This window comes from Lepidochelys kempii, chromosome 9, assembly GCF_965140285.1.
Source record: "Lepidochelys kempii isolate rLepKem1 chromosome 9, rLepKem1.hap1, whole genome shotgun sequence".
Classification (NCBI taxonomy): Eukaryota; Metazoa; Chordata; order Testudines; family Cheloniidae; genus Lepidochelys; species Lepidochelys kempii.
This window is the reverse complement of record NC_136388.1, coordinates 64,115,178-64,256,567: the sequence shown is the minus strand read 5'-3', so window position 1 is coordinate 64,256,567 and position 141,390 is coordinate 64,115,178. Positions and strand designations below refer to the sequence as shown.

The window sequence follows — 141,390 nt, the reverse complement described above, 5'->3', positions numbered from 1 at the left end:
TGTCACGCCAAATGGCTCATTCATCATCCCAAATTAGCCATTATTAAAGCCATCCATTTGCAGGACTGTGGCTAAAATGAATTGTGTTATTATTCCAGTTACGACAATGAATGACCCAACATCAAAAACCATTTTGAATTCGCAGCGAGAAGGCAATCAATTATTTTGTTCCACTGCCTGCCTGGCTGGGAGCATCACGCTCTGTGCTGGAAACAGGCTCTGCTCCATTAATGGTATTTCAAAGCCCCAGTCAGGAGACGGGAGTATTCCATTTTAAGCCATGGCAATTTACCAAGGTGGCTGTTGTTGTTTACCCCCTGCAGCCTCTGTTATGCTAAGGCTGCTCTCTGTTTGATATGGGGTTGGTATGCACCGTGCATGTGTGAGGATCTAACCTATCTGGGGCTGCTTGTTTAATCAAGGCTTTCTCAAGCTGGGGCTTCCTTTGACTGGCAACACTCACATGTTGGCACCGTGGGACACTAGCCATGGCACCCACAGTCCTTAGGAACTTGCGTGGGCCTGTCCCTCTCTCCTGTTGCAACCTGTCCGTTTTCCATTTCCACCATGCCTGCTTCCTCCTCCCGCTCTGCTCTCAGCCCTGTTGGGAGCCTGTCCAGACGGTCTGTCTCAGGCTGGCAGAAGAAAGCTGGACCCATACTAATTAGCTTCAATTAAGTTTTTGTTGTCTGACTGACCTGTCACACAATTCATGTGCCAAAGGCTGTTGTTCCTGGGCTCCGCTCTGTGGCTCTCATTCACTTCTCTTTGTTTCAAGCACAATAATAGTAACAATAATTGGACGACTGCTCTGCCTTCCATCCGCCTTGGCACCTGTCCCTGAGAAGAGAGTGCCTGGGCAGAGTGCTGCATGCAGCCTCCTCCATGTACCAGTCTGGAAGGGTTGGGAATGGGAGCGGCGGGTAGTCTCCCCTATGTGGCTGTGTTGGCGTGCAGGCAAACACTCCTCCTGCATGTAAAGCAGTCTGAAATGGTGCCAGCCACTTGTCCACTCTGACATGACCGGGACAGGCTGAGCCACTGAGCCACTGAGAATAAAGTAACAGTACTTTCCACTTTATGTGCCTTGCCCAGGGTCACAGAGACAGATGGGAGTTCTATTTCTGACTCTGCTACTGACTAACTCTCAGTCTGATATTCATCACATTGTGTCCTCTGGACAGGGCGAGTCTTCCTGCCCCTATCTGAATCCAAGGGCTCTTCACACTTCTGCGTCAAATTCACTCATGACGAATGGTCCAGTGGGTACCGCTGTTGACCAAAAGTTGGACTTGAGGCAGAACTGGCCAAAATGACGTGTCTGGTGGCCCCATCAGTTGCTGCAACGTTTAAGCTTTCATTAATGAAAACCAGTCGCTAGCCTTTGGTGGCAGAGATACCTCTTACTGAGTGTGACCTGTTGCTGTGCTCTCTTCACGAGTCTGTGGATAAACAGAAACCACTCTGGGAAGGGTAAGATACTCCCTTCATTTCAGGGGAGTGTTCAATCTGAAGACTAATGATTACAGATTGAACTGTTTACTGTTTCACTGCTGCTGGTTGTAGTAGAAGCATCCAGCTATTCTTGGAGCATAGTCGGAGACAGGGTGGGATTTTTCCCCCTAGTCTGAGCCCTGCTGTCAACCTGCCAGTCACTGATGCAAATGTTTCTTATGCTCATGCTATAAACATAGCACTGATGTTTCTCTCACCTTCTTCTCTGGGTATTTTATGCCCATATTTAATGACAGTAATACTGTGTATTTCTCCTTCAACTTCCATCCATGCCTGCTTTATAAGCACTGACTTGACCTCACAAGCCTCCTATGGAAGGTGTCCTCCCCATTTTACAGATGGGGGCACTGAGGCACAAGGGAGAAAGTGACTTTTACCCAGGGTTAGGCAGTGAATCCGTAACTGAGCTAGGAATGGAATGTGGAACTCTTGACTCCTAGCTGCCTTTTCCAGCAAATCTGCACATCACCTACCAAGCTCAACCTATAGATAGTCCTTCAGCTGTTGTTTCTAGCTGCTTCTTCCCTGCTTCATCTTGTTTGGTTTCTGGGGGATCTGTGGCACTAATCTAGGTCCCAGTTCCCTGGCTGCCCTCCTGGCTGTCTGGGCATGAGCTGGCCTTCTGTTAGGACTGTGTACACTAGGATGAAACTTGCCCTCTGTAACCTCGCACATTACCTTAGCATAGGAAGTGAAAATATTGTATACAAGTGGATCTTCAAGACCAATGTAATTGGATGCACTATTCTTTTTGACATCCTGTTCTAACTGCTGTGAGTGTTATTGATGGAGAATCGCTTTTATAGGCCTCCCCCAGAGTTGTCTAGATTTCAGCAATGAGTGAGTGAAACGAGACACATACAGTTGGTGAGGAGCAATGACATCTTTCAGAACAGAAGGCACTTTACAAATACAAGCTCTCATCCAAAAGACAGGGTGCGGATAAGTTGTCTCATTGTCTGGGTGAGAGGATCTCAAAGCTATGCACTAAATGAATCACAACAGGCCCCAAAGGATACACTAATTAACACTAAGTGTTTAAATCACAGCACGAAGTGTTCACTGCGTTAAGGAAATAATGAATGGAGATTAAACTCCCCCTGCCGTGCAGAGAAAAATGGAACATTTTTGGATGAATTGAGAAGGGCTAGGTGGTTAAGGAATACTAGGATGTGAGAATAAGATGTGGTTTATTTTTAAAAAATTGAAGAGGAAGGTTTCTTCCCAGAGTCACTATCTCTTCATCTTGTGACTCTGTGTACCTCAGAACAGCAAGGGGAAAGGAACAAATGTAATTACTCCAGCTGGAACTTGGCCAGGACCATAGGGTTAGCAATCTCCACATTGGGAAAAGAAACAAAAGTGGCACATGGCATCCTCTAAAAGACTCTGTCAGTGTCACAGCATCCCCTAGCACCAGGCTAGACCAGTGGAAAGAATGCAACATCTGGGCAGTCGTTGGCAGTCTTACATGCAAGGCCTGGCTTGGCACAACCTCTTTTAGATGGTGATATCAGAGTCAAAGGTCATGTGATACATGGCTCAAGCCCCCAGAAGAATGTATAGTGGGCTCAAAGTGGTGTAAATCAGTGTAGTATCACCGCTAAAGTGATTTTTCCCTTTAACAATCCTGCCTCCATATTTAAAATAATTTCAGCACCTCCGGGGGGAGAATGAAATCTTTTCTTCTGAACACTTATTTAAAACCTAATCTTCATCTCACTTGGCCTTATCGGGTTTTGGAATGGGCTGCAAGATTTAAATGAGGTGAAATGAAAAGACTTAAGAGACGAGAGGAGGCTCTTGAAGAGACTGGAAAGAATAATCTACAGCGATGAAGAAACGTGATAGTGACTGAAGCCGGGAAGGAAAGAAAGAAGCTGAAGAATAACCAGAAGTAGCATCTGTGAGACAATCACAAATACAGAGGGACGCTGGACACTCGTTTTAGTGTGCAGGCTCCTGTGGCTGGGACAGGAGCAGAGCAGATTTGTTTGCAATTCTAGTGCCTTTCAAAGACTTGGGCCCCGATCCTGCAATCCGTACTCCTGTGAATAAAAGCCTTTCTCTGTGAGTTGATGTCAGTGGGAGCAGTTGTTGCAAGACTGGGTCCTCTAGCTGGGGGGCAGGAGAAAGACACTTGACACCCAGAATGTAAACAAAAAATCAATTAAAAAAATGAATAAAAATTGATTTCAGGTGAGAAACAGGCTATAACTGTTGGTGAGAAACACAATCTATTGATCTCGATGCTTATCACCATGGGCTCTGAGCATCTCACTCTCATGAATGGATTCATTCGCCCAGAACCCCTGTGAGAGAGGCTAGTACTATTAGCCCATTCCACAGATGGGGAACTGAGGCACAGAGAGATTTAAGTGTTACCCTTAGTGACCGAGAGCCTAAATGCCATTTTCAAAAGTGACTTAGGAGCCTGTTTCACTCAGTGGGATTTAGACTCCTAAAGGCCAGATCTTTAAAGGCCTTTAGGAACCTAAAGATGCAGCTGGGTGCCTGCTGGGATTTTCAAACACCTAGGCCCTTAACTCCCTTTGAAATTAATGGGAGTAGGGTGCCTAGGTGCTGGGTCTCTAGGCACCTAAACACCTTTTAAAAATTCTGGCCTCTAGGAGTCTAAATCCTATTGACTTTCAGTGAAACAGGCTCCTAAGTCACATACACTTTTGAAATGTTCCCCTCATTAACTTGTCCAAGGTCCAGCAGGAAGTTTGTGGCTGTACCAGGACTTGAACCCACAGACTCTGTGTCTTAGACCAGCGCCCTAGCCCTAAGCCTCCCTGCCAGGTTTTGGAGTGTTACGCTCCTACTCTCCTATATTTTAACAGTTGATTTCTCTCCTGTGTGTGTGTGTGTGAAAGACCCACACCAACAAGGGAAACTGACTGACCACAGCAAGCGTGAGGTGGATTGTGCACAAAGTGCTGCCAGAGGCCCAAAATGAAACACACTAGAAAACAATGCAAAAAGAACAGGAGGACTTGTGGCACCTTAGAGACTAACCAATTTATTTGAGCATAAGCTTTCGTGAGCTACAGCTCACTTCATCAATTCAACGAAAGCTTATGCTCAAATAAATTGGTTAGTCTCTAACGTGCCACAAGTCCTCCTTTTCTTTTTGCAGATACAAACTAACACGGCTGCTACTCTGAAATGTAAAAACAAACTTTCTCTAATCTCTTTGTCATGGTGACCTTAGGCATTACCTGCAACAAGAGGAGATTGAATATTTCCAGACAGAAGAGTGATTTTTAAATTGACGTCTCTGTAGACTGTGGAAGCTCTTCATGGCAGGAGGCACCACCTTTCTTGTTTTGAGTCAAGGCCCTGTGTAGTCGACAGCCACTGACTTTGTGGCAGAATCCAACCTTTGCCACAGAACTGGGTCCCAGAAGCAAGGCTCTGATTTAAAATAAATAAATAAATAAAAATTAAAAATGTGTGGAATTTTCAAAAGCACTCAGTATTGTCCTGTCTTGTCCATGAACTCAGTAGGCTTCAGTAGGAGAATTAAGCCAATGTATTAATTGTCCCACTTAGCTCAATAATTGTTAACTCTGAAGCCTATTGATGTCAATTACAAAAACTTCCAACTTGCCTTGTTGGTTTCTACAGTGCAGTAATACATTGCCCAATATGGTGAAAAACTAAAATGCAGGACAGAGTCAAAGGAATTGAATTTCACTTCAAAGTGCTACATTCTGATATCACACTGAATATGGTACCTTACGCCATGAATAGTTCTACTGAAGTTGGTGGGGAATATCTGTGCAGCAAGATGCTACTCAGCATGAGTAACAACGAGCAGCATCTGGCTCATCATTAATCACATAAGGAAATCTCTCCTGCTTGTATTATTCATCTTTCTATTAAATTAAACATTCCATTTGCTAATTTCTCTGGAGCTGCCACAGAATTTCCATTTTTAGGTGCCCCCCATTGCTGTAGTATGGGGTGCCCCCCCTTTTTAATGTAGTGCTTCTCTGAGGGAGGGCAGTACTACCCCCATTTTACAGTTGGGGAAGTGATTTGCCCAAGGTCACACAGTGCATCTGTGGCACATCAGAGAATCAAAGCCTGATCTGCAAGCACCAGACTAGTACCCTAACCACTGGCCTTACTGTGGGAGAGTGCTGTAGAAAACAGCCGCCTTTGCAAAGAATTCAGGGCTGGGTTGCTGCAGAGTACGTGGGTTATGATATGCTGCTTTAAATTGACTCTGAAGGCACCTTTCTTACATGACAATTATGTCTATGCACTTGCAGGTGTCATTGGCTTCTGTTGGTTGCCTAAGGGAGATGTATCAAAAACAACAGGTCTGAACCAAAGCCCATCCTGTTCAACTGGAATCTTTCCATAGAGTCCAGTGGGTGATGGATCAGGCCCATAAAATAGGTGAAAGAAGACTGAAATTATTATTCCTTCGGATGGAGTGCAGAATTGTCTGCCAGAGCTTAAGATCCAATGGGGCCCATGGAAGAGGCCACTAGTTAGTAAAGTCAAAGGCATGGAGGAGATGGTAGGGCAGAGAAAAGGAAAGGAAGAGATTGAGAAACAAAGTGCACAGAAGGGAAAGGATGGAGAGAGGAAAGGAGGAAGGGAGAGAGATGAGGGTAAGAGAAGAGGCACTGAGCGGTGAATCCTCCACCACAGCAACCTGTACATTTCCTTTTCTAGTCCCCCAGAGCCAGATTTTCAAAGGTATTTAGGCACCAAAAGATCTTTAAAAGCAGCTTTTTTAACTGCATCTTTTGGTGCCTAAATATCTTTGAAAATCTGGCCCCAAGAACCTAACTCATGTGCAGGGCAATGACAAGGCTCCTCCAAAGCAGCAGAGCCATCATATATAGCAGTGGTTCTCAAACTGTAATCAGGACCCCAAAGTGAGTTGGGGCCCCATTTTAATGGGGTCACCGGGGCTGGCGTTAGACTTGCCAGGGCCAAAGCCTAAGTCCGAACCCCACCACCCAGGGAAGAAGCCCAAGGGCCCCCCACTCAGGGCTAAAGCCCTTGGGCTTGGGCTTTGGCTCCCCCACCTCCACCTGGGGCAGTGGGTCTCGGGCAGACTGTGGCTTCGTCCCCCTGTGACGGGATCCCTGGGATGCAGCCTGGAACTGTGGGACCGCTGTGCCTCCTGAACTCTGTCCAGCCAGGGCTGTCTCTCACAATGCCTTGCTAATGACCAGCAGCAAACCCCTCCAGGTGCTATCACTCAGCACAACCGCATGTGGAGCCCCACAGCCAGCTACATTGCATAAATGCTCCCAGAGCTACTCATGAATCACAGAGGGAAAGGAATGAGCCAGATCCCCCAACTCCCAGTACTGTACCCCAGGAATATACCGTCTTGCACTGCTCAAGACAAGCAATGCAGATTTATTAATTGGCTCACCACTTCATCAATGGAAAGTGGACATACATCAGCCTTTGCAAAACCTGAGCAGATTAGCCACATACTTCATACAGACTCACTGGTAAAGATAAACAGTAAAACAAATGTATTGATGACAAAAGGTAGATGTTAAGTGATATTAAATGATAGGCAAAAAGTCAGAGTTAGTTACCAAAAGAAAAGAAAATATAAGTACGCAGTCTAAACTCTCAACCCTATTAGACTGGGCAACATCTCTAGATTAAGCAGTTTTTCTCAGCCCACTGGATATTGCAGTTCATAGTACACAGATTTTACCCTTGAAATCTGGGCCAGTCCCCGCAGTTGGAGTCTTCAGAGTGTCTTTGTTGCTTGCAGCGTAGGTGTGTAAAGGAGAAAAGCTCAGCATGGGCCCCCTGTGTTCGGTTTTATACCCTCAGTCCATGTGATTGGGGAGCACACGTCTAGGCATGTCTGGGGGGCATTGCTGAGTCCTCAGGCACGGTTGAGCAGTTCCCCTGATGTGGCCTCATGCAGGTGAGTCATTGCATTGTAGCTCCCTTGCTGGACAATGGCTGTTGATGGGTTGTTTAACACCCCGACTGGGCGTTGATTAGTTTCTTTGCTGTTGCCTCTGGGGAGCTAATATCTGGCTGATTCCCCAATTTACAGCATGTTTTAGTGACCACCATACAACACAATTCTCATAACTTCATATGCACTAATGACACACATATATAGATAGAGAAGTAACTTTCAGCAGATCATAACCTTTCCCATGTTACCTTACAAAGCGTGCTTTGTATGTAATATCATAATTATACACAGATGAGGAATATGGGGGGGTTACAGGGTACTCCCCAAGATACAGAATGTCACACCCCCGTCATAGGGTCACACAGTAATTTTTGTTGTCAGAAGGGGTCGCAGTGCAATGAAGTTTGAGAATCCCTGATATATAGTGAATATAAAAATAAAGTGTGCTTTTGCGGGGGGAGAGGAGGAGTGGGGAAAGGAGAGATGCTGAGATACCATAGGCTAAGGAAATCCAATTCCCTGTTAAATTGGAAAAGGCAGTGCTTTGAAGATAATGCTGATAGGATAAAGGCTCTAGAACAGTGACAAGGCTGCAGGTCATAGATGCAGGAGAGCGGATGGGAGGTGTGTGACTGAGGGAGCCCATAAGGAACTGTAATATAGAGGAATATGGAAATTAATATAAAATCAGACAGCTTGTAGATTAAAATACACGGCCTGGCCCCAGGAGCTAAATGCATCCCTGATGCCATGCCACTGGAGTTACAGCAAGGGGGGATTTGGCCCCATTTGTTTGGAACGTACTGCAGTCTGCCCTGCTTTGAAGTATTTTGAATGGTACTTTGCAATTCTACGCCATGCATTTTGCATGATGAGTGGAGATGTTAGCTCTTTTCATCCAGTGTATTCCCTCCTTGCAGATGCGATGTAAAACAGGGGCCCTGATCGCACATGGTCATGAGAGACCTTGTGGGGAAAGGAGCTTGCTGGAGTCAGTCCAGTAATGCAGTGCTGTAGTGGCAGTCTCAGCAGAGAGGCCCAGGAGACAATGGGCCATGGCGATACCCCACAGGATGAGACTGAGGCGCAAGGGGGGCAGTGTTCTCATCACTACTCGTTCTGGGTGTAAGTGCAGGATTTGTCTCTCCAGGGCTATCAGGCCAGTCCCTTTCAGCAACACCTCAATGCACAGGCACTTTTAAAACAATAATCCCATGTCATTCATTTGGAAGTGTTGAGCGATTGTCCATCAGCTCACTGGCAGAATTCCAGCTGCTGTACTTGCTCCTCCCTCCCCCCCTCGTGGTTTTAGTTGGTTATGACATTCATCACTTCCTGTCCTAACTTCTTGTGCAGGGTTGACACTGTGTCCCTTTTAACCACTGCTGCTTTCCACTCTCCAGGGGGCTCTAGTTCAGTAGCACCTAAGGCACATAGGTACACGTCCATAATAAAGGCCGTGGGAGCTACCCCTCATCCCCTGCCCCCGCAGGAACTATGGGAGGCATGTACCTCAGGCACCACACCTCCCAAGGCTGAGTGGGAGCACTGCTGCTGTCAGCTCCTCCCCTTGGGAGGGCATAGAGCGTGCTCTCCTCCCTAGACAGCCAGCACAGCTATCTGGTGCGATGCTCCCCCACATCCCTTTCAGGGTAGCTAGTGCAGTGGGGGGAGCTGTCAGGGAGCAGTTCCTGTGTCTAGGCGTGCCGAGGCACTGCAACGTGCTTGGCCCCTGCATGAGGGTCAATGCTTCTTCCACGCCGCCTCCTGAATCCCACAGACAGACAGCCACAAGCTGGTCCATAGCCTGTAGGTGGCTTTGGGATCCCTTGCGGGTGGAAGGCACTGGAGAAACATACGGCAATATAATATTGCTGGAGAGTGCAGCCAGGTGCGAAGGAGCTCACCCTGGGTGGGAGGCCCAAGCAGGTTGGTGTGAGCAGTCTAACAATAAGGCAATCTCACCTCTTCAATACCCCTCTGACTCTATTTGGCTTGCTCTAGAAACTCCAGAAATTATTCCATCTGCTGCCTTGGTTTGGACTGGGAAGTTTGTGGAGAGAACTGTTTACTGCTTAACAAACGGGAGCTGAGGAGCATGGCTGAGGGGCAGGAGGAAGACATGGGGGATCATGCTCAAGCCTGCCCTTTATCTCAGGTTCTTACACAGCCCCCATTACTCTAGTATCTGAGCACCTCGCAATCCGTAATGTATTTATCCTCATAGCACCCCTCTGAGGTAGGGCGGTGCTGCTATTCCCATTGTACAGGTGGGGCACTGAGGCCCAGAGGACTAAGGGCAGGTTTTTAAAGGTACTTAGGCATATAAAGAAGCAGCTAGGCACTTCTGAAAATCCTGCTAGGCCCCTATCTGCTTCTTTAGGTGCCTAAATACTTCTAGAAATCAGGGGCACACTGAAGTGTGTGACATAGCAAGGAATTGAACCCAGGTCTCCAATTAGCACCTTGTAACCACTGGGTCACCTTTTCTCCCCTGCTCAATCTACTTTCCAGGCTCCTGCCACCAAGCACTCAACCCAGGATGAAGCAAGCAGCCGTTGAGGCATCATATGGTGGGATGCCTCCCACAGCTTAAAGACTGCACAGAAGACAAACCTGGGGAGGTGCAGTGGGGTGTGGGGATGTACAGGGGCTACAGGGAACCCTATCATTGAGCAGATCTTAACCCAAGTTTAAGGGAATTCCCAGGCAATTAATGAATTAATTAATGAATTAGACACAAGCATAAGGGAGGTGAGTGGGTGCAGGCAAACACAGCAGCCCATTTGTGTTCAACCTGGCCTCACACAAAGGGCCAGTATCACTGGGAGGGAACCTTGGTCAGGATACTTGGTAACTCCTCCTCTTCCTCACTCCCACAAGGAACAAGCCAAAGAGACCTCAGTGTATCCCTTGGAAGAATGGTGTAATACCAACCCTCTCCGTTCAGCATAAGCCCAGGGCTGTCCATGGACCTGGAACCCCTGAGCTGTTGAGCCAAGACTGCACCAAGGACTAACAAAAGTAAGAGCCAGGGCCAATGCTATGAGAGTCAAAATGTTCAACACTCTGGAATTTAAAAAGCTCACAATGGTCAGAAGAAAGAGAAAGGACGTTTGCTTTGAAGTACCCGTTAATTAGAGTGTACCACAAGAGCAACAAACAAGGGCTCAGGAGAAAGTTGGGAATGAAGGGGAAATTTGGGGAGCTAATCTGTTGGGATATTTATGGCAGTGCTTTGGGGGGTGGGGAAGGGGGCTAGGACAGTCCCATCCTCAGAAATGTCTTGAGGAGAGCTGGGAAAACTAATCCCAGCAGACAATTCATTCAACACACTTAGGCTGGGATCTTCAAAAGGGGCCTAAGGGAATTAGATGCCCAACTCCTATTGCCTTTCTAATCCCAGCCATAGTTCCTTCTTCTGCTTGTAAACTATCTACAGAGAAACTTCTATTTGCACAGATGGGTTCATTATTTGGAATTAGTCAGCTGCTGTCTTGAGCGATACTTTCGTCATGAACAAATCCCAGCGACCATTGCTTTGAGCGTTCACTAGTCCTGGTTTGACAGTTGCATTGTGTGATTGGTCATCTAGAAGAGATTACATTGTGTCTGATGTTTTATTGGATGACATCCACGCCCAGAAGATGGCTGCCAAACATATCTGGCACCGATTCCCATGCAAATACACAGTCGCATGAGTATTCCCCATTCTTTCTCTTCCCACAAATGTTCTTGCATGTCAAAATGCTCTTGCTGAAGGAGAACAAAGGAAAGGCGCCTCCAATACTATCACAGTGCATTCACCTCAGCTGGGACGTGAGCAAATCAGTCCTGTCTCAGTAGTGTCAGAATTCTCTGAACCTAATTAGTGCCCCTTCAGCATCTGAATGAGACCAGTTCTCCTCTCAAGGCCAGATGCTGCATTGTGCAGCCATCCCACTGGGAGAGACAGAGACTTGAGACAGAGAGAGAGAGAGAGACAATTCCTAATGGAGTAATTAAACTGAAATAATTCAATTACAATGTTAATTGAATAATTACATTTGGAACATTACAGTTTAATTGAGGACTATTTGTACTGTCCCAGCAATGTAGAGAGGTTAGCAGCCCTCTATCAAACGGACAGAGACAGGTGTTGCTAATGAAAGGCAGAGGATAAAACCGAGGTCACAAAATGAGGTGCTGCCTCATTTTTGCCAGAGGAAGGATGACAGTGGTTTGACCCTTATTGCCTTTAGACCAGAAGCCTGGCTGAATTACATAAACAGATAAAGGAAGAAGAACCTCCGCTGGATCCCAAAAACCCGCTCTGCTATTAGTTATTTTTCACTGAAAGCCAATACTGTGCTTGGCCTCACACCTGCAAGGATGGTCCCTGCCCCAAGTAGCTTGAAATCTTAATCATTCACAGACCTTAGGCTCTGAACATTCCAGCAACTGATGCAAGGCAAAGTGACTTACCCAAGGCCAGCCAGCAGCCCAATGGCAGAGCCAGGTCTAGAACTCAGGTTTCCCCATATCTAGCGGTCTATCCACTAGGCAACTCTGCCTACTTCGGGATGAGATAAAGCTGCTGGTTACAAGCCCAGTGGGTCTGGTCTTCTCCATGACTCATGAGAGTGCAAAGATGGGGGCTGCACAACATTCCAGTTGTCATGCTGCCACTTAATTCTGTAACAAAATAATCCATCTGTTATCAACATTACCAGCTTTGCCTGCCTTGGGGACAATACTGTAACCTTTGCCATGCTGCATGCTAATAAGTGGGAGGGCACTGAACTGGACAGAAATTAAGGGGGGCAGAAAAGAGAGAGAAAAGGAATTAAGGATGTTGGGAGGGGCTGTATCTCATCTTCCACACAGCATTTTTTAATCTCTTGTTTAATATGCCTTCTCCCCTTTTTCTGTTTTGGACAGCTTCACTGATAATTATTTGATTTGTCTTCAGCTCTTCACACACAGATTGACTTGGCCATGAGTCCAGGATTTTTTCACTGTCCTGCTGCAGCTGCAGTCGTTCTTTTGACACCATCTGATCTGCAGTCCCTCCACAGAGCCAACAACCCCCATTGTCTTTGGTGCGCCTGGAGGAGCGCTGGTGCAGCATAGCTGCAGAGACAGACTCTCACTCATGGTCACACAGATCCATACTCCTGTGCCAGCCCTGCAGTAAACCTTCTCACACGTTCTGTGTGTGAGAAACCACAACCTCCACAGTAGCACCTACAAAAGCCAGCTGAGGGTGGCCCCATGGCGCCAGGCACTGTGCAAACATCTAGTAAGATGCATTCCCTGTTCTAAAGAGCCCACGGTCTAACAGACAAGACAAACAAAGGCCGGTGGGGAAATACAGGCACAGACCAAGGTCAGTGTCAGACCTGGGAACACAACTGAGACTCCTGAATCCCAGTCCAGTGCCCTGTCTAATAAACCAGGCTATTTACATGGAGCTTCATGTGCACAGGATTATCCTACAAACATGTATGTGAGGCACACACATGTACATGACTGCCTTGCTTGTTTTCACAGGTGGCAACCCAAATATGACACAAAATTCATCCTGGGGACCTGCTGGTGCAACTCTTGATTTTGATGGAATTGCAGCTGATTGTACCAGGTATATATTTGGCTCTTACAACCTATACATTACCCACCTCCATGCAACCCTACATGTATCTGATGTGTCCACGTGTGTACATGACACACCCTGACAGACCCTCACATGGCTACGATTCTTTCTCTCTGGAAAGAACGGTTACTTATCTGTAAACTGTTGTTCTTTGAGATGTGGTTCACACGTGTATTCCTTTCAGGTGTGTGCACACCCAGCGCGCCCGAAGCTGGAGAATTTTGTGTAGCAGCATCCGTTGAGGCAGTGCATGTGCCCTATCCCTCCTTGTGGCCCTTCTCAAGACTATTTAAGGGCATCCTCTCACCCAAATCCCCTCAGTTCCTTTGCACTGAAATACGAGGCTAGAAACTCTGGTGCAGAGGGGACAGAGGGTGGACTCTCGAATAAACAAAGAACGACAGTTACCAGTAAGTAACCATTCTTTCTTCTTTGAGTGGTTTACAGGTGTATTCCACTCAGGTGACTCCCAAGATGTTTGGATAGGTGGTAGGGCTCAGAGTCTACCTGAATAGCAACTCAAAACTATTTTCTCAAAACTTGCATCAGATCTGAAAGCAGTCCTCATGACACAGTACTGAGGAAGGGACATACAGGAGACCACATAACAGCCCTACACAGGACTAGAATAGAAACATCCCGTAAGTAGGCCCTTGGTTTGGCCCCCAGGGCTCTTCCAGACCTGTGGTTGCAACACCATGGTCAGATATGGCACCTGAACTTGAGCAACCCGAGCCTCACAGCAGGGCTATTTAATGGCTAGTCCAGGCACAGGTCCACTGCCATTCGACAGGTCCTGCTAAGCAGTAGAAAACCACCTGCTAAGTCCACCTACCTGCCTACATGGAAGCACTTTTCCATCTGGTCAGCTGCTCAAGGTACCCAGCTCTGGTTCAGGATACCCGTGAGTACTTATTACACCTCAAGTCTTCAGGTCTCTCTCAGTTCCCTGTGGGTCCACATAGCTGCAATCTCAGTGATCCATCCTCCACTCGAGGGAAAGTTGTTGTTCTCTGATCCAATGCTGGGTCGGTTCCTCACAGGTATTATTGATCTCTAATCCCGTTCCCATGTGGGACTTAAACAGAGCTTTTATGGGCCCTCCGTTTGAGACTTTAGCTAATTGCTCTCTGGCTGACCTTTCTTAAAAGATTGGCTGTGGGGTACGACTTACTGTTAGGGACCGTACCCTAAAATGTGTTGATGATCATGACCCTGAAGCCTTGGGAACCCCCAAGGTGTCCACTAAGACCATCAAGGCAAGGCCTATGGAATTGGGGGCCAGTATGGACTCAGACAAGATGGCCTGTCGCTATACCAAAAGCAGTCTTTGTTCTCAGTACCAACACTGCCTTTTAGAAGGTAAACTGGAGGCTCTTGTTGACATACGCTGAGGGAGAGGGGAGGGAAGATTCTGACCCAGACTTTGAGGAACTCTCTGAGTTTGCCAAAGTCAGCAGACGAGCTGAGCCCGGGGGAGCTATAAGACGTCCCAATGAGTCCATAGGCCAGTGGGAATGTGGCAATGTCGGTAACGATGACAGTACAGGGGTCAGTACCAGAAACGTACCCCGAGATATTGAAGGGGCTATGTAAATGGTCGCTGCCAGGCAGGGCCTTTCTACTGGTGCTGGCATCATGGAAGTTGGAGGTGACGTTACCTAAGTCAGAACTGAGGAAGCACCCTTACTGTCCTGCCTAGTCGATGATGATATCGGTACCATCAGTGGATTCCATACCAAGGCTACAAATGCCGACAGACCTGACATGGCTGGAAGTAGGTCCTCATGTGCCATTGGAGAATTTGGGACCAAGAGACTAAGCAGATTGGAAGCTGCTTGAAACGCCTGTAGGGTAGACGCTACAGAAAGGACTGGCACCACAGACTGGTGCCAAGGTTGAGTCTGTTGGTACCGGACCCGCTGGCCATCTGGAATCAACAGCACGGCAGTACAGTCCCTTCTCAGTACTGGGGAGAGACAGGATGAGGGCCCAGCTCTAGTCTGTGCACCTGAGGAATCCCTCTTTGACAAAGAGGGGGAAACTTTCTTCGACCTGGAACTCCCGCTTGTCTCATGGGCCCTCTCACATGGAGGGCCCGGAGAAGAAAATTGACCTCTCTTCCTGTGTGGAGAGGAGTCTGAGTCCAGGGGGCTGTCCAAGCCTTGGATGGTGCTTAACGGGCTAGATGAAGAATCAAAGGCTCCAGTGCCAAGGCATGCAGGCATCATTGCCTGTTCCAAGAGGTACTTCTTAAGGTGTAAGTCTCTACATAATCTGTGTCCTCTTTGTGAAGGAATGACAGTGCTGCAGCTCTCTTTAATATGCCCTCTCCGAGGCATTAGAGGCAGCGCAAGTGGGGATCACTGTCAAAAATAGCTACCCCATGTGATAGCCAATGTTTGAAGCCTGGTGATGGCATGCCACCAGCCTTTGATCTAACCTAACTAACTACCTAAACTACCACTAGCTACTGGATAGTACTGCTAACAAACTAACAAACACTAGCAGGTAAGAGAAAAAATCGCTAATTGCATATTAATCATGAGGTAAACCACACAGGGAGCTCCGAATCAGGCTGGGGTGGTGAGAGGGAACTGAGAGGGGGTCAGGGTGGTGGTGCCCTTAAATAGCCTTGGGAGGGGCCAGCAGGAGGCGCGGAGTGCGTGTACTTCCCTGACCAGTAGTGGTACAGAAAATTCTCTGTCTCTGGGCACGCTGGGCATGTGTACACCTGCGTGCAATATGCATGTGAACCACTTGCAGAAGAATATGTATATGATTAACCCTCACATGTGCATGGTCCGTTGGCATACCTATGCACTTAAGCAGTCCAAACATACACACACAGTGTACACAGCCCATCCAAATGTACATACACAGTTCCATGTACACAGTCCACCCGAACACTTGATCTAAAACCACACTTGTATCTATGATAACCCCCACATATGTGTACAGAATCATACCCCATGGCACTTCATATAAAGAACAAATAGTCCACAGTTAGCTCCCCTACACAAATAAACATGGCCAATGCATATATATATTGAAAAACTCAGGCATATCTATGATTAAATCACACACACATTCTGTCATAAAGATGAACTTTGCAGCCCCTCTTTTGTCCTTGCCATCTGAATGAACAGTCATCTCCCCAAATCAGACACAGCGAAAGAAGGAAAATCTCCATCTCAGAAGGGCAAATTGATTCTGTTAGTCCCTATCATGCCAAAACAAGTTGACTGGGTCAGAACTGGCTCACACTGCTACTCCCACTATGTGTAATGTTATTTATCTGCAGCGGTGCCAATCAGATCTTATAACAGACAGCCCTACACAGCAATTGAGGTGAAGGGAAAGCTTATTAGCCCACATGGAAACTGGCTTTTGGAAAGTAAGATGTGATCTAACCAGCCAAATGATCACTATGAGCATCCGTCAGTAAAATCACATGGAACCTGCACACCTCCTAGCTGCCCTGCATGCTAAGCCAAGAGCCTGTGTTCCCTACCCATCTAGTAGAGCCCCAAGACAGTAAATGGAAGCCTCATTAAAACCCTACAGAGGCAGAAAAGGGGGTGGCAGTGCGTATAATATTCACATTCTTTGTGCATGGTGCCTCTCCCACGCCCCACCCTCCCTTCTTGTCAACCAATCTACATTTGACTTCACTGCAAGATGTAAGACTGCATCTGGGGGAATAGATGGTTCAGGGACTGAGTAGTGGGAAAAAGAGACTTTCACCATGTGCTGTGTAGCACCCAGCCAGGCTGCTAACAACTGCAAGTGGTTGCCACCTGATGGCTGTTTAGTGACCATTGTGAAATGAGCCCACCTCCATAGGATATCAGGGTTGGAAGGAACCTCAGGAGGTCATCTAGTCCAACCCCCCCTGCTCAAAACAGGACCAATCCCCAATTTTTGCTCCAGACCCCTAAATGGCCCCCTCAAGCATTGAGCTCACAATGCTGGGTTTAGCAGGCTGATGCTCAAACCACTGAGCTATCCCTCCCCTCCAGTTGGAAAGGTATTCACGTCCCAGAAACCATTCCCACATTGTGATTAGTTGTTAGACTCTGAAGAGGTACCAAGCACTGAATGGGTCCTGAAGAGTGAACCACCTTTTGCTGTTTGAGATGGTCTCTCCAGGTCAGTCCGAGGCTGGTATGGCACTGGAATGGGAGTCAGAAGAGTGGCTCTGCCACTGCCCAGCTGTATGACCCTGTGCAAGTCACGTCATCTCTCCGTGTCTCTGTCTGTCAGATGATGGGGTTCCAATCTCCAACAGTGAAGGCTGAGGCACATCCATAAAGAGGGTGGTTTGTTGGGGAAAGTTTACATGACTGCCCTGTGGTCTAAGAAAGACTCCAGGGTTGTCTATCCAGGAAACAAAAGGAAATGAAGTCTGCATCTCGTTCATAGGAAGAGTTCAGCCTGTGCGTGAATGGGCCAGATGCTCAGCCAGCGTACGTCACCACAGCGCCATTGACTTCAGCAGGACGGCTCCGATTTACAAGAGCTGAGGCTCTGGGCAAGGTTCTTTCTTTCTTGCCTGGAGAATGCGAAGTTGTTACTAAGCAGTACTTGAATCCTCTGCTGCCCCTTAATCAGAGAACTGCATGAAGAGGATCAGTTGAGTGTGACATATCCCCTTTCTCTCCCTCACTCAGTAGCAATCTCTCTAGTGTCTCCGCTGCCAGTAAACTGCAGTTAATAATAGATTTTCCCTCCCCAACCTGTCCGTTCTCTCTCCCTCAACGCCCAGTGCCTGGTTACATGGACTGCACTGAAGCTCATTTGCGGGGGTAATGCCTTCCAGGCAGCTATTATTTCCCCTGTTATTAAAGCCACTGTTGCACCCTATCACTGCCGCTTTTGTCTCTGCAGGCTCACGTGGCCGATAATGACCACCTAGGTGGTGCTAAGCACTACTGCAGAGGTATTTGTCCCTCTAGTCTGAAGGGCCATGTGTGCACTGGGGCTATGGGTTAATGTTATTGATGGATATTTATTCTCTCTCTGTCGACAGCACACGAGTCCCATCAGCTCAGATGTCCAAATAAAAGCAGGCCACATGTACACACCTTAGCAAATCTCTGATTATACAGCGTCTCTTAAGCTAGCACTCATTCTTCCTGAATTGGCAGGGAGGGGTGGGTGAGGGAAATGCAGTATTTACTATGTCTGTGCCGTGAAGTATTGTACAGGTATGAACTAATCCGCACAGCAGCCAGACAAGAGCTGGTGGTATTATTATCCCCATTTCACAGACAGGGAACCTGAGGGCTAGAGCAGGTAAATGACTGTCTAAGTCCAAGCAGCAAGGCCATGGCAGAACTGGGAGTCGAACCCAAGAGTTTACGGCACCCAGGCACTTATTCTACTGCCTCTAAAAGACCAACTAGCTTTTGGACACCTAATCTCGGCCCCCTTCAGCAGCCTGCACAAACTGCAGTAATGGAACAAGGTCGGAGCCCACAGTGACGTCATCTGAACCAAACACCACCTGGAAAAAAGACTCCATGAGACATTCCCCCCCATCCGGAGTATGAGCTGCTGCTTCCTTCCTCCCCTCCGTTCTGCTGGCCCTTCCCTCTTGCTTGGAGGCCAGCAGCGTAATCCCAGGGGCATGTTTACTTCCACCCCATTCAGGTGTTTTGTGTTCCATACAATGGATTGCACACACAATGCACGGTGCAGACCAAACTTCTCCCCTGTGCACCACCATCAGCTTCACTGGGCTTCACTGAGGGATGAATCTACTTCAATGCGACAAACGGCAAACTATATGAAAAATATCACACAGATGGCTGATTTTTATGATATGGCACAAAACTAGGGAATGGGTTTTTTCCCCCTCTTCATTTCCCCCCATCCCTTCTTCCCTGTAGTGCTGGATTTCCCCCCTGAGACACAGCGGATGTCGTCGTGTAAAGAAATGTTTCATTATCATCTGCCCCTCAGTTACACAAGTGGTATTTAAACCGTCCAGCCGTATCTCCATGGGGAATGCAGTGCCAACAGAAGGAGGCTTAGCTTGGCAAACACTGCCCAGAAACAGTCCCTATCCTCGTCCCGCCTCCTCTGCATAATCTTCATTAACTTACAAATGAATTGCTCCTGTGGCTCCTGGCTTTCTTTGGTTGTTATTCTCCCAGCCTCCAAAAACACATATAATTTTCTCTTGATTTAAAGGTGCAGGCCGAGATGCCTCTTCTCTGTGGCTCAGGCAGGGGGACAGCACTGGGGGAGATGTTTTATTCAAAAGAACAAACTTGCTTGCCAATAATGGCAAAGGTCTGATTTAACTAAACTCACAGAGCGGGAGCCAGAGATCTCAGTGTTAAAGAGAGAATGGAGGCGATTGTGCTCTGTTGCCTTCCAACGGTCCTCACTCAGGGCGAGAAAGGAATTCACTCTCCAGTCAGGGCCTGAACCAAGGCAAATGGTCAATGGGAATCTTTCTATTGACTTCAGTGGGCTTATGGATCAAGGCATCAATCCAGAGTTTCACTTTCACACTGCCACAGCAGTGGCCCACCCCCAGCCTGGAAGATCCTCCCTAATTGTGAGAGAGAAATTCAGTGGCTATGTCCATCCTGTACTGGACTTCAAGCACCGACTCTTCTCCCAATGGACTCCCCCAATCTTGATTTGCAGGGAGCTCCTTTCTGTAGAATCAGAGGGGAATGTTGTCTTCACATACTTTCAGAATTGAGCTGCCCCCACAGTGCGCAACCATTGGACTCAAACCTGCCTCACAAGGTCCTTTTTCAATGGGGAAAGGAGAACGGAGTATAGGATGCACCTGGCTATGGTTCTAGGACCCAAGAACTATCCATTGGCCCTAGTGTGGTGGGGAGTCCCTTCCACAAGGCTTGTGCAATTCACACATGAATTTGACCAGGACAGAAAAATATACAAAGAGTGAGGACATCACAGAAAATCAAGCTGCTTTAAGCAGGGCTTTTGTTGGGGGAGTGCATGAATTCTGGCCCGCTCCCTCCAAGCCCCCATCTTCTCAGAACACACAAGTTCTATTCTCCAGGCTGTTTCCAGAATTCCCCTTTTCTTCCAGTGTTGGCTGGGGTAGTTGCTGAGTGTTATCTTGGATGGGCTCCTAGGGAAGGGAAGATTCCTGACTGGATAGATCTGTGCAGCCTTTGCATTAGCTTGTTCTCAGAGACCAATTGTCTACACAATGAAATTAGGTTGAATTTATAGAAGTCGATTTTTTAGAAAGTGATTTTATTCAGTTGATTGTGTGTGTCCCCACACTGAGGGTATGTCTACACTACGAAATTAGGTCGAATTTATAGAAGTCGGTTTTTTAGAAATCGTTTTTATATATTCGAGTGTGTGTGTCCCCACAGAAAATGCTCTAAGTGGATTAAGTGCATTAACTCGGCGGAGTGCTTCCACAGTACTGAGGCAGGTGTCGACTTCCGGAGTGTTGCACTGTGGGTAGCTATCCCACAGTTCCCGCAGACTCTGCTGCCCATTGGAATTCTGGATTGAGATCCCAATGCCTGATGGGGCTAAAACATTGTCGTAGGTGGTTCTGGGTACATATCGTCAGGCCCCCGTTCCCTCCTTCCCTCCATGAAAGCAGCAGCAGACAATCGTTTCGCGCCTTTTTTCTTGAGTTACCTGTGCAGACGCCATACCATGGCAAGCATGGAGCCCGCTCAGGTAACCGTCACCCTATGTCTCCTGGGTGCTGGCAGACGTGGTACTGCATTGCTACACAGCAGCAGCAACCCCTTGCCTTGTGGCAGCCGACGGTACAATAGGACTGGTAGCAGTCATCGTCATGTCTGAGGTGCTCCTGGCCACATCGGCCAAGAGCGCCTGGGCAGACATGGGTGCAGGGACTACATTAGAAGTGATTTGACCAGGTCATTCTCTTTAGTCCTGCAGTCAGTCCTATTGAACCGTCTTATGGTGAGCAGGCAGGTGATACGGGTTGCTAGCAGTCCTATTGTACTATCTTCTGCCAAGCAGCCATGAGACGTGGATGGCTTGCAGTCCTTCTGCACTGTCTGCTGCCAGCCAAAGATGTAAAAGATAGATGGAGTGGATCAAAACAAGAAATAGACCAGATTTGTTTTGTACTCATTGGCTTCCCCGCCCCCCGCCACCCGTCTAGGGGACTCATTCCTCTAGTCACTCACAGAGAAGGTGCAGCGAGGTAAATCTAGCCATGTATCAATCAGAGGCCAGTCCAAGCTGCTTGTTCCAATAAGAACAATTACTTAGGTGCACCATTTCTTATTGGAACCCTCCGTGAAGTCCTGCCTGAAATACTCCTTGATGTAAAGCCACCCCCTTTGTGGATTTTAATTCCCTGTAAGCCAACCCTGTAAGCCATGTCGTCAGTCACCCCTCCCTCCGTCAGAGCAACGGCAGACAATCGTTCCGCGCCTTTTTTCTGTGCGGACACCATACCAAGGCAAGCATGGAGGCCGCTCAGCTCACTTTGGCAATTAGGAGCACATTACACACCACACGCATTATCCAGCAGTATATGCAGCACCAGAACCTGGCAGAGCAATACCGGGCGAGGAGGTGACGTCAAGCGCGGTCACGTGAGTGATCACGACATGGACACAGATTTCTCTCAAAGCGTGGGCCCTGCCAATGCATGCATCATGGTGCTAATGGGGCAGGTTCATACGGTGGAACACCGATTCTGGGCAACCGATTCTCGGGAAACAAGCACAGACTGGTGGGACCGCATAGTGTTGCAGGTCTGGGACGATTCCCAGGGGCTGCGAAACTTTCGCATGCGTAAGGGCACTTTCGTGGAACTTTGTGACTTGCTTTCACCTGCCCTGAGGCACATGAATACCAAGATGAGAGCAGCCCTCACAGTTGAGAAGCGAGTGGCAATAGCCCTGTGGAAGCTTGCAATGCCAGACAGCTACCGGTCAGTCGGGAATCAATTTGGAGTGGGCAAATCTACTGTGGGGGCTGCTGTGATGCAAGTAGCCCACGCAATCAAAGATCTGCTGATATCAAGGGTAGTGACCCTGGGAAATGTGCAGGTCATAGTGGATGGCTTTGCTGCAATGGGATTCCCGAACTGTGGTGGGGCCATAGACGGAACCCATATCCCTATCTTGGCACCGGAGCACCAAGCTGGTGAGTACATAAACCGCAAGGGGTACTTTTCAATAGTGCTGCAAGCTCTGGTGGATCACAAGGGACGTTTCACCAACATCAACGTGGGATGGCCCGGAAAGGTACATGACGCTCGCATCTTCAGGAGCTCTGGTCTGTTTCAAAAGCTGCAGGAAGGGGCTTCATTCCGAGACCAGAAAATAACTGTTGGGGATGTTGAAACGCCTATAGTTATCCTTGGGGACCCAGCCTACCCCTTAATGCCATGGCTCATGAAGCCGTACACAGGCAGCTTGGACAGTAGTCAGGAGCTGTTCAACTACAGGCTGAGCAAGTGCAGAATGGTGGTAGAATGTGCATTTGGACGTTTAAAGGCGCGCTGGCGCAGTTTACTGACTTGCTTAGACCTCAGCGAAACCAATATTCCCACTGTTATTACTGCTTGCTGTGCACTCCACAATATCTGTGAGAGTAAGGGGGAGACATTTATGGCAGGGTGGGAGGTTGAGGCAAATCGCCTGGCTGCTGGTTATGTGCAGCCAGACACCAGGGCAGTTAGAAGAGCACAGGAGGGTGCGGTGCGCATCAGAGAAGCTTTGAAGACCAGTTTCACGACTGGACAGGCTACGGTGTGAAAGTTCTGTTTGTTTCTCCTTGATGAAGCCCCCCGCCCCTTGGTTCACTCTGCTTCCCTGTAAGCTAACCACCCTCTCCTCCTCCCTTCGATCACCGCTTGCAGAGGCAATAAAGTCATTGTTGCTTCACATTCATGCATTCTTTATTCATTCATCACACGAATAGGGGGATGACTACCAAGGTAGCCCAGGAGGGGTGGTGGAGGAGGGAAGGAAAATGCCACAAAGCACTTTAAAGGTTTACAACTTTAAAATTTATTGAATGCCAGCCTTCTGTTTTTTGGGCAATCCTCTGGTGGAGTGGCTGGTTGGCCGGAGGCCCCCCCACCGCGTTCTTGGGCGTCTGCATGAGGACGCTATGGAACTTGGGGAGGAGGGTGGTTGGTTACACAGGGACTGTAGTGGCAGTCTGTGCTCCAGCTGCCTTTGCTGCAGCTCAACCATATGCTGGAGTATATTGGTTTGATCCTCCAGCAGCCTCAGCATTGAATCCTGCCTCCTCTCATCACGCTGCTGCCACATTTGAGCTTCAGCCCTCTCTTCAGCCCGCCACCTCTCCTCCCAGTCATTTTGTGCTTTCCTGCACTCTGACATTATTTGCTTCCACGCATTCGTCTGTGCTCTGTCAGTGTGGGAGGACAGCATGAGCTCAGAGAACATTTCATCATGAGTGCGTTTTTTTTTCTTTCTAATCTTCACTAGCCTCTGGGAAGGAGAAGATTCTGTGATCATTGAAACACATGCAGCTGGTGGAGAAAAGAAAAAAATGTGACAGCGGTATTTAAAAAGACACATTTTATAAAACAATGGGTACACTCTTTCAGGGTAAATGTTGCTGTTAACATTACATACATAGCACACGTGCTTTCATTACAAGGTCGCATTTTGCCTCCCCACATCGCGTGGCTACCCCCTCAACCCTTCCCCCTCCCCGTGGCTAACAGCGGGGAACATTTCTGTTCAGCCACAGTCAAACAGCCCAGCAGGAATGGGCACCTCTGAGTGTCCCCTTAAGAAAAGCACCCTATTTCAACCAGGTGACCATGAATGATATCTCACTCTCCTGAGGATAACACAGAGAGATAAAGAATGGATGTTGTTTGAACGCCAGCAAATATACACTGAAATGCTTTGTTGTACAATGATTCCCAAGTACGTGCTACTGGCCTGGAGTGGTAAAGTGTCCTACCATGGAGGACGCAATAAGGCTGCCCTCCCCAGAAACCTTTTGCAAAGTCTTTGGGAGTACATCCAGGAGAGCCGCGAATGCCAGGGCAAATTAATCCTTTCACATGCTTGCTTTTAAACCATGTATAGTATTTTAAAAGGTACACTAACCAGAGGTCCCTTCTCCGCCTGCCGGGTCCAGAAGGCAGCCTTGGGTGGGTTCGGGGGGTACTGGCTCCAGGTCCAGGGTGAGAAACAGTTCCTGGCTGTCGGGAATACCGGTTTCTCTGCTTGCTTGCTGTGAGCTATCTACAACCTCATCATCAATCATCATCATCATCTTCTTGGTCCCCAAAACCTGCTTCCGTGTTGCCTCCATCTCCATTGAAGGAGTCAAACAACACGGCTGGGGTAGTGGTGGCTGAACCCCCTAAAATGGCATGTAGCTCATCATAGAAGCGGCATGTTTGGGGCTCTGACCCGGAGCGGCCGTTCGCCTCTCTGGTTTTCTGGTAGGCTTGCCTCAGCTCCTTAAGTTTCATGCGGCACTGCTTCGGGTCCCTGTTATGGCCTCTGTTCTTCATGCCCTGGGAGATTTTGACAAAGGTTTTGGCATTTCAAAAACTGGAATGGAGTTCTGATAGCACGGATTCCTCTCCCCATACAGCGATCAGATCCCGTACCTCCCGTTCGGTCCATGCTGGAGCTCTTTTGCGATTCTGGGACTCCATCATGGTCACCTCTGCTGATGAGCTCTGCATGGTCACCTGCAGCTTGCCGTGCTGGCCAAACAGGAAATGAGATTCAAAAGTTCGCGGTTCTTTTCCTGTCTACCTGCCCAGTGCATCTGAGTTGAGAGTGCTGTCCGGAGCGGTCACAATGGAGCACTCTGGGATAGCTCCCAGAGGCCAATACCATCGAATTGTGTCCACAGTACCCCAAATTCGACCTGGCAAGGCCGATTTAAGTGCTAATCCACTTGTCAGGGGTGGAGTAAGGAAATCGATTTTAAGAGCCCTTTAAGTAAAAAAAAAAGGGCTTCATTGTGTGGACGGGTGCAGGTTTACATCGATTTAACGCTGCTAAATTCGACCTAAAGTCCTAGTGTAGACTAGGGCAAATGCACTAAGTGCATTAAGTCGGCGGAGTGCGTCCACAGTACTGAGGCTAGCGTCGACTTTCGGAGCGTTGCACTGTGGGTAGTTATCCCACAGTTCCTGCAGTCTCTGCTGCCCACTGGAATTCTGGGTTAAGCTCCCAATGCCTGATGGGGCAAAAACATTGTCGCAGGTGGTTTTGGGTACATATTGTCAATCGCCCCTCCCTCTGTGAAAGCAACGGCAGACAATCGTTTCGTGCCTTTTTTCCGTGTGGGCACCGTACTGCTTTCAGCAGACGGTGCAGTAGGACTGCTAACCGTCGTCATTGAACCACCGCTTCCGCTGCCACTCTGCTCTCCTGGTGGTCTCGCGGGGCCGCTTCCGCTGCAACTCTACTCGGCTGCTCTTGTCTCGCCATACCACGGCAAGCGTGCAGCCCGCTCAGCTGTTGTGTCCTGGCAGCAGACAGTGCAGTATGTCTGCAAAACTGGTCATCCAACCACTGCTTCCCCTGCAACCCTGCTCTCCTGCAGACGCCATACCACGGCAAGCATGGAGCCTGCTCAGATCACCGCGGCAGTTATGAGCACTGTAAACACCGCGGCAATTATCATGTAGTATATGCAGAACCAGAACCTGCAAAAGCAGGTGAGGCGGCGATGGCAGCTCAGTGACAAGAGCGATGAGGACATGAACACAGACTTCTCTCAAAGCACGAGCCCCGGCACTTTGGCCATCCTGGTGGCAACGGGGCAGGCTCACGAGGTGGAACACCGATTCTGGGCCTGGGAAACAAGCACAGACTGGTGGGACCGTATAGTGTTGCAGGTCTGGGACGATTCCCAGTGGTTGTGAAACTTTCGCATGCGTAAAGGCATTTTCATGGAACTTTGTGACTTGCTTTCCCCTGCCCTGAGGCGCAAGAATACCAAGATGAGAGCAGCCCTCACAGTTCATGAGTGGTGATAGTCCTCTGGAAGCTTGCAACGCCAGACAGCCACTTGTCAGTCAGGAATCAATTTGCCTGCAAAGCTGTTGTCAAACTTGGGCCCAGGAACACAAACCAAAGGAGAGTGCACATGACCAGGAGAGGGCCACAACAGGGCAAAAGGTCCAAGCACTTACAAAGAAATTCCACATTAAATAAGAGAGGCAGCCCAGGAAGAAGAGGATGGAATGAGCTTTCTATCACTGAGCGTGATCTAAAACAACTCAAATAGAGAGTTATTACACCAATGCCACTGAACTCAGAATTAGATCCACTTTTTCTGTGGCTGAGAGGGGCTCAGGGCAGTGTTGAACTGGCAGAAAAAAGAGTCTCATAGAGAGACACGGTAGGAATCATTCAAGCTGGGAGGTGTAGTTTAAAACAGTGATTCAGTGAGCATACATAATAATACACATTCAGGAAGTGATGTGTAGTCAAGGCAGCAGGGCAACCTGTCAATGCTTGTGAATTAGGAGTAGCAGAATGTAATCGCAAACTGCCTCCCTTCTATTTTTGCAATCACAGATCAATCTTTACTTAGTTGGGGAAAGGAGAAGACAAAATATATCAATGTCTCAAAAGGAACCATCAGAGATGGAGAAACTCTAGAAGATGTGTTTCAGAGTAGCAGCCGTGTTAGTCTGTATCCACAAAAAGAAAGGGAGGACTTGTGGCACCTTAGAGACTAACAAATTTATTTGAGCATAAGCTTTCATGAGCTACAGCTCACTTCATCGGATGCATTCGATGAAGTGAGCTGTAGCTCACAAAAGCTTATGCTCAAATACATTTGTTAGTCTCTAAGGTGCCACAAGTCCTCCCTTTCTTTTTTCTAGAAGATGTAAGTCCTTTCACCTATTTATAGAGTGAGATGTCAAGCAACAAATATCAAAAGCAGCAAATAACTTTCATAAGATTTGGAAAAGATTTGGAAAAATAGCATGACTGGCATTGATACAAAACCACAAATTTTTAAAACCAACATTATGTCTGTCCTCCTTTACAGAGCAGAGTCATGTACATGTACAACAGAAATTTATAAGATCAACTCATTCCAAAGCAAATGCCTGTGGAAGATTTTCAGAGTCCACTGGAGAGAGTTTCTTGTAACATCAGAGCAAACCAATCTAGAGCATCAACTGTAGTAAGACGACAATTATAGACATATTTAGGACACGTTTTAAGATATCACCAACATGACTTCCATGTCATACAATAATATGGACACCACCTGGGAAGAGAAACAGAGGGCAACCTAGAGAAATATTGTGCAGAACAACAGAGGAAAAAAAGCAAATCCATCAGAATGACACTCAGAAGCCTGAACAGACCAGCGCAAGATGAAATAAATGGCAGAAACTGGCAGCTGCCCTATGCACCTGAGAGTGTGGGAGGAGAAAAAGAAAGAAGAGGCATCTGCCATCCCTGCATGCCCCCTTGCAGTCAGGTGTGGCACTATGGGTGTGCCCCATCTTAATTTCCCTAATTGGGGCACCAATAAATTCACTTAAAAGGATCCGGGCAAAGGGAAACAGAATACAAACTAAGAACATAAGTCTATCCTCGTTAATAAGGTTTCAGGGAGGGAACAGTTTAACCACAGTTCATAAAGCCCTCACCTTAGGACCCTGGTTCAGCACTCCTAAACTTAAAGTCCACAAAACAAAATCTTCAATCCTGTTCAGTCTAGTCTCCAGGAGCCTTAGACAGCAACCATTACAGCCTGCATGGCTTCTAGTCCCGTCTTCTCACTTAGCTTCCTATTCCTGTTTAAATAGCAAAGCCCCAGGGTGGGCAAGAGCCTCCAGGATTATACCCAGGCTGTCTTGGTTGTAGGCTCCAGCCTGTCCCTTAATGGGGTACTACACACTTTCACAGACACACTTAATCCTGAGCTCTGGTATGGACTGCTGATGAAGACAGGATGCTGGGCAAGATAGACCATGATTTGACCCAGTATAGCAGCTCTTACATTCTTAACTTTCTCAAGCAGCCAAATAAAGCTTGATGATATAGGGCTGCTGTTTGACGGGCTGGTAATTTTGGTTAATGAGGATGCCTACAGGTACTGAAGTGGTAAGTGGCTGTGATGTTCAGAGGCAAATAATGCTTTGTGTCCTTTCTGAAAAATCTCTGCAGGTGCTGGTTCAGTAGAGCAAAACTTCAATAATGCCCTTGCTTAAAGTTAACCTCTTTAGGTGGACAGCAGCCCAAGAGTTCTCAGAGACTTGGCAGCACCTTTGTCCCTCCAGTCCAACTGCATTTCAGCTCAGTTTTTGGAAAAATCCCTTCTATCAGTGGCAGGCCTCTGTCACCCTTGATGGGAGGGATGTGAGAATTTGAGAGCCACTTCAAGTAGTTTCTGTTCAGAATTAAGGAAATGCATTTGATTGGGATGATAAACTGTACACAGAGGCCTCCAGACAAAGAGGGATCTACTCTGTTATCAATAAAGCAAATTAAAACACAATGGGCCAGATTCACCTCATGGATTTGAAAGCAGTCTTGAGCTTCCAAGAGGTTATTAATAACAAATGTACCAGTAAATCAATGATTTAAGTAGAACTTGATGCTTTAGGACACCACTAGTTCAAATCTGCCCTATGGTGGCAGTGGCCAAATATCCTTTATTGTCTGGTGGATCTTCAGTGCATCTCTGAAATGAATTGGTGGTTCTCAGCCCTGATCCTCCTGAGCAAGTGTTGATATCACAAAAGGGACGATCAAAACTGCCCCCGCCACCTTGCTGTCAGTCCTAGCAGAGTGGCTATGGATTTTTATGGGCCAGTTAGAGCTGGTTCCTCCAGGTCAGCACTAAATCACAGTGGTAGGGCAAACTGACAAAGCTGCTGCTCATACCATACTCATCCTGGTGGCTAGAGAGCTTCAGTCTTCCGGACTGTCAATATGCTATAATGTATGGAAAAGACCTGGAAAAGGGTAAAGCCTTCAATAGTGGAGCTTTCTGTAATTAAGACCATGGAGAGTGAAGCAGGGTGACTGCTTCCAAATGGGTATATATTCGGGGCTACATTCCATTCTTATAAACTAGGGCTGCCGATTAACCGCAGTTAACTCACAATTCAAAAAAATTAATCGCAATTAAAAAATGTAATGGCGATTAATTGCAGTTTTAATCGCACTGTTAAACAATAGAACACCAATTGAATTTTATTAAATATTTTGGATGTTTTTCTACATTTTCACATATATTATATTTTGTGTTGTAATTGAAATCAAAGTGTATATTATTTTTGATTGCAACTATTTGCACTGTAAAAATGATAAATAAAAAATAGTATTTTTCAATTCACCTTATATAAGTACTGTAGTACAATCTTTGTTGTGAAAGTGCAACTTACAAATGTAGATTTTGTTTTGTTTTGTTACATAACTGCACTCAAGAACAAAACAATGTGAAACTTCAGAGCCTACAAGTCCACTCAGTCCTACATCTTGTTCAGCCAATCGCTGAGACAAACAAGTTTGTTTACATTTACAGGAGATAATGCTGCTCTCTTCTTATTTACAATATTACCAGAAAGAGAGAACATGCATTTGCATGGCACTTTTGTAGCTGGCATTGCAAGGTATTTACGTGTTAAATATGCTAAACATTCCTATACTCCTTCATACTTCAGCCACTATTCCAGAGGACATGCTTCCATGCTGATGACACTCGTTTAAAAACAAATGTGTTAATTAAATTTGTGACTGAACTCCTTGGGGGGCAGGGAATTGCATGTCCCCTGCTCTGTTTTGCCCACATTCTGCCATATATTTCATGTTATAGCAGTGTCAGATGATGACCTAGCACATGTTCATTTTAAGAACACTTTCACTGCAGATTTCACAAAATTCAAAGAAGGTACCAATGTGAGATTTCTAAAGATAGCTACAGCACTCGACCCAAGGTTTAAGAATCAGAAGTGCCTTCCAAAATCTGAGAAGGATGAGGTATGGAGAATGCTTTCAGAAGTCTTAAAAGAGCAACACTCCGATGTGGAAACTACAGAACCCGAACCACCAAAAAAGAAAATCAACCTTCTGCTGGTGGCACCTGACTCAGATAATGAAAATGAACATGCGTTGGTCCGCACTGCTTTGGATTGTTATTGAGCAGAGCCTGTCATCAGCATGGATGCATGTCCCCTGGAATGGTGGTTGAAGCATGAAGGGACATATGAATCTTTAGTGCATCTGGCAGGTAAATATCTTGAGACACTGGCTACAACAGTGCCATGCAAACACCTGTTCTCACTTTCAGGTGACATTGTAAACAAGAAGTGGGCAGCATTATCTCCTGCAAATGTAAACAAACTTGTTTGTCTGAGTGATTGGCTGAACAAGAAGTAGGACTGAGTGGACTTTGTTTTATTTATGAATGCAGGGGTTTTTTGTTTGTTTTTTTTTACATAATTGTACACTTGTAAGTTCAACTTTAATGATAAAGAGATTGCACTACAGTACTTGTATTAGGTGAATTGAAAAATACTATTTTTTTGTTTTTTTACAGTACATATACTTATAATCAAAAATACATATAAAGTGAGCACTCTACACTTTGTATTCTGTGTTGTAATTGAAATCAATATATTTGAAAATGTAGAAAACATCCAAAAATATTTAAATACACATCATTCTATTGTTTAACAGTGCAATTAATCACACGATTAATCGCGATTGTTTTAATTGCTTGACAGCCCTATTACAAACCCAATTCCTATTATGTAACAGGATCACAAAGCTAGTCTTTTTCCAAGAAGGGCTGGTGCTGTAACTTCTGGCAGCAGCAGCCTGTATATACTCAGCCAGAAATAATGATTTCAGCTTTCTCATACACCAGCACAATCTCCTTCCGCATTGAATCTCAGAGTTGGAGCCAGTGCGTGGTATGATTTATTGAAGTCCTCTGGCAAATAAAAATTCAGGAGGCCTTTAGGCCTTGCCAGAAGTTAAGATGCTCTAAACGGCAATTTTCCTTTGTTTTCCAGACAGAATATTAACACTATAGCAGTGTGTACTGTTACCTGGGTTTCAGCAAAGGGACCAATTGAAATGCCTTGACACACCTCAGTTTCTCCTAGGATGTGACGCAGCCTAATAGAGACATACACCGAAGGCTGCAAATTGTCATTGATCCAACAGAAAATGTTTCTCGTGGGAGATCATTGGCAGTCTGTCATCTCCATCATGAGGGATCCATCTCCCCTTTACAACCTGTCATGAAATTAGCTGCATGGGCACTGGTCACAGTGGAGCAAGTCAATCTCCTTCCTCCACTTTCATGCAGACCCAAGACATTGTATTGTTAAACTGATTACAAGATCTTGCTTGTTAAACATATCCAATCCATCAAAGCCCAGGTCCAGTTTGTCCTCTCTCCACTCTAATCATGGAGCAGATACCTGTTTGCTTCTTGGATGATTAACACCAGTGCATGTCTGCAGAGTGTTATGAGGATTTATTGGTCTGGCTGCTAGTGAAGGAGGAGTGTTTCTTGGGTACATACTGCTGTGTCTCTGGAAGGTACTCCAGGGTTACACAGAGGAACCTCTGCAATGCCTCAGCCCCTCTGGAAAGTGACGCTTTTTTACAGAAGCTTTCCCCTAGTACTACTTTTTACAGGAAGTCTCTCAGGATCCACTTTGGAGAGGGGTAGAGGTAGGAGGAGATTGGCACAATTAATACAGCATGTACTTCCCGTTTAATAAGACAGATCAGGGTAGAGGTGGAGGCACGGCAGGGTGGGTAGCTAACACTGCACCACGCAATTCAGTAAACTGTTCTTGAAAGCCAAGAGGTTCAGCAGTCAGAATAAAGTGCATGCTACATTATCCTGCAGCTCCCAGGGGCCTTGAAGTTGGTGGAAATGGCCTCCTACAGCACAGAAGGCCTACGCGGCAAGAGGAGAGCTGAAATAAGCGTTCCGTGCTAGCCCACTCCCAGCCCCTCAGGGAGAGGGCATTTGGAGGGTAGTTGGAAGTGTGGTCAGAGGGCACTACACTATTATTACTCATCTGTATTGCACTGTTGCCTAGGAGCCTCTCTCATGAACCAGGGTTCTACTGTGCTAGGCACTGAACAAACACAGGAGAAAAAGATACCCCATCCCAAAGAATTTATAATCTACTCTTCTCTGATTCTCAGGGACCATGGTAAGAAGACTGTCAATTAGAGGAACCCCGAGGCTGCTCTAGCTTGCTTGGGCATCAGGCAGGCCCCTTGCAAAGCCCCAGAACACAGGAAGCACAGATGGTTTAACACCACCATTGCATCTTCCTCTCCATTCTTGGCCTAAGCAGAGGAATGGAATAACTGAGGGTTGATTATGTGGCATCAGCCATAAAGACACCATATATTTTCCGTGTGTTCATTTTATAAATAATGACATTTGTTGCACATATAGTATACATGAAAATATATATTTAAATACTGCAGATTGGCCTGTTTTCCTATTTGGAACAGATGCTATGAAGAGGCCTTCTAAATCTGGGACATAGAAAGTATACTGTATCTTACCCGGTGGAGTATTTTAAGTCCCTCTCTCATCAAAATACTCCCAATTTAAATGCATTAATGCCAACTGCATGACTCTCCTAAATATTTTTTATATCTTTATGCATGTTTCAAATCTGTTTATTGAAATTACTTATGTGGAAGAAAACAAACTCCACTCTCAGCTTAGAAGCAACAAAATCAGAGACAGCTTTATTTGAGCAATTGCAAGGGAAGAATACAGCTGACAGAGGCATCTCTGCCTCAGTTTCTTCAAAGTACAAGCAATATCACACAAGAATTTATACGTTTTAGTGGCATGCATTAATTAAATCATTACACTGCCTAACTGCACAACCAGGAGCTGCAGTGGAAGGATCTATCCTTCCTGAACCATTCCCAAGGGGAATAGGCCAGTGTTTGGCTATCAAACAGGTAGCCATATAGATCACTGTTTGAAAACGTTCCCCATTTTCCCTTAGGCAAAGTTGATGAAGTCAAACTCTCTTTCCATCCTCAAGGTGACTTCCAGGGTCTCCTTTTCTGAGATGAAACAAGCTTTGCCATTCTTGCTGTCCACAGGGTGGGGGAGATGCAGTAGCAGCTTCCTAGAAAACAGGAAATGGGATTTTTCAGCCTCAGCCCTAAGTAGGCACTAGAGAAGGGAATGCAAATTACTAGTGCCAGGCTAGTGTTTGCTATTTAGAAACCAGAATGTGATGGGCCATGTTAATTTAGTGTGAGGTGGTGGGACAGTGTGAGGTGGTGGGACACACTGAACTACTGGGGCTCTGCCCCACTGGGCCCTCGAATTATTCCAAATCTGGTTCTTTCTAAACACGCTCTTGGCTTTGTGCTCTGACAAAGATTTCCAGTAATAGATTGTCGGGCCTCTCACAGCTCTTGCTGCTGCATAGTGGTGCATTTTAGTTGCAGAGTGAGAATGACTCACATCCACAGGCTGTCACAGTGGTAAAAATCTGAATAATGCATACAGTCTGAACATGTGTTTGAAGAAAATGTAGCTCAGGGAGCAGTAACCTAGCTTCCCCAATGAAGAAAAAATAATAGGAGCATCCTGATTAAAAGTTTGGCCACCCCAATGACACAAGAGGCCGTGATCCCAAGGGATCTGGCTAGCCAAGGATTACTTCAAGCATGGGGGAATCCTTGACTACATAGAGTCAGCGAAGTCTCATGGCTACTCTAAACAAGGCTCTAAGCTATGTGGTTCTACATCATGCCCCTCCAGGCCCTCTGCTGTAGTAGGGGTTGCTGGGAGAGGGGTGTAGTCCCAATTCCCTGTGCCCTGGCTGCTGGAATGCGCCACTGGGAGCTGGCATAGTTCAGAGCAGCCTAAAGCAGCTTTACAGTGGACTGACACAGAACCAGCCCCAGGACCAGAAAGCTGCACACAGTTCCTTTGTGCTCCCCAGCTTCAGCTGTGTCCAGCATTTACTGGATGCATTTGAAAATATAAGACTGAAAATCTTACTTTCTTTCATAGTGCAAGGAATTGCATCTGTACTTGGGAAATCAACACTAGCTCAGATAGTGCCCTATACAGCCTTTAGATTTACTGAGAATCTCTTCATTTGCTGGATTCAGGACTTGCAATGTCTCGAAGCAAAGAAGATATGGCAAATCCCTGACTCACTAATGAAACTGGATCACAAGAGAAACAGCATGTTGAGGTTTCCCTACAGCTGCAGTGTTATTCTTAGATGTCTGATTTTGCCAACTAGGGGTTTTTGCCTAGCCAGTGGCTGCTGGCTTAATATGCATTTCTCCTGCTTTTTGACTGGCATCACTTCCAAAGACTAGTGTTGCATTTCAGAAGGGAAAATTTGGTGGCCACATTTAGTGTGACCTTCCAGTATTCACAGGTCTTTTGGTCAAATTCATGCCTGGTATAACTGTATTGGCTTCAGTGGGTCTGAACAGTGCTCAGAAGGCCCTATGGACTTTTGTTTCCCATGTGGCAATTCCTATTTTTTTTAATATTTAAAATAAAATTTTTCTTTAGTATTTATCAAAATATGTGCTTTGAAGCTCTGTGTATTTGTGCATCAACTTAAAAATAAACATTGGGGCTGTTTGGATCTTTTCAATATGGGAAGAATATGAGCTGTGCGTGTATGTTCAACCTGCTAATCATGGAGACCCAAAACACTTTTGTGTTGGTGGAAGATAGGGAAAACATCTGATCTCTGTATATAAAAGGTTATGCGGAGCTTAAAATGGTTTTGGAAGGATATGAAGCTGGCCCTTCATGTGGTATTATATAGTTAGCCTATTAGGGACAACTTTCCTCTGGCCTTAATCCAGATCACACCTCTTGGATCAACTTGCAGATGGTCCTCCATCTTTGTGTGTGAACAGCTGTATGCATGTACACTTGGTATTTGTGGCCAAATAACCAAGTAGGCATTCAGAACTGTAGGCCCAATTTTGTAGACTACAATTTTGGCCCATAGGGTTTGCTGTTTTAAGGCTATCCTTGTCAGAGAAGGATTATAGAGGTTTCCAGAGATGTTAGTCTTAGGGGCCCCAAACCCAGCCCACTATTAATCTAACAAATTAATAATGGCTGGGTTTCCATCTATCTGTATTTTTCCTTGCAATTAAATAATCACATCTGCATCATCACCTTTGCATGCTGCTGAGCATTCCCCTAAAGCCTTTGTTAAATTCCATTACAGAGAAAACTTATAACAATTCTGCTTCACTTACTTTTTTGGGGTTCGAAGGTCAAGAATCTTGTCCTGGATGTCAAGTGTAATGTCCGAGGACCTTGTATCTGGCAGTTTGATTTTAATCTGAAAGGACAGGTACAAGTAAGACAGAAGTGTGGGAGAGGTAATGGCAGGGGGAATCTAGAGATGCACTGGAAGCTGGGATGAGCTTTGCAGTACTATGGTCTACAGATGATCAGGGCCAGCATTTAGCAGAGGTGATTTCTATCGGAAGAAAGATGAAGTAGTAATAATTTCTTTCAGTGGTTTCATGAAGTCTGCAGATACCACTACCCTCTACACAAATCCGGAGTTGAAAGCCTACGTGAAAGATATTTTGCAGTCACTGAAAGCCCCTGCTCTGGTAAAGGCCTGGAGCACCTTATACCAACTAGAATAAAATACACATGAATGTTGCTGATGAAGGAGGTCACTGATCATATATAGTAAGGTGAGAGGTTCAGATACCTGTGACTTTGAGGGCTGTCACAATGTTGTAATGTTCCACTACTTCACACAGTGTCATGACCCACAGTTCTCAAACCCAGGCCCATAGGGTTCATTGGAGCAGCCACACTCAACCCTCCCACTGGTAGCCTGCTAACAGCAGCTTACCTGGGCCACATGAAGTCCAGCCCTAGTATGAGGCTCTGCCCCTGAGCACTGACTGGTGGAGTCCCAGAGCAGCTGATTGGCCCACTGGTCCTATTTAAGCAAGCAGCAGGAACGGGAAGTTGTTTGAACAAATGGGTTCCATCCTGCTCCTGCTCCTCTAACACCCTAACCTGGCTTGAGACTCTTGGCATCTGACTTGTGGTTGCTGATCTCCAGTTTGTATCCTGCTTCTGACCTCCTGGTATCCTGATGCAGCTGATTCCTGTCTCATGACTGTGGACTCTGGTTCTAATAGGTCTGGCCACCCACGACTTGGCTGTGACACAGTCTATTCTTTAACTGCACTATCACTTCAATGAGTTTATGCAAGTGTAAAAAAAACCCCAACCACACAGGGTTATAGGTAAGTGGGTGTAACATCCAGTTGGACCTGCATCCACTTACACCAGGTCTGAACCTGGCCCATAGAACTGGGCAGGTTGTGTATTTTCGGAATATATCTAGCTCTCAAGGAGCTGCATGATACTCAGGGCAGTGGCAATGGCAGATTCACTGAAAGCTACTTAGCAGATCCTGCATAGGTCCAAAGACAGTAATAGAGCTGCTGTGTAGGTATGTGCTACATTGAAGGAGACAGTGAGGAAAGGGGAAGGAGAAGGGACTGGAGCTGTGGTTCATGCTCACCAGCATGTCCTCGCAACAGGCTGTGGAAGGGTCCTTTCTGCTCATCCCCAGGAAGATGTCCTCCGCTCCCACCTGTTGCTTGAATAAAATCTCATACCTAGCAGAGACAAAACTGGTCATCAAACCCTGTATGAATCTCCATGTTAAGGGAGGGCATGAGAAGAAGAGTATAATATTGTTTCTTCTGGGAATATAGGTCCTTTTATCTCTGCTGGCACTCTTGAGATTCTCCATTTTACATGCCCTTCAAAGGGACACCTGGCTTGGGACTCTATTCATAACTATCACTGTCTCTCATAGTTGGCTGGAGGGCTCATGATGAACAATGAGTCACCCTTCACTTGTCACCAGATGCTGGGCATGCTGCCTCCACAGCACAATCAACCTTTGCAGGACCAGGGAATAAGACACTGGGGGTGGAAACTGAACCATGTGGATGTGATATTTATCTCCTAGATCTCCTAGATAGCCCCCTGTGGAAAAATTTTAAAAGGATGCAGTCAAGTAATTAAGTTGCAAACAATTTTCTGTCCATCATTTGGCTCTTGGAGCCCAAAAATAATATAGCTTTCTCTGCTAATTTTAATGATATTCCATTTTACATACATTGATTTTTTTCTCTCCAAATCAGTCTGTCTAATTCAGAATGCAGCAAAATCTGGAATTCTATGTTCTCTTTCTGTTGGTCTTTAATGAATGAGGAAACACAACTGAAGATTGTATTTAGAACATGTAACACTCTTAGTAAATTGAGCAAAATAAATAGAGCAATTTCTCCAGACTGTTGAAAGGTTGTATGGAAAGAAGCTGTTTTTTCATCTCCAGTGGTCATGCATGCATGTAACACAATTCTAGTCTCTCAGTCAGTGTAAAATCTATCTAATAACAGCTCTAGATTTATCTTTCAAGGCTTTTTCCATGCATTAATTTGATGAACTATTACGAAGATTTATACTCTCATTTTATTTGTGCTACACAGTACATAATTGCTCAGGGCCAAAGAAAAGATATACCTCCTTCAGTAGAGACTGAATGAGTCCAGAGAGTTTGGTTCATATCAGCATTGGACAAATTTACCTTACCTCGACAGGACAATAGAAGTCATAGTTTTAAATAAAAATGTGTGCACAAATGTATGTGGGTGCATAAGCGGAGGCTAAACAGGGGACTGTCAAAAATGTTCATTTTTAAGGTCTAATTTTAAAGGGGAAAAATCAGCCTAGTTTTTAGATCAGGCAACTGAGTGGCTAATTGTATTTATGCACAGAGAAAAGTGGAAATTCTGGGCCAGATCTTCAATCAGGTATACACTGTGTAGCTCTGTTGACTTCAATGAAACTACTCCAATTTACACCAACGGAGAATCTGGCCCTCAGGGGTGCAATATTTTGTGATAATAAATGTAAAGGCTGCCTTTTGGATTAGTTGACCCCTTGGAGCCGGAGAATCTTCCAGAGCACTTCAGAGCACTTTCCAACCTAAACTACATGACAGCATCTACTTAAGAATGCTTTATTTGAGGTGGGGAAGGAAGAAGTCTATTAGTATTTTTAGGCTGTCCTCTTACAATCCATCTCTGACTGAATGCCATCCATTAGAAAAGTAACATTGCCTGTAAAATACTGCTCCAACAGCAGGTATTTGCCTCTAAAGCACTTAATTCCCTGCAATATAAATATAAATCCAAAGCCCCCCATACAGTACAGCATTATCAAAAGAATGGAACTCTCACTTACTGTCATAAAAGCAGCAGGTAAATTCAGTAATGTTGTATACAAACTTGGCATGTATGAAGGCTAATAAATTTTGGCACTGGCCTCCTTTCCCTCCTAATCCTACTTTACACAAGCATCTGACACTGGGAATAATCTTATAACAGGGATAACAGACTCCAAATTTCAGTAATGAGATTAGAAGGTCTCCTCCACAGAAGAGATTAAAGTCACTTTTTAATTGTTGCTGCTTTGGAGGCAAAGCCCATCAGGATATATCTACCGTGCATCTACACTGCAATTGTGCTAATCTAGGGCTCAGACCCAGGGTCCCAGGACCCTGCAGGGTTGAAGGGTCCAAGCTTGAGTTAAGCCAAGACCCAAGGTCCGAGCCCTATTGGTTTGCAGTGTTGACACAACCCTACTTGACTCGGGTCATGGGAGTCAGTATCCCACAACTCCATGGGACAATTTCCAACAGTTTACAATCCACTCTACTGAAAACAGAAGCCACCCCCATTTTGCAAATAGCAGCAGCTCAGGTTAGCATTAACCCATTCTGTTCTGATCACCGATCTGCAAGCATACTATCAGAGAGTCTCCTGGGTTTGCAATGGAGAGCAAACCGATCCAGCCTTTTGCAAAGCAAGCTGCTTCCTAGTAATGTGCAGGGTGGGCAGTAAAGTTTTCCCACACCGCACCACAGTTCTAGAGCTGCGGGAGTTGGGGGCATTAGGGACCCTGGGATATGGTTACTTTGACTTGGGTCTGTGCACTGCAATGTGGATGCCAGAGCCCAAGGTTCACGCGTCACTTGGAAAAGACTTAACGTAGGGGTAAAACACAGTGTAGATCCTCAAAGCCCAAGGTTCCCTGACATGACTCAAGTCCCACTAACCCTGGGCTTACATTGCAGTGAAACGTACCCCTAGTGTACATCCCTTCTGCCCTTCCATGACACAAGCTTTTCAGTAGTGTGTGTTTTGTTGTAAACACAATATATATGCTATGCAGAACATGCTTGTATTTCAGCTACACAAAACCCATGCACACAGTTTTAGCTCTGTTACACTTACTCTGGCTGTTCCCTTGGATCCCAGATATCATCAAACTCTGATCCTTCTGGCACCTCCTCTGTATTCCAGATATCTTTACTATTTCCAGACTTCACATCAGGGGTGACTAGGAGAGGGGATGAAAGCGAGAATTTGATACTGTCAGTTTCTAGGATAGGTCTGTCTTTCTAGGGTTGCTGTGTTTAACCATGGTGTGGTTGTCTGATAAAAGATATTTCACGGTATTCCTAGTCTCCCTAGGATCTACCTAGCCACAATCTAAGTGGAGATTTAGAAAAAGAGGCGATTTTTTATTTCCATAAATTTTACTCTCTTTTGCCCACCCTGTGTGTGGAACAAGTCAGGGAACATTCTGCTCCATGTCACAAAACATCAGGCATTCCTCAAATTGGGATGGGTGAAATCTAAAGGGATTACAGGATACTGAGACTTCTCCAAATAGGATTTTAAGTGAACAGAAATGATTTGTAAAGGGATCCCCTTTCTCCTCTCATTTATAAACAGCACAATATATCACAGTCCTTTTCATAAATCCTTGGGGATATGCAAAACAAAGGTGATGATGTACACTGGGAAAAAGCAAATAGGGAATATGGCAGGGATGGTATCTACCCCTATTATTGAGGGGACGTGTCTTCCCTTCATCCAGTATATAGATTGGGGTTCTTTTGGCTCCCTGATTGTTTCTGGATTCCTAAGCAGAAACAGTGTTTAAAAGCATCTTTGTTATATTTGAGACTGTTTCTTTTAGACACAGCTCTCACTGCAGTTCTCCATGTCATTGTGACGTCTGGAATGACTCACTGCTATTGGCAAAAACAACGAGGAGTACTTGCGGCACGTTAGAGTCTAACAAATGTATTTGGGCATAAGCTTTCCTGGGCTAAAACCCACTTCATCTGATGCATGGAGTGGAAAATGCAGTAGGCAGAGATATATACACACTACATGAAAAAAACCTAAAAACTTATTTCCCCATGCTAATTTCCCCCTACTGTTACTTACACCTTCTTGTCAACTGTTTGAAATGGCCCACCTTGATTACCACTACAAAAGTGATTTTTCCTCCTGTTGATAATAGCCCACTTCCACTTTAATTGAATTATCTTGTTAGAACTGACCCACTCTTAGTAAGGCAACTCCCATTTTTTCATATACTGTGTATATATATAATTGCCTACTGTATTTTCCACTCCATGCATCAGATGAAGTGGGTTTTAGCCCACAAAAGCTTATGCCCAAACACATTTGTTAGTCTCTAAGGTACCACAAGTACTCCTCATTGTTTTTGCTGATACAGACTAACACGGCTACCACTCTGAAACCTGTCACTACTATTGGGCCACTCTTGAAGACTATGCAAATGGTACAGCTGGTGGATAATGCAGCTGCCCAACTATCTGATAGTTTTAGCAGCAGGAAGGATACTACACCCATTCTGCAAAGACTACACTGACTTTCTTTTTTTTTTTTTTTTCTGGATGTAATTCAAGGTGTTGACATTAATGCATAAGACCCTAGAGGACTTAGGTTCCAGTTGTCTGAGAGCCTGCCTCTCTCTTTACATGTGACCAGTGGAGTTGTCACCACTTGTGCTGCAATTTCCAACTTCCCAACTGAGGACTGGAGGCAGCATGTTCTATGAGGGGTACCTTGAATGAGGAATTTCCTTTCCCCTTGCTCTGGCACAGTTTGAGTTTGTTGATCTTCAGGGCACAGAGTTAAGGCTCAGTTCTTCTCTCAAGCTTTTTCCTAAATAGGTTTGTGTGACTTTTGCTGGGGGGGGGGGGTGGGTGGGTTGAGGAAGATGTCTATGGTTTCATGGTGGGTAGTAACTTCTCCTCCTTATTGGGTGGATAAACTGAGTTCCATGCAGTTTATGTGAAGATGAGCTCTAAAAACCAAGCTCTTGTCTGCTTTGTGTGAGCATTGAAGATTCCACAGCATTTTTTGTAAGAATAGATGTTTGCCAATATTTCCCCCTTGTCCCATAACAGGGCAGTGTGCTGTCTTCTGTGGCGGATACGCTCCATCTCAGATATGCTACATTTCAGTGGCACTCTATGTACAGAGTTTATAAAGTGTTTCAACCCTTCAGGTTAAAAAGTGCCATATAATGTACATGTAAAATATTATTGTTCCCCTCTCAACAAAGAGGAAAGCAACCAGGGCTGGGCTTACCAGGAGGTGAACTGAGGCGACCGCCTCAGGTGCCAGACTGTGAGAGGGCACCACTAGGACCCAGAGTGTAGAAAATTGTGTCTGCTGCTGGTGCATATGTATTCTCTCTGCTCTAGATGTACAGAGATGGTGGAGTGCTATGCTGGAGGAAAGAGGGCACGAGACACAACAGACAGGCAGGAGAAAAGGTGGGAGGGAATAACAGAAAGCAGCAGGAGCTGCAGGAAGAGAGAGGAGGAGGAGCTTCTTATGTACCTCCCTAGCACCCCCAGGAGTCTGGACTGATTAACACCAACTTCTCAGGGAGCTTCCTGTTTCCTCCTGCTTCCCTGAACCCACTTGAGGAGAACAGGCAGTCAACTGAAGTAGTAGGAGCCAGTTAGGCTCTTAAGACACTGATATCGTCCCTCACTCAGGCTCTGCTACCAGCCTGCTCATTTGTCCCCTTCAACTGAGTGTTGAGAGCCACTATAGCTGGCACAGAACAGCAGTCATGAGTGAAAGAAGAAAATGCCCCTCTGGGGCAGCATTCAGAAAAAGAAACAAAGCAAAGGAAGCTTTTCTATTTAAGCAGGAAGGAGCTCTCCTAAGATACATAAACACAAATGTTCATGGTGAGCCTTCCGGCCCCAGTGAGGATGTGAGTGGTGAGGAGATGCCTGATCTTCCAGTTAATCAGAGTGCAGGTGACCTGGCAGCTACAGCAGCATCCATATCTCCATCTCAAATGGATGTAACCATGCACATTCCTGAAAAAAAGTGTAGATCAGAGAAGAGTGTGGTGGAGGCACAAGAAACAGCTGCTGCTGAGTTTAGTTCCTTAAGTCTAGGTGATCCAGGACTGTGGACCCACTTGAGCAGTAGCCTAAGGGACTTCCTTGTACTGCATAGGCCACAGCAAGTGAAAAACTTCATGTTCCTCAAAGACAATGAAAACAGAAGTTTCCACCCAACACATTACTGGCGTGAAATTCCCAATGGTGACAAAGTGGAAAGCCCATGGCTTATGTACGCAAAAAACCAGAGTGCTGCGTCCTGTTTTTGTTGCAAACTCTTCCAGTCTAATGTTCCAGCCGCATTGAGTTCTACAGGAACAAAGGACTGGAAAAATCTGGCTAGAAATCTGGCATGCCATGAGAAGGCAGCAAATCACCAGAGAGCATTCCATAGGTGGAAAGAGCTTGAGATGAAACTAAAGTTAAAGGCCACCATAGATGATCAGCATCATGAGAAGATTGCATTGGAGTCTCTTTACTGGCAAAATATTCTGAAAAGGCTCATTGCTATTGAGAGAATGCTTGCTACCCAAAACCTAGCACTGCGAGGCACTTCAGAGCAGCTGTATGTGCCAAACAATGGAAACTTCCTTAAAATTGTGGAGCTGATGGCTGAGTTTGATGCTGTACTCCAGGAGCATCTAAGAAGAGTCACCACTCAAGAAATCTGCACACACCACTACCTTGGAAAAACAATTCAAAATGAGATCATACAGCTACTGGCAACAAAAGTCAAACAGAAGATTGTGGCAGATCTGAAGTCAGCAAGATATTACTCTGTTATTCTGGACTGCACACCTGACATCAGCCATGTGGAACAAATGACTAATGGTACGTTTTGTAACAACAGAACCTAGTGAAAATGTCCCTGCAATGGTGACTGACAGAGAGCATTTTCTAGAATTTACTGACATTGATGATACTACAGGAGCTGGTATGACAAATGTGCTTCTTAAAAAGCTGGAAGATACGGGAATTGCAATAGCTGATATGAGAGGTCAGGGCTATAATACTGGTGCCAACATGAGAGGAAAGAACAGAGGAGTGCAGACACGGATCCGAGAGTTAAACCCTTGAGCTTTTTTTGTCCTATGCAGTTCTCATTCATTGAACTTGATGGTCAGTGATGCAGAACCAGCTTCTAGTGAAGCTGCTGAATTTTTTAACGTAATTCAAAGCATCTATGTATTTTTCTCTGCATCAACTTGTCGATGGCAAATTTTGAAACAACATCTGGAAACATCCTCTCTGACACTGAAACCACTGAGTGCCACACAATGGGAAAGTCGAGTGGAGGCAATAAAGCCTATCAAACACCAAATTGGGAAGATAGATGATGCCATAGTTGCCATTATGGAGGATAATGCTATGACAGGAACTGTTCATGGGAGAACAGTGGCAGAGGGAAATGGAATCACCAGAAACATACCTAACTTCAGATTTCTGTGTGGCTTAGTGTAGTGGCATGACATACTGTTTGAAATAAATGTTGTAAGCAAGAGACTCCAAGGTATATCTCCAAGACTCCAAGGTATATCTTGATATATCTGGAGCAATGGAACAACTGGATAAAGCAAAGTCATACCTACAGTCTTACCAGTCAGATGAGGGATTTCAAAACGTTCTGAAGAATGCACAGAAGTTGGCAGAGGAACTTCACACTGAAGCTAATTTCCCACCCATTCAAGAATACAAGAGTCACCGAAGAAGAAGACATTTTGATTACGAGGCATGGGATAATCCCATAAGAGACCCCAAACAACAATTCAAAGTTGAATTCTTTAACCAGGTGCTAGATTGTGCAATACAGTCAGTTGAAGAACGTTTCATGCAGCTCAAGGAACACAGCAGTATATTTGGGATGTTGTAGGATATTCCCAAACTCCTCACTGTAGCTGAAGAAGACCTACACCAGCAATGCAGGGCACTAGAGACAGTGTTGACACATGATGACATGTGCGATATTGATGTGAGTAATTTAGGTGATGAACTGAAAGCCCTTTCAAGATACATTTCAGCAGGATCAACTCCAAATGCTGTTCTGGAATATATGTGAACAAATAAGATGACCACCCTCTTTCCAAATGCTTTTGTTGCTCTGCGCATACTTCTAACACTTCCTATAACCGTTGCCAGTGGAGAACGCAGCTTCTCCAAGCTGAAGTTAATAAAAACACATCTACGGTCCACAGTGACACAGGAGAGGCTGGTCGGGCTTGCAACCACCTCAGTAGAGCATGAGCTGGCCCAGACTGTGGACCTTCAGCAGGAAGCAGTTCAAATCTTTGCAACCAAGAAGGCACGGAAAGCACCGCTTTGATTATTCAAACAGATAAAAATGCCAGTGTTTACTATGCAGACAAGAAAAGTTACATTTGCTGTTCAGGCATTTGAAAGTTAAGTGTTACTTAAAATTTTTGAACAAGGCATTTTAAGTTGTTGGTTCTCCTTTATTGGGGTAGGTAGCAGAGCAGTACCATGAGAGGAGTAGAACAGGAAGAAGGCAGAATTGAGACCTTTCAAAGTTTTGGCCCAAGTGAGGGAGTATTGGGGGGCGGCATTTGAGCTCCCTGCCTCAGGTGCCAAAATGTTGTGGGCCAGCCCTGAAAGCAACCGCCCTCAGTCATAGCTGAGACGAGCTATGTCAGAGGCAGCTGCTATTACAGCTATTTTATTGTGGTAGTGTAATGGTGGATCCCTGTCTTTGCTGACACCATTCTATTACAACTCAACTTACCTGTAGGCTCTGCTTTCTTTGCTGGTCCGATATTCCCAGGACCCACGGCGCTAACAGTAGAAGAATGTGACTAAAAAAAGCCAAATACAACTGAAATGAATGTTCTCATAGCCCACCTCAGTAATAATAATAAACAATTAATAGCAATAATACTTTGTATTTACAGAGCAGTGTTCATCAAAGGATATCTACAATAGCTATCTATATCAGAATGCTTTTACAAACTTTAATTACATTTTCACAACTTCCCTATAAGCATTATTATCATCCCCACTTTAGAGATGGAGAAAATGAGGCACAGAAAAGTTAAATTATTTGTCCAAATCAATGGCAATACTGAAAAGTCTTGTGTCACAGTCTTTGCTCTAACCACTATGTAACAATTCCCACCTCATTCTCACCAATGAGACCATGGCCTTGATGTGCTACATTTAAACAAGAACCCCATAACTATGGCTTTATAGCCACATGTGCTAGCATCTAACGGTATGTCTACAGTACAAAATTATTTCGAAATTATTCTATTTGAATTTTCGGAAGCGATTTTATACATTCGGTCTTCTGTGTCCCCACTAAAGCGTGTGAATTCGGCAGAGTGCGTCCACAGTACCAAGGCTAGCATTGAATGTCGGAGCGGTGCACTGTGGGTAGCTATCACACAGTTCCGGCAATCCCCACTACCCTTTGGAATTCTGGGTTAAGCTCCCAGTGCATGATGGGGCAAAAACATTCTCTTGGGTGTTTCTGGGTGTGTGTCATCAGTTGCTCCTCCCTTCGTGAAAGTTACGACAGACAATCGTTTTGCGCCTTTTTGGCGTGCAGACGCCATACTGCTTTCAGCAGACGGTGCACCGCTGCTCTCCTGCTACTATAAATCCATCTCTCATTTCCTCTCATCTTCCTATGTAATCTCTACTATCTACTCTTTCTCATTGAACGCTTCCACTGCCAACTCTGCTTGGACATCGTGAACCGAGCAGCACAGCTTCCGCTGCCAACTCTGCTCTCCCACTATTGCCGCGCTTCCGAGCTTCTCTATGTTGTCTGTCCTGGGCTCCAGCCTCCGTGAAAGCAACAGAAGACAACCATTTCCCACCTTTTTTCAGCTACCGTGAACCAAACAGCACCTCTTCCACTGCCACTCTGCTCTCCTACGTTTCGCATCCTTTTTCCATGATTATCCATGCAGGCTCCATAGCCATGGAGCCCGCTCAGATCTCCGCTGCAGTTTTGACCATTGTAAATACCTCGCACATTATCCAGCAGTATGTGCAATACCTGCAAAACTGGGTGAGGAAGCGACGACAGTGTGATTACGTTAATGATGAGGACTTGGACACAGACATTCCTAGAAGCACGGCATGTGGCAATTGGGAAATCGTGGTGGTGTTGGGCCAGGTTCATGCCATGGAACGCCGATTCTGGGCCTGGGAAACAAGCACAGACTGGTGGGACTGCATAGTGTTGCAGGTATGGGATGATTCCCAGTGGCTGAGAAACTTTCGTATGCGTGGGGCCACTTTCATGGAACTTTGTGATTTGCTGTCCCCTGCCCTGAAGTGCAAAGGCACCAAAATGAGAGCAGCCCTCACAGTTGATAAGCCAGTGGCCATAGCCCTGTGGAAGCTTGCAACGCCCGACAGCTACCGGTCAGTCGGGAATCAGTTTGGAGTGGGCAAATCTACTGTGGGGGCTGCTGTGCTGCAAGTAGCCAATGCAATCATTGACCAGCTGCTATCAAGGGTAGTGACTTTGGGAAATGTGCAGACCATTGTGGATGGCTTTAATGCGCTGGGGTTCCTTAACTGTGGTGGGGCAACAGACAGAATGCATATCCCTATCTTGGCCCTGGAACACCGGGGCAGCCAGTTCATAAACCGCAAGGGGTACTTTTCCATGGTGCTGCAAGCACTGGTGGATCACAAGGGACATTTCATCGACATCAACGTGGGATGGGGGAAAGGTGCATGACACTCGCATCTTCAGGAACTCTGGTCTGTTTGAACAGCTGCAGGAAGGAACTTACTTCCCAGACCAGAAAATTACTGTTGGGGATGTTGAAATGCCTATAGTTTTCCTTGGGGACCCTGCTTACCCCTTAATGCCATGGCTCATGAAGCCGTACACAGGCACCCTGGACAGTAGTAAGGAGCAGTTCAACTATAGGCTGAGCAAGTGCAGAATGGTGGTAGAATGTGCGTTTGGACGTTTGAAAGCACGCTGGCGCAGTTTACTGACTCGGTTAGATCTCAGCACAACCAATATTCCAATTGTAATTGCTGCTTGTTGTGTGCTCCACAATATCTGTGAGAGTAAGGGGGAGACATTTATGGCGGGGTGGGAGGTTGAGGCAACTCGCCTGGTGGTCAGTTTCGCACAGCCAGACAACAGGGCGATTAGAAAAGCACAGCAGAGTGCGCTGCACATCAGACAAGCTTTGAAAGCCAATTCCATGACTGGCCAGGGTACAGTGTGAGAGTTATGTTTGTTTCTCTTAAAGTTACCCGCTTCCTATATATATGAAAGGAAATAAAGTCACAATTGTTTAAAAACCATTCTTTATTATTTGTTGCACAAAACATTGAGAGAAATCAGAAGCTAGACAGGGGAGGGCGGGTATTGGGTTAAGGGGGTGGAGGAGGAGGGAAGGACAAGTCCAGAAACCAAATCAAAATTTAGGATATGCCAGCTTTCCGCTGCTTGTGCAATCCTCTGGGGTTGACTGTGTGAGTCCGCGTAGCCTCCCGCCCCCTGTGTTCTTGGGCGTCTGGGTGAGGAGGCTATGAAACTTGGGGAGGAGGGAGGGTGGTTATACAGGGGCTGCAGTGGCAGTCTGTGGTCTTGCTGCCTTTCCCACATTAGATCTACCATACAGCTGAGCATGTCAGTTTGCTCCGCCATGAGCTTGACCATAGCATCCTGCCTGCTCTCATCGTGCACATCCCTCCTCTCTTCGTATTCATGTAACGCTTTACGCGACTCTGCAATTGTTTGCCTCCATGCATTCAGCTGGGCCCTATCAGTGCGGGAGGACTGCATGAGCTCAGCAAACATGTCGTCCCAAGTTCGTTTTTTCTGCCTTCTAATCTGGACCAGCCTCTGGGACGGAGTAGATAGGGGCCGTGCTGAAACATTTACGCCTGCTGCAGGAGGAGAAAAAGGGAGGGTAGTATTTTAAAAGATACATTTTAGAGAACAAAGGGGACACTCTTTCTCAGTGAAACAGGCACTTCATAGTACACAGCACATGTTTTCTCTGTACAAAGTCGCATTTTACCTCTTATACTGAAGTGCCTGCCACTTTGGTGTGAGTAAGCCATCATATGCGGCCAGGCAACAGAATTCAGCTTTCATGCAGCCATGGTAAGCCCTGGGGGCCCGCGGGCTTCTGCTTCTTCCGCATTCATTTCAATGCTTTCAAACGGCAGGGCCCCCTTTCCCATAGCAAGCAATGCCTGGTGGATTTGCCATATAAAAGGAGGGCCTGTGGGCTGTCTGGGATGATCGCTTCACACAACACCGTCCCCTCCACCCCACACCCACCGCGTGGCTTCGATGAGGCTCTGAGCAGGGATGAGCCCTTTAAACTAAACGCGAACAGCCCAGCATGGCTGGGTTTCCCCCACCCCCCCACCGTGTGGCTCTGATCAAGCTCTCACTCACCAGAAGTGCCTTCTCCAGGGTCATGGTCTGGGAGCATGCCTTGGGAGTGGGGGGAGACTATTGGCTCCAGTGTTAAGAATAGTTCCTGGCTAGGAGGGAAAATGGATTCCCCACTTGCTGCCTGTGCACTGTCCTCCTCCTCCTCCTCTTCGTCCTCCAAAAACTCATCCTCCTCACTCCGTGCTACTCCCCCCTTGCAGGTGTCCATGGACAGTGGTGGGGTAGTTGTGGCATCATCCCCCATAACTGCATGCAGCTCACGGTAGAAGCGGCATGTATGGAGCTGTGACCCAGAGCGCCCGTTCTCCTCCCTGGCTTTTTGGTACGCTTGCCTGAGCTCCTTGATTTTTCTACAACACAGCTCTGTGTCCGTGGAGTAACCTCTTTCCACATTGGCCCTGGAGACTTTAATGTACGTATTTGCATTTCTTTTTTTGGAACATAGTTCTGCCATAACAGATTCATCTTCCCAACATGAGATGAGATCCCGTACCTCCTGTTCAGACCAAGCTGGAGCTTGTCTGCGAATCCGGGATTGTGTGGTCTCTTGTGATGGTAGACTCTGCATGGTCGCTTGTGATGGTGGACTGTGCTGATGGTTACCTGTGCTGATGGTGACCAAACAGGAAATTCAAAAGTTCCTGCGGCTTTTACTGCCTACGTGGCTAATGCATCGGAGTTGAGAGTGTTGTCCAGAGCGGTCACAAGGGAGCATTCTGGGATAGCTCCTGCAGGCCAATAACGTCAAATTGCATCCACAGTACCTGTAACCTGGAACTGCAATCTCGATTTTAGCGCTACTCCACTTGCTGAGGTGGAGTACAGAAATCGGATTAAAGAGCCCTTTAAATCAAAAAAATTGGTTTGTTCTTGTGGACGGGATCAGTTTTATTTTGAAGTAACTTGGCTAATTCCGAAATAACTGCATACTGTAGACCAGGCCTCAGAGATCTTTCCTATGGGGCACTTGGGAAAACTGCCCCACTTTGCCTGCCATGACAATGCTGCATACCAATTTTGTGTACTACATGCAGTCCCATCATAGCATTTAGAATCTTTTTAACGCCAGCAATCATGCAAGGCAATAACATTTATTTTAAATGATGAATCACTGTAATGCTAATAGGCAGTCAGTGTGAACCATTGCTATGTTTTCTAAAAATTTCTTGGTTTGATAAAAGCACTTCACATGCAGAGGACAATAAATAAAACAAATATTCCAAATTACCAAGAAGATTGACAAATGGGTGAGGTAATATCTTTTATTGAAGTTGGTCCAATAAAAGATATTACCTCACTCACCTTGTCTCTCTAATGTCCTGGGAGACAACATGGTTACAGCTACACAGCATACAAGAAGACTGACACAGACTTCATGGGCATCACTGAGGGCAATTTTCCATTGCTGGCACAGAAGTGTTATTCATTTTATTAATAAGACATAAACAAATGATCGAGATTTCTTTTCTGACAAGATAGTAAGGCATAATAATAACTTTCAAAGGCAGATATAGAAGAATTGAGGGATGATTAGGGAGTGTGGAGGATTCATATCCTCCCGCTATTGAAGGTAGATCTTGAGGGACTTGCATCCAACCCCAAATGAAGACTACTACACAAGAAGGTTCTAAGGCCAGCCAGTTGGCTCCCGTAGTGGATGCGATGTCATGAAAGAGGACTGAGACATTTGTCATTTTTATTTATGCCATAACAGAACATGTACAAGATTCTATCAGACTTTTCAAAGAGTTGTGAAGACTCCTTGCACCACTGTAGGTTGCTTAGCCTGCTGTGGCCTAAACAGGGCCAGAAACATAACTCCCCTGATACACACACTCAGAAAATACCAACAACAGTGACAATAACATAGTATGGGCATAGAGTACACTTTCCAGACACCATGACTGTCATCTAGATAAAAGAATGCAAAGATGTTTCTTTCCTTAATCATTGTTTCCAAATTTTTCATCTTGCAATGCTTACTCACCTCTCCCAATTCTATCCCCTCCAACAATCAGTTATCTCTAAAATGTTTCAGAGACACACATAATCAGTACACTGAGTCTCCTCCCAATTATCACAGGCTTTACTCTCAAGTTGCACTGCATCTTTTTATCCCTTCCTATGAAGCCATTTGTCTCTAGGAGTAAATGCCTTCATCTATAGCAGACTGTGGGGAAAGGGAGGGCTAAGTCTGCGTTTGAGGCTAGTTTTCATTTCCTTTTGACTAGAGCATTCAATTTCTCTCCTGTTCCCAGGAGCATGAGCTTTCCTACTATTTCTTCTTTTCCCTCTCCGTAGAATGCCACCCTGCAATAATTTTCCTCCTGTTTCAATCAATCTAGCACCTGAAAAGATTTCTAGGTTTGATTCTCTTTTTACATTACATTAAATTAAAATCAATCCATAGAGGTCAATGAGTTACACCAACGTAAAATCAGCAAGAAAGGAGAATCAGGCCCTTGGACTTTTGACTTCCATGGGAGTTGCAGCATTTTCTACCAGACCTGCATTTGGCCCCATGCGACTACAGTATTCCTTATTTCTTGTCAGGTACTCACCCCAAGATCATTGTCTTCATTATCTTCTTCCTGAGGGTCAGCAAGCAGTTTAGCGAGAGCTTGCAGAGAAGAGAATTGGGAAACGCTGTCTAGATCCATATCTATTGCTCACCTGTGTACAGAAACAAACATAACAGCTGAAGAAAGAACAATTACTTTTTCCTTGTTTTTTTAAATAACAATACAAAAGCACTTTGTTTGTTTTCTAGATGTGATCATTTCTGGGCAGAAACACACACCGATCCTACTATTTATGAAGCAAGATAGTTAGAAAACTTTCTAAGGTACTTATCTAGCCCCTATTGCCTCATTATTTATTATTATTGTGGCTCCAAGAAGCCCCGCTCATGGGCCAGGACCCAGGGCCGGTGCAAGGATGTTTCGCGCCCTAGGTGAAACTTCCACCTTGTGTCCGCCCCCGCCCCCAGCCCTGTGGCAGCTCTGCACCCCCCCTGCCCTGAAGGTGCCCCCCATGCGGCAGCTCCCCGCCGCCCCCTCCCTGGGCCCGGGGAGCCGTGCGGCAACTCCCCACTGCCCCCTCCCTCAAAATTGTATCCACAGCTGATCTGTGATCTGAAAACATCATCTGTGAATAGCCACAGGTTTGCAGGGCTCTATTTATGAGGTGAACGATGATTGTTTGTCCTCTTCTCCCAGAATCCCCTTGGGATCCCAGAAGGTCTTTCAAAATCTCCCATAAATTTTTGCTTCAGTTAGCTGTGCCAGGAACTGTGGGATTGCTACTCAAAGGGCAATGCAACTACGGCAATGTAGTACAGCACTAATTGGGACATGGGGAAAATGGCACACAAAACAACACAACTAATGTTGATGCATAATACCAATGGTTCTTATGCTGGTGTTATCCCACTGCATCACCTACCTATGGGTCCATTCCTTTGTGTAGACGCAGCCTGTGAGACCTAATCCTAAACTCTTTCTACAGGCATCAAACAGAATCATTTTGTTCTTCTTCCATCAATTGTCCTTTTCCTAGGATATAAGGCTATAGCTGTACTAGACTGTTTTTCATGAAACATCTAGTTGTTGCCGTCATTGTCACAGCTCTCATGTAAACCAGCCACTTTATTTTAACTGTTGTGTCATCCAATCCTGTACAGAGAAGGTACAGATAATTTATGACAAGATTTTCAAAAGTGGTTAGTCGATTTGAGTGCTTTAATATTTGGGTGCCCAATTTGAGACACCTTAAAAGGGCCTGTTTTTCAGAGAGTGGATGCTCAGCACTGTGTGAAAATCAGAACTCTTTAAGATATCTCAAATTGAGCACCAGAAAATTGAGGCAAGCAAAATTGGCAGCCACCTTTGAAATTCTTAGCCACAGAGTTAACACACTGTCTGGCTGCCTATCTGAACTATGCTTGCACTGTTGCTACCAGTGCCAGAGCTGAAACAGTGGTAATGTTTCAGCAGGAAATTTGAAGCAAAATGTTAGTGCAGACAAGGCCTCCGAGTAACTTTTCTATCCCCTTCGGAGATGCTTCTTTTTCTTTCAAAGGTGTCTGGCAATATGTATGGGGTTGGATGGAAAAGAGACCACTTTCTTTGGCTGATTCTGGGACTACTCTATTTCTCATAGGCCTGGGCATTTGGTATCTCTCCTCTTTTTCTCAGGGACATTGTCCCCTTTTTGCTCTCACTAGGTCCCATTTCCTTCTTTACACTGGCTCCAGGGCCAAGGCTGAGCACAGGCATCTGCCCACTACCCTCATCTTGCTCTTTCTTCTCCCAAAGAACTTCAAACCATGTGCGGTCAACTATCTGAGCTGTATAGTTCCAGCTTTGCTACAGCACCTGGTCTCAGAGCCGTCTGCCACAGGCTAAAGGTCATGGACCTCACCCCTGCTCACACTTTCGACTCTTCGACACACAGAGCGGCTCCTGGTGGTGCTGGGGGGGGGAGGGACTTTATGCCCCAAATGCAGGGGTCACGGGGGGAACCCCCCCGAAGGCAGCCAGGAGCCTGCGGAGACGGCGACGGGGGCCGAAGTGGTTCGATGTGGCCGCTGCCCCTTGTACTACTCGGCACGCCGGGGGTTTCGCCCGACCCGATCCCGGTCTCTGTCCCGCCTCCCGACGCCTTCGCAACGTGCCTGCCCCGCGTCTTTCCCCCTCCTCTCCCCAGCTCCCGCCTCAAGGCCTCCGCTGGGTCTTGGCCCCTCCTCCGTCACCCCCAGGCCCTCCACCCCCCCGCTCCGGTCCCTCCCGCGAGTCCCCGTCCCCTTCCCGGGGGGAACCCCTGGCCCCCCGCGCTCCCCGCCCCAATCCCCCGGGGTCCCTCCCACTCCCCGACGCCCCCCGCCCGGGGTGCCGGCGCCTCGCTCCCCAGTCTCGGCACCTGGCGGTCTCCAGCGTCTGCCGTTACCATGGCAGCGGCGCGCCTTTCCCCCCTCCCGACGCGGCCCGTGCAGGGCGGGATCTCGACCTCTCAGCCAACCCCGCGAGAGCACGGCGGAATGGCAGCAAGGTCAGTCAGTAACATGCTAGATCCTCTTAACGCTGAGAGGGATTGGCGGAAGCTGGGCCCATCATCCTCGCGGTCCGTACGCGTCACACGTACGCGTGTTGCCCGTCGTCACTCGCCGTCAGGGCCGGCGCGCGCGATCTGTAAGGCAAAGAGCGGTGGCGCGGGGCTGGGCCTTGAGTGACCAGGTGAGAAGGCGCCTGCTCCCCTTGGGCCCTGCGCGGCCCCGGCCGCCGCGCCGCGCCGCTCTGCCCTGAGGGGTGGGGGCAGCGATGGCGGCCCGCGCAGGTGCACGGGCTCGGCGGTCGTTGAGGGGCGCCTCGGGCCTTGCCCCGCTGCCTGGGCTGGGGCGGGGCGGTGACCTGACGTGCCTCTCGGACCCCGGGTCCTGCCGCCCTCCCAGCGGCACGCGGGTGAAAGCTGCCCCGCCCCGCGCATGGCGTCCCGATCCCCCCCACTCAGCGATATTTAACTGGGCGGGCGTCTATGGCCTATGCGATGCAACAGCTGAAACTAGATGAGCCCAGGGGGGTGCTGGCCTTGGGATCTAGAACATTTTCCTCTGCCCGGTCCCCGGGTGCCAAGGGCCCAGCACGGGGCTTCTCGGGGTGAAGGGGTGTTTATTGTGTGGGGGGGGTGGGTGCTCTCCGTGGTGCCTGCTGAAGTTTAAGATCCACCCCGAGGCAGGCGCTACCTGCCGTGATCTTTCCCCTAGTCAGCTGCTGTTGGCATCTCGTGGCACAGCCTTGTAGCTCAGTTAGGGATATCTGTACCCTGCTGTAGCGCATTTCCCAAGGAGTGCTGCCATGTGCCTTCAGTGTGCCCCAGGTTATGATGGCAGCCTCTGCCTTTCTTTGTAGATTCATAGAAGTTAAGGCTAATTTCATTAGTGCTCATCCTTGTAGCACTCGTGACTGGCAAATTCTTATAGTTAACATATGTGTTATGTCGCCTTTGGTGACTGTGGTGAATTAATGTTTCGCTGGTAGAAATGTTCATGGGGAAAATGAAAGCATTGAAATATTCTTTACTCTGCAAGGTAGAGCTCAGTAGCACTTTGCAAGTGAATCACACTAACAGTATTTCATTACCTACTCACAGTGCGTGGATGCACAGAAAAGCCGAATTCCTTAGTCAGTCAGAAATTAGGGTGGCACAAAGTGCGATGGGCAGTTGGGTGTTTTTTTAATTTATTCTTTCTTTTTCTTCTCAGAGTCAGAAATCATAATGAGTCAGTTTAACTTTGGATCTGGTTCTGCTGGGGGAGGGTTCAACTTTGGCACTCCAAAGACAGCAGCCACCACAGCACCAACAGGATATTCGTTCACACCTGGCAGTGGAGCAGGATTCAGTTTTGGGACACCAACTCCGACCCCAGCAAGCACCCAGTCTACAGGTCTGTTCTCCTTGGCCACCCCTGCTACATCTGCACAGGCTTCTGGATTCACTTTTGGATCACCGGCCACATCAACTGCAGCCCCAGCAGGAAACGTATTTTCGTTAGGGTAAGCACTAACTAGAGGAAGCATCTGTTCGTGTTGTTCTCATGAGTTGCCATAATTGAGTTGTCTTTTTCTGTAAATTTTTAAAAAATACATTGTGTGTGGGAGTGGAGAGAATCTAAGTGGAAAGCTAGTTGATTGATTGATTAAGTCTTGTGGGGGATTCAGAAGAAGGAAGATGGGGAAGATGTTTGACATATAGAAGGAGAGCGGTTGTCCCAGGCATACCAAGTGGTGTGGAAAAGGTAGACTTTACTGAGAGGAGGTAATTAAGGAAGCCTCAAGGTAAGTGGAGTTAAGATGTGATGGGTTGTAGTATAGCGTGTTAGAACTGAGCTATCTCTTTGAGATTAAATCCGATGTTCTACAAAGGAATCTGGTAAAGGGCTGACCTTCCTGAAACTCTGCTTATCTAAAACGTTAAAGATAATCTATAAAAACCTGCCCTTCCGCAGCTTGCTGGACTATATTATAAACAGGGCAGTTCACCTTGCTATTCTTTTTCTGTCTAGGGGAAATGTACCAAAGTTAAACTTGGGCAGCAGTGGCACCACTCAGACTACAGGAATCGCTGGGGGTTTTGGACTTGCTAACAGTACCACCCTTACCAGCTCTGTACCAAGCAGTGTGCCTTCAAGTCAGGTAGCAGCTCCTTCTGGCTTTGTTTTTGGCCCTGCTACCACCACCACTGCTCAGGCTGGGACAACTGGAGGGTTCAACTTCGCCAGCAGCGGAACAGCTCAGACTGGAACTCCGAACTTTAATATCAGCTCTGTGGGAAATACAACTCAGCAAGTAGCACCTACAGGGTTAACCTTTGGAGCAGCCCCAGCTGCTGCCACCATTGCAGCAACTACTGCACAACCAGCCACTGCCTTCAGTCTTGGGGGACAGTCCACAGGTGAGTATCAATCTTGAATTGGAAGCCCAAGTGTTAACAGTACCATATTCGTATTAAAGCTCCTTCAGTCAGCTGACTTCTGAAACTATGTAAATGAAATGGTATTTACCTATTAAAAGTTCTAATAATGCATTGGTGATTTGTTTGATAAATAGACACTGAAGTCTGCTGTTTCTGTCTGGTGTGAAATAGAATTGGTGCTGTAGGTCAGCATTTTCCAATATATGCTTGCCCGAAGTCACCAGTTACGTGTAACATTTTTTCATGTAGTCTTTAAGATGGCATCTTTATGGATGGTCTCAATAATGTCACGGAAATACAGAGTATACTTTGTACCCTAAATGTTGATAGTCAGCTTTTCTTTCTTGATCCCCGACAGATAATATGCAATTTAGAAAATATACACAGTAGAACCTTAGCAGGAGTGAAATGAAGTGAGCTGTAGCTCACGAAAGCCTATGCTTAAATAAATTTGTTAGTCTCTAAGGTGCCACAAGTACTCCTTTTCTTTTTGCGAATACAGACTAACACGGCTGCTACTCTGAAATTTAGCAGGAGTGTTCTTGTTTGCTGCTGCAGATGCTATAATGGGAAATGACAGAGTGTGAGCATGCACTGAGTCAACAAATCAGTTTGTGGCCTAGTTAGATAGTTGCCTGTTAACAAGCTGGACTCTTTTGTAGGCCATTTCGCAGAGGAAATTTATCTTTCATAGCACTCCAATCTAAGGCCATAATGCTGTGATGAGTGGTCTGCAGTCTTATCTCATTAAATCTTGGGCTACTGACTTACTCATGTCTTGTGTCTGAGTATCTAGACGTACTCCGATGATGGGATGAAGTAAGAGTTTAGAAAGAAACAACTGCAGAGATGACAGTGGGATCATCTGATCTTTATTTTGCACGGCTTGGAATGTCTTTGCAATCATAGTTCCAAAAACCTTTGTGGAAAGCGTTTGGTACCATAGTATTGTGACTGTTACAGATGAATATCTCTTATTAGAACTGTGTTTTCCGTATGTGCTGGTTTTCAACCTCAAAAGACTGAAAAAATTCTGCCACATCCTGAGTGTCGACAGCAAGTTGAAAAGTGGTTGCATTTGTAAAATCAGTTCTCTTTAGAAAGAAGATCTATAACAGAAGAATGAGGGGGGATTTGATAGTTGCTTTCAACTACCTGAAAGGGGGTTCCAAAGAGGATGGCTCTAGACTGTTCTCAATGGTAGCAGATGACAGAACAAGGAGTAATGGTCTCAAGTTGCAGGGGGGGTGGAGGTTTAGATTGGATATTAGGAAAAACTTTTTCACTATGAGGGCGGTGAAACACTGGAATGCGTTACCTAGGGAGGTGGTAGAATCTCCTTCCTTAGAGGTTTTTAAGGTCAGGCTTGACAAAGCCCTGGCTGGGATGATTTAACTGGGAATTGGCCCTGCTTCGAGCAGGGGGTTGGACTAGATGACCTTCTGGGGTCCCTTCCAACCCTGATAATCTATGATTCTATGTGGGCATTTATAGTCAGTTGCTCAGTGGACTGTGTGCCGGGGTTTGAAGCCACCACTGTACTTCCCAGGCCATTAAGGGTACGTCTTCACTACCCACCGGCTCAGCGGGTAGTGATCAATCTATCGGGGATCGATTTATCGTGTCTCGTCTAGATGCGATAAATCGATCCCCGAATCGATGCCTGTTTTCCACCTTGGCAGGAGGAGTAAGCAGAGTCAATGGGGGAGCCGCCGCGGTTGACCTGCCGCCGTGAGGACGGCCAGGTAACTCAAACTAAGATACTTTGATTTCCGCTACGCGAATAGCGTAGCGGAAGTTGCGTATCTTAGTTCGACCTCCACCCCCCCACAGTGTAGCCTAGGCCCAAGAATAGTTCCAGTACCTCGGACAGGGACAAAGTAGAAGTAGCAAAAAGTCAAATTTGACACATCAGCACAAAGTTACAGTGATGGTCTTTTAGCTATTAAAAAGTGGGGTAAAGTCTATAGCCTGGGTGGGTGATGGTCAGCTGCAGTTAGTCTGCATTAGAGCAAATCCTAAAAGTTGTTATGGACAGAATGTATTAGATCTAGTGAATCCCTTTGACAGTGCTGGATCTAGGTCTGTCAGAGAGAGATCAATATTAACCTGATAATAGATACTCTTAGCTCTACTTATAGGATATTGTGGGGTTTTTTTCAGTCTCTCTCCGCAATTGCGGGTATTTTAGAGTGTCTGCTTGAGAACTGTTTGCTCTTGTTTCATTCTTTTTATATTTCTTAATCCAGGTTTAAATTTTGGAGTAGTGGCCTCAACAGCAGCCACCTCTGCACCCACAGGAACATTGACAGCTACTACCATCCAGGGACCTAGTTTATCATTTGGAGCCAAACTTGGAGGTAGGTGGTGACTGGGGCATAGTGACTGAAAGATGAGTCAGGGTGAAGGGGGTCTGACTACCCTTCTTGAAGTAGTTCTGTTTATTGGGGTGTGGAGAACAGATCAAAATAGGAGTGGAGTGGACACATTATACTTTGTCTTACAGTGAATTTGCTCCTTGGTAAGCACCCTTCTGTAAGTTCTCTAAGCACCTTATTTTACTGTACAGCTCAATTTTACTTTGTACAGTTCTGCGCGTGAAAACTGTATTTCACAATTCTTTATGGGGTAAAATTAAACAGAAAGAGAAGTTTAAAGGTGATGGGGAGGGGGGGAAGAGATACTTTAAAATTAAACTTGAAAAGGTATGTAGTACTGATGAGGCATAATACAGGAAAACTGTTTTAGAAAACAGAAGCTGCAGAGGAGAAGACTCTTGCATCAATAGAAGATTAGTGTAGATCAAGGATTCTCAAACTTCATTTTACTGTGACCCCTTTCTGACAACAAAAATTACTACATGAACCTAGGCAGGGTGGGGGGGGACTGAAGCCTGCGCCCCGGGCCGGGGGGGGCAAAGCCCAAGGGTTTCAGTCCCAGGCCAGGGGGCCTGTAACCTGAGCCCTGCCACCCAGGGCTGAAGCCCTCAGGCTTCAGCTCCAGGTGGTAGGGCTTGGGCTTCAGCCCTGGGCCCCAGCAAGTCTAACTCCAGCCCTGGCAACGCCATTAAAATGGCATCACAACCCACTTTGGGGTCATGACCCGCAGTTTGAGAACCGCTGGTGTAGATGAATGGAGAAAAGGTGTGTCAAAAGGTCCCATTCTCTGCTTTGTTCATTCTGAGTATGTATTGAAGCTTCAGAGAAGGATATGTTTATATGGGTTTTGGCTTTTTCTGTTCTAGGCTTGACAGCAACATCCACAGCTCCTACCACCACAGCTTCCCTTCTTGGTTCATCTGGGCCTACTTTGTTTGCATCCATAGCAAGTTCTTCAGCGCCAAACTCCTCTGCCACCACAGGCCTCTCACGTAAGTCACAGAACATGTATCAGACAGTTTTCCTCACAGTCTGTCCTCGTATTGGCAAGTAGATGGTTAAGGAGTAGGTTGGCAGGCTCTGTTTGTGGTGATGGTGCTTTTTCACTAAAACGGAGGAATCGTGATAAGGCACAACTACAGTTATTTTGGTCTTTGATAGTGTCAGCTTGTCTTTGTTTGCTTCAGGGCAGAAATCTTGTCAGTGATGTATCCTGTTCATTGCATAGAAACTTTTGTCCAGAACATAATGCATGTGAGAAGAGTGGCAATTTTAACTAACTCTGATTTTTTTTTTTTTGTCTACCGTCCTGACATTGTCATCACAGCTGAACATGCCAGTGACTATGATTACGCATGTTAAACTCAGGCCTGATCTATGCTACAGAGTTAGGCTGACATACGGCCACTTACGTAGACACTCACAGTTAGGTCAATGTTGCTCCTGCTGATCTAAGTCACTCACTAGGCTGACTTAATAACTCCACCTCCCCGAGACAGCAGGAGGGGAGTGTGGACCTGAAAAATGTAATTTAATTACTACAGTGACTGTACAGCAATGTAACTTAAGTCAACTTAATTTTGTAAAAAGAAAAGGAGTACTTGTGGCACCTTAGAGACTAACCAATTTATTAGAGCATAAGCTTTCGTGAGCTACAGCTCACTTCCTCAGATGCATATCGTGGAAACTGCAGCAGGCTTTATATATACACAGAGAATATGAAACAATACCTCCTCCCACCCCACTGTCCTGCTGGTAATAGCTTATCTAAAGTGATCATCAGGTGGGCCATTTCCAGCACAAATCCAGGTTTTCTCACCCTCCACCCCCCCACACAAATTCACTCTCCTGCTGGTGATAGCCTGTTTCCTCTTGTTTTTCCCTACCCCCCCCCCCCCCCCCCAGATGTTCTGGTTTAACTTGGATTTAAACTTGAAGAGTGGTCAGTTTGGATGAGCTATTACCAGCAGGAGAGTGAGTTTGTGTGTGTATGGGGGTGGGGGGGATGTGAGAAAACCTGTATTTGTGCAGGAAATAGCCCAACTTGATTGTCATGCACATTGTGTAAAGAGTTGTCACTTTGGATGGGCTATCACCAGCAGGAGAGTGAATTTGTGTGGGGGGGTGGAGGGTGAGAAAACCTGGATTTGTGCTGGAAATGGCCCACCTGATGATCACTTTAGATAAGCTATTACCAGCAGGACAGTGGGGTGGGAGGAGGTATTGTTTCATATTCTCTGTGTATATATAAAGCCTGCTGCAGTTTCCACGATATGCATCTGAGGAAGTGAGCTGTAGCTCACGAAAGCTTATGCTCTAATAAATTGGTTAGTCTCTAAGGTGCCACAAGTACTCCTTTTCTTTTTGCGAATACAGACTAACACGGCTGTTACTCTGAAACCTTAATTTTGTAATGTAGTTTTCCCTCCCTGTGTTGCTATCTTTGAGATAGTGTTTATGATGGTCATGTCTTCACATTCTATTTTCAAGTGAGGTGCTGGTTTGGGGAAGGGTGTATGTGAATATTCGGTTGTTTTAATATGCTGCATATCTCAGTAATTCCTTTGTGGTAGGAGATGTGCCAGTTACTGTCAGTTACTTCATACCAGGAAATACTAACACCCTTCTGCCCACTTTAGGGTAGTTAATCTCACCCTGTGTCCAACTGCTCTCTCACTTTGCAAGCCTATAAATGTGTTAACAGTCATAGTCAACAACAGGGAAACAAACGTGACTAAAGAATTTTACCACAAGGGTTGATTTCTGCTGTTAATATAGCTATTTGTGTAGAAAAACGCCACTTTGCACCTAGCCAGAGAGAGGTTTTAAAAGTCCTTTGGAGAAGTGAAAATGTAGGTTTATTGCACTACAGTCTTTTTGGCGACTGGAGAATATCTTTTTTGATTGCTCACCTGTAACTTTTAGTAGCTTATGTATTTGCTGTATGAATAATTTACCAGATTTTCTCTGAGTTCTTGATGTAAAACATAGAGTCACAGAAATGTAGGACTGGAAGGGACCTCAATAGGTCATCTAGTCTAGTCCCCTGCACTGTGGCAGGACTAAGTATTAGACCATCCCGAACAGGTGTTTGTCTAACCTGTTCTTAAAAACCTCTAATAACAGAGATTCCACAGCTTCCCTAGGTAATTTTGTTTCAGTGCTTAACTACCTTTAAAATTAGGAAGTTTTCCATAATATCTAACCCAAATCTCCCTTGCTGCAATTTAAGCCCAGTACTTCTTGTCCTGTCCTCAGTGATTAAGGAGCAAAATTTATCACCCTCCTCTTTATAACAGTCTTTTATGCACTTGAATACTGTTATCCTGTCCCCTCTGCTCTTTTCAAGACTAAACAAACTCTTTTTTTTTTTTTCAGTCTTTCCCCCTAGTTCATATTTTCAAGACCTTTAGTCAGTTTTGTTGCTCTCCTCTTCACTTTCTCCAATTTATCCACACCTTTCCTGAAGTGCGATGCCGAGAACTGGACACAGTACTCCAGCTTAGGCCTTACTAGTGTTGAGTAGAGTAGAGGAATTACTGCTGGTGTCTTGCTTACAACGCTCCTGATAATACATCCCAGAATGATGTTTGATTTTTTTGTAACACTAAGATACAGAAGCTTCAGGATAAGGTTGTTCTTGGTCTAATCAGCTGTGACTTAAGCTCTCCAGATTGCTCACTTTCTTTGCCCCTACCCTTGCAAAGAGGCTTGAGGAGGGCTTTTGGCTTGATAACGACAATCAGGTGTCCTCTCCTTTTTTAGATAAAGGCCTGGGTTTTGGCTGCACTGTTTGTGGAGGTTTTTTCCCCTCCCTTTTTCTTTTTTTTCCATAGATGACACTTTCTTTACTCTTTGGACCAGAGTAATTTTGTTGTTTTTTATATTATTCAGCTGTTTCGGGTGTTAGGACATGAAAGCAGAAGGTTGGGTCCATCAGTAAATACATATGCTATGTAACTTCAGGATCACCTTCATTTTTTGTCTGAGAGAAACCATGTAATTTACCAGAGAGAGCATGCAAAACTGGGCCACCTGAAGTAAGAAATAGCTGCTCACTTGCATTAGAAGAAACCAGGCAGTATTTTGAGATCTTTAGGCTGTGTTCATAGGAACATAGCCTAGCCAGATCACTCCAACCAAATTACATTACATGTTGTAAAAACTCGCTGAGTATGGAGTCAATCATGCACCTCGTGGGGACCAAACTTGTCCCTGGTGTAACTCCATTGAAGTTAGTGGAGTTCTACCAGAAATGAATTTGGCTTACTGCCTTCATTCTGCTTACGATTTGGCTGCTCTTTTCCAAAGTGTCTCTCTGTGGGGCTTAGTAAATTTGACAAGAGAGTCTTCTGAGTTTCGCCATATCCAGGTTGCTGTATTTGATACAGTGGATTGTTTCCATAATGAGTTACTCTCAATCCTTACTCTCATTTAGCCTCTGAGAACTTATCCTTCCGGATTGTGTTCCCAACCTGTCTTGAGCCTGGTGTTTGGGTCCTATTGCCTGTTCTAGCAGTTTGTACTTGTTGAATGTTGCATGTTTCAAATTATCCAAATATAATAGTAGCTTTGCAGCTGAATTGAGAAGAACTCTTAAAACAGCTGTGAGGCCTTCTGCATGTATTCATGGTTTCAATCTGCCATTCTTCACCTAGATGCCTGGATGTTCCCTCAGCCTACATAGTTATTGGTTCATTGCTTGTACAGATAAAATAGGGACCAGGGCACAGTAACTTTCTAAAGGGGATCCTTGTGCAGTGGGATGCAGTGGAAGCTGTTTCATTCTCTTCTGTTTACAGTTGGTGGCACCTCAACTGCAGCAACCAGTCTGGGTACTCTTGGATTTGGATTAAAGGTCCCTGGAACAACAACTGCTGCAACCATCACTACCACCAGTAAGGACTAGATTCTGAAAAGAATGAGAATGGTCATGCTGATAACACTATTGTATAGTCCCATGGTTCTCATTCTCTTTCTGCCCAGGATCTGAAAACCATCCACTGTTTTGTGTTATGATACATCTAGTCCCACAATTCTTTGTGGTCATTGTGGACTTGTGTTCACAGCAAGAAACCACAGGTGGTCTTGGCTGGGGGCTGTTGGAATTTGGCAGTTTGGTTTACAGGGTTGGTGAGGGGCTGCTGTTACTGGGGTAGCATCTCCCTCTCCAGCCACCAGCCTTCCTACACAGCAGGCATAGCATTGCTTCAAGAGGCTGTGGATCTAGCTGAACATTGTGTAGGGATAGAGGGGAGGGAGAAATAGGAAGGATTAGGGAGCTGCAGTAGGATTAGTTGGGGTGATAGAATAGAAAGGGAGCATCTAGCTTCTTCCGTGCCCTGGATCCTAGAGAATGCAGAATTTTGAAGCCTTTTCCCCACTTCCATCAACCAGTGGGTTGTTCGCACTTCTGAGTTGCACCCGACTGGTTGAGAAGTCCTTGTCTAGACTTAATAATAAAACAGTACCAAGATCCAGGACCCAGCATCCTGTTCCTGACTCTGACAGTCAGTTGCTCTGTGATCCTTGCCTGTCTATGTCTTAGCTTTCCTTTTTGTAAAATAGTAGTATTGCCCAACAAGCATTGAGGCTTGTTTCCTTAAGGTTCATAAAGAGCTTTGACGTCCTGGAACAGAAGGTGCAGTGTAACTGTCAAGTTTTATTAACAGATGTTCATCAGCATCATAAAAACATTTTTTTTGTTCACCAGCTCTGCTTATAAGAAGTCCAGTTCCAAAAGAAGAGTGGTGATGCAGCTCACAAATTGCATGCGTTGGCAGAGCTATGTGTAGATCCAGTATCATAGTAGTTGGGGTCCTGCAGAACTGGGTTGAGAGAAATGTGTGCAAAGTTTGCATTGTATCTTTCTCAATATTACCTGGTTAAATACATGCTTTCAGTCCCTCATTTTAATAGAGCCACTTGGGTTGGAAGGGAACTTGGGGATCTTCAGTCCATCCCTGTCCATTGTAGCAATATTGATTTATTTATTATCAATCTTCTCTCTATATCTATATAATTTGAAAACTAAGAGAAATAAGACATCAGCTGCTGCTTATACAGGATAGAGCTTTCTAAAGATCTCCTAACACCTTACAAAGCGTTATCTACATCTTACAAATGGAGAAACTTGAAGTGGCTAATCTAGATCACACAGTCAAGGTCATTTGCGAATAGAACTCATGTCTCCTAATTCCCAATCTTGCGTCCAATCTGCTAAATCACAGCTGACCTCTCCTCCGACTTCTCCTCCGACCTCTCCTCCTCTGTATTCATTCCTCTCCTTTTATGTGTGGTGTGACACTAAATCTTCCCTTGCAGGCACTTCTTCTGCCCCTAGCACAGGCTTTGCCTTGAATCTTAAACCACTGACCACCACTGGTACCATTGGTGCTGTGACTTCTACTGCTACTATAGCCGCCACAACAACCAGGTGAGTCCTTTCAGCCAATTGAGTTACTGCCAAGTGTCCTAGTTCAGGGTCTGAGTACTGAGAGTGAGTACTCAAATTCATGATGTAGTCAGTTTGTTGGATTTTGGGTGGAGGAATCAGAATAGGCTACTCCAGACAAAGAGTCTGTGGTGGGATTGGAATGCAGCAGTACAGTGAGTATCCTAGATATACTATATCCTGGCAGGGATGTTCTGTTGGGGTCTATTTATAATTCAGTGGTATTGTGGTTTACGCTAACTGTGCTGTCAGCTTTATATCTTGTCATTTTTGAGCTTGTATTCATTCTAATGCTTAATGCTTTCTCAACTTCCCGAACCCCAGTGCTCCCCCAGTGATGACTTATGCTCAGCTGGAGAGTCTGATTAATAAGTGGAGCCTAGAACTGGAGGACCAGGAGAAACATTTTCTTCATCAGGCTACCCAGGTCAATGCCTGGGATCGGACACTGATTGAGAATGGAGAGAAGGTGAGATGGCATGCCTTATCAACCTGCTTTTCACATAGGGCCAGATTTTTAAAGGTATTTGGGTGCCGAAAGATGCAAATAGCCACCCAGTGGGATTTTCAAAAGCACCTAGACACCAAACTCCCATTGGTGGGTTTTTGGGGGGAGGAGGAAATCCCTCTAGGCACCTATCTGCTGCTTATACAGCTTTACAAATCTGGCCCAGCATGATTAAGAGTTGCACAGATAAGATGAGAAATCTTAGACCAGCCTGTTTCTAGGAGTTGGCTTTTGTGGCCATAACTCCAGTGCTAAATCTAAAATGTTCTTTATAAATATTTATACCACTATTTCCTCTTTCTAGTACACAATTTTCATGGTGTTTTTCTCAATCCCACCCCTTTCCATCTACCCCTACATCCTGACAAATGATTTCTGAATTCTATTACTACAGTCTGTTAAATGCTGTGTGTTCCTGTCTGGTTTTAGATTACTTCGTTACACAGAGAAGTGGAGAAAGTGAAGCTGGATCAGAAGAGGTAAGAGAGACTGAGTGCTTTAGTGAGTTGTTTTATTTTCCTGGGATAGTGTTCTTTCCATCTCCTTGCAGCCTTCTGATGATGAAGAGTTTATACACCATATATAACTCTCCCCTAAGTTGCTTTCAGTAGCACACTTGTTCATTTGCCTTTTTGCAGGTTGGATCAGGAACTTGATTTCATCCTGTCACAACAGAAGGAGCTGGAAGATTTGCTGATTCCTCTGGAGGAGTCTGTAAAGGAACAGAGTGGGACTATCTACTTGCAGCACGCAGATGAGGAGCGGGAGCGAACGTACGGAAGTGACCCTGGTTAAGCACATGATAGGGCAGAACTAATGTAGTAACATTTGCAAACAGGGAGAATTAAACTTGGACTACAGGGCATTCTACGGGGTTGCTATAGGATGAGGAAACTAGTAACAGCTTTTTGTGGAACATAGTCTTCCCAGTGGCTTACATTTCCCATATTGGAAGTGGGGATAGAGGAATGGGGAAGTAGAGCTGTCAATATTATTATTTTATTAGGTAGCATCAACGGAGTTCTTTTGAGGGATGTGGACTTAACTAGCTATTTGAGGGCAGTCTATTAATGATCTCTCTAATACTACTGAAAGTGAAGTCCCATGGATGCTGATTAGAGCCAGGGAAGCACTGTGTGTGATTATTCAAGTCATGCAAGCATTTTAGGGCAAGGACTGGTGAATTCTAGTAAGGCGACCAGAGAGGGCGTCTGACTTGCCCAAGAGATGTCTTGCAGGATCTGGACCAGTTGGTTTGTTTTATTCCTCTGGCAGGGTGTGAGGAGAATATCCTCTTGAATCTTAAATGTCAAAGAGCACTGAAGACATCTCTGCTCCCAGTGTCCTCACAGGTCTCTCCTATGAAAGAATGTTGGTGTTGCCTAGTTTGTGTGGCAAAACATTCCTCCCAGTGTACCTGGTATATCTGTTTGATTTGAAACACTCTGATCACATCTTCTCTTATGTTCTTTGCAGCTATAAATTGGCTGAAAACATAGATGCCCAGTTGAAGCGTATGGCACAGGATCTCAAAGACATCATCGAGCACCTAAACACATCTGGGGGCCCTGCCGATACCAGTGACCCAGTGAGTATGAGCCCAGTACTCTTGTGAACATGGTAAAAATCTCTTATAGGCTATTTTAACTTGTGTAGCTCTCAATACTCTTCGTCGTTTGTATTTTCAGGATTTGAAGAGGATTTTACAGCTTTTACTCCGTTTTTTTTTCTGTTGGCCAAACTCCTGTTCCAGCACAAGCCAATGTGGCTTCCTTATGCTTCCTCTAGGGTCACATGAACATTATAAATGCTGCCAGCAGAGAGATTGCAAAACCTCCCCACACAATCACTCACCTGTTGTATTTATCTTTTATATAAATATATTTTTGAAGTCTGGAAGATATTTTCCACCATATTGTAGACTTTTGCAGACCTATCAGATTTTGGGTGTGAACTTTGGATAGTCCTGTGTGCACCACTCAGTTGCCCTAGGGACAACAGGCCATCTCTTGCTTGGGTTTAGGACCAAATACTATTTGTTAGTGTGGCTGCAATCCTGCTTACTATTATGCTGCTTGCATATTCCTTGTGATGGATCAAAGTTCTCCTCCGTCCCATGTACATCTGACATTATTTCCATCTGTTGTACTTTTCATCTTCTAATTCAGACCTGCATTCTCATCTTTCTCCTTCATATCAACTTGATTTTAATCTCCATCATAGTTTTTGCCTGTAGGCTTGTCAGTGGAGAACTTCCCAGCCTCTTCTACACCACCCTGAGAGTAAACCTTTTACGGGTATGATGTATCTGACCTCTATTAGCTTAAGAAAGCCCAGGCCACAAGGATATTTTCCAAACCAGAGGTCCCTCATACAGCTGTACTATGTGCTACTTCTGTACCAGCTTCACCTGGGTGAAGTGACTGATAGACTTGCTAAATGTATGGAGTATTTAGTTAGCCCTGACTGCTACAGCAAGCCCCGAGGACCAGGATAGACTGGTGTCTAACTGGTATTTCTCTTACTGTTGTTCATTTCCACGTGTTACAACACAATAACTCACACCTAAAATCTTGCATCTATTTCTCTCCAGCTCCAGCAGATCTGTAAAATTTTGAATGCACACATGGATTCACTGCAGTGGATTGACCAGAACTCTGGTAAGAACCTTAATGAAGCCTTTTTTTAAGTAAAAAAAAACAGACTGGCCAAAATGTCAGGTCTGAACTGCACTTAGGAAGGAAGATTGGATATCTTGAAGGAGAAGGGGAAGTGTAATCTCTTACTGGTCTCTCTGTTCAGTGCTTAGTGGAGGGACTGAATTTTGAGAGATCAGCTAGATAGTGATTGGTGCTGGTAGTGAACTGTGCAAAACAATCACTTGTTATGAAGTTTAAAATACTAAGTCCAGTTCTGGTGTGTGTGTGTTTCTTGACCATAGATCACTAAAGAAAGATACATGAGGCGTCTTCCCCAAGTACCTAGTCTATCGTCATTTGGATTCCCCTGTCTCTTCATGCTCCATTAAAGGCCTATAGATTCAGTAGTTCCTGGATGAAGTTCCTGGACATTTGCTAAATATGTTAGGAAAATCAGTGTTCTAAAACTATCAATAGAAAATGGCTTCCCTATTGATAGTCCTGAGCATGGGCTTTTATGATATCAGTCTTTTCTTTATGGAAAATGTCTTATGAGGGTCACAAATGCCAATTTTTAAAATGCTCTGGTCACCCCCATTGGCCTTCCTACCTCAGTACCTATCCTGTGGCCCCTCTCTCTCCTGACTTTCAGCACAGGAAGATTGCTCCTTACACTATTAGCTGAGGTCAAACGTTCCTTCCCTGCAGGTGCTGCAGTAACTCCATTTTCTGAGGGACACTGCAGAAGTTGCAAAGTAACTTTGAGAAGATAATACTGAGCAGATGTTATGCTTGGTATTAGAAAGGAAGATTGCTCTCCAGGGACTAGTTCTTTTCCCACTAAAATATTGGGATGCTTCCAGGGTTTAATTGCTTTTTCTAAAGTTATTACACATAGTTTTCATGACCAGGAACCATCTGTCTCCCAGTAAAGGATCCTGAGTATTCTAGCTAGTTTGCATCTCTCCTTAACTGAACCTAATTAGCCACAAGGGGACACTGTTGAGTGATGTGGTGCTGCTCTTTCCAGGACTCAGGTACACTAGCTCTGCTGCACTCTCAACTCCTGCAAAGCTGTGAATGTTCCCAAACCCATGGTTTATATTCATCCCTGTTGAAAGTAGGCACAACTCCCTTGATTTAAATAGACTTGCGTCTCCTTATACCAGAGCTGTATTTGGCTTCCAGATTTCTAAAAGGTGTTAACTTCTCAGTACCCAGTGCTTGTCATCATGATGAGACTTGACAGCTTCTGGGATGTCGCCTGTAGCAGCAGATCTGTGGGTCCAGTTGCAGAAAGTATCTGGAAACGTTAGCCTTGTGTAAAGCAGTTGCCTGTTTCTTTTGAAGATGATTATTAAAGGGGTTGCAATTTGTTCCCTCAGTGTGAGAATTTTTCTTGTATTACAAATAGGACCCTACCAAATTCATGGTCAGTTTTGGTCAATTTCATGATCATAGAATTTTTAAAATAGTAAATTTCATTATTTCAGCTATTTAAATTTGAAATTTCATGGTGTTGTAATTGTAGGGGTCCTGACCCAAAAAGGAGGGGGGAGGGGGAGGAGGGTTTGCAAGGTTATAATGGTGTGGGGGTTGTGGTACTGCTACTCTTACTTCTGTGCTGCTGCAGCCGGTGGCTGCTTTCAGAGCTGGGCAGCTGGAGAGTGGTGACTGCTGGCCGGGATCCCAGCTTTGAAGGCAGAGCCACCGTCAGCAGCAGGGCAGAAGTAAGGATGGCATGGTATGGTATTGTACTAACCTTACTTCTACACTGCTGTTGGCGGGGCGCTGCCTTCAGAGCTGGGCACCTGGCCAACAGCTGCCGCTCTCCAGCTGGCTAGCTCTGAAGGCAGTGCAGAAATAAGGGTGGCAATACCACGATTCCCCCCTAAAATAACCTTGTGATCCCCCTGCAACTCCCTTTTGGGTCAGGACTCCCAATTTGAGACACTCTGGTCTCCCCCGTGACATCTGTATAGTATACGGTAAAAGCACACAAGACCAGATTTTACAGTCCGTGACGTGTTTTTCATGGCTGAATTTGGTAGGGTCCTAATTGTAAATCATGGCTATTCAGCCAGTTAATTAAATCACTAGATGAATTGAATGGTCCAATATCTATTTTTAGGGAATATGTAAGTTTCAAAGAGGAACCTGTCAACTTTAGTATGATAGGACTAGTCCCTTATGCAGGGGTTGGAGCAGTTGATGTTACAAAATGTACTTTTTTCCCGAAATGATTCATGTGCTTCCTTTGTTCCCTTGGGGTGTTTAGCAAATATAAGAGTTCCTGTTCTTATGTACACTTCCCCATCATGTGTCCCCTTCTGCATCAGCCAGAATGGCTTTTCCCATTGGCAGGACTGGGAGAAGTGGAGCTTCTAAGATTATATTTTTCTTGATTTTAAAAATGTAAAACATAGAGATTGTTCACAAGTTTCTAAATCCCATTCCCTTAAAACACCTTTAGAGCCACTTCATAAAAGCAAAGGAGCTCTTCTAGATAATAGTTACATCTGTTATTTTGTCTGAGGGGTTTCTTAAGACTTCTGTAACTTTAACATTTGCATCCAGAGAGCTGTATTAGCCTAGTAAATGTGTGGGTTTTTTAAAATATGGAACAGGCACCTACTAGATTCCAAACTCTCACATTGGTAAGATCTGTAAACACACCTTAGGCTAATCTGCTTCCCATTTCCAATGAGTCTGCTCCTTCTCGGCCCACCATAGCACCTTAAAATGACAAGAGCTTAGCTGGTGGAACACGGGTATAGTCTAGAAAATCTTAAGTCTCCCCTCTTGCCAAAATAACTCCATGGAATTTTACTTTCTTCCTGTTTCTCTTATTAAATGTTTGAGGGTTACCAAAGCTGACTGGACACTGGTGAGAGCTCTGCTTTGTAATGGGACTATTAAGTTTTGAGATGCATATATTTGTAGCTGATGGTGGGGCTAAAACTCACTGTACACAGAGTGCCCTGCATAATATGGAGCTTTGAAAAGGGTATTTAAATTTGTTGAGTTATTTGTTCTTGAAAATGTGGGCTATTGCATGTGTTTTAACACTTCTAATACACGTTAACTGCAAAGGGAAAGCTTGTTTGTCCAGGAGAGGGGTTTCCTGGAGTCTGACTTAAGATTGGAATTAACTCCTGCAAACTCGAAGTACTAACACAAAACATGCTGCTTTCTATTCCAAGTGCAAAATGCATTTCAACCTGCCTTCATTAACAAAAACACATAGAGTATCTTACATTCATTAAAATGTGTATATAATAAACCCATATATAATTTTCCCTTTAAGAAGAAAGAAAACATCCCAAATGCTAGTCAGGTCACTTAATGTGCTCCTGGAAGACTCTCTGATATCCCATGTTAGATGTATTACAAAAACTTAAATGGACTAGAATGTCTCTGTAATACAGACCCATAGTGCAGCTTTATGATAAAGATTGGTGAAATGATTCTGGAGGAGTCACTTACAGGCTTTCAGAAAGAGTAGGCTTTTTCAGTGCAGTGCCTACAGCATACAGAACTATTACAGTAATTTTACAGACAATAATTGACAATGAATTATAGGTCATGAAGAGGGCAGAGTGGCTTGTGTGTGTGTGATTTGCATATTTCCAAAATATGGAGCCTGTTCCAACTACTCTTGTTCAGCAAGTGTTTAGTTTCTAACTTTGTAAAACTTTTGTTGAAAATGTAAATGAAATAACATAAATTAATCAGTAAGGAAGATTGATGTGATGTCTAAAATGTCCTCTTGGGCTCGTCCACTTGTTTCTGGGTGTTGCTGGAGTTTCTCCAATCAAAGCCATCCAATGAGCCTTTTGTAGTTCAGCAGTGTCTTGTGTTGGGTTTTTCTCTCCCCTTCTGTTCCCAAACCTATCTTAATCATTGATCTTTACTCTTTCTGAGACACTCCTCTCTCTTCCAGACCTGTACTGCCTAGGGCTGTCTCTTATGATCCTCATGTGTGTATTATGTTTTTCCCCCTCTTCCCACAGCCCTGCTGCAGAGGAAAGTGGAGGAGGTGACGAAGGTTTGTGAGAGCCGCCGAAAGGAACAGGAACGCAGTTTTCGGATCACATTTGATTGAGTGATCCAAGAAATATCTACTGCTGTAATATTCACCTGATAGCCATTATGTAAAAACTTAGGAAAAATAGAGTAAAAATTGTGATATCACGTTGTTTTTTTGTTTCAATAAAATGCTTTTTCATGCCAAACCTCCTATTGTCTGCAATATCCACCTTACTGGAATTCACATTGACTCGTACTATAGAGATTGCATAGAGCTTCTTAGTTCTGCAGCCTCTATCCTTGTTCTGTGGTTTTTGTACATATGTTCCGAGTATTTTACTCGGTTCTTGTTTGCTGTCTTTAGAGTGTTTTAAACTACAGTGAAGTCACATGACTAACCTCGCCAGCTCAATTTTGCTTTAAAATTGGACTTATGATGACCTATATTAAGACCTAAACTTAGTATGTGCTATTAAAATAAATTTAAAAAATTCAAGCAGTACATGTTTGCTGCTCAAGTTTTAAAGGAAGTCAGATCATTGAACTGGTGGAATTCACTGACAAAGCACCAGGAATCAGTTTGTTGAAGTGCTCAATCAGCTTTTGAAAGCAATAGCCTCTTCTGCAGATGCAGAAAATATTTTCTTCATTTCAGTTTATTCAACTAGTTCAGTTCAATGACGAGTGCATTAAATGTTAAGATGATTGGGAGTTGAAAAACAAAACAGAAGCTTGTTTTCTCTTTCAATCTATGACAAGTATGAATGGATGGTGACTAAAAACAACTAGTTCCATTCATTAAGTACAGATAATACTTCCTTTGTTTTAATAAGTTTTAAATGCATCCAGCACATTTAAGCTTGTCTGGTTTTTATTTGGTTAAATAAAATTTTAAAATGCTGGGGTGGGGAGGGGTGAATTCCACATTCCATCCAAATAGAGCTTGACAAAAATCACAAGTGAAAAATCCACCTAAAGAAATACACTATTCATCATTTTCTAACAGTGTAAATATTAATCTTAATTTAAGATGTACAGTTACTTAAATGTGTATAAATATAGTGTATCCTGCTGAGCAAAAAGTATCAAATTTAGTGTAAAGGCTGTATTTTATTGCAAATCATGTTTTAATGCTTAACCAACTAATAAGAATCAACGTTTTTTAGAAAACTAAAGTACAAATGCAAGACTGAAATCAGTCCATCTTAAATTGGGCCTGTTTCCACTTCTGAAAACTTGATCTGCATTCTGCTGTCTGCAATAAGATGCAGTCTCCCTTCCTGCTTGTACCCCACAAATCTTTTCTGAGATGTCATAACTTCAACCGATCTCTTTTTTTTATTCAAAGATGGTTTATCAGATTACGGAGGAAATGTTGTAGGTGTGTTGCTCCCTGATGCTAGAGAAACAAGGTGGGTGAGGTAATATCTTTTATTGGACCAGTTGATGTTGGTGAAAGAGACAAGCTTTCAAGCTATACAGAGCTCTTCAGGTCTTCATGTAGCTCAAAAGCTCACCCACTTCTTTCCAGAGGAAAATTTGGCACTTCAGAAACACTTAACCCAGATTCACAAAAGTATTTAACTTCAGTAGAAGTTAGGAACCTAAATACATTTGTGGATCTGGGCCTTATCTTCTAGCACTTGTAGTGTTCAATGAGCTCTTCTACACCATATATCGGGGTCCGCAACCTTTCGGAAGTGGTGGGCCGAGTCTTCATTTATTCACTCTTAATTTAAGGTTTCGCGTGCCAGTAATACATTTTAACGTTTTTAGAAGGTCTCTCTCTCTATAAGTCTATATTATATAACTAAACTAGTGTATGTAAAGTAAACAAGGTTTTTAAAATGTTTAAGAAGCTTCATTTAAAATTAAATTAAAATGCAGATCTTATCAGTTTAGTGCAGTGGTTCTTAACCTGGGGTGCATGTACCCCCTGGGGGTGCAAGATGCCCTTTCTGGTGATGCGAGATATACAAGATTTTTTTTTTAAAAGAAGATAAATCATCAAAAACACAAACTAAGCACAGGCACATAAGTACAACTAGTTTGTTTCATCAAACCTACATAGTAACATTTTTTTAACGATTAGTGTAATATACAAAGTTTAAGTTTTAAAGTTTTTAAGCTAATTGTAGTGTAATTTTTGATAAGGGCTGCAGAGCGCTGGCCCCAGGCCAGGAGCAGAGTGCTGGGCTAGCTGCCGGTACTCCAAGCTGGCAGGAGGGCTGAGCAGGGCTGGAGGCCCGGACCCCGTGTGGCGGGGGCCGAGCGGCTGGAACCCCAGACCAGCAGCGAGGTGAGTGGGGCCAGCGGCTGGTATCCCAGGCCGGCAGCAGGCTGAGCGGGGCAGATGTCTGGGATCCCGGCTGGCAAGGGGCTGGCGGCTGGAACCCTAGACTGTCATGGGCTGAACTGGGTGGCAGACAGAAACCCAGACCGGCAGCGGTTCACCCACTGCTGATCTGGGGTTCCGCCAGCTCCTGCCAGCGTGGGTCCCAGCTGCCAGCCCCGCTCAGCCCGCTGCCAGCCTGGGGTTCCGTTCACCCAGGCAGGCACTGAGCTGAGCGGTGCCAGCGGCCGGGACCCCGGCTAGCAGCAGCGTACCAGTAAAAATTGGCAGGTTGCCGACCCCTGGCATATATGGATTGTGAGGGTAAGTGGCAGTAGACCTCTATCTTCTATATGGTTTTAAACTGATTTTGTTATTTGTAGGAATGTGATGAAACTGGATTGATCTTAATTTGTATATTTGCTGATGGAGAAGGAGCAGCTTCCCTCCACAACTCTCTTTAACTCCAGTTCACTAAGTATATATGAATATCTCCAGACCAATGCTAATAAAATTGAGACGTTAATGCATGATTCCCTTCCTCCTCAACTGGTTTGCCCCTTTGCTCCAGTTGCCACCTGTGATAGAGTAAGGGCCTGAGTCTCCTGACATTTATTGACTTTAACAGAGTAACTTTTGCCTCTCACTAATGTGAGGTCAGAATCAGGCCTTCAGTTGCTATACAAATACATAATAAGGAACAGCCCTAGCCCCTATGGGCTTACTGTCCTGTTTGGATGAAGATTTAGTGTAATAAGGGGGCAGGGACTTGTCCGTACTTGTACAGCACTTGGCCCGAGGGGGCCCTGATTGTGGTGGGTGCCAAGGACCCATAATGTGGTGATTACTAGCAGGCCAGCCTGCATAGCAGGGCCATGGCTATGGTGGGGCTAGGGTGACCAAGTGTCCAGTTTTGGACCAGAACAGCTGGTCAAAAAGGAATCCTGATGGCTCTGGTCAGCACCACTCAATGTTCGGTTTGCATCACCGCGGTGAGGCTGGCAAGCTCCCTCCTAGCACTGTGGCCTGCGGGGCTCCCAGGTCTGGAAGCAGCTGGCATGTCCAGCTCCTAGCCTTAAGGGCTGCTAGGTGAGTCTGCGTGCTGCCCAGCCCACAGGTGCAGCTCCCATTGGCTGGGTCAGGGCAGGGGTGGAACTAGCGCTACTTGCAAGCGCTCAGCAGGCGGCTGTTGCGGGGTCACGTGGCGCATGCTTCTCCTGCTGCTGCATGGCCCTCTTCTCATGTGGCTCAGCTTGAGCTGCGGCACATGCCCTGCTGCGAACCACGGTCTGTCGCCCCATCACCAGCACCCAGGAGTTGAAGGTATGCGTATCCCTATCTCCCAGTGCTGGGAATGGGGCTGCGTCCCTATCATGCATTTCTCCCCATTCCAACCCCCACCCCCCATCATTGCATCCCTCCCCTGACCTATCCTATCCTGTCCCCCACACCTACCCATCCCAGCCCTGTACCCCTTACAGCACTCTCCCACCCATCCTCTCTACCTCCCAGAGCCGCTACCCCCATGTCCCTCACCCCTGCACTCCATTCACCACCATACACTGCTGCACTCCCATTATGGACCAATACACCCCTGTGCCCCCCACATCCTCATTCACCTGTAGCCTTCTGCCTCCCCACATACCCCTCCCACACCCTCCTCTCTCCTTCACTGCCCCCCTCACCTCCACCCTGCTCTTCTCCTTGGCCTCTCTCCTCCGCAAACCCCTACATCTTTTCCCCTACAGCCCCACCCCCTTTTCGGCTGGGTGATTTAGGCAGTCCCTGGAAAAGCGTGTCTGTAGGCAAGTGTGTGTGTGTGCATACATGCATGGCAAGTGGGTCTTTGTGTAGAGAGGTGTGTGTATTGCTGCATCACCTGCATGTGTATATACCTGTGTGAATACAATTTGTAGCCTAACTCCTGGACTTTTGTTCCTCTTGCTGGCTTGCGCACAAGAAAATGGATGTTATGAAATGAATAGACATTTTATGCCAAGTTTTTAAAAGAGAAGGGAACGCTGAAAGAAACGTATTATTTCTTAAACAGTGAATGTTGACTAGTAATTGCAGAAGAGCCAATGTATCATACATTTCTCCCCATCTTTGTCTACCTACATTATAAACTTTGTTGCAGGCTCTCTCTTTTTATGTGGATGTCCAGCACCTACCACCCTGGAAACCTGATCTTTGGGGTCTCCAGGTACTAAACAATAATTGTAATAATAATGTGGAAGTATGTGTTAGTGCATCCTAGATATGTACACATGAATACACATGTGCAGGGAGGTGTGGGAGTTTGTAGAAACTGCTTTATTTTTATAAGTATCTGGACCCGTGTGCATTTTTGTGGCTGTGCTCTATGGGTTTGTATCAGGCTGCAGGAGTGAGCCTTTAATGGACCCACTGTAGCTGTGATAATGGGTGGTCCTACTTCTACATGTACAATTACAATAACTTTAGTGAACAAAAACCATGGAGCTGGTTATGAAAAATGGGAAGAGGGAATGGTGAAAACCTTAGTGAAATTTCATTGACTGTTTTGCTGCCCCCTCTAGCATCATGTAACAAATAAAACCTGAACTTAGCAGGATCCATCTGTCAAAACAATAGCCAGGCCTGTTTGGGCCTTGCCGTGAAAACCAGGCCGTGCTTGAGGGTGGGGAAGACCAAGCGCCAGGGGGGAGATGGGGGGAGATGGAGGGAGCGGAGGGCGGGGGTCAGGAAGCAGGGCGTGGGGGGTTTCTGCGATTAGAAAGCTGGCTGCCCTAGCTGGGCAAAGGCCTGTAGCTCAGGCGCCCCAGTCTGTCTGACCCAGCTCGCCGTGAGGAAGCTCGTGGGGCTCGGGCCCAGGGGAACAGAGAGAGGTTGATAGAGGCCGCGTAAGGCAGCCGCGCTCTGGTTGGCCCCTATGGGCCTCCGCGGCGGGTTAGCAATGGGGGCCCGGGCGAGCCTGGCTGCACTACAACAACCAGCAGGCCCTGGAGCCCGCCCCGCCCCTCCACTCGGGCCCCGCCGCACGGTGCTCCTGGGAGTTGCAGTCCAGGCCTTGAGCGGGCCGGGGCAGGGGCAGTGAGAGGTGCGGGGGGCCGGAGCCATGCGGAGGTGAGAGGGGAGGGTTCCGGGTGGTGCGGGGGCGGGGGGTGTCTCGGATCTCGCAGCTGGGCGCTCGTGACTCCCCCGGGGGCAGCCAGGGCCTGGGCTGCTGCTGGGTTCGGCAGCTGGAAGGCTCCTGTGCCCTCCATTGGGGAGTGGGGGCAGAAAAGGGGTTGCTCTGTGGGAGTGGGGTGCTCTGGAGTGGGGGTTGGGGGTGCTCTGGGGGAGGGAGGGAGGGAGGAAGAAAGGGAAGGGAGGGGGAAGTCTGGGTGGGGCTGGGGGCTACAGAGTTGTGGGTGCTCTGGAAGGGAGGGAATGGGGAAAGGATGATGACTGGGCGTTGGGGATGCTCAGGTCGGGGGAAGATGAAGACTGGGGGGTTGAGGGTGCTCTGAAGGAGGGGTGGGGGAAGGATGGAGGGAGGAAAGAGGGTTGGGGGTGCTCTGGGGGCGGAAGGGAGGGGAGATGAGAGGGAGCACGGGGGAAGGATGGGGGCTAGTAGGGGGTGCTGGTAGCTGTAGAGTTGGGGTGTTCTGGTGGAAGGATGAGGGATGCGGGGGTGCTGGGGGCTACAGAGTTGGGGTGCTCTGGGGAGGAAGGGAGGGGATGGGAAAGGATGATGATGGGGGTTGGGGATGCTCAGGTGGTGGGAAGATGAGGGTTGGGGTGCTCTGGAGGAAGAAGGGGGAGCTTGGGGGGGAAAGGAAGGATGGGGATTTGAGGTGCTTTGGGGGAAGAAAAGTGGGGGTTGAAGGTGCTCTGGGGGAATGATTTCCTTGTGTGCAAGTTCCTGTGAGATTCCTTTAATAGAGACAGCCTGTACCTGAATTCCAGCGTTGCCAGCTCTCGTGATTTTATTGTGAGTCCTACAATACTTAGTGTTTTTCTTAAAGCCCCAGTTCCTGGATCAAGAGAGGGCAACAATGTCTCAGCTTCCATTAAAAAAAAAAAAAAAAGGTATTAGCTTTTGTGACTGCAGAGAAAAGCTTGAAAACACCAAGTGAGTTTGCCCTAAAGGATCTTAAACCTCAACAGAAATAAAAAGCCCAGTATTTATTATTTTAAAATAAATCTAATTATTTCAGTGCGTGGCCCAAGTCATGATTTTTGAGGCTTTGGGTTGGCCACCTTGCAATCTTTCATGTTCCCATCACCCCCTGAAGTGAGTGAGGACAGCCTGTCTGCTCTGCAGTGAGAGGTTTGAGCAGTCTCCATTTGCTACCAAAGTTCAGTATCACTGATGCAATACCTGGCCTAAAAGCTTCTGTGTTAATTTCTACTCCAGTTAAACACAGGAAAGGATGGTGAAATGCGGGGAGTCTTTGGCAAAGGCAAAACCAAGTAGCGATTTTAAAAAAGAAAGTTCCAATTTAACACAGAGAGGGGTCAGATGGAGTTGGCACATCACACCAATAATTGATAATAAAACAAAATATCATAATGCAACCATTTAAATCCATGGTTTGCTCACGCTTTGAATACTGCATGTAGTTCTGGTCGCCTCATCTCAAAAAAGGTCTTTTAGAATTGGGAAAAGCCCAGAGAAGGGCAATACAAAGGATTAGGGGTCTGGAACAGCTTTTCTATAAGGAGAAATTAAAAACGCTGGGGCTGTTCAGCTTAGAAAAGAGGCGACTAAGGGTAGATACGATGGAGGTCTATAAAATCATGACGGGTGTGGAGACAGTGAACAGGGAAGTATTATTTACCCCTTCACATAACAAGAACTGTGTGGGTCACCCGATGAAATTAGTAGGCAGCAAGTTTAAAACAAGCGTGAAGATGTACTTTCTTACCCAATGCACAGTCCATCTGTGGAATTCATTGCCAGGGGATGTTGTGAAGGCCAAAAGTATAACAGGGTTCAAAAAAGAATTAGATAAGTTCATGGAGGATAGGGCCATCAATGGCTATTAGCCAAGATGGTCAGGGATACAATCCCATGCTCTGGGTGTCCCTAAACCTTTGACTGCCAGAAGCTGGGACTGGACAATGGGATAGATCAGTACTTCTCAAACTGTGGGTTGGAACCCCATTTTAATGGGGTTACCAGGGCCAGCATTAGACTTGCTGGCACCCAGAGCTGAATCTGAGCTCCACTCCCACCCAAGGTGGTGGGGCTTGGGCTGTGGCCTCCTCTCCCCCACCCAAGGTGGCAGGGCTCGGGCTCGGGCTCCGGCACCCTCCTGGGGTCATGTAGTAATTTTGTTGTCAGAAGGGTGTCACGGTGCAATGAAGTTTGAGAACCCTTGAGATAGATCAATTGAAATTGCCCTGTCCTGTTCATTCCCTCTGAAGCATCTAGCACCTGCCACTGTCAGAGACAGTATATTGGGCTTGATGGACCATTGTTCTGATTCAGTATGGCTGTTCTTATGTTGTTATACCAGCAGTTTCTAAGTTTTCATTTAAAAACAAAGTGAAGTTTCTAGCTGTGATTGTTGTGAAGAAACCTTCACCCAACACTGAGCTGTTTGCCCAAATGTTCCCCAGTGCATGGCTGTCTGCCTGAGTTTAGAGGCAGCCTGAAACAATCGCTCTAGGAGAGGTGTGGGCAGCTCCATTCATAACAATAAAGTATTAAAGCCTGAATCTTAATACGTGTTTAGACCTTTGTTAATCATTTCACTGTTCATAACTTTTGCAGAAACATCCTGTGCCTCTAAGATTGGGAGTTGGACTTGAGAAGTGTTAATCATTTCACTGTTCATAACTTTTGCAGAAACATCCTGTGCCTCTAAGATTGGGAGTTGGACTTGAGAAGTGTATCAACTATTTCTTCCCTCCCCCTATTCTGACCTTGGTGCAGGCACTGAGAGAAGGAAACAAAAAGCCACAGAACTGTAGATGCCAATGTCCTTTAAAGTTCTGTATGAAATAACAAGTGCAAGGCAATGTGCCATGGGTGGAGCAAGTTCTCCCTTAGAAAGGCAGATTGATAATCAAGTTTATAACTATATTCTAGAATGCTGCCAACTTTCTGCTTTCTTTGATGGTCTCTGATGGCTTTGTTTTTGATTTTGGGTTTTTTTTATTGCACTGAGTCATTTGAAGCTAGGCAGAATTAATTTTTTTAAATAGATCTTCCGTAAATAAAAATTACAGGATTGAATGTGAATTAAAAAAAAAAGTGTTCCTGTCATATTTTAAATTTTCCAAAAATCATCTGTGTGCCTTTCTAATTGACATCAGTGAGAATTCTGCCATGAAGTGTATTTTTAGTTCCATCTTGTGCTTTATAGCCCACCTGGACTGTCACATTGTCTTCCTAGTGTTCTTATAAAGGACTGAAAGACAGAATATCTGCAGAATTATAAATATGGTAGATTTGGGTGTGTGGGGGGAGTAAAGCACTCTCTGTAATTCACTGACTCCCTCTGTTGTGTTTCCATGCCCAGGGTCAACAGCAGCCTGTCTAGCGATGAGCTCCTCCTAGAGGATTTGGAGACAGAGGGAGAGAGGCAGCTGAAGAGCCTCCTTCACCATCAGCTTGATACTGCTGTCTCTATTGAACAGTAAGTATTGAACTAGCCAGCATTGTCCAGCAAAGCACAAGGCTAAAGGCTGCCCCTGCTGGCACTTCGGTGCCGGCGGACAGAGCTCATTCAGATTCTTGAGAGCAGCAGCATGGCAACATTAATGCTGTAGCATGCAGGTGATGAGAAGATATTGGTATAGGTGAATCATTGACAAATACATGGAGGCAGGTTGCACAAGCAGAGCTTCCTGTGCTGTGTCTCACTCAAGCAGTGAGCACTGGAGCACGGCTCTTTCTCCCAACAGTGTCATCATGCAAACACACAGTGCAGTTAGATTTTTCAGCCACTAGGTGACACTGCACATAATAGAAATATACACTGCTTGATGCTCCCTTGCTTTATAAGCTTATAGTATCAGGTAAAAGAATGTGGAGTATGTCCAGGCTTCAGAAGCACAGCATCTCTGGTGCTCATGCTAGGCTGGTGGTGATGAGAGCATATCCAGGTTTATATAAAGGCCAGGATCTTACCCCCCCACTTAACTTCTGAGCCCTAAGGACATCTCGCTGTGCTGTTGATTTGGGTTGCAGGTGCGTGTCCAAGCGGCGATGCTTCGCCCCAGCTGCTCTTTACAAGCCCTTTGGAGAGGAGGCGGCAGGGACTCTGACCTTATCGCAGTTCCAGGCACTGCAGGAGAGTGAGCAAGAAACAGCCTCTCTTCGGGAACTGGGGCTCTCAGACTCAGAGATCCTGCTCTGGAAGAACCATGGTTCAGCAGATAAGGTGGGGAAGGAGCTTTACTAGCAACCGCAGGAACCTGGAATCCAGCATAGAGAGCCCTCTAGAACAAAATGGAGTCTGGAGTCCAAAGCTCTGCAGAGCGTATTAATACTAGCCAATAATAAATTGCAGATTTTAAGGCACCTCAAGCATTCTCCAAGGAATGGCTAACAGTATGTCTATCTTCCATAGAGCTGCATTCACAAATAGGTAGAGCCCTGTGCGGATACACAGTTTATATCCGCAGATATAAATCGGTAACTGCAGAGCTCTATTAGGAAGTGCAGTGACAAAAGCACAGCCTGGCAGGCTGCCGCTCCCAGGAGCCGGTGTCCTGTGCTGGCAGCTCCTCCAGCGTGGTTGTACCACTCCCAGCCCTGCCCACTGGAGCGAACACCACACTCACTGGCAGCTGTCCCTGGTTGCACTAGTGCAGTGGGTGGTGCTAGGAGTGGTACAGCCAAGCTGGAGGGGCTGCTGGCGCAGGGCACTGGCTCCTGGAAGCGACGGACCGCCAGGCTGCTGCTTTTACCACTTTGGTTCCGATTTATATCTGTGGATATAAATTGTGTATCTGTGCAGGGCGCTACAAATAGATTGGCAAACTGGAGCAGATGTTAGCCATTGCCCAGTTAAAGAGAGCCAGAAACAGTGGGGTATGTGGATACAAATAAATAAGGAGCAAAGTAAATGAAATCAGAACTATCAGTAAGATCAGATGAGAATGAGCTCTGTGTCCTTTTAACCCCTCTGGGTGGTGGGTTCCTAGCTTTGAAAATAATGATGTTTCTGCCCTTGTCTGGTGATAACAGTAGCTCTTGTCGCTAATCAGTGCCCCTCTAGTCTGAATTAGGTGTTTTTTCTCCTAAGCGATGCTGCTACTGTGTTTCAGGGCTCTGGGCTAGGGGCAGCCCCTGAAGCCATGCGGGAACGGCTGCGAGCCATCCAGGAGAAGATCACAGAGCGCCAGCGCATTTTGTCCCTGCCGCAGAGGTTTGCTGGCAGCAAACAGCTGAGTCGGCGGGAGATGGAGATTGAGAATGCGCTCTTCCAGGGGACAGACCGTCACTCCTTCCTGCGGGCACTCTACCACCAAGGTACACGGGCTCCCCAATGCCATCAGTGGCCCTAGCAGGGTGGGAGTAACTCACTGAGCACCTGGGTGTGCAGGAGCAAGTGTTCTGTGAACGTAGATCTGGAGTGTTTCTTTCTTGACCTTTCTCCCTAAAGAAATCTTCTGGACTGTGCGATGGGTGGGAAGGAGCTATTTTCATTTTGTCCAGAGAATCTTGCATGAACAGACCGTTTAAAGAAAGGACTCTCTAACATATGAGTCTGCACAGAGCCACTGTCAGAATGAACACGCCCGCACTGGCAGGCTGAATTCAGCGCTCTCTGACAGCTGTGCAACCCTGTTGGTTCACTGGGATGGCATGGGTGTAACTGGAGACAGAGTTCAGCCTGTATGTATAATAGCAGCATGTAACCTGGTTCTCTTATTCATTATTTGTACTGCTGTAGTGCCTAGAGGGCCAACCAAAATCAGTGCCTATCGTGCTAGACAGAGTGAATACACAAAGTAAGACTGTCCCTATCCTGAATTGCTATCAGGCTAAATATACAAGACAGACTCAGGGTTAGACAGAAACTGAGCGGGGAAGTGACTTGGCCAAGGTCACCCAGCAGGGTCAGTGGCAGAGTCCGAACTAAAACCCAGGTGTCCTGATTCCCAGCCCAGGACCCTCTCCACTTCACCACACTGCCTCTCACCCAAGCATCAGTTTTCTCCTGCCCCTTGGTTGTATTCTTTCTTACAGTCTGAGCCTTAGGCAGTGATATCTGGCACTGCCCTAGGCGACTGCAGAAACGCATCATGCACCAGATCATAGCGAGGGTCACATTTAAAGGGGTATTGCAAGCCTAACAATTAGGTTTTGTTTGTTAGAAAAACTGTTTAATGGAGGTGCTTTTCATGACTTATTTTTAAAAATGCCTTTTTGATTATTCAAGTAAGACATGCATCCGACGAAGTGGGTATTCACCCATGAAAGCTTATGCTCCAATACATCTGTTAGTCTATAAGGTGCCACAGGACTCTTTGCCGCTTTTTTTGATTATTATTATTATTGTTGTTTGTTTGTTTGTATTATTGGCGTGGTTAGGAGCCCTGGTCATTGTCTAGGTCCCCATTGCACTAAGCGCTCTACAAACACAGTACAGAAAGATGGTCCTTGCTCCAAAGAGCTGACAATCTAATGACATTGATCCCCATTCCCACCTACAGCTGCAGCGTCCAGGAAGTGCAGCTGCCCAGGGACTAACCACTCTGGTGTTACACTGCACTCTGCTGGGACCCTAACACAGTAAAAAAGCACCCTATTTAATGCTACATGGATGAGGGGAAAGTTTCTTTTTTGCCCTTGCTTCCATTAAATAAAGTAAGGCAGTGTTATTGGTAACCCAGGCAAGGAAGCACCTTTAAATCCCTGATTTTTAACCTGACAGTGTCCCTGAAAGCTCAACAAAATGTGTTTGTTCAAAATAACATTTTTAAAAAGCTGCATGGCAGGAAATAAGCTTCACTAGCTATAAGCACGGACCAGGTGGAGAAAGGTCTCTGCTAGCTGGAGCACAGGGGAACCAGTCAGTGTGCTGATCTCTGGAACATATTGAAATCAAGTGGCAGATTATCAAGTCCACAGGATAATTGAGTTGGGAATGAGAGCCATAGAAAACATTCTGGTAGAGTTGCTGTTCTTCCCGGAAACCTGTTCTAATCTGGAATACCATCAGTTACTGCTGGCAGCCTACATTTTGCCTTTCAGTGACCCCCAGTCTCCTGCCAGAGGCTGGACTTAGCTGCCCTAGAGCAGAACTTTCTGTCTTTGGGGCCCAGGCTTTAGCCCTCCCCAGTAATCTATTCATTTACTTGTGGTGGTAGTCGGTTTTGTCATGTCACCATATTTCTTTACTGTGGATTAGATGAAGCTCAGAAGAGGATGGTGAATGAAAAGGACCCAATGGGTGATTTGGAGACTGTCTGTCAAGAGATGCTAAAAAAGCCATTGACCGGGAAATCCCAGTCTACAGAAAGTGATCCATGCTTGCCTTGCTTCCCCTCCCCAAGTGGACCTGTGGTTAAGGGTACCACACAGCTTCTGGATCAGGGAGAGCAGACAGAAGAGTATGGAGGTCCCAGCCTCCCCGCGATTAAGGCAGCGGGAACTGTGGCCCAGCGACCCACCCTGGGGCCTGCAACTGTAAAGGAGCCCGTGGAGTTCATCCCAGAAGAGGAGATCCGCAAGAATCGTCTCTCGGAGGAGGAGATCAGGAGCATCTCCCGGTTTTCCTCCTACAAGCCGGGAGAGCCAAGCAAGGTATGGTAAACGTCAAGCTGAAGGTAATAAACTGGGTATGTTCCCTCTTCACAGTTATAATTGTACCATATAAGCTGGGTGCAAAACTGATTGGAAAACCATTCCCAGAGAGTAATTATCAGTGGTTCACAGTCATGATGGAAGGGTGTATCGAATGCAGTCCCGCAGGGATCAGTTCTGGGTCCAGTTCTGTTAAGTATCTTTATCAGTGATTTAGATAATGGCATAGAGAGTACACTTATAAAGTTTGCGGACGATACCAAGCCGGGAGGGGTTGCAAGTGCTTTGGAAGTTAGGATTAAAATTCAAAATGATCTGGACAAACTGGAGAAATGGTCTGAAGTAAATAGGATGAAATTAAATAAGAACAAATGCAAAGTCCTCCACTTAGGAAGGAACAATCAGTTGCACGTGTACAAAATGGGAAATGACTGCGTAGGAAGGAGTACTGCGGAAAGGGATCTCGGGGTCATAGTGGACCACAAGCTAAATATGAGTCAACAGTGTAACACTGTTGCAGAATAAGTGAACATTATTCTGGGATATATTAGCAAGAATGCTGTAAGCAAGACACAAGAAATAACTCTTCCACTCTACTCTGCACGGATTAGGCCTCAACTGGAGTATTGTGTCCAATTCTGGGTGCCACATTTCAGGAAAGATGTGGACAAATTGGAGAAAGTCCAGAGAAGAGCAACAAAAATGATGAAAGGTCTAGAAAACATGACCTATGAGGGAAGATTGAAAAAATTGGGTGTGTTTAGTCTGGAAAAGAAAAGACTGAGAGGAGACATGATAACCGTTTTCAAGTACCTAAAAGGTTGTTACAAGGAGAAGAATTGTTCTTCTTAACCTCTGAGGATAGGACAAGAATCAGTGGGCTTAAATTGAGGCAAGGGAGGTTTAGGTTGTACATTAGGAAAATTGTCCTAACTGTAAGAGTGGTTAAGCACTGGAATAATTTGCCCAGGGAAGTTGTGGAATCTCCATCATTGGAGATTTTGAAGAGCAGGTTAGACAAACACCTGTCAGGAATGGTCTAGATAATACTTAGTCCTGCCATGAGTGCAGGGGACTGGACTAGATGACTTCTCGAGGTTCCTTCCAGTCCTTTGATTCTATGCCCTAATGTGGAGCTCTGGGGATGCTATTCTGGCATCTGTATTAGATTTATGGATTCCAAGGCCAGAAGGGGCTAGTGGGCAGAATCCTAATGGATAAAGATTCCTGCTTGCTAATGATAGAGCATCACTAAACGAGTGTGTGCAGTCACCTCCCAGCCAAAGGAGAAATAGCCTCCTCTGCTGGGGAATAAAGGGGGATCTTTGGAGTCAACAAAAGAGATTCCCTTGCTTAAATACTCATAGGATACCTAGCTGCCAGCCATGCTTCAAACCCAGCCCCAGATGGACTAAAGCGGGAGGAAGATCTCTGGCTCTGAGACCTAGACTAACACAGTGCTGCCTCCATAACTAGTCATGAGCAATCTGACTGCCTTCCCGCAATGCTATGTTTAAACCTTGTTTAACAGGCAGCAAGAGCTCATGATATAAATAACTGGAGCCAACAGGAACCGGTGTAGATATAGTGTGATACAGCCTCAAAGAAGCCATAAGATGCCCTCCCATATATGGCTGTCTCTGTCCTCTAAACATACAACCACCAGTGTGGGGCAGGGGGAGGGCTGTAGGGGGATGAGAGGGGCAGGGCCAGGCCCTTCCCATGTGGGGCAGGGGGAGGGCTGTAGGGGGATGAGAGGGGCAGGGCCAGGCCCTTCCCATGTGGGGCAGGGGGAGGGCTGTAGGGGGATGAGAGGGACAAGGCCAGGCACTTCCCATGGGGAGCAGAAGGGGCTGTAGGGGGAATGAGAGAGGTGGGGCTAGCCCCTCGCTGTGTGGGGCAAGCAGGCTGTAGGGGGAGTGAGAAGGGCGAGGCTAGCCCCTTGCCGTGTGGGGCAAGCAGGCTGTAGAGGGGTGAGAGTGGCAGGGCCAGCCTCCCACCGTGTGGGGTGGGGGGGCTGTAGGGGGAGTGCAAGGGTCAGGGCTAGCCCCTTCCGGTGTGTGGCAGAGGGGCTGTGGGAGTGAGATGGGAGTTAGCTGTATAGAGATGGCCCTTCTCACACAAGGCTGTGGTGACTCTTTCTCTCCCTCCTCCCCACATTGTTCTGGGGGCTGATTAGGTGCTGTATTTGAAGAACCTGAGCACTCGGGTGACAGTGAGGGAGCTGGTCTCTTTGTTTGCTCGGTTCCAGGAGAAGGATGGCACACCGATCCAGTTCCGTCTGCTGAGTGGCCGCATGAGGGGCCAGGCCTTCATCACCTTTCCCAGTGAGTCGCTCAGCTGCATCTCGCAGGCCTTTCCTGATGAGTGAAGGTGCAGTGTCAGCTCCACAGTGCACTGTGCTGGAAGGGCCACGCTCCCTGGGATAAAAGGGGAATTTGGCCTCCATGCTTATCTGACCTCAGCATCCCCACACTGCCCCACTGACGAATTCCAGCCCTCCCGTAGAATAAGAGGGGGATTCAGTGTCATATGTTCACTGAGTGCTGGCATTCCCCACACACTGCTCTACTGATGAGCTTATAACAGTGCACAAGAGCTAGAAATAGTCAGGAGAAGACCACATGGTCCTGAGGTCTGTGCTTGAACCCAGTGGGCTTGAGAGCAGAGCTGGTTGTAAGAGCAGTTATATGTGCCCTGTAACCTGAGCTCACTTTACTCTCCTGTTCCAGGTGTCGAGGTTGCACGGGAAGCAATGCTGCTGGTGAACGGCTATAGCCTGCTGGGGAAAACGCTGGTGATAGAGTTTGGGAAAAGTAAGGTGCAGTCATCAAGTGTTGACTCTGTCTCCCACAGCTCATGTGCCACAGACCGTGCAGAGAAACCCACTACTAACTAGTGGACAAGTAATCTGTGGGGCATGTGTGGATCCTCATGGGTTGTGGTTACTCAGCTGTTGGAACCATCCTTTAATGCTCTGATTCTGAGCTCAACATTCAGGTATATAAGTCCCAGCGTGGGACAGGGGAGTCCTGGGAGCTAAGTTCCTTCAAGTGAGACGCAGAGGAAAGCTAGAGGCAGTCCCACTCAGCATGGGACAGAGGTGACGCTTGGGATGACAGGAACAGAGGCAACCTTGCCCGGTGTATGGCAGAAGGGATGCTGAGGTCAGTGGCTTGATAACAGACACTGGTTTGAAGGAGTCTGAGGATCTTAAATTGCTGTGTGTTTGAACACTCATACCATGCAGCATGTTCTGAGGGATGAGTCCTGTGCTGTATTCCATTCTGTATATAGTTTAAACAAATAGCTTTATGCTGTTTGTACAGGATGCCTGCTTTGTCACCACCTCCAGGGTAGGTGATAGCTGTTCCCTCCTGTTTATATCTGTATTTTGGTGCTGCCGTCTGAATGGCCTTTAAGGGAGGTGAATATGTAAATAAATGTGTTCAAGTTGTATTTTCCTAGTGCATGTCTCTGTTCCCCAGATGCTCTTGAGCCTTTTGCCCTCTCAGTATTGCAGGAAAGCTGCATCCATCATCTCCTTTGCCCAGAGGAAATCTTTTTGGAGACTAGGAGCCTCCTGTGTAGGGCCTTTCCTTTAGGACCAGGTATATTGTGCTTTGCAGACTAACAGCAGATCTCACACCTTCCTCACAAGTTACTGTACTGGAGCAGACCAGCAATGGTCTGTCTGGTCTGGGAGCCTGTCTCTGACAGTGGATAGTGCTGGAGGGTTCAGAAGACAGACATAAATGCCCCTCCCCTCACTCCATAGCCACACTGTTACATCAATGTATTTGATTATACTGTGCTACATGACTGGGAAAACTTCTTGACCCCTCACTCTTGATCCACTAAAGCCCTGAAGCACAACGATTGGTAGACTTTGTAATTTTTCCCAGCTAGTCTCACTGTAGATGCTGTTCTTGATATAAATGTTCAATTGCTTTCTGAGAATTATGCGGTTTTCTTCAGGAACAGCCTCCTCTGTCAGTAAATATGGCAGGTTATTGTAATGCTTCTTCCCCACCAACCCGACTGTTTCTGGAGAGAAGCATTTGAGATCCCCTTGCCCTCTGATTGATGGAACCAGATTTCATGGCTTTAACAGAGATGAGCTGTGCAACACCTGCCACACACCCAGAAGGGATGCAAATTCCCTATAACAGCTGGTTCCTTCCCCAAACGTCCAGCTATTAACCCTGCTGTCTGTTGCTTTTTTCTCCCCTTGTCTAGTCTCCCCCTAGCCTGTCAGTTTGATTTTTTTCTAGCTATTGTCTCTTGTCAGCTCTCGGTAGCCTTTCATCATGTGCCATGTGCAAGATCCAGGCTTGAGTTCAAACGTCAAATGGAGTGATGTGTAGTGTCCTACTTGTAATGCTGGGGGCGATGGCTTTAGAGCAAAACAAGCAGAATGCGGAAGTGTTACTACATCCAGCCTTGAAGAATGCTCTACACACTACAACAGAGCTCTCTGGCTTTGGTTCTGACCACCTTTGCCCTTACAAACTCTGGAGGCCTAATTCTTCAAAGCAGCAGCGTGATAGGCACAACGTCTGAGGAGCTTTCTTGGACTCTTCGAACACCAGAGTTCCTTTGAGGCCCTGTCTGGTGACAGCCTGCTTAGTTCACGTTGCCACGGAATGTTTGTGCATCACAATGGGGATGGTTCCAAGCTCAGCACTGGCTGGGATTTAAATTGAATTTCATAGGAAATGGAGAAGGTGGAATTTTCTTCCGCTTTAAAAGAGAGTAGAAAACAGAGGGACATGCCAGAGGTAGGTCTAGTTTATCCATTTTGTTTCCTTTCATGAGCGAGTCTTTTAATTCAGTTTACACCTTTCATGCCCACGCTTCTCTGAACATGTGCACACTTTAATGATCATACAGAACTGATAGTGGGACTGGGGGATAGGGTGAGAGCTCTAGCAACGGGGGCCAAAATCACCTTACCTAATACATTTGGGCAAGTGGGGTGCACTAATTGTTACATGTATGCACTGAGTTTGGGCAGGGTAAGTTCAAAAATCAAGACAGACCAAAAACCACAATATAGTCCTTTTAAAAAAAGCCCTAAACTCATGATTTTTTGGGTCTGACTCATGATTTTTGATCTCTTGAGATTGGCAGTACAGGAGTAGGGTTAGGGGGTTACTGTATTTCAAATTCCCAAATAGAGAACACTGCTGAGGGGAAGGGGAGCTGGGGTAGGGCGAAGGCACTGCCTTCAGAGCTGGGTGCCCAACTAGCAGCTGCCACTTTCGGGGCAGTGCGTAAGTACCGCTGGCAAAATCACAGACCTTTACTCATATTTCAAAAATCTTCCCTGATAGAGATTGGTTTCCTGACCTGAACATATGGGAATCCTAAAAAGAAAAGGAGGACTTGTGGCAACTTAGAGACTAACCAATTTATTTGAGCATAAGCTTTTGTGAGCTACAGCTCACTTCATCGGATGCATACTGTGGAAAGTGTAGAAGATTTTTTTATACACACAAAGCATGAAAAAATACTCCCCCACTCTCCTGCTGGTAATAGCTTATCTAAAGTGATCACTCTCCTCACAATGTGTATGATAATCAAGTTGGGCTATTTCCAGCACAAATTCAGATTAGGACAGGCCTAACAAAGAAAATAACAGAATGCCACTAGCCGTCGCCTTCAGCCCCCAACTAAAACCCCTCCAACGCATTATTAAGGATCTACAGCCTATCCTGAAGGATGACCCAACAGTCTCACAAATCTTGGGAGACAGGCCAGTCTTTGCCTAAAGACAGCCCCCCAACCTGAAGCAAATACTCACCAGCAACCACATACCACACAACAGAACCACTAACCCAGGAACCTGTCCTTGCAACAAAGCCCGTGGCCAACTGTGCCCACATATCTATTCAGGGGACACCATCCCAGGGCCTAATAACATCAGCCACACTATCAGAGGCTCGTTCACCTGCACATCCACCAATGTGATATATGCCATCATGTGCCAGCAATGCCCCTCTGCCATGTACATTGGTCAAACTGGACAGTCTCTACGTAAAAGAATAAATGGATACAAATCAGATGTCAAGAATTATAACATTCATAAACCAGTCGGAGAAAACTTCAATCTCTCTGGTCACGCGATTACAGACATGAAAGTTGCGATATTACAACAAAAAAACTTCAAATCCAGACTCCAGCGAGAGACTGTTGAATTGGAATTCATTTGCAAATTGGATACAATTAACTTAGGCTTGAATAGAGACTGGGAGTGGCTAAGTCATTATGCAAGGTAACCTATTTCCCCTTGTTTTTCCCCCCCCCACGTTCTTGTTAAACCCTGGATTTGTGCTGGAAATGGCCCAGCTTGATTATCATACACATTGTAAGGAGAGTGATCACTTTAGATAAGCTATTACCAGCAGGAGAGTGGGGTGGGAGGAGGTATTTTTTCATGCTTTGTGTGTATAAAAAGATCTTCTACACTTTCCACAGTATGCATCCGATGAAGTGAGCTGTAGCTCATGAAAGCTTATGCTCAAATAAATGGGTTAGTCTCTAAGGTGCCACAAGTCCTCCTTTTCTTTTTGCGAATACACGGCTGTTACTCTGAAACATATGACAGGTTTCAGAGTATGTTTCAGAGTAACAGCCGCGTTAGTCTGTATTCGCAAAAAGAAAAGGAGTACTTGTGGCACCTTAGAGACTAACCAATTTATTTGAGCATAAGCTTTCGTGAGCTACAGCTCACTTCATCGGATGCATACTGTGGAAACTGCAGAAGACATTATATACACAGAGCCTATGAAACAATACCTCCTCCCACCCCACTCTCCTGCTGGTAATAGCTTATCTAAAGTGATCACTCTCCTTACAATGTGTATGATAATCAAGTTGGGCCATTTCCAACACAAATCCAGGGTTTAACAAGAACGTCTGGGGGGAGGGCTACATATGGGAATCCTAGTTACAGGAAAGCCAGCGTGGGGGCAGCTCTCGGAGACAGAAGGGCTGCTGCCCCAGATGGTGGGTATGCAAATAGGTCCAGGCCTTTAGGGAGCACCATGTGGGGGATCTCTCATTTGGCTAGGTGAGAAGGCCGCCATGTTGCCTTACGGACGTGGAACTGTCCCTTCGGAGGCCGCCATCTTTCTGTACGGCAGAGTGAAGGAATCTGTATTGCCGTAGCGCAGGACGTGAAAACCTCCATGTTGCTGTACGGCTGCGGACACCTAGCAGGGGCCGCCATGTTGCTGTACGGCGCGGGAGGGGATCTGCTGGCCGGGGGCCGCCATATTGCTGCGGTTGAGGGGGAAGGGGGCTCTCGGCTTTGCTGCAGTCCGAGCTGTCACTGCGCGGCTCCGCGGCTCCCGCTGGAGCCCGCGGCGCGGAGCGCTGGGCCGCCATGGCCCGGAGGCTGAACACGGAGCAGGGTATCCGCCTCAGCGCGGTAGGTGGGGGGTCCGGGTGCGGGGCGGTGGGGCCCGGCCTGCGGGAGTCCGGCCCTGACCGTCCCTCTCTGTCACTCTCCCCGCAGATGAGCCCGCGCTACCTGCAGAGCAACAGCACCAGCCACACGCGGCCCTTCGGCGCCATGGCCGAGCTGCTGGGTGAGGCCGGCTGCGCAGTGGGGTTGCTCGGGGAGCGGGGGGGGCAGAGCACTGGGGAGGGTGTTCAGGGCACCGGTAGCTGTGCGGTAGGGGCAGGGCAGGGGGGTGGGAGGGCACTGGGGAGGGTGTTCAGGGCACCGGTAGCTGTGCTGTGGGGGCAGGGCAGGGGGGGTTGGAGGGCTCTGGGGAGGGTGTTCAGGGCACCGGTAACTGTGCTGTGGGGGCAGGGCAGGGGGGTTGGAGGGCGCTGGGGAGGGTGTTCAGGGCACCGGTAACTGTGCTGTGGGGGCAGGGCAGGGGGCTTGGAGGACGCTGGGGAGGGTGTTCAGGGCACTGGTAGCTGTGCTGTGGTAGGGGCAGGGCGGGGGGGGGACGGACGTTGGAGGACTCTGTGGAGAATGTTCATGGCACTTGTACCAGTTCTATATATTATATTAGTGGTTCTCAAACTGGTTGAGCCCATTTTAATGGGGTCGCCAGGGCCAGTGTTAGACTCACTTTGGCCCAGGGCAGAAACACGAAGCCCAAGTTTTCAAGTGAGGAGAAACTTGGGGTATGGAGGACAAATCATATTTCTGAAAGTAGAATAGTAGTCTGGAACGGTTGAGAACCTCTGTGCTAAGTCACTGTGCATGTGCTGGGCAGGGGCAGCTCTGCCAGTGAGAGGTGAAGCAGGCATCTGAGTCTCAGCTCTCTCCTCATTTAACAATGACTCAGTTCTTGACCCATATGTTTGAAGCTCTTATTGACCTGAATGTGACTGGTGCAGTGATGCCTGCCTGAGTCTGCAGACAGATGGCTTCAGTGTCTCTGTGTCTTGTCCAAGAACAGGAATGTAAAATTAAGAACACTGCTATATTTTGCTGTTGCTATTCGGAACCCTATGGACAGCAGTAAAGCTGCAGTTCCATGCTGCTTGAGAAAACTCTGAGCAAGCACTGAGGACAAGGAGTCACAAGCAGGCTAGCATAGGGTAGTGGAAACCGCTCTTGCAGCATCTGGGGATTGAACTTTACATGTCCTGGGCCTCAGGCAGGCATGATTTGATGGAAAGTTCCACAATTGGATGCAGAAGGATGAAATATTCAAGGACAGGAAACTTAAAAAAACCAAAATGTTGGCTGTATGAACCTGCTCAGAAATTTGGAATGTTAGAATAAATCCCAGGTGAGATGGAATAATGGCAGTCAAAGGGGCATGATCACTACTTATCCCATGATACGGTAAATATTGTCATCACTTTTGTGGTGTGTGTCTACTTATAGAATATAACACACATTACCGTGGTTTTGCAATGATCATACATTCTTTGATTGCCTCCTCTGACCATCAGTCCATGTTCCTTCAGCACAATTTCCAACTGTACAAACTTCGGAGCAGCTACAAATAGCCAGTCATCTTAATTTTTTTTTAAGCAACCTGCTCGAGTGATTCTTGCTTTCACCTCACATGCAGCATTCCCGCCACCAGTTTTCTCAAATTCTACATGCCTGTTGCTCAAGATTGGTTGTGACCAGTCCTGCTTGGGCTTAAGGTCTGATATTTTTTGACTCTTCAGGATTACAAGAGAGCTTCCTCTTGGGACACTTCCTTCTAGCCCTGGAAGGTCTCAAGATACAATCTTAAAATCATGATCTTTTTATGTATAGAAAACACTTTTTAAAGAAATTCATATTGACTTCCTCTAAGCCCTATATAAGTGAACTGAAGGTAACCACGGTACCTGGGTTTACAATGCAAGGGTTCCAATAACATTTTATTTCTAAATCATTTTCAGAACAGTTGTTCTGTAACGCATATAGCACATACAGAATACACAAGGATGGCATGTGGAGTTATAATTTTATTGACAATTGTTTGAGATGACTCGCATAATTTATTTGTGGCTTCTTCATGCATAAAAAATACCCCACCCCAACTCATTCTGTTTAAATCTTTTGTGTTATATGATAGTATTCCTGTATTTTCTGTATAATTTATATTTACACACCCTTCTGCAGATAAGAAGCTCTTTTCTTGTGATAAGCAGTTTTGGGGAATATGGGAGAGATTAATAAAATGGACTTTTCAGCTTGGAAAAGAGATGACTAAGTGGGGGATATTATAGAGGTCTAGAAAATCATGACTGGTGTGCAGAAAATAAATAAGGAAGTGTTGTTTAGTCCTCATAACACAAGAACTAGGGGTCACCAAATGAAATTAATAGGCAGCAGGTTTAAAACAAACAAAAGGAAGTATTTCTTCACTCAACACACAGTCAACCCGTGGAACTCCTTGCCAGAGGATGTTGTGAAGGCCAAGACTTTAACAGGGTTCAAAAAAGAACTAGATAAGTTCATGGAGAATAGGTCCATCTATGGCTATTAGCCTGTGTTTGCCAGAAGCTGGGAATGGGTGACGGGATGGATCACTTGATGATTCCCTGTGAAGCACCTGGCATTGGCCGCTGTTGGAAGACAGGATACTGGGCTAGATGGAGCTTTGATCTGACCCAGTATGGCCTTTCTTGTGTTCTTATGGTACATCCTTTATCAGACATTTCCCTGTATTTGGGAGAAGGAAGGTTCAAGAATGCTTTCATTTCTGAGATCTAAGGAGATGATCTGTGTGTCAGGAATAGTTGAGGACAATGAGAATGCCTAACTGTCCAGGCTTTTTGCTTCCACAGACAATGCCTCAGATCCCGGTGTGACAGCTAAGCTTCTTTGCATTGATGTTGTGGAGATCAAGGGGGAGCTTTGTTTGACTTTCACAGATAATGGTGCTGGAATGACACCTCACAAACTTCACCGTATGCTCAGGTAACAAGCTAGGAATTCACCCCAGATATGGTTCTTCTACTATAGATTCAGATCTTGCAAGCAAGTGTTGTTGTTGACCCAGGGTTCAGGATTTCAGGGATCCTGGTTCAGATGTACACAGGGCTCTCCCTGTGGTTTCTCTTCTCTGCCTCACCCTCACACTGTGCAAAATCCTAAAATAACTGCTTTTAGATTTACCCTCTCACAAGCTGTTTTTTAACATACAGTGCATGGTCCAGAGACTCGTGACTTTTTACATTCAGGGCTGTTCCATACGCAGGGTTCCTCATGTAACAACCTGTCCCTGGCCTAGCTGAAGTAATTTGGCATGAATTAGAAGCAGTAAGCAAGAGCACATGCTTCAGTACAGTACATGGGGTAAGGAGTATTTGCTTAAAATAGACAAATGTTGCCTGGAGTTAGTAAATAAATCAGGAGTCCATGATCTCGTTTCTGAAGACTTGTGGTAATGATAAGTTTCCCATCTTGCCTCCCTTCCCTTCAGAATGTTAAAATGGCTTGTGGTTTTAGAGAACGTGACTTTTCTTTAATCTTTCATTCTGTGATGTAAGAAGGTAGGCTTTCCTCATTGCTGGTTTCATGCCTTCTCATTAACAATGGCAGAGGGAGACATGGTCTGACTCTCTGCAGTGAGGAATTTCAATTCAATTTTTATTATATAACTAACTTTTTAAAAAATTAAAATTTAACTTGTTACTTTTTATTCTAAACCACAGAATATCAAATTTGCCTAACTGTAATATCATCTAAAATACTTTTTATCCCTAACAGTAGCATTCTCTAAGAGATGACCTCTCATCCTGTCACCTGCCAAAGGCGTAAAGTTCAGCTGGATGCTCTTGCAGTTGGTTCCTAGGGTAAAATTCTCAAGAGTTGGCTCTGAGGCCGCGGCAGTGCTTTAACATGCCTTTTGTGCTCATGGCTCAGAGAGAGCTCTCCTGGCGCTCTAAAAAAACCCATCTCAATGAGGGGCATTGCTCCCAGCGCTGGGGCACTATTTATACTGGTACTTTACAGCGCTGCAACTTGCTGCGCTCAGGGGGGTGTTTTTTCACACCGCTGAGCGAGAAAGTTGCAGTGCTGTTAATTGCCAGCTTAGACAAGCCCTTAGTAGAGTCTCCACCCCTCACTCAAGTCTGCCACAGCCTGAGTTCAACAAACTTTAGGGTGTGATACAAGGCCTGCTGATCTTATTTGCTCTTGTTTAGGTTAGTTTATTCCGCTTGTGCTTTAATCGTATCTGCTAGTAGTAGTCATACTAGATGCCGTGTGATCATCATCCTTTGAATGTAGAGAAGGGCCTGGAATCTGTATCTTAAACACCGAAAAGATGTGCTTGAGTGGCTATGGCAGTAGGTGCTCTATACATTGAAGAAGCATGTTAGAACTGGCAGTTAATTTTCCAGGAGTTTATCATAGACTAGAAAATAGTAAAAGCTTGCTTCTGCATCTTCCTGTGCATGCCTCTTCCGTTACACCTCCGTGCCTGGCAGATGCCCAGGGAACATCAGATGTCTGCTCCTTTGGGGCCACACCAGTCCCACATTTCCATCTTCCTGCTTAGTGTTGGTGCTCATTTTTGTCTTTCCTAGGAGCATCACCAAGCCCTCCCTCCTTTCTCTCCCTAGGCTGCATTTCCAGTCCATCTGCGGATATTTCTCCTCACTTGGATGCTGCTGCACTATCCATTATCCTGTTCTGCTACTTCTCCTCTCAGAACAAGTGTCATGTAACCTCTAGGTTTCCATTAGACCTAATAATAATTTTTCTGTTTCCAGCAGGCCATCTGCAAAGCAGATAGTCACTCGTGGTAGGGCATGGTTTGGTTGTTCCTCTGCAACAATTTGTTGATAGATAAGAAAAGGTGCGGGACAGAGGCAGAGAATCTAACATTTCTTCAAATGCTGTGAACACAAAACCACAGGTCTTCCGAAAAGCCAGGGGGGTTCAGGAAGTGAAAACCAGAAGCCTTAGCCCCTTCCTGCTCTGTGTGGTGAGGGAGGAAAGCAATGGCTTGGTCTCTCATTTCAGGTTCTCTTGAGTTAATATGAAGTGGCTGTGAAATTGAAGTGGGGGAGGGACAGCAGGCCTCTCTAGCTGTTAAAATTCTAAGACTGAGATAATTTCACATGGGAAGCTCGTTTCAAATTCCTTCCCCAGAACTAGAGAGAGACGCTTTCCACATCTTCTGTAGGACTAATCTATGGTGAGCTACATTGAGGTGTGACAAAGCCACAAAGTGACCCTCTTTCCTTACCACATCACTTCTTCACCCTTCTTGTCATGGTGTATGGGGGAGGGGAAGGACTGTTTGTCTCATGCATGCACACCAAGAGGAAAGAATGAAAAGAGAATTGGATGGTGTGGCCCAGAGTTGCTGGCACATAGACACCTATGTGGAGGACAGATAATGAGAGGAGAGAAGGGAATTTTCTGGTTATTTTTCCTTATTCTCCCCTCCCTCCCCAAAGGCAGCCTCAATATCAAAGAGCCACAGTTATTAGCTCTCCTGACTGCAGACACTTAAGTGTAGAGTTATAAAAATGGGTGAATTGGACATGCAGAGCTTTAGAGGAGTAATGGAATAGTGCTGTGCCAAGGCTGAACCTTTAACAAGTACAAGGCTGGTTTTAGTAGTTTGGGTCACAGCGGCTGAGTCTTGGAGATGCACTTCTTATCTAAACTGCATCATTGCAACATCTTGAAGTTTTTCTTCACATATCGTACTCTGCTGGTGCGTTAGGCTGATCATATAGGCTGAGGTAGCGTATAATGTAATTGCAGTATCAGTGAGGTGTGGTGGTGTCAGTTTGTTGTGACCCATGAAGTAAAACGCGGGCAGTGGTGACAAATGCTTCCTTGAAAATCAGGGCAGCAGGCATTGTAGATGCCTGAACCAGCCTCGATTATGTATGTGATGGGAGGAGAAGCTGGCCTCTCTTCAGTCTTGCCAACCCCTACTGAGGATTTTATTCCACTTGAGGATACAGATTTGGATAGCTCAGTGGTTTGAGCATTGGCCTGCTAAATGGGAAATGCTGTATTAAGGCAAAGTATTATTCATTTGCCTGACACTTTTTGAGTCAGGTGACCACCATGGGGTTCCACATTTAAAATCACTTTCCACTCCATCTATTCTCTTCATGTTTACCTCTGTCTATCAGACAGCTCTCCACTTGACTGACTGAGTGTGTGTGATTTGCAGCTTTGGCTTCACGGACAAGGCAGTGAAGAAGAACCACCCATCCATTGGAGTGTATGGTAATGGTTTCAAGTCAGGCTCCATGCGTCTGGGAAAGGATGCCATTGTCTTCACCAAGAATGGAGGTGCACTCAGCGTGGGGCTCCTTTCGCAGACCTATTTGGAACGTGTCCATGCTCAGGCTGTTGTTGTTCCAGTGATACCATTCAACCAGCAAAACAATATCCTTCCCTGTAAGGCAAGAGTGGCTGTGGAATCTGCACAGGGGTAGGAGAAGGGGCTGGTTGGGGCTGCAGGGGTAGGAGAAGTGTGGTACTGAGGAAGCCCATGGCTCAATGTTTCATGAGGCGCTATTGTTGCAACAGTGTCTTCACACAAGAGTTCTGATGGTGAGGGTTGTTTGGGGATATATCTGGGTAGCCTCCCACAGTGTCATCTGCATGTGTTGCTGCCTCCAGGTAACATCTGTGGAGGGCATCAGCCATATGGAGTACTAGAGCAGGGGTGGGCAAACTTCCTGGCCCGAGGGCCACATCTGGGTGGGGAAATTGAATGTAGGGCTGGGGCAGGGGGTTGGGGTGCGGGAGGGAGTGCGTGCGGTGTGCAGGAAGGGGCTCAGGGCAGGGGATTGGGGTGCAGGGAGGGGTGTGGAGTGTGGGAGGGGACTCAGGGCAGGGGGTTGGGGTGCGGGCTCCAGCCTGGCGCAGCTTACCTTGAGCAGCTCTGGGGTGGCAGCGGTGTGCAGCAGGGCTAAGGCAGGCTCCCTGCCTGCCCTGGCCCTGCGCTGCTCCCAGAAGCGGCCGGCACAACGTCCCTGCAGCCCCTTGGGGAGTGGGGGGTAGAGGGCTCTGTGTGCTGCCCTCACTGGTGGGTACCTCCCCCAAAGCTCCCATTGACCGCCGTTCCCTGTTCCCGGCCAATGGGAGCTGCAGGAGGTGGTGTCTGCAGGCGAGGGCAGTGTGCGGCACCCCACTTCCCCCCCGGGGCCACAGAGACATGGTGCCGGCCACTTCTGGGAGTGGCGTGGGGCCAGGGCAGGCAGGGAGTCTGCCTTAACCCCGCAGTGCCAAGGGTGGGGGAGGGAGGGGGCAATCCCACAGGCCGGATCTGGCCCGCGGGCCGTAGTTTGCCTACCACGGTACTAGGGTAATGGCAAATTTCGCACTGCACTTGGAGAGCCCCTATAATAGCAACTGTGCTTGGTGTTGCATCCGTCATATTATTCCCCTGCACTGATGTCAGAAATTGTTATGAATCTGATGGGCACTTCTGCTAATTTCCATGACCAGCATAACTTCTGGATAATTTCTGCAGTAACTGCATCTCCACCTCCCCCTGTGGAGTGCCCCCTCTTTTCTAATAGTTGTCTGGTCTATTCCCCCACATAGTCTTATCCCTTGGCAGCAGTAACACGCTTTTTGGTGTTGTGATACGATACGTGTGTACAGTGCTGCCTTCACACTGATGGGAGCCTTAAATACACAGCTGCCTCCTCAAGTTAACAGCTGTGCATAGCTTTACATACTCCCTTCCTTCCCTGTAAAGTTGGTGCCTGGTGGTATTTTTTCACCAAGTTCCCTTGTTTACTACTTAGCATGGTTCAACTCCCCTTTGGACACACCTGCTGTTGGCACTGCGCCTAGTCATGCTTCTGATGGGTGCTATGTCCACGTACATCCCCTGCCTATGCAGAAATGTCTGAATTCTTAATGTCTCATTGGTAGTGGGGATAGGGGAAACCTGGGCCAATCTTGTTCTTTCTTTGACTCTGTGGCTTCTAAAGAAAATGATTGTTACGGAAGACTCTGCACCCAGCCTCGAGGCCATCCTGAAACATACGCTCTTCAGTACTGAGGAGGAGTTGCTGGCCCAATTTGATGCCATTCCAGGCAAAAAGGGCACACGGATCCTCATCTGGAACATCCGCAGGTACTGGGAGCCAGGGCACACAAGGAGGGAGGAGTGGAAAATGATAGGTTCAGCCCTTTGTAAGGCTGAGGGGGAGAAAGAGGTAATAACTCAGTAGCCTAAGGATTGAGTACAGTAACTCCTCATTTAACGTTGTAGTTATGTTCCTGAAAAATGCGACTTTATGCAAAACGATGTTAAGCGAATCCAATTTCCCCATAAAAATTAATGTAAAGGGGAGGGGGGTAGGATTAGGTTTCAGGGAAATGTTTTTTGCCAGACAAAGACATTATATACTTGTGGAGTAGGCGGTATACGTATACAGTATAAGTTTTTAAAACAATTTTAAACAGTTTAATATTGTACACAGCAATGAATGATTGTAAAAGGGTGGAATATTTCCCAGGGAATGCCTTGCTGCTAAATGATGATGAACTAGCACTCGCCTGAGCCCTCAAGGGTTAATATGCTCTTGTTAATGTAGCCTCACACTCTACAGGGCAGCATGGACTGAGGTAAGAGGGAGGAAACACAATAGATGCAGGGCAGTAGCTGCAAACACTTCCGTGCAAAAACGGAACATGCTGATGAGCCCACGCTATCCAGCTGGAGCGCACCACTCCCTCCTCCTGACAGCACATGCACGGCTGCACAGGTGCTGACTTTCCAAAGTGCTGGGGGTGAGTGCATGAGTGAGAGCGAGAGATGTGCATTGCCCCTTTAAGTATGCTGACCGCACTTCAAGTACGTTGCCCATTTAAGCAGTTCAGACAGGAAACAACAGCTTCCAGGAAGTTCCCTCCTTTCTGTCTCTGAGCCCTGTCCCCCAACTCCGCTTTGTGGAGAGCAGGTATGGGGGGTGGGGGTGGGCAGGAGAAGGGGAACATCCTAATATCAGCACCCCCCCTCCGCCAGCAAGTAGGAAGCTCCTGGGAGCAGCTCCAAGGCAGAGGGCAGGGCAGGAGCAGCCCAGTAGTGCAGGGAGGGCCACCTGAACTGCTGCTGGGCAGCTGCCGAGCCACATACCTTACAGGGAATTTAGGGGAGCTGACTGGGGCGGCTGCTCCCCCCCCCGTTCTAATCACCACAAGGAGGGGCTGCTCTTCCAGAGAATCCTGCAAGCAGTGGACAAAGTAGGTAGCTGCCAAACGAGGTTATAAGGGAGCATCGCACAACTTTAAACGAGCTTGTTCCCTAATAGATCAGCACTGTAAGGAAACAACAATGTTAAGTGAGGAGTTACTGTACCTAGACAGGCCCAATTTGCATCAGGGTCAAATACCCAGTTTTATGCAACTTGCTATGTTTGGTTCTTTCAAGTGTAACAATGGCACCGCCTACTCCACATGTTTGCTTCTTGGGTGGATCCCAGTCAGATCTTCCAGCATTTGTAACTAAATATGTTCTGCTGCTGCTCTTCCCTCCTGTTAGCCCTGCAGAGCCACCACAGCTAAGTGCTTGTCTACCCAGGCAATTTACAGCACTGCAACTTCCTTACTCATGGATGTGAAAAAACACCCCCCTGAGTACAGCAAGTTTCAGCGCTGTAAAGTGCCAGTGTAGACAGGGCTCCCAGCGGAGGTGGTTTCTTTAGAGCCCTGGGAGACCTCTCTCCCAGCACTGTGCCATGACCACACAAGACACGTTAAAGCGCTGCCAGTGTAGATTAGCCCTAATAAGAGAGAATCATCTGGAGTGTATTCTCTTCTGTGCAGCATGAGAATGATTTAAGTTCCAGTGGCTTACACCTGTGCTAAAGGTAGTGGGTTAGCATGGGTGTCACCAAGGGCCTGCAGATCTTTTGTTAGAGCTTGTGGCACATGAGAAGTGAAGAACCCAGCTTGAATCTCAGAATTTTCAGTGTTGGCCCTCAGAAATACTTCATTTTATTTGTAGACTGAGCATATTTGATACAGAAGTCATTGAGATCCCAGTAACGGAACTGCATGGTACCCTCTTTAGTCACTTTTCGCAATAGAACTGCACTTTGATTACCAAGATCCTGCTTTTGGTGGTTGGAGATATAAAGATCCTGTGTGTTGCTCATTAGAGTAGGGTGCTGCCTAAGTCTCTTTACTAAATTTCCCCTTTACCTATTATTGTGTTGTGTTCTGTGTCAGTTGGCTGCCAAATGCTACCCTAAAAGTAGAAGCATTTCAGAGGTGTTCCATGCATGTTGTTTAGGAAGTGCTTGGGAAGAAAGATGCTATAAAATGTAAAATATTTATAGATAGGACTTCTGTTTTTACTTTTTAACCAATAAAATTATCCTGAAGTTATTGTTCACATCCAGTTACTTTGAGGAAGCACTGAGAAAATTTTGTTTAGTTCTGAAGTTTCAATTTATCCCTCAGTTTTTTAATTGGGTTATGCTCTTAAATTTGTTGCTGATGGAAATTAAACGATACATCTGGTGATGGGGGAAGCTGAATAGTGCAGCTTAAAGTTTTTCCTGTTTTTTAAATGAGAACATTTTCTAAACTGAGAATTTGGGCTAAGATGCTTTGGAATTTAACTTTTTAGCACATAAAAACTAGACAGTCTTGAAAATATACCAAAAATGATCTCCAAAAACTAGAAACCCTATTTATAGGTAATTTGGTACTATGTTCACGCTGCTACTGTGAAATGTTGCTTCTTTTTAGTGCAACTTTTATTTTATCAATAGAAAATTCTTCTCCTAGTGTCCCCTTCAATCTCAGCCCCACATGGACTGCAGAATATATTGGGGTTTTTATCATTATGACATAATGAAACACTGCTAGAGCGCTTCCTTTTAACTTCATAGCATGTGTCCATCTCCATCTGTGGTTTAGGGGATAGTGTTGTATACATTGTGGCACGGGCACTGACAGAATTGTGTAAGGTTATGCAGACCGATGAAACTTTTAATTTATTCTTCAGCACTTAGCACTAGCTTTGGAGTGTTATTGCGGCCTTCCTCTCCTATCTCGTGGCATAATAGTAATTGCTGATAGTCCTGTGGGCACCCTTCTGTTATCAAACTCCTATCCTCAGGTATTTATAGCCCCTCTGGAAAATTTCACTCCCAAGATTAGGGTGAGATGGTGGGTTGGGGGGAAGAGCTGTTGGTATTGGCTACTAGTGCTCAGAAACAGACGTTGGATCGTGCTCATTTGTACCTGGCATTGTAGTGCTGCAGATTTCACATTTAGCCTGTCGTATGGATGACTGAAGGCTCTGTCTGTCACTGCAGAAATCTTAGGGTTTCTATGTGATTTCCTCCAACCTAGGCTTCTGTTTAATCAGATGCTTTTTTAATAAGCCAATGGGATATAGTCGTAGGATAATTCAGCTTAGAGTACGTCATCAAAAATGCAGATTTTAGCCTTACACGTCTCTTCTCTTGTACAAGCACTAGCTGATTCTCCTTCCTTCCTTTTCCCCTCAGCAAGTAGAAGGGACTTCTGTAGAACACTTGCAGAGACAGTTATGGACAAAGAGCTTGTTACGTCATACATCTAGATATCCCCTCGTTCCCATTGGGAAACCTTAGATAAATCTGAATATTCCATCTCCTTCCTGTGTATAATCTTGTTTTTGGCACACAGGGCATGGGAGATCTGGGTTTATCTTCCTGTTTCTGCCACAGACTTGTTATATATTTTTAGGCAAATCACTTAACCCCTCTGTGCCACAGTTTCCCCATATAAAATGAGGATGTTTCTCTACTTTCATAGGGCAGTTGTGAGGTACTCTTTTACTGTGGAATTTGGCATAGAAAAGCAATATAAATAAAATGACTGCTTGTGGGGTAACGTGAAAGAAGATGTAACACTTTGAACTGCTTGCCAGATATATCATGGATGATCTTGTAAGTGGAAAATAGCATGTTAGTCCCTTATCCTGCCACTAGGAGTCAGGAATAGAGGAGCAACTTTAGTTTTTACTTTTCACATAGCTGAGCCCCATCGGTTACTATGTTCTTATTTGTGGGATACTGTGTAGCAGAGGTCCCCAAACTGTGGGGCGCGCCCCCTTATGCGGGCACAGAGGATCAGTGCAGTTTTTCAAAGAGACATTTTTAAGGGCACAAGAGCAAACTATCCCACTGTGTAGAAAAGATAGGAAATATGGCAAGAGACCACTCTAGCTTAACCAGGAGATGTTCAATGATCTAAAACCCAAAAAAGAGTCTTACAAAAAGTGGAAACTTGGTCAAATTACATAGGATGAATATAAACAAATAACACAAGTATGTAGGGACAAAATTAGAAAAGCCAAGACACAAAATGAGATCAAACTAACTAGGGACATAAAAGGAAACAAGAAAACATTCTACAAATACATTAGAAGCAAGAGGAAGACCAAGGGCAAAGTAGGCCCATTACTCAATGGAGGGGGGGGACAATAACACGAAATGTGGAAATGGCAGAGGTGCTTAATAAATTCTTTGTTTCGGTTTTCACCAAGAAGGTTGGTGGCAATTGGACGTCTTAACATAGTGAATGCCAGTGAAAATGAGGTAGAATCAGAGTCTAAAATAGGGAAAGAACAAGTCAAAAATTACTTAGACCAGTTAGATGTCTTCAGATCACCAGGGGCCTGATGAAATGCATCCTAGAATACTCAAGAAGCTGACTGAGGAGATATGAGCCATTAGCAATTATCTTTGAAAAGTCATGGAAGCCGAGAGACATTCCAGAAGACTGGAAAAGGGCAAATATAGTGCCCATCTGTAAAAAGGGAAATAAGGACAACCCAGGAAATTACAGATTAGTCTGCTTAACTTCTGTACCCAGAAAGATAATGGAGCAAATAATTAAGCAATCAATTTGCAAACATCCAGACTATAATAAGGTGATAAGTAACAGTCAACATGCATCCGATGAAGTGAGCTGTAGCTCATGAAAGCTTATGCTCAAATAAATTTGTTAGTCTTTAAGGTGCCACAAGTACTCCTTTTCTTTTTGCGAATACAGACTACCACGGTTGCTACTCTGAAACCAGTCAACATGGATTTGTCAAGAACAAATAGTGTCAAACCAACCTGATAGCTTTCTTTGACAGGGTAACAAGTCTTGTGGATAGGGGGGAAGTGGTAGACGTGATATATCTTGACTTTAATAAGGCTTTTGATACTGTCTCGAATGACCTTCTCATAAACTAACTAGGGAAATACAACCTAGATGGAGTTACTATAAGGTGGGTGCATAACTGGTTGGAAAATCATTCCCAGAGAGTAATCAGTGGTTCACAGTCATGCTGGAAAGGCATAACAAGTGGGGTCCCACAAGGATCGGTTTGGGGTCCGGTTCTGTTAAGTATCTTCATCAATGATTTAGATAAATGGCGTAGAGAGTACGCTTATAAAATTTGTGGACGATACCAAGCTGGGAGGGGTTGCAAGTGCTTTGGAAAATAGGATTAAAATTCAAAATGATCTGGACAAACTGGAGAAATGGTCTGAAGTAGATAGGATTAAATTAAATAGGGACAAATGCAAAGTCCTCCACTTAGGAAGGAACCATGAGTTGCACACATACAAAATGGGAAATGACGCATAGGAAGGAGTACTGCGGAAAGCGATCTGGGGGTCATAGTGGATCACAAGCTAAATATGAATCAACAGTGTAACACTGTTTCAAAAAAAGCAAACATCATTCTGGGATGTATTAGCAGGAGTGTTGTAAGCAAGACACGAGAAGTAACTTGCTTACAACAAGAGAAGTAACTCTTCCACTCTACTCCCCGTTGATTAGGCCTCAGCTGGAGTATTGTGTCCAGTTCTGGACACCACATTTCAGGAAAGATGTGGACAAATTGGAGAAAGTCCAGAGAAGAGCAACAAAAATGATGAAAGGTCTAGAAAACATGACCTGTGAGGGAAGATTGAAAAAAAATTGGGTTTGTTTAGTCTGGAGAAGAGAAGACTGAGAAGGGACATAACAGTTTTCAAGTACATAAAAGGTTGTTACAAGGAGGAGGGAGAAAAATTGTTGTTCTTAACCTCTGAAGATAGGACTAGAATCAATGAGCTTAAATTGCAGCAAGGGCAGTTTAGATTGTACATTAGGAAAAGCTTCCTAACTGTCAGAATGGTTAAGCACTGGAATAAGTTGCCTAGGGAGGTTGTGGAATCTCCATCATTGGGGATTTTTAAGAGCAGGTTGGACAAACGCCTGTCAGGGATGGTCTAGATAATACTTAGTCCTTCCTTGAATTGTGAGGGACTGGACTAGATGACCTCTCGAGGTCCCTTCCAGTTCTGTGATTCAGGGAGGGGGCATGGGGGGGCCAGGCCAGCCCCATGGGCCGTTGCGGAGGGAGCACCACACAGCCCTGCTCCACCCCCAGCTCTGTTCTGGCCCGGCCACCAACCCCTGACCACTCCCAGCCCCGCTGCTAGCTTCATCCCCCCGGCAGGGGCTCTGCTCTCAGCCCTGCGCCTGGCTCCGTTCCTGGCCTACCCTGCCCCCCAGCTGTGGCTCCTTTACCCCTGTCCGCGTTCTCCCCTTTCCCTGGAAGCTGCAGCCCCAGTCCCAGCCCTGCCTAGCAGGGAAGGGGGTGCAGACACGGTTTGGGGGTGGGGGGGGCGCAACCTTGAAAAGTTTGGGGACCACTGCTGTATAGCGTCACTGCTATAAAGTTGTTCTATTGCTGCTACAGAATGAGTGGCTGGATAGGATGTTCTGATTTTTGTTTATCATGTTTTTCAGAAATAAAGATGGGAAGCCTGAATTGGACTTTGTTACAGACCAGTATGACATTCGGATATCAGACTTCAGCATGGAGGAATCAGAAAATGCCGGGAGGAAGGTTCCTCCTCGCCTTGAGAAGGTTCAAGAGTCCTCTGCACCAGAAACGGAGTACTCCTTACGGGTGAGTTAGGAATGCTGGAGTTACACCAAAGAAGTAGATTGGTCCTTGCCCTATGTCTGTCCTAGGAAAACAGTGTAAGCTAAGAGTCTGTGCTGATGTCGGACAAACCAGGGCCCCTCAATATAGCATTTCCCATGGAATTGAAAGGTGTGGAATCCAAGCTGTGTTTGCCTGGAAAGGACTCAGCTACTTGGCTAGACGGGACTGATGGTGTTGTCAAATGACTTCACTTTTTTCTCTAAAGGTCTCCAGTGAAGTCTGTGTCCATAATACCTCTTCTTTCCCTGTCCCCTCCTCCCAGGCATACTGCAGTATCTTGTACCTGAAGCCCCGCATGCAGATTGTTCTGCGACAGAAGAAAGTGAAGACTCAGCTGATCTCCAAGAGCTTGGCCAATATTGAATATGATGTATACAGACCTACCTCCACAGTATCCTTATAGCTGCCTCTGACCTTTTCTGCCTCCTGGTGACTTCTTTGCATCCAGGGTAGCACACAATGAGGATCACTTGTTTCCCAATTGAAATTAACTCCTCATCTGTACTCAGATGGGTGGATTGGATTGGGTGGCCTGGGGCAGCAGGGTAGAGAAGCCGAGGTTTGAAATGAACTTGGAGACTGACTTTTCTTCTCTGGCCCTCCCTTTACCCCCCATAGTGGCTAGATCCTGACCTGAATAGTTCAAGAAGGAGCTTTGAAAACTCTTGGATGGAGAAGGCAAGGATGTGTCAACTTACTGGATGGAAGCCCTTTCATGTTTCAAGTGTGAGTGAGGTCCAGATGAGTGGAAGGAGTCTTCATGCTTCAATAGTCCTGGCAACTGAATTCCAATACCAGGCTTATCTGATGTTTTTGGCACAAACCTATTTAAACCTGTTTAAACCTATAAACATCTTTAAAAATGTATAGGAAGAACCCTCAGTACAAGCCAAGGCCTGATTTCTGTGTATAAGACCAGAACTTGTGTATGATAAAAGGGAAACCTTGCTCCGTGCTCTTCTTTAACCCATTTATCAGCATTCAATTGCTAGCTTTATTTTTTCTGACTGAATGGAAAGCTTGAGATCTGTGTTCATTTCATTCATTTTTTTTGCCTGTTAGCGATATGAACACACAATTTTTCTTTATGCTTTGTGTGCGTTTTGAGAACGCACTGACTGAAGAAGAGAGCCATGATTCCAAGTCAAGGCAAACTTCCAGCCCTGCATACTCAGCCAGGGATCAGAGACTCGGCATGGGTCCTTTCTTGTTTGTGCATCCTACTCACTATTAAATATTTTACAGATTTAGATCCTGCCTTCAGTGACACTTGAGCATAAGTGTACCTAAGTGGAGTTTAGTAAGCGATGACAATGCACAAGAAGGAATGGACTTTGGCTTGTTCTCTCACAACTGTATTAGTTCTGCAGAACCAGCATGAGTAAAATGTAATATATCCCTGATGCTGAAGAATAAAAATTGTTAGAATGCACTTAAGGTAACCCCATAAGGTGACACCCAATGAAAATATACCTCTTTGCATATGTTCTGTAAATGTGGGAACCCCCTTACAAGGATAGGCCAACCAGAAGGATACTTCTGGCGTAACAAGATTGTTCTTTATAAATAGCTTCTATTTTTTTAAACCTGGTAGCAGAATTTCTTGCCCAGAACTGAAACCAAGTGAAGTGGGTGTCTCCTGAATTTCCTCTACTTCTGTGGGCCTTGATGTCTTCATTACATTATTTCTTGAGGTTTCTTTGGTTTACAAAGCCAAAACAACCAAATTTAATCACATTTTTAGTCATTTCTGGCCCATCTGGGTTATAACTCAGTTTGATGATGATTCTTTGGTCAGAACTTGATTGCTTTATAACCAGCTTAAAATTAATATTGTAGCCTTTTTAGAGACCTTGGGTAAACCATGTTATTTTAACCTATCTGTAACAGTCTTGTTCTGTCCAGACTGGCTGTGTTTAACTGTTGGAACTCAGATGGGCTGCAGTTATGCTTATCCACCATTTTTGGCTGTGTATGCCAGGCCTTCCTCACTCTACAAAGGCCAATGCTCAGCTCTGCCCTCCTGCTAAAGAAGCAAAGGTGTTACTCTAGTCTAAACAGCACAACGTTTGCATGACACAACCTACATCATGAGGCTGAGACATTGAAAACTTGTGGGCTTTACCTCTTTTTGGAGACATTTGACCTTCTGCTGTTCTCCATCAGCGGCCCCTTTCCCTGCGCCCCCAACCACACACATAACGGCCTTCCCCCAAAACAGCATTCACTTCTTTCTTCCTCCTTGGAGCTTGCTGTTTTTCTCCTTTGACGAGCTTTATCTCAGAACAAGAGGGTGAAGATCACCTTTGGGTTTAATTGCAAGAACAATAGTCACTTCGGGATCATGATGTATCACAACAACCGACTCATCAAGTCCTACGAGAAGGTGGGCTGCCAAATGAAGGTGAGTGATCAGTGCTTCCCCTCTGCTCTCAGGAATGGGGGAGGAGAGAGGAACATGGCTTCATCAGAGATAGGCCCTGTCCATTAGATCCTTACTCTCAGGTCCCATGGTCCTCCAGGATCTCACTAGCTTAGCGCAGGAGTTCTTGAACCTGGTAACTGGGCTGTCAGTCTCCGTGAGCCGTTTACTAAACCTATATCCATATTGTACACTTGTCTAGAAGCTGAGATCCAAGTGCGTCCCCTGAGATTATTTATAGCTGCTATAAGGAGCAGATGCTGATGGGGAACTCAAGTTGTGAAAGCCATCCTTTTTGCTCAGCCAGACTACCCTCTTCTCTGAGTGGTGTACTCATTACAGAATTGCATGTGCAGTGGTGGAGCAGCATAGCTATACCAGCAAGCTGGCTGTCATTGCTTTGCTTCTAGGGGTCATCTTAGATACAGATAAATTGGTGGCTTTCAGAGTAAGGAAGCTAGATGATATTCGAGGTTTATGCCTTATGGATTTGTGCTTACGCCTTTCCTTGTCTGCACTGTCTCAAGGGGATCTGCCAGCTGGGGACTGAGATCAGGCCCTTGGAGATTGCCAAGTGTTCATATCTGATACATGTTGTTGCTGTACATGGCACATTCAGAGGTGTTACCATCAACTCCTGCATCAGGGAGGGGATGTATGGTAACTTGAATCTTGTTGCTGGGATTCCAGGGGAATAGGAATTGTTCTCCTGAAGGTGCTACCTCCTTTTCTGTTGTAATCAGTATGGCTGAAATGTTTGGTTCTCTTCCTTCTTTTTTGACCATTGGTGTAGGGGGATGGCATGGGCGTGATTGGGGTGATCCAATGTAACTTCTTGAAACCAGCACACAACAAACAGGACTTTGAAGAAAGCAAGGAATACCGGTAAGGGAGGGCTGCAGCTGGGGCTACTGTTATGCATGGGCTTTACGTATGAAGTAGCTCCATGTTGGCCTATCTTCCTTCTGATGCCCTTACCAGAAAATATCTGACCATGTTTCTGAGCAGTCTGGAGAGACCTTGCTGTCCTGGGTTGAGAGAGGGAGTAGTCTCCATGTTCATCTAGTGCTGGTTTTCATGCATGTCTCCACCCATGAACCCTAAACCATGCCCCTGAGATTTATCTGAAATAGAACAGTGTGTTTTCATTCACTAAAGCAGTGTTTCCCAGGCTTTCAGAAACTGAACCCCACAGCTGGAAAATTAAACCAGTCATGTCCCCACCTTGAACCCTGTCATGTTAGCAGGGCAGCATGAGAGAAACTGACATTGACACTGTTCCATACCTCCCCTCCCCCCAGCTACTCATTTGGACATACCCCTAACTTTGGGGAAATGCTGCACTATAGAGATGAACATTTACAAATGAATGTAAGCATCGAATTTAGAACGGGCAGTGGGGGAGTGAAGGGAGGGGGTCAGAGCAGACCCTGCCGTTTGTCTTTGCTTTGCAGATAGCCAGCTGCTCTTAAGTTAGTGCAAATAGCTACCAGAGCTCTGGGCTGCTGTGCTGAGGTTAGGGGCCCCCTTGTCTCAGCAGGAAGTGAGAGGTGAGATGTTTGTGAACGTCTCTCTAGTCTGTCATCTTCATGACCTCCTCCCCCACCAATAACCAAGCTGCTAGATTGTTGATTTGACCAGAACTTACATCCTTCTGAGGTGCATAGGTTTCATGCTGCTGCTTGATGGGGGCTTTTGGTGTGAGTCTGACACCAGGAAGCCTGTTTTATCAGTGGAAAGGGTATATTATGGATGCAATTAATCCTTGAATGCAGGGGATGCCTAAAGTTAAGGGAGACGAGGCATCCCCAAATCTTGGTCCCTATAGCAAGCTGGCCTGTAGAGCAAGAGAGACAGTAATTTGGGGGTGAGGCTTGTGCTTTGTGTTCCAGTGTGAACGCGGCTATCTAGAATTTGAATTTTCTCTTTTTCATAACTGTGTCAGGTATCTCTACATTCTAAGGTATCCTCTGGTCAGTGTGATGAGACATTTTCTGTTAGGATGTGTAGGAGATGGCGAGACTATCCCAAAAAGCAATTAAAGGCCTTATTCTGATATACCAGCCTCATCCAAATGCAAAGGGTAAAAATGCAGTTTTCCTTGGGAGAAGAAAACCCTATGTCTGCTCCACCCTCTCTACCTGTGCACAATACCCATGCTTGGGCTCGTATCTAATTTGTTTTAAGTTAATGGATGCTGGCCTTAATCCCAGTGATTACTTGAATCGTATATAGCAGCCAGTAGCTGGATGAGACATTTCATTAGGCTACCTGGAAATGTTAGAGGGCCTGATGGCTTCTCTTTGGAGGGTGTGGGGGAATTGCCCAAAGGTTTCAGGCAAGGCTAGCCAGGACTAGTTAGTTGCTTGGGTTTGGTCTTAGCCTGTGAGGCCTCAGTCTTCCTTGGTAAAAATTATGTGTTTATGCTGTAGCCGAATTTTGGGGCCAAAGATGAGACCTTAGTTTCTGTGCACAGCCTGACCTTGAGCCCTAAAGGGTGCAGAAATTATAGGATGAGGTTCTCTAGCCTGTGTTGTACAGGAGGTCAGACTACATGATCTTAATGGTCCCTTCTGGTTTTAAACTCTGTGAAAACTGGGGTGCTCGTAACTCTGGTTTGGAAAGGAAATGACCCTGGCTCTGAACAAAAAGGCAATCCGGCTCTAATGAGAGGCTCTAAGACCATTTTGGGCGGCAGAGAGTGAGACCCCAGAGATCATGAGTATCAGGAACCCTGTGTACAGGTAACATAGGGTGGTATTGGCAGACTTCTGAAGCTGTGGGATGGGTGATACATCAGGGTTATTCTTGGTACAAATCTAGAAGAATGTTCCAAAACCCAAGTTGTTCCTGCAATGGCATGTCTGAGTACCTTCTCCATCCCCACCACTGTCATATCTGAGCACCTGTGGTTACTGAAGTGAAAGGCAGAGACAGGCAGTAAAGAAGGTTTGCTTCTCCACCTGGGTTGTGTTACTTGTGCTATCTGTTGTGACTTTCAGTGGAATTTGCCTGATTTTCACTGCTGTCTCCCCTTCCCTCTAGACGGACAATTACTGCCCTGGGACAGAAACTCAACACTTACTGGAAGGCGAAGATGGCACAGATGAACTTGGGTAGTTCCAGTACCGCCAACATGATAGCGTGAGTTCGAACATGATGATGGTCTAATTTTAGTGCAGCATTAAAAGCACTGGGCCTTTCATCTGCAGAGAAGGTGGGGAGTTGAGGAAGGACAGAAAGTATGGCGGGTTGATTAGTATCCCTTCACATTGGGAGATCTAGCTGCAAAGGCTGCTAGTGTAATAAGTTTTTAGTGATCTCAGCCTAGTCCACTGGCTAATGTTGTGACCAGGACATGTAAGGATAGGGTGTTCCAGGTGAGAATGGAGGGGCATTGGCAGGCATATGGAGGGCACTGTGACTAGGATAATGTGGTGGTCCAGGCTGGGATGTGCAGTGCCTTGGCTGAGCTACCTGTCCAGGTTAGGTGCTAATACGATCGAGCCTTCATTTTCATAGCTCTGATGTGAACAGCACAATAGTGAGGTGAGCAATCTATTCTGAGGGAGCTATGTGCAGCTGGCAGAGCATGGCGAGGTGTGGGGTTGAGGTGATGGGGAATGGGTGAGGTGCTGATGGCTATCTGTCCTCTGCAAGGCCAAGCACTTTATGTCTACAGGGAATCTGTTGCTGGCGATGGGGAAGGAGCTTCACTTGGGGCTGCTCATATTATACAGGCACTACCTGTAGAGTGGATCAGAACATCTGAGAATGGACAGTTATTAAAAACAAAACTAAACAGGGACACGTGCTGCCAGAAATTGTAGACCAGGCTAGCCAGTCACGCAGTTGCAGCTCTGGACACAATGTTCTCAGTACTCGAGGGATGAAATATAGGGCAGGGGTAGTTCTTTGCTTTGTATCCTAGACATTTAGTCCATGTATCTCTCTTTCCAGAGGGAGACCAGACCAGACTTGGGTGCAGTGTGAGGAGTGTCTGAAATGGAGGAAGCTCCCTGACAAGGTTGATCCTGCATCATTACCTGAGAAGTGGTTCTGTCATCTCCATCCCCACCCCAAATACAAGTAAGGAGCTCACCTATCTCAGTCCTTGTCTGAACTTTCTCCCTGCTGCCTCCCACTCTTAATACAAATGCTCACTGTCCCAATTTTTGCTGTCCCCTGCTTCCTTTCCCATGTACATGTGCATCTGCATAGACCTTGAAATACAGAAGCGTACTTGGCCAGCCCTTATGATTGCCACTCAGAAAACATAGGTATGGAACAAAAATCCCCCTTGAAATACAGGTCCTCACATGGGAGGAGGTTAATAGGTTTCCTCAATATTCTGGACTAGAATAGTGGCTGTTTAATATATTAATTAGTGATCTGGAAAAGGAGGTGTCGGATTACAGATGACACAATTTTCAGTCAAGATGAGTGGATTGTCAGCAACTTCAGCTGAATCTACTTAAACTGAGTAGTCAGGGGGCAAGATAAACAAGTGCAAAGCAATTCAGGTTAAAAGGAACAATTAAGGTTACTCATACGTACAGATGGTTTCTAAATTAACTGTAACCTTTCAGGCGAAAGACCTATGATATTATGAACAGTTGAGTGAAAACATCTGCTCCATGTGCCATAGTTGTGGTTTTAAAAAAAACACCAAAACAAAACCCATCAAGGTGTTACTAGGAGGTACTTTAAAAAGGGATAGAGAATATTACTGAGACTATTTTTACAGTTTTATATAAATCACTGGTAAACCCAAACCTGGAATTCTGTGCCTACTCATGGTCACCCTGTCTCACAAAAAAGAAGGTCAATGAAAATTATTAGAGCCATGGAAAGACTTCCATAGGAGGAGAAATCAAAAGGATTAGGATCGACTCGTTTAGTGGTAGGATGTACTGGATGTATACACAATAATGAATGGTGTAAAGGTGGTCAGTCGGGAACCCCTCTTTGCCCTTTCTCATAGTATAAGGACTAGGGAATATTCAGTCAAATTTAAAAATGACAAAGGAACTCAGTGTTTACGTGGCACATAATTACTCTGGGGAATTCATTGCCACAAGGTAAAATGGAGGTAAGGAATTTAGTAGAATTAGATATTTTTATACAATTCATATCCACAGTTGCATTTTTTTTTTAACTAGTATATAAGGGATGTAAACCCTCCTGCTTCAGGTTATAAGCAACCACTAACTGTCTGGGATCAGGAGTTACTTTTCCCTATAAGCATATTACAGTCTAATTGTTCATTATGGGGGTCTTATGCTTTCCCCTGAGGCATTTGGTATTGGCCAGTATGGGAGACAGGGATTGCCACACTGTTCTCTATAGTAACTCATAATTTGAGAGGAAATGACACACATGCAACAATACTTGATGCCGTAAACTCAGATCTTAAAAGCTTCACTTTCTGCCTCCTCACCTGTGTAATTTTAGGAGGTAAGTTGCTTGTTTTCCTCTAAATATTTTAAATTTTGTTGTTTCCAGGCTGCTCCCACAGCTCTCTTTGTGTGAAATAGATGCAAAGGTTATAAGGAAAGATAAAGTACTGAAGAGTCTGAGAGAGCAGCTGGAGACGTATACAAAGATCCTAAAGGCTTGGGGAATTCGTAGGCGACAATCAAACTGTACTCTCTCATGCTCAAGCATGATGGACTGATCTCATTGCAGAAGCTGCTCAGCACCTGAGGAGCAGGAGCCCAGTGATGAGGAGATGAGCCCCAGCTATGACCGAAAATCCAGGAAACAGTTAAGTATTTGCTGACTCCATCCTGCAGATGGGCTAGCAACAGCAAGGGAGTCGGCAAACCAATTTTGTTTTCCCTCCCCAGTCCTGCTGCTGCTTCTGTCCACTCAACCCAACCAGGGAGGGGGAGAAGGAAACAGCAGTACCTCTCTGCATAGCAGCTCAAGGTGCAGGTGACATGTCCCAGTTTTCTCATAGGAGGCGCACATGTCAGTGGTTCCTGAGTGAACATCAATGATGTCCCCTTGGTTTCTCTCACCCACTTTCTAGGATCTGTATCTCTGAAACCAGACTTCTCTAGTTAATCCAAACTGCCTGCTCACTGGAGTCACAGAGGTGATGCCATGACAATGTTCTTGCACTGTAGTAGTAAACTCTACTCATGCTGAGGTATCTTAAAGTCCTAAGTCTTGCACGTGCCACCTCCCAACTGTTTCTCCTAGTAGAGATAAACTTCAGATCCCGATTGAGCCTTACAGAGAGCGGAAACTGAATGCCTTCTTCCTTCCCATCACTTAGAGAACAGACCGCAGATAGAAAGAGGAGGAGGTCGTCGTCATCTTTGGAGAACCTGGAACACCAGGTGAGAGGAAGGAGATGACTGGAGAAGGCTTTGCGACGGTCTGGAGAGTGGGGAACCCTGCTCTTTGCTGTTGAGGATGGCAAAGTCTCTGCCCTGCCCCGGTCTTTCTTATTTCTGTCTTCTGCTGAGAGAGGCGCTGACACGAGGATCACAGTGTATTGGCTGGAACAAGAAAACCCTGTGTATGCACAGCTTGGACATGAAAACACCAGAGCAATATTAACACCATACTTATTAACAGTGTGACAGTGCTTAGGAGCTCCAGCTCACATGCCATTCTTTCTCCCAAGCCCTGTCTTAATCAAGGGGCTTGATCTTGCCCCCTTTCAACACAGAAGAGGGGTCAGTGAGGTCCCTCTTCCTGTCCTGCGGTCGCAGGGCTGGTTCTTTCAGGCCCTTTCCCACTTTCAGGTTATCTGGTTATATAAAGACTGATGTTTTGAATTTTCAGGAGCACTGTCTTTCGGACACGGCTGCCCAGGATGGGTTCTCCGGGCAGCTCTGGACACTGCAGCGTGCGATCAGGTTGGCCGTCCTTTAGGGACAATTCCCTCCCAACAATCATCGTGGTATTAAAACATCTTCCCGCTCCCATTCCAACCCCAGCCTAGTCTTGTTGCATGCCCTCTTCCCAAAGATACCCTCATGTCGCATGCTAGACTAGTCTTTCCCTGATCCATTGGGAAGGACAAACCTGGTGAGGACAGGAGGACTTCTCACTCCCACCTTCTCTCCTCTCCATAAGCCACCTCCCAATAAGCCATGCATACCGTGAAGCACGTAAGTAGATGAGGCTTTGATCACTGTTGCAGAGCATTTGATCTGGTTTGAGACTAGGAGGCTCTCTGAGGTGTTACTCTGTCCTCACTCATGTTTGTCGTCTCTTCCCACAGTAGTGGCATCAATTTCTCCTCTCTTCCCTTAGTCATTCATGTTTCTTTCATGACATGGTCATCCCACAATTTCCCCAGGTGCATGCCCTTGTATGTGTAGAAAGAAAGTCAGTTTGTCTCTTGCATGCATCCCTCTGTGCATGGACATTCTCACAGAAGCACCAGGAAACCCCTCGCATCCTGGCATGGAGAAGCTAAAGCACCATTGCCTGAATTGGGAAGGAGATGAACTCTTATAGTCCTAAACACTAACCGTGCCACTTGTGGTAGTGACTGGGGATGTGGAGGAGAGAGGAATTCCCCTTTGGGACAGTGACTGTGCAGTAATTTGGTTCGGTCCTCAGCTGGTAAAGTCTGCTGAGGTGGTTATTGCAAGGGGGACCAGTTCAACATCCAGCTGGCAGAGTCCCCTGAAGTGGTAGCCACTAGGGGAATGGGTCAGTCCTGGACTTGTAGAGACTTGTCTGATGGTGTTGTGGGTGCAGTTCATGACCATTAGGTGATTGAGATGGTGTGGGGGAGGAGAGTGGGTGTTGGTCTTAGCTGGCAGAGCCCCAGTGATGGTACCCACTAGGAAAAATTTCTTTTAATTCCCAGTTGGTGGATCTGCTCAGTTTGGTTAAGTAACTTTTTTCCAAAGCTGCAGCTGGCATGTGAGAGGGGCTATTCGTTTTATTGTTTCAATGCTCCCTTCCTTGCCAGGTATTATCCACTACTCCAGAGCCCTGTCCTGCTCACAATAACAGTGTAACAAGTGTGGCAAAGCGAGAGCCCACAGAAGAGGGGCCTGTTGGGATTGCTGGCTCTCTCACTCCTCCCCCTGCTCTTGACAAGATCAGTGCTGTCTATCTGACCACTGGGCCTTTGGAGCAAAATATACCACAGACAGCAAGGTAGGTGCGATGGTGCAAACAAGTGCCTCCTTATCAATAACAACCCTCTTCCTGTTGTGGGACACCCACCCTGTGAGTGAGATTCTGTGTGGGGGGAGGGGTATGCTTGCTCTTGGAGTGTAGGGACATGAGGCAGGGAGTGAGAGAGGATTATCTGAGAATCTGATTAAAGCAGGTGTTGGCTGGAGCCAGAAGATCTGTCCTCATTCCTCTTACATTTTCTTTTTTTAACTTCAGATTCTCTGAACACAATTCAGCTTTCTTCTTGGTGTTTTGCTGGCCTTGAAATGGGAACACGGAGAGCTTTGCTAAATGGATTGCAAGGCGATCTGGTTTAATTATGGCTACAGCTAGTGTCTGTGTATCCTCGTCTGAACCTTCAGTGCTGAGATTATAGCAGCACTCAGTGAATCACGGTACACTGGGGGAAGGGATGGTGTGGTTCACTTAATTTTCTAACAAGTACCTAGGGCATGCATGACTGGGCTTCTCCAGTCCTTGACATTGGTACCCATGATGCCCTCCCTTAAATGCTGAAAGAACGAAGTTTGGAATATTACTAACTAATCAGGATCACGTTTGCAGAGTTGTTTTTCCTTTTGTCTTTCTCTTTGAGGTGAGTCTCTTGCAGTTTGTGACACAAATTTGATTTTTCACCTTAACCTAGGACAAGGAAAGTGGGAGCAGGGTGGGCATAGAGGAAGGAACAGAAATCCTTATTATGTCCTAATTTTTTAATCTTTTCCTCCTTTCACTTTGAGCAGTGTCCTTTTTCTATCTCATTGGTGCCACCACCTTCACAGCTCTACATATGTAGAGTCTCAACCTAAATTCATCTCAGCAGATCTTTGCACTGGTTCTAGGGTTGCCAGGTGTCTGGTTTTCGACCGGAATGCCCAGTCAAAAAGGGACCCTGGGCAGTTAAGTCTGGTTTGCAGCACAGTGGAGCTAAGGCAGGCTCCTTGTGGCTTCCGGCAGCAGCGGCATGTCCTCCCCTCTGCTCCTACGTGTAGGGGCAGACAGGGGGCTCCGCACTGTGCCTCCGCCCCAAGCACTAGCTCTGCAGCTCCCATTGGCGGCGAACTGTGGCCAAAGGGAGCTGATGGGGCAGCGCCTGCGGACAGGTCAGTGTGCGGAGCCACCTGGCCACCCCTCCGCATAGGAGCCAGAGTGGGGACATGCCGCTGCTTCTAGGAGCTGCTTGAGGTAAGTGCCGCCTGGAGCCTGACCACCTCCCGATCCCAACCCCGGGCCCTAGCCCTGATCCCCCCTCCAACTCTCCGAACCCCTCAGCCCCAGCCTGGAGCCCACTCCTGCACCCCCTGGCCCCACCCCAGAGCCCTCACTCCCACTCACATCCCAACCCACTGCCCTAGCCCAGAGCCCCCCTCCCACATCCTGAACTCCTCATTTCTGGCCACACCCTGGAGCTCCCACCTCCATCCAGAGCCCTCACCCCCTCCCGCACCCCAACCCCCTGAGTCAGCCTGGTGAAAATGAGTGAGTGAGAGTGATGAGAGCGAGTGACAGAGGGAGGGGGAATGGAATGAGCAGGGGGCGTGGCCTCGGAGAAGGGGCAGAGCAGGGGGCGTGGCCTCGGAGGAGTGACGGGAACTGGGCAAGGGTGTTCGGTTTTGTGCAAGTGGAAAGTTGGCAACCCTAACTGGTGCAATCCTGATTCTCCCACAGCCCCTAGGGTCAGTCTGGATAATGGGCAATGTGACTTCCTGTCATCAGATGGAGACAGGAAATTCAGCAAAATCTGTGAAGTCAGCCCTTAAGAGCTCTCGCTGAAAACCCCGTTGATTTTTGGCCTTGAGCAGGTGGGGCAGGTGCTTTGGTTAAGAGAAGCTTCTTAGTTAAATTGGAACCTCACTGGGGTTTTAGGTTCATTTTCTCCTCTCCTGTCGCTTGCCCTAGCGTCGTCTCCAGGTCTGTATTTACTATGTGAGAAGTCGTTGGTCAGTTTTTTCAGTGCTGCAGAACACCTTCTGTGCACTTGGTGGCACAGTTTGTCCACCTTCCCTTTTAGAGCCCCATTTGGAAGAGGAGCTGCCCAGGTGGCGCAGCCTGTTCTGTGTGCACAAGGGTAGTGACACGTAGCATTAGTGAATCTAAAATGCTTTAGAAATAATGCAATGGCATGAGCAGAGGTTCTCAAATTCTTAAAAGGTTGTCAGTGGAACTCTTTGGTAATGCTGCTCACCTGGTGCTTTTATTTCCAGCTTCTAATTCATGCCAAGAAGCAGAAAATACATTCAGCACCTTCCTAACACTGCTTTTTCCCCTGAGCAGTCGCTGTAGTTGACATTGCAAATGGTAGACCAAGTCTTCATATTTAAATGTTCCATGGTGTTGAAGAGTTGGAAAACTCTTGTTGTAGAGGATCAAATCTTCCAGTCATAACAGATCCCTGAGTAGACCATACATGGAGAGGAACCACTTAACCTGCCACTAAAACACAGCCACCTCTGGGTAAATGATGGCAGCCATTCTGAATCAGCCAGACTGCATAGCAGATTTTAGGATTTTCCAGGCACAGAAGTGAAAATTAAATTCTGGCTGACTGTTGAACCAGGAAGTTTAAGAAGGTAGAATGGAATTGGCCAAGGTGGGATTTGGCCGGGGTAATGGCCAACTCCTGCTCTTTCCTAGTGGAAAGAATCAAGTGCAAAGCAACCTGGAGAAATGTAAAGCAGTGTGGGATGGAGGCAACAAGAGGAGATTTGAATAAACCTGAAGCCTTACAATCAGGGAGCAGAACTAAACAACCTAAATATGAATAAAGGGGGACATAAGCAGGAAGCCACTTTGTGCTAAAGCAAATGTATGTTCATCTAGTTAATGCTTCCCTGATTATTTTTTTCCAACATAAGCAAGCACTGTAGTCACTGCAGAGACAGTGTGAGATTGAGAGGAAGGTGTCTGCCCGCTGGGGAAGATCTGTTTTAAGAAGTGGTCTGGAATGAGCGAGTCTGAGAGCTTAGCTTCTCCAGATCCGTGCATGGTTTTTATGGGTGTAGGTGCACTGTGCACTTACAAATGAGCTGGCTTCTTCCTGGCTGAAGTTCAGTTTTGTTTTTAATTGTGTGAATAAGTCCATCAGCCATCTGACAGTTTGAGTGGCGCAGATTTTGCTTGGGAATGTGGACAATATATGCTTGACAATGTATTGTAAACTTTATTTAACTGGGTCATTTTCCTGATACTTAAGAGAGCCCAATATTTTAAACATACCCTGTGTTGTGTTTAATTAAATGTATCAACCCAACATTTTTCATGAGAGATTTTGCAAGCTGCAGCTGGTTTCCATTCAGGGACACAGGATTCACAGGCTTTGCTATACTGGAATAGAGGGGCAGTGGGTTCTTCTGGATTGAGTTTGGGGAGGAGTGAGGAGCCAGGAACTCCAGAGATCTAATCCCAGCTCTGCCACTGACGTGGCAAGTTCCCCATCTGTAAAATGAGGATAACAATTAATTACCTGTTTCTCTCAAGGGTTGGGGAGGGGGTTGTGAGGATTATTAGTTAGTTTCTGTATAGCACTTTAGATTTTCAAAGTGCTTTGTTAGTGCTGAGTGTATTCAGACCATAGGCCCGCAGAACTGGTCTCCTGCCTCCAGCACTGGCCTCGTCTTAATGTTTCTGTGGAGCTTGCCCCCTGCCCCAAAGAGCACCCCTGACTAGTGGGGAAGGGGGAGAGGGAAAGTGACTCTGACTACTCTTGGAGATCAACATTACTCCCTAAACACTGAGGTTAGTTTTCTCAGTGGGATGGGGTGGCACTGCTTGGCTGCTGTACAGAGTGGGTTCAGGCTCGCTGACCCAGTCCTCTCTTTTGCAGCAAGCACAAGCTATCTATGGAAGAAGAGCCGCTGGAAAAGCGGAAGCGATATCAGGAGCGGATAGACCCATCCCCCCCAGATCTGACCAGTCCCAGCCCCCGCACTTCTTTTGAAAGGGACAGCTCTGCTGAAGCAGACCAGGACCAGGAATGCAGCGAGTCTGACAAGGATGATGAGAGTGTAGAGGACAGCATAGACTCCCACCTAGTCAGAGAACCTCTGGATGCACTCAGTGGCACCAACCAAGCTGGGGATGCTTCACACAATGGGGGTCTCTGTCCTACCAAAGAGACTCAAGCAAGTCTCAGTCACTTAGAAGGAGAGCAAAAGGAGACTGCAGTGGTTCAGGTGGAACTGGAAGAGGAAATGCCGGCCTTAATATCAGAAAGCCAGGCAGCAGATAGGAATGTCTGTGTAAATACCTGTGGGAACGTAGAGGAGATGGACAAGAGGCCCTTCGTGGCTGTTGTTGGTATTTCAAAGGCTGCTGCGGATGGTGAAGCCCCCATTCAGCTAATCCCTTTTGGGTGGGAGGAGAGACTTGATAAAGCAAAGGTTGAGAAGGCCCGGAGCCACAACGATCCTCCCCCTGATGGGGACAAAGGAGGAGGAGACTTGCAGGTACCAAAGACCACAAATCAGAGGGATATGGTGGAGCAAGCGGAGCTGAGACAAATTGCAGAGAATTTCTCGGTGGAGCTGAAGAGGGTCTCAGCGGAACGAGATTTGCTCCAGGGCAAGGTAATGTTAGCACCTGGCTGTGAATTCCGGTGTGGCAGGAGGGGTAAAGTTCTGCGGCAGTAGGGAATTGGATGGGGAAGATCAAGACTGACTTAACAAGGAGAGAGAATCCCCTTGCCTTGTGTCTCACGTAAGGCAAGTAGGGGTTAGGATTTCATCTTTACCCTACTAGCCATTACCCTGTTCCTTAGCCCCTGGAAAGTTTTTTTTTTTTTTTTTTAATTTTTCTTTTCCCCCTTAATGTGCAATCTCACTTCCTGTGCATGCTCCTGCATTTGCTGTTTCTTTAACTCAGGTGGAAGAACTAGAGCAGGAGAAGTGCCACCTGGAGACAGATTTCTTGAAAAGCCAACAGGAGTTGGCAACGCTCAGGGCTCAGGAAACCGAAGGCTTGTACTGGAGCAAGAAACACATGGGTTACCGCCAGGCTGAACTGCAAGAGCTGAAGGCTCAGCTGGAGAGGACCATAGAGGAAAAGACCGAGCTGAAGGAGAGGCTCAAGGAGACAGAGATGCACCTGGAGGTGCTTAGGGAGGCGCATGTCTCCTGCAGGAGCCCAGAGAGGGGAGACTTGAAAAGGTGAGAACTGTGGGTTAAACCATAGATATCAGTCAGTCCCAAGGTGGGGGGATAGAACATGGGTTACCTTGCGGGGGGACATCCACGTAGGAAACTGACTTCTGGGAGAACACTTTGGTATCCATGAATTGAAGATGCTGCATGAGTAACAGTGGGTTATTACTAAGGATTGTTAGTTGTGAGGAGAAGGGCGGCTACGGAGGAGATTTACAGGTGAAGTCAAATAACTACAGGTTTGAAGGATACCCCACGCAGAGTTCCTTTGTCAGGGCTGGGTTCTCTCCTGCAGTACATTGTTCACTTTATGGAGTTTTCCTGTTGAATCATTCAGACAATATTGGCTTTCTTAAGGATAAGAGAATGCGTAAGGGGAAAGAAATACTCTGTAGGTACTGAACTGTCTTTCCCACAAGCATGGGACTTTCCATATTCAGGATGTGTTTTTAGCCCTGCTTCTGACCTGACAACACTTATGGAATCATAAGGAACAAGTGCGAATGCTGAGCTATGCAACCCTAAGTTAGATTCATCTGGAGTACTGTGTCCAGTTTTGGGCCCCACACTACAAGAAGGATGTGGATAAATTGGAAAGAGTCCAGCGAAGGGCAACAAAAATGATTAGGGGTCTGGAACATATGACTTATGAGGAGAGGCTGAGGGAACTGGGATTGTGTAGTCTGCAGAAGAGAAGAATGAGGGAGGATTTGATAGCTGCTTTCAACTACCTGAGAGGTGGTTCCAGAGAGGATAGTTCTAGACTATTCTCAGTGGTAGAAGAGGACAGGACAAGGAGTAATGGTCTCAAGTCGCAGTGGGGGAGATTTAGGTTGGATATTAGGAAAAACTTTTTCACTAGGAGGGTGGTGAAACACTGGAATGCGTTACCTAGGGAGGTGGTAGAATCTCCTTCCTTAGAAGTTTTTAAGGTCAGGCCTGACAAAGCCCTGGCTGGGATGATTTAATTGGGGATTGGTCCTGCTTTGAGCAGGGGGTTGGACTAGATGACCTCCTGAGGTCCCTTCCAACCCTGATATTCTATGATTCTATGATTTACAAATACAATCCCTCTGTGTGGTAAGTATTGTTGCCCCCCTGTTACAGAGAAGTGAACTCATTTGCACAGTGTCACATGAGAAACTTACAACAGAGTTGAGAACTGAGTTACATTCCCCTATTTCCAATCATGTGCGTTGGACCCAAGATCTTCCCATCCTACCATCTGCATGCTGCACTGCTTTTAGAATGGAGCAAAGAACCTCAGCTTCCCACGGCACTGGTGATAGGAAGGAAGACAGCAAGTTAAGGGAAGGGATGTATTGGAACTAACATTTGCATTTCTGACTGTTGACTCTTCTCCTCTTGTCCACAGCACTATGGAGAAGCTGAAGAACCTGCGTAGGAATGTCAGCCAGCTCCTCTCGCTGGTTCTCCCTCACCTTGAACTGCAGGATGTTAACTATGAGTCAGACCAGATTGATGAGATCTTGCAGACGGTGTTGGAGACTAACAGGATGTCAGAGTAGCCCTTGTCCCATGCTGCCATTGTGCCTTTTTGTATAGTTTCTTTAATAAACTCGTAAGTGCTTCATCCTAACTCTGGGCCTTCCTTCATTTCATTAGGAGTGGGGCTTCCATTCCCTCCTCCTTTCTTGTGGCTCTGTAAACTTGTTGTCAGAGTCCTGTGGAGACCAACATGGATAGCTCATCCCTCTGTGTCCTGGCCAGTCTCCTTTGTTTAAAGCTGCTTTGGGGGTGTGCTGGCTGGCTTCTAGGTAGTTGGGTCCTCAGATGTTTTTGTCTCTTAAATGCTTTTTCATTTTTTTTTTGTTAAATAATGGAGTGAGACGATTCTTTGAACTAATTTTAACATTCCAAGTTGCTATGGGAACCTGTTGGTGACTCACTGACACTATCCTGATGTCAGTTTAATTGCAAAGCTCTAGAATGATATTGATGAGGTTCTTTGGCATCTTTCAGCAGATGGGTGCTTTGTGTAAAACTCTCTTCTTTGCCCAAACTTCCCTGTAAGAATGCACTCATTCTCAGACCCATAAGAAACAAAGCCAGTATCGAAGCTTGCCTTTTGGGGGCAGGGACTAAAGAGATCATTGAGTACCTCTTGTAAGTAAGACAAACAAAACCAGAAACTATGATGATGAGGGCCATAGAAGTACCTGGATAGATCACACATAGATTGCCGGGGAGGGGCCAGTGGCTCCAGAGACTACTTGGAGTTTCTAAAGGGTCTAAAACCCTTAAAATTCTTCATTCATCTTCCTGTTTTGAAACAAACTCTCCTTCTCATCTGATTAAAAGTGGAAGGAACACCCCCACGTGTCAGTGTCACAATTGGCTGGGCTGCTTTGATTTAACTTGGAATTATGTCTGTCTTATAGAAGAATTAGTCCTGACTTAAGAAACAAATGGCCTAATAGGTTATAGAAAATGTATATTATTTATATGTAAATGTATATCAAGGAGGAGCCTGGCTGACTTTGCTATGCCTTTAGGCAGTGCTGCTGTGTGACCACCAACTCAATCCATTTCAAAGCCTCCTGCCTTAGGGGCATCCAGAACAGTCTGGCAGACCAGTTGAGCAGGTCTTTCACCTGCCACCATGAGTGGGGTTTCCACTCAGATGTAGCCAGGTTCATTTTTCAGCTGTGGAGATTCCCCATATAGATCTGTTTGCAACCAAAATCAACAGGAAATGTTATCAGTTTTGTTCATGAGCAGGTCACAGTCCTGGAGCTCTCGGGTGCTTTTCTGTTGCCCTGGATGAATGAGTTCCTATAAGCTCTGTCCTATTCCACTCCTACCCAGAATGTTGTTAAAAATCAAGCAGGACCACACCCAAGTGATACTCGTAGCACCTGTGTAGCATCACCAATACTGGTTTTCCACTCTGCTGAACTGTTAGACTAGGCTCCTTTGACGCTACCATGGGATCCAGACCTGATCTCACAGGACCAGGGTCGCCTCTTCCATCCCAACCTAGAGGCCTTTCAGCTGACAGCCTACATACTCTGTGGTTGACATCTCAAAAGGAGATCTATTCAAAGGGGTGCAAGATGTGCTCTTGATTAGTAAAGAAAACCTTTTTACCGGGTATACTTACTTGTGAATGGAAGAAATTCTCCATCTGGTCCCAACAGAAAGGAGTTTCCCTGGTCTGGGCTCCAGTATATGTGCTGGACTATTTGGTATGCTTGAAACAGCAAGGTCTGGTCATTAGTTCCATCAGGGTCCACGTGGCAGCTATCTCAGCTTTCCATCCTCCAATTGGTAATAGCTCTCTTTTTTGCATTCCCATGTACATCAGGTTTTTGAAGGGTGTGGACCAGTCCTATCCCCAAGTAAAGGATCCTATTTCCCCTTGGGACTTAAACCTGGTATTGACAAAGCTAATGCCTCCTTTTGAATCATTAGCCACTTGTTCATTACTCCATCTCTTGAGGAAGGTAGCCATGAAGGCATGGCAATCATGATGGCAATCACCTCAGCCAGGAGAGTGGGGTGAATTATGAGCTCTAGTGTCGACCTCCGAGTCCTATCTTCTACAGGACAAGGGACACCTGCACCTTTATCCGAAGTTTCTCACCAAAGTGGTTCTGACGTCCACATCCATCAGGAAATATATTTGTCAACTTTCTTCCCGAACCTTCATGCTCATAAGGAATGAGGAGAGACTCCACACGTGAGATGTGTTTTACTTGGACAGGACTAACCCAATTGTTTGTGGCAGTTGCAGACAGGATTAAAAGCCTTCTTATCTCTTACATTTGTGCTACAACATGGCCAACGTAACTCCTCTGAAGAGCATGCTGGTGCATTCAGCCAGATCTCATGCAGCCTCTGAAGGCCTTTTAGCCCTGGTGCCTATTCTGGACATTTGTAGAGCTGCAGCTTGGTTTTCACTGTGTGCCTTGGCTTCACATTATGCCATCTCAGCAATCTAGAGATGATGCTAGATTTGAATAGGTAGTCCTTCAGTCATTATCCAGGTAGATTCTAGTCCCACCTCTAGACCAAACTGCTTGTGAGTCATCTGAAGTGGAGTGGACATGTGCAATCACTTGAAGAAGAAACTGTTATTAACCTGTTCCGTAACTACTATTCGAGATGTAAAAAGAAAAGGAGTACTTGTGGCACCTTAGAGACTAACCAATTTATTTGAGCATGAGCTTTCGTGAGCTACAGCTCACTTCATCGGATGCATGCCGTGGAAACTGCAGCAGACTTTATTTATACACAGAGAATATGAAAAAATACCTCCTCCCACCCCACTGTCCTGCTGGTAATAGCTTATCTAAAGTGATCATCAGGTGGGCCATTTCCAGCACAAATCCAGGTTTTCTCACCCTCCACCCCCCCACACAAATTCACTCTCCTGCTGGTGATAGCCCATCCAAAGTGACAACTCTTTACACAATGTGCATGATAATAAAGTTGGGCCATGTGTTGCACATGTCCATCCCATGATCCACCTTCCTTTCCCTCTGTAGCAGAGTCTGTCCTATCAAAAGGAGCTGAGGTGGGGATTGGGATGGCACTGCCCTTTATACTGTCACACAGTAGCACGAGGCAGCAGAGGGCATATGCACCATCACAACACGTACCAAAAATCTCTGAAAACACTGTGCACATGTGAAGTGAAATGGACGTATGCAACATGTATTGAAGAACAACAATTACAGAACAGGTTAGTAACAGTTTCTTATCCCCAGATCTATTCACTGACTTCTATTTTCTTGCATTCTCATTTACCTCCAGAGATCTGGCCTCTTACTCTGTATCCGCCTGGACTTTAGCCATGCTTCCAGCACACTTGCCAATTACCAGTAGAAAAAATAACAAAGGTTACCATGGCTAAATAAAGGTTACTGAGGTTAAATAAAATCCAGGAAAAAATTTAGCTGACTTGTCTTAATTTTTATGTTTTGAAAACTGAAAACAGCTTTCCAGATATCAAGCCAGTTCTGCTGCCCCTGGGGAAACGTCAAAGTCTTTCTTCAGTTTTTTTTATTTTGCAGGTAATTAATTCCTTTCCTAAGTATACTGATACATCAGAGAAGTTAAACTCCCCTTCACTACTTTCTTCTGCAAAAAATTCTTTGCCATCATTCCAGTGAATATTTGTAGACCTGTTAACCACAACTAGATGTTAGCTCTAATTTAGAAATAATCTGCAAAGGGATTTTATATTTCTCCCTGATCTTCCCAGAAGACAAGACCACCCTTACCTACTAGCTATGCTGCCTTTTAAAAATTCCACTGTTTCTATTACATTATTTTTCAGCTACAGTGCAGTGAGTACTTCCATAGAATGAGCCCTGAGGAAATTAGATCCACTGATCTTTCTCTTTCTCAGCTTCTTGGCTACCTTGACACTTGGTTATCTATTTTTTGAAACTACGCACTTCACTGTTATAACCTTGCAAAGCTAATTTACCAGCTTAGATACCAAAATACCTCAGTTATAATCAAAAATTAATATTTAACTTTCCTATCAAAAGTTATCCATCTCAGGTGAGCGGGCAAGAAGAATATTGTGATACAATCTTTTGATCAAGTCCTCCAGCTCTTCTGATTTGCATACAGTGTGTTGCTGTTTGTCAGGCATTTCGAAATCTGTTCTGGATCAATAGCTGCTTTTAGAAGTTTTCATAATTGTCCAACTTTCTTTTATTGTTAAAAATCATTTTTAAAAGGGCAGTGCTTGAGACCTCAATTTCATCCATTAATGAATCTACTTTCTAATATGCCTCTGTCAAGATGTCCTGAATGGCTCAAGAGCGTGAGTACCAATCTCAGGGCCGACTGTTGAGAGCCGTGGCACAAACCCCAAATTAGTTGTGAGTTCTATATTTAGATTTCACCAACCAATTATCAAGTGTAAACTCCTCAGGTGCCTTTAACAGCCTTAACATGAAATCACAGACCCTGGGTACTCCAGTCTGTCTTGCCATTCCAGTGAGTCTGCCTCTGTGATAGATGGTCCCTTACACCACAAATCACAGCAATATTCAGGTTACTTCCAGTCCCAGAGAACTAGTCACTTACCTCAGGTCAATTGCACCTTAGATCTCTGGCCAAAGACAAAGCTTGTTGCCAATCCTTTAATAAACTATGTATAGATTTAGTAATAGGAAAAAGAAATGAGAGCTATTTACAAAATTAAAGCAGGTAAACATACATACAGAAATTAGTTACAATCTTAAGTTTCAACATGTAATAGAAGCTTCTATAATAAGCAAGCTCTTTACAGTATGTCCTTTAGGGCTAACCCAGGCTAAGTAGCTGGGGATCCCTGGCTTACATCTAGAAACCTGGCCCCAAGAGTCCAGGCAGCATAGAGATCCAGTTCCTTCTTGTTAGGGATTTTTTTCCTTCCCCCTTCTGTTTTGAGCTGCACACTCAGCTGATGGGAGGAATCCACTTGCAAGACTCCTCTTCATGGGCAGGGGAGAGTAAACAACAAAGTCTTTTGTTCTGTTCCACTCTATTCAGTTTGTGCTGAAGGGTCTTCAGTGTTGTGTAGGACATAACACCTTCTTTCTACTTTCTACTCTTCTTTCTGAGACCAGCACTTCACACTCTCCTGTCTGATGATTTACACAGTTACAGAGGCTTATAATGTGAATGCTCAAATATTTCCTTACAGCATGGGATACAGATGTTTTAAGTAAGATTAATGCTTGCAGCAACTTGCAAACATTCAATAAAGTCTAAACACATTCTTATAATTCTAGTACCTATTTGAACAACACTAACACAGGTGAGCCCGACTGATTGCAGCTATGTGTTTCAGTGTTCAACTGAGGCCTGGGGACCTTCAGCGTCCCAGCCTCACATGGTAAATGTGTGAAAGGCCTTATTTCCCTTAACTCTACTATGTAGCTGTGATTTATATGCCCTTTTCCTCTTCTCATCTTTTACCCTAAATGTCTTAATTGGCTGTGTTCCTGTTTGTCTTCCCTCTTCTGTTTCCCATGCAGCTTTTCTAAACTGCCTTGAACAGTCTCTTTTATGAAGGTGGACTGGCCATTTCTTCCTCCCTCGTTTGCTTGCTTTAATAGAGGAATTGTTCTCTGTGCCTTGATATGGTGTCTCTTAGGATTCCCAGCATTGCCTTGCGCACTGGTAGATTTTCACCCTTCCACCCTTTGCCCCTTACTCACTAAATTTCATATTTCCCCAGAGCTTGCTTTCCTGAAATGTCATACTCTTAAACTGCTGTGTTCTGTACAGTGCTGCCTTCAAATAGCGTGGGGTTGCTGGTGTGAAGCTGTCCTGTCAAAGGTTCTCTTTCCACTTCCTATTGCTGTATCCAGTTTTAGTCTAAATTAAAACCGTCCCTGTTTTGAACCCAGGGGCTTACTCTCACTTCTGCTGAAGTGAAGTTTGTGTGATGGGAACAATCCCTTCCTGTGGCATTCAAGTGCTCTGTGAATTCCAACTCCCCTCCTGCCCCTTTATCATTGCTGCTCTTCAGTATTGGTCTTCTCCTTATTTTCTTACATGCACTTGGCACAAGATTCCTGGCTTGGCAGAGAGAAGTGCTGAAAGAACTTGGGTGCGTTTCATTCCCTTTTGTAGCATTCCTGGTTCGTAATGTGTGACTCTAGTGCAGGGGTGGCCAATCTGAGCCTGAGAAGGAGCCAGAATTTACCAATGTGCATTGCCAAAGAGCCACAGTAACACATCAGCAGCCCCCCTGTCAGCTCCCCCTGTGCCCCAGTGTCTCCCACATGCCAGCAGCACTGCTGATCAGCACCTAACCCTCCATCCCTGTGCCTCCTGCCGGCTGCGATCAGCTGTTTTGTGGTGTGCAGAAGGTGGAGGGGGCGGGAGGAAGAGCAGCAAAGGCACGGCAGACTCGGGAAGGGGCCTTGGCGGAAGGAGTGGAATGGGACCGGGCCGTGGGGCAGAGCCAGGGGTTGAGCAGTGAGCACCCTGTGGCACATTGGAAAGTTGGCGCCTACACAAGGAGCTGCATATTAACCTCTGAGGAGCCGCATGTGGCTGTGGTTGGCCACCCCTAATGGCCTTTATCTTTTTTCCTAGGCGGTGTTCAACCAGGCATGGAAGCTGTTTTCTAAAGACACAGTAGTTTCTCATTGTAGCCTGACCTTGGGCACCTCCTGCACTCCAGAGCAGTCCACATCTCCCCATCTCACCTTGTCATTTGAATATAATATCGGCACTGGAATTGGACAGCAGATGATCCTCAGGATTTTCTGGGGCAGTGTGGGAAGGATGGAAAAGGGGAAGAGGCTGAGGGAGTGAAGGGTTAATGTAAATTGTTGGCCAATCAATAAGTAGCCTTCACTGCTGCCCCTGTGATATTTCCATCAGGTTTTGTGGACCAGGGAACATGGCAGTAACATAAGAATGGCCATACGGGTCAGACCAAAGGTCCATCCAGCCCAGTATTCTGTCTACCGACAGTGGCCAATGCCAGGTGCCCCAGAGGAAGTGAACCTAACAGATAATAATCAAGTGATCTCTCGTCTGCCATCCATCTCCACCCTCTGACAAACAGAGGCTACGGGCACTGTTCCTTACCCAGCCTGGCTACTAGCCATTAATGGACTTAACCTCCATGAATTTATTCAGTTCTCTTTTAAACCCTGTTTTATACCTAGCCTTCACAGCTTCCTTAGGTAAGGCGTTCTACAGGTTGACTGTGTGCTGAGTGAAGAAGGACTTCCTTTATTTGTTTTAAACCTGCTGCCCATTAATTTCATTTGGTGGCCCCTAGTTCTTATATTATGGGAACAAGTAAATAACTTTTCCTTATTCACTTTCTCCACACCACTCATGATTTTATATACCTCTATCATATCCCCCTTAGTCTCGTCTTTTCCAAGCTGAAAAGTCCTAGCCTCTTTAATCTCTCTTCATATGGGACCTGTTCCAAACCCCTAATCATTTTAGTTGCCCTTTTCTGAACCTTTCCTAATGCCAGTATATCTTTTTTCAAGATGAGGGGACCACATCCTGTACGCAGTATTCAAGATGTAGGCGTACCATGGATTTATATAAGGGCAATAAGATATTCTCCGTCTTATTCTCCCTTTTGTTAATGATTCCTAACATACCATTTACATTTTTGACTGCCCGCTGCACACTTTGTGGACGTCTTCAGAGAACTGTCCATGATGAATCCAAGATCTTTCTCCTGTTTAGTTGTAGCTAAATTAGTCCCCATCATGTTGTATGTGTAATTGGGGTTATTTTTTCCAATGTGCATTACTTTACATTTATCCACATTAAATTTCATTTGCCATTTTGTTGCCCAATCACTTAGTTTTGTGAGGTCTTTTTGAAGTTCTTCACAGTCTGCTTTGGTCTTAACTATCTTGAGCAGTTTAGTATCATCTGCAAACTTTGCCACCTCACTGTTTACCCCTTTCTCTAGAACATTTATGAATAAAGTGAATAGGATTGGTCCTAGGACAGACCCTTGGGAACACCACTAGTTACCCCTCTCCATTCTGGAAATTTACCATTTATTCCTACTCTTTGTTCCCTGTCTTTTAACCAGTTCTCAATCCATGAAAGGATCTTCCCTCTTATCCCATGACAACTTAATTTATGTAAGAGCCTTTGGTGAGGGACCTTGTCAAAGGCTTTCTGGAAATCTAAGTACACTATGTCCATTGGATCCCCCTTGTCCACATGTTTGTTGACCCCCTCAAAGAACTCTAATACATTAGTAAGACATGATCTCCCTTTACAGAAACCATGCTGACTTTTGGGCAACAATTTATGTTCTTCTATGTGTCTGACAATTTTATTCTTTACTATTGTTTCAACTAATTTGCCCGGTACTGACGTTAGACTTACCGGTCTGTAATTGCCAGGATCACCTCTTGAGCCCTTCTTAAATATTGGCTTTACGTTAGCTATCTTCAGTCATTGGGTACAGTAGCTGATTTAAAGGACAGGTTACAAACCATAGTTAATAGTTACGCAATTTCACATTTGAGTTCTTTCAGAACTCTTGGGTGAATGCCATCTGGTCCCGGTGACTTGTTACTGTTAAATTTCTCAATTAATTCCAAAACCTCCTCTAGTGACACTTCAATCTGTGACAATTCCTCAGATTTGTCACCTACAAAAGATGGCCCAGGTTTGGGAATCTCCCTAACATCCTCAGCCATGAAGATTGAAGCAAATAATTCATTTAGTTTCTCTGCAATGACTTTATCATCTTTAAGTGCTCCAGGGGCCCCACTGGTTGTTTAACAGGCTTCCTGCTTCTGATGTACTTAAAAAACATTTTGTTATTACCTTTTGAGTTTTTTGGCTAGCTGTTCTTCAAACTCCTTTTTGGCTTTTCTTATTACATTTTTACATTTAATTTGGCAGTGTTTATGCTCCTTTCTATTTACCTCACTAGGATTTGACTTCCACTTTTTAAAAGGTGCCTTTTTATCTCTCACTGCTTCTTTTACATGGTTGTTAAGCCATGGTGGCTCTTTTTTAGTTCTTTTACTGTGTTTTTTAATTTGGGGTATACATTTCAGTTGAGCCTCTATTATGGTGTCTTTGAAAAGTGTCCATGCAGCTTGCAGGGATTTCACACTAGTCACCGTACTTTTTAATTTCTGTTTAACTAACCTCCTCATTTTTTGCATAGTTCCCCTTTCTGAAATTAAATGTCACAGTGTTGGGCTGTTGAGGTGTTCTTCCCGCCACAGGAATGTTAAATTTTGTTATATTATGGTCACTGTTTCCAAGTGGTCCTGTTATAGTTACCTCTTGGACCAGATCCTGCGCTTCACTCGGGACTAAATCTAGAGTTGCCTCTCCCCTTGTGGGTCCCTTTACCAGCTGTTCCAAGAAGCAGTCATTTAAACTATCGAGAAATTTTGTCTCTGCATTTCGTCCTGAGGTGACATGTACCCAGTCAATATGGGGATAATTGAAATCCCCCACTATTACCAAGTTTTTTATTTTAATAGCCTTTCTGATCTCCCTTAGCATTTCATCGTCACTATAACTGTCCTGGGCAGGTGGTCAGTAATAGATCTCTACTGTTATATTCTTATTAGAGCATGGAATTACTATCCATAGAGATTCTATGGAACATGTGGATTCATTTAAGATTTTTATTTCATTTGATTCTACATTTTCTTTCACATATAGTGCCATTCTCCCCCCTCCTGCACAACCTGTTCTGTCCTTCCGATATATTTTGTACCTCGGAATGATTGTGTCCCATTGATTGTCCCCACTCCACCAGGTTTCTGTGATGCCTATTATATCAATATCCTCCTTTAACACAAGGCACTCTAGTTCACCCATCTTATTATTTAGACTTCTAGTATTTGTGTACAAGCACTTTAAAAACTTGTCACTGTTTATTTGTCTGCCCTTTTCTGATGTGTTAGATTCTTTATGTGAATGTTTCTCGTCTGATCTTCCCCATACTTTGTCCTCTTTCTTCCTCTCCTCCTGACTAAACCCTAGAGAATCTCTACCAGTAGACTCTCCTCTAAGAGAAGTCTCCCTCTGATCCACGTGCGCCTCTGCAGCAATCGACTTCCCCCATCTCTTAGTTTAAAAACTGCTCTGCAACCTTTTTAATGTTAAGTGCCAGCAGTCTGGATCCACTTTGGTTTAGGTGGAGCCCATCCTTCCTGTATAGACTCCCCCTACCCCAAACATTTCCCCAGTTCCTAATGAATCTAAACCCGTCCTCTCTACACCATCGTCTCATCCACGCATTGAGACTCTGAAGCTGTGCCTGCCTACTTGGCCCTGCGTGTGGAACTGGAACCATTTCTGAGAAGAGGGGGCAATTGTACCAGGGCCTCCAGCTCAGTGGAGCCCCCGAAACATCCGTAACTGGACTGAAATGGGAGGGGAGTGGGCCTCAGTGAACACTACGTACCAGGCCCCACATTTCTCTCAGTTGGCCTGTGACCCCTTCCCAATGTGAGGCAGAGGTAACTCTGGCAGGTTAAAAAGTGGAAGGTTCCATCACTTGGCAGGGGTATTGACTAGAGTTTGAGTTGTGATAGAAGCCAGGTTCTCATTGTGGTAGGCACCGCAGAAACGTATGATAGACTGTCCCTACCCCAAAGAGTTTATAATCTATGTGTAAAACTATAGACAACAGGCGAAGGCAGGCAGAGGAGCACCAGGAAGCTAGGAGATGACATAGGTCAGCTTGCAAAGCAGCAGTCCCAGCACACCAGTCATTGTTGAGTGTTTTGAAGGCATCATACTGAAGGAGAGTTCAAAGGAGGACAGCAGATATTTGTGGGGTGCTTCTCCCATGCATGGCAGAGAACATGAAGCTGCCTCTTGGAAATTTATAATCATGGGTAATCAAGACTGGCATAACCTGCAAAGAGAAGGTGGAGCGGTTGACGTCTTGATATAGAAAGAAATATGATGGGTAGGGTGAGGATAGGCCATGAAGGGGCTTCAAAGTGAAAGCAAGTTTTTGGGTGCAGTGGGGAAGGGGAAGCTAGTGGAGGGATGCAAAGAGAGAGGTGACATGGTGAAAGCCAGGAAAATGCTCTTTGCAGCAGCACTAATGCTGAACTCTGCAACCCCCAGATCCAGGTGTGGCTGCTGGTTTCTACCTAAATCTGTTTATGATGCCTGTATCGCACTTGGAGATAAGAGCATGTTAATATTTTATTGCCCATTGCTTGATCTGAGACAGCAGTCAGGCAACAAGGCAATCAAAACTAGCTTTAGTGGTGGGGATATATTTATATATGAGTCATCAAAGCAGGGCCACCACTTAGCAGAGAAGGCTGGGCTCTGGCCCTCCTGGTCCCACTCTTTCCGGTGTAGGGGTGGCGGAAGGGCTCTCAGGAATGGAAGTGATCCCTGTCCTTGGAAGGAAGTACAGTGGGAGTGCTGCTGCAGGGGTTGCACTGGTTGCTAAAGCCTGGGCGGAGGGGTCCCTCCTGCCCTGGCCACTAACTGGTGCCCTCAGTGCCTTGTTCTTTCTGTTTCACCGAGTCCATTGCACTCACTGTCCTGCTCGCCTTGGCCTTTCTTCAGAGTGATTCATCCTTGGTGTGTAGTGCATCATGGCCAGCCCTGCAAAGAAGGCTCTGAGGGCTGACAATAAACAACTTGCCCATCAAGATACAGGGCAGCCCAGCCCAGACAGCTGCGTAGGCATGGAGACAAAACGGGCCTCTGGCCCCTAGAGAGTGGGCCCTGAACTGAGTAGCTGAGCTGAGTTAGCAGAGGGGAGAAGACGGTCTTCTCTTTGGGCAGCATATTAAAAGAACCCGTCAATTGGGCATATTCCACTAGCAAGAAATTCACATTAACCTTGAGAAAACAAAGGCAGCTTGGAGAACAGGGAACTTCAGACAGTGCCACGTTTTCAACATTATTGTGCTGAATGAGCTTCTAGCCACCTCTGCAGCGTTTCCATCCCCAGCGCCCCACATTCATTCACGTGCCTGATTATTGACTGGCTTTGGTTCAAACAGGAAATGGTTCTGCTCACAAGTCCGTTCAGCTTGAGACATGCACAGCAGTGATGCAAATCGTGATACCTCGATGGTCTTGAAAAATACTCAGCTGCAGCAATATCCGCAGGCATTCTTTCGGGCTGCAGGGTGTGGGCCCCGGCTGTCGAATACCACAGTGCATACACCATGTCGCTGAGCTGGACTGTATTGGGAGACCCCCCGTCAATGACCTGCTTACTTGATTTAGTCTAATTGATCTCTTTCCCTATCATATATTGCAATCGTGTGTAGTGAAGATTGTGACTGGATTTATATGATCTGCCCAATTTTTTTCATTTTTCCTGTCCTTAATCCTAGTTTAAAAGTAAACCAGCTCATGTTTCGTCGGTCGCAGAGATTGTTGCAAGTTTCCAGCTGTGTTAAAGTTGGATGAAGGTCTGATGATGCATTTTGAAAAGCCTTATGCTAATTTTCTTTTGTTGTTTCATTACTCAAACACAGCTTGGCTTGGCTACTTCAGAGTTGGTTCCAGAGTGTCTGGGATGTAGCACACAGGACTTACTGGAGAAGGGGGCGCTTACTCTTGAAGTTCATTACAGGAGCTTGATGAAAGGATTGATCATGTATGAGGGACTTTTTGTGCCCTGTTGGCACACCACCTGAGTCTTGGATTCTGGGGCTTCCGTGAAAGCTTTCCCCATGCCTGCCAGAGCCAGTTCCTGTTAGTTACTATTTGTATTACAGCAGTACCAACTGAGCTCAGGGACCCATTGTTCTAGGCACTGTACAAACACCCAGTGAAAGACAGCTCCTGCCCTGGAGAGCTTACAGTCTCCGTAGACAAGACAGACAAATGATGAGAGGAGAAATAGAGTCACAGACAAGCAGAGGTCACGCAGCAGCTCAGCGGCAGTGCCAGGGATGGAATGTAGATCTAGCGCCCTTCCCACTGCTGACTCAACTTAAAAGTGCCACTAGGCCTATGGGCTGTCCACAGTAAGTTACCAGAGTAAATCACAATAGTACCTGGGCACTGTCTACATTAGGGCTCTGCTCCAGTATAGTTACGTTGATGCAAATTTCCCTGCTGCAATCAGGCCCCTAGATCTCTGGTTTCAGAGTCTTGTAAATTGTAACATTGGTTCCGGTTCACTTTACAATTGCTGCTAACTCTGGAGTTCTGCTTGGAGCCTTAAGTGCTCATGGATCAAGCCTGACACTCTGTTTTTGAAATGAAAAAGGAAATTCCAAGGCAGTGATTCGAAGTTCCTATTGGTAATTTAAAAGAACGTTAGATTTACAAAAGCCACACATTGTGCTAAGAAACTCTACTTTAAGGTTACGCATACTTCTTGTCTATTACGTTATCCTAAACAACCTTAATGTTGCCCCGGTAGCCCTGCAAATTGTGTGCCCAACTCTCAGACATCCTTTCACCCATGCACCTTACATCTGTTACTTTGATTATATCCGCCATATATTCTGTTCTTCCCTCAGCCTGTCCTGTGAATTGGGAGCGCTCTCAGCCCTTAATTGTAGCTGCTGGGGTGTTGAATCTTTTAACAAAAGAGCTTTACTTCTGACTGTTTGTTCAGATATTTGGGTTAATTAGGAGTGGCTAAAAATAAACCTCAGAATTTTTAATAATCTGAATAAAGTATCCCCTTTTCTCAATCAGGTCTCCCTGAATATTGATGATATCGTAAACCTGCTGGTTCTCCTGTCAGCTGTAGAATCTTTGAGGAGGGGCAGGACAACACTGGACAGACAAAACCTGAATTTCTAGGGCAGGGGAAAAAATTATTTCAAGTCACCATTGTACATCATCTGCAAAGAAGCAAGCATTTACAATTGAATGGCTTAAGTAAATGTAAATAGCGCCTGGTCTACACTCCAGTTAGGCCGACACAAGGCAGCTTATGTCGACCTAACTATGGAAGTGTCACCATTAAAATTTCACTCTCACCGACATAACTGCCACGCTACGCCGACTTCATAACTCCACCTCCATGAGTGGCACAGAGTCAAGGTTGACGTAGTTAGGTCACTGACACTGTGTTGCTTGCATTGACTGTTACTGGCTTTCGGAAGCTGTCCCACAATGCCCGGTACTGACAGTACGGTTGGTACAAGTGCTCCTGGTGAGCACATGCACTGCTGACACAAGAAGCATAGTGTGGACGTGCAAAAGCGATTTAATTACTGTGGTGGCTGTATGCTGATGTAACTTAGGCCAAGATAATTTTGTAGGGTAGACATGTCCTGAGTGATGAACTCACCATCTTTCCCCAACTCAAATGAAGGTGTCTTTTTCTGTGAGGAACAGTCTTTAGAAAGGACTTGCTGCACAGTAGGGGGCTAGCGTTCGCAGAGCCCTCTGTTCTATTGCCACCTGCTGCAGTGAGTTTTCTTCTTGTCCTGTGCTCTTTCTGCTGAACCGGGACCCCAGTTCCCTCTCCTGCCCCTGTGGCCGGTTACCACCAATACATGGGTTGGTCAACAGATTGGTCCCACCAACCTATTTGCTCATCCATCTCAGGGCCTTTTGTGGCTTTTGATCCCTCGTGCCCTTTGTGGAAGAGATTTCAGGCTCATTGTTTTGCTCCAGAGGAAGCTGGGCCCAGAGAGGCGAAGGCCCTTTGCCTTGCTATGAGCTGCAGCCTCCCCTAACTAATGTCTCCATTATCACTGGGGACAGGTCCCTGGGGTTGCTGCTGCAACAAACTTGGAGGGGAGAAAGCATGAGTCATGCTATTATCAGGAGTATTAGCGCTTCAGATAAATATAATTTCCCTTGTGCAAGGTTAATGGTGGAGGCGGTGACGTCTGAGCAGTGAACCTCCTGCCCCGCTTGCCCTGCTAATCTAAATTGCTTTATGTTGGGACAGCATGTAGGGAACTTTTAAAACTGAACCCGATGCCCTCAAGTTCATAAAAGGAATTTTGGCAAGTGAAGAGGCATTCACTGTGCACCAGATAAGGATTAGCTGGAGGATGTTCATACTGATACTGAGCCCAGCGATGTGTGATTCCTGGTCGCAGTGCACTGGCCATGCCAGCCATGACTACAGAGTTCTGCAGGGCTCTGTAATGTAGTGCTTGGTCAGTGCCACCCCAGACCTCAGCAGGGTGGGGCAACACCGTGGCAAAACCAGCTGCCCTCTAAACGATGGATGGTCCCTGCAGACTCTGCCAGTGCTCCAGTCTGGCTGGACTGTCCCTTATCACCTTTATCCATTGTCGCACATGTTTGTTTCATCGCTGCATCATCAACAACCTATGCTGTTGCCATGGTGTGCTTTCCTCTAGCTTATTGCATCTGTGCAGGGCTTTTTAATTATAAAGTATCTAACAATGTAGCCATGGGCTCATGGCATGTGTAGAGCATATTGAGGCTGCCATGTTTAATTAGTTTATTCCTCATTTTTGATCAATGCCTCTCATAAAACGCGGCAGAGCCAGCATAAGCACGTCACCAAAATCCTTCATCTCTGACCTCTCAGAGTGGGTGGCAGAGTTCAGCTGAATGTGCCCTGGAAATACACAACTCTGTAAGGCACCCTTGTCTCCTGAGCCCCAAGGCACTGGGATGAGAGTGTCCCGTGGCTCAGCTGGACAGATTGGGAAACTGACCATGGTGGTACAGAGTGCGCCATGTTGTCCTCCAGCAAGTTAGAGGATTTATGAGAAACCAGTTTGCTCATCGAGAGGGGTCTTGCACTGTGATTGCTGACCCAGCCTGCTGCAGCATAGCATCGTGGTCTGAGCTCAGGCCTGGAAGCCAGGAATGCCTATATTTAGACTAGCTGTACCACTGCCTTGCTTTTTTGGGGGGCAAGCTACCCCACGCACTGTCAGTTTACCTATCTGTAAAATGGGACCAATAAAATCCACCTTACAGGCATTGGGGAGGATGAACTGGTGTCTGCGAGAGCTACAGAAATGCCAGAAATTACTAGCAAAGGCAGGGCTTGTAAATGTTTGGAGAGATCCTCGTTAGCCTCAGTGTTTTAATGTGACAGGCAGAGGCTATTTTGTTGCCTGTTTTCCCAGGTTGGGCCGTGACTTTGGCCCTCTCTGATCTTTTTCTTTCTTTAAGTGTCTCAAGGATTAAACATTCCAGCTTCTGGGTCTCTCACTCCCTAGAGAGCTTATTTAATATTCCTTCCATGGGGTAAGTGTATGGCTGTCCCTGCACAGGGAAGTGCTCTGTTTATGTGTGAAACAGGTACAGCCTGGGCAGTGCAAGCTGCCCTCAGCTCAGACCCACAGGGGGCTGCAGGGAGGGGGGTTCTCTCCCCATGGCCTCTCCCTTCCTGTTCCCAAATACCAAGGGAGTGAACTGTGATTACAGTGCCTGTGTGATGACACCTGCCTGCTAATATGCCAATGACTGTGTTACTGCTGCCCTAGGTTGGATTTGTCCCCTTGTCCTGAAGGTGAAAGATGCTGTCTCAGTACCAGTCCTCCGAGCCAGATGGTCCCCCACACAA

General features: G+C 46.0%; 5 protein-coding genes across 16 annotated transcripts; 3 read left to right on the top strand and 2 right to left on the bottom strand.

Annotated features, from left to right (window-relative positions):
* Positions 1–32,773: 32,773 nt before the first annotated feature.
* Positions 32,774–54,204, bottom strand: DNAAF6 (dynein axonemal assembly factor 6). 7 transcript variants are annotated; one of them, XM_073360756.2, is made up of 8 exons: positions 53,687–54,204; positions 52,211–52,320; positions 51,328–51,439; positions 45,104–45,173; positions 39,410–39,515; positions 36,622–36,733; positions 35,321–35,406; positions 32,774–33,195 (listed from the first exon to the last, which is right to left on the bottom strand). In XM_073360756.2, the coding sequence occupies exons 3-8, from the start codon at positions 51,424–51,426 to the stop codon at positions 33,066–33,068; spliced, it is 603 nt and encodes a 200-aa protein (XP_073216857.1). In that variant the 5' UTR covers positions 51,427–51,439; positions 52,211–52,320; positions 53,687–54,204; the 3' UTR covers positions 32,774–33,065. The 7 variants fall into 7 exon arrangements, with proteins under 7 accessions (XP_073216857.1, XP_073216855.1, XP_073216854.1 ...); XM_073360754.2 differs by lacking the exon at positions 53,687–54,204 and adding an exon at positions 53,143–53,157 and having other exon boundaries at positions 52,211–52,440; XM_073360753.2 differs by lacking the exon at positions 52,211–52,320.
* Positions 47,667–49,924, bottom strand: LOC140917596 (uncharacterized). The gene is made up of 2 exons (XM_073360752.1): positions 48,767–49,924; positions 47,667–48,246 (listed from the first exon to the last, which is right to left on the bottom strand). Exons 1-2 carry the CDS (start codon positions 49,332–49,334, stop codon positions 47,702–47,704), a joined length of 1,113 nt encoding a protein of 370 aa, XP_073216853.1. The 5' UTR covers positions 49,335–49,924; the 3' UTR covers positions 47,667–47,701.
* On the top strand, positions 53,896–72,450 carry NUP62CL (nucleoporin 62 C-terminal like). 3 transcript variants are annotated; one of them, XM_073360749.2, is made up of 13 exons: positions 53,896–54,000; positions 55,026–55,317; positions 55,827–56,215; positions 58,486–58,596; positions 59,481–59,606; positions 63,417–63,512; positions 64,939–65,050; positions 65,393–65,537; positions 66,006–66,055; positions 66,215–66,349; positions 67,053–67,164; positions 68,170–68,236; positions 72,229–72,450. In XM_073360749.2, exons 2-13 carry the CDS (start codon positions 55,040–55,042, stop codon positions 72,318–72,320), a joined length of 1,713 nt encoding a protein of 570 aa, XP_073216850.1. In that variant the 5' UTR covers positions 53,896–54,000; positions 55,026–55,039; the 3' UTR covers positions 72,321–72,450. The 3 variants fall into 3 exon arrangements, with proteins under 3 accessions (XP_073216850.1, XP_073216851.1, XP_073216849.1); XM_073360748.2 differs by lacking the exon at positions 53,896–54,000 and adding an exon at positions 54,077–54,100; XM_073360750.2 differs by lacking the exons at positions 53,896–54,000; positions 66,215–66,349 and adding an exon at positions 54,052–54,100.
* A 4,891-nt stretch (positions 72,451–77,341) lies between these two features.
* Positions 77,342–88,767, top strand: RBM41 (RNA binding motif protein 41). Its single transcript, XM_073360747.2, has 7 exons — positions 77,342–77,681; positions 81,071–81,187; positions 81,742–81,934; positions 82,824–83,028; positions 84,914–85,308; positions 87,488–87,635; positions 88,041–88,767. The coding sequence occupies exons 1-7, from the start codon at positions 77,674–77,676 to the stop codon at positions 88,205–88,207; spliced, it is 1,233 nt and encodes a 410-aa protein (XP_073216848.1). The 5' UTR covers positions 77,342–77,673; the 3' UTR covers positions 88,208–88,767.
* Positions 88,768–92,551: 3,784 nt separating this feature from the next.
* On the top strand, positions 92,552–125,031 carry MORC4 (MORC family CW-type zinc finger 4). 4 transcript variants are annotated; one of them, XM_073360743.2, is made up of 17 exons: positions 92,552–92,743; positions 92,831–92,903; positions 95,572–95,704; positions 98,931–99,149; positions 100,710–100,856; positions 107,516–107,678; positions 107,980–108,108; positions 110,002–110,121; positions 110,933–111,024; positions 113,185–113,283; positions 114,100–114,228; positions 115,828–115,905; positions 116,423–116,486; positions 118,082–118,272; positions 122,117–122,858; positions 123,154–123,437; positions 124,807–125,031. In XM_073360743.2, the coding sequence occupies exons 1-17, from the start codon at positions 92,699–92,701 to the stop codon at positions 124,958–124,960; spliced, it is 2,862 nt and encodes a 953-aa protein (XP_073216844.1). In that variant the 5' UTR covers positions 92,552–92,698; the 3' UTR covers positions 124,961–125,031. The 4 variants fall into 4 exon arrangements, with proteins under 4 accessions (XP_073216844.1, XP_073216845.1, XP_073216846.1 ...); XM_073360744.2 differs by lacking the exons at positions 116,423–116,486; positions 118,082–118,272; XM_073360745.1 differs by lacking the exons at positions 92,831–92,903; positions 95,572–95,704 and having other exon boundaries at positions 92,553–92,743.
* Positions 125,032–141,390: the final 16,359 nt, after the last annotated feature.

What these genes read in the sequence shown, in the direction of transcription:
- LOC140917596 (XM_073360752.1), bottom strand. Translation starts at nt 49,334, where the DNA reads ATGCAGAGTCTACCATCACAAGAGACCACACAATCCCGGATTCGCAGA. An exon ending in CCCTGGAGAAGGCACTTCTG is followed by an intron (nt 48,247 to 48,766) that starts GTGAGTGAGAGC and finishes CTCCTCCTGCAG; the next exon opens with CAGGCGTAAATGTTTCAGCA.
- DNAAF6 (XM_073360756.2), bottom strand. Translation starts at nt 51,426, where the DNA reads ATGGATCTAGACAGCGTTTCCCAATTCTCTTCTCTGCAAGCTCTCGCT. An exon ending in ATGAAGACAATGATCTTGGG is followed by an intron (nt 45,174 to 51,327) that starts GTGAGTACCTGA and finishes GGCTTTTTTTAG; the next exon opens with TCACATTCTTCTACTGTTAG. An exon ending in AAAGAAAGCAGAGCCTACAG is followed by an intron (nt 39,516 to 45,103) that starts GTAAGTTGAGTT and finishes CCCCTCTCCTAG; the next exon opens with TCACCCCTGATGTGAAGTCT.
- NUP62CL (XM_073360748.2), top strand. An exon ending in ATTTGGAGCCAAACTTGGAG is followed by an intron (nt 58,597 to 59,480) that starts GTAGGTGGTGAC and finishes TTTCTGTTCTAG; the next exon opens with GCTTGACAGCAACATCCACA. An exon ending in TGCAACCATCACTACCACCA is followed by an intron (nt 63,513 to 64,938) that starts GTAAGGACTAGA and finishes CTTCCCTTGCAG; the next exon opens with GCACTTCTTCTGCCCCTAGC.
- RBM41 (XM_073360747.2), top strand. An exon ending in ACTGCTGTCTCTATTGAACA is followed by an intron (nt 81,188 to 81,741) that starts GTAAGTATTGAA and finishes TTTGGGTTGCAG; the next exon opens with GTGCGTGTCCAAGCGGCGAT. An exon ending in GGCCTTCATCACCTTTCCCA is followed by an intron (nt 87,636 to 88,040) that starts GTGAGTCGCTCA and finishes CTCCTGTTCCAG; the next exon opens with GTGTCGAGGTTGCACGGGAA.
- MORC4 (XM_073360743.2), top strand. Translation starts at nt 92,699, where the DNA reads ATGGCCCGGAGGCTGAACACGGAGCAGGGTATCCGCCTCAGCGCG. An exon ending in AGGGTATCCGCCTCAGCGCG is followed by an intron (nt 92,744 to 92,830) that starts GTAGGTGGGGGG and finishes CTCTCCCCGCAG; the next exon opens with ATGAGCCCGCGCTACCTGCA. An exon ending in CTCATCTGGAACATCCGCAG is followed by an intron (nt 100,857 to 107,515) that starts GTACTGGGAGCC and finishes CATGTTTTTCAG; the next exon opens with AAATAAAGATGGGAAGCCTG.